This window comes from Petromyzon marinus, unplaced genomic scaffold (assembly GCF_048934315.1).
Source record: "Petromyzon marinus isolate PM22_M1 ecotype Great Lakes invasive population unplaced genomic scaffold, UKy_Petmar_22M1.pri1.0 PM_G_Scaffold_24, whole genome shotgun sequence".
NCBI lineage: Eukaryota > Metazoa > Chordata > Hyperoartia > Petromyzontiformes > Petromyzontidae > Petromyzon > Petromyzon marinus.
The window spans coordinates 2,251,895-2,369,890 of NW_027422806.1; the positions used below are offsets into that span (position 1 = coordinate 2,251,895).

General features: G+C 48.1%; 3 protein-coding genes across 3 annotated transcripts; 1 reads left to right on the forward strand and 2 right to left on the reverse strand.

Annotated features, from left to right (window-relative positions):
• The first annotated feature begins 4,743 nt into the window (after positions 1 to 4,743).
• Positions 4,744 to 73,991, forward strand: LOC142913317 (synaptonemal complex protein 1-like). The gene is made up of 6 exons (XM_076060850.1): positions 4,744 to 4,851; positions 6,745 to 6,818; positions 16,322 to 16,486; positions 18,918 to 18,985; positions 20,272 to 20,376; positions 73,988 to 73,991. The coding sequence occupies exons 1-6, from the start codon at positions 4,791 to 4,793 to the stop codon at positions 73,989 to 73,991; spliced, it is 477 nt and encodes a 158-aa protein (XP_075916965.1). The 5' UTR covers positions 4,744 to 4,790.
• Positions 73,992 to 81,890: 7,899 nt separating this feature from the next.
• Positions 81,891 to 96,880, reverse strand: LOC142913318 (heterogeneous nuclear ribonucleoprotein L-like). The gene is made up of 11 exons (XM_076060851.1): positions 96,633 to 96,880; positions 92,201 to 92,438; positions 91,734 to 91,819; positions 91,425 to 91,602; positions 90,018 to 90,087; positions 86,737 to 86,823; positions 85,993 to 86,249; positions 85,516 to 85,637; positions 84,013 to 84,844; positions 83,092 to 83,187; positions 81,891 to 82,636 (listed from the first exon to the last, which is right to left on the reverse strand). The coding sequence occupies exons 1-9, from the start codon at positions 96,668 to 96,670 to the stop codon at positions 84,445 to 84,447; spliced, it is 1,476 nt and encodes a 491-aa protein (XP_075916966.1). The 5' UTR covers positions 96,671 to 96,880; the 3' UTR covers positions 81,891 to 82,636; positions 83,092 to 83,187; positions 84,013 to 84,444.
• Positions 96,881 to 104,933: 8,053 nt separating this feature from the next.
• Positions 104,934 to 108,186, reverse strand: LOC116937631 (potassium voltage-gated channel subfamily A member 3-like). Its single transcript, XM_076060829.1, has 2 exons — positions 107,984 to 108,186; positions 104,934 to 107,322 (listed from the first exon to the last, which is right to left on the reverse strand). Exon 2 carries the CDS (start codon positions 107,315 to 107,317, stop codon positions 105,860 to 105,862), a length of 1,458 nt encoding a protein of 485 aa, XP_075916944.1. The 5' UTR covers positions 107,318 to 107,322; positions 107,984 to 108,186; the 3' UTR covers positions 104,934 to 105,859.
• Between the last annotated feature and the right edge of the window lie 9,810 nt (positions 108,187 to 117,996).

The window sequence follows — 117,996 nt, forward strand, 5'->3', positions numbered from 1 at the left end:
TGGAATGGGGTCCTGGGTGTACACCCACCACCGGAGTGGAAGAATTGCAGGCGCATCTTACAGATGACTAGTCGATGGTCAGAGGGCAGATCAGCTCCACGGTAGGTCCTGGTGTCAAGGACATGGGCTCGCATTCGCTGGTCCGTCACTATGTAGTCCAGCAGATGTTCTTGCTTGGACCCGGCATGCATCCATGATGTTGTGTGGATGCGCCGATGCCGGAACAGCGTGTTGGTAATTACAAGCCCATGGGCTGCACAAAAATCTAGCAGCCTCCTACCGTTGTTATTGAGCTGATCTGGCCCATGCCCTCCAATCACTCCAGACCAGGTGCCAGTATCATGACCAACTCGGGCATTGAAGTCACCCAACATGATGACTCTATCCCGAGGGGCCACTTTAGCCAGCACCTGTGACAGGAGGTCATAGAAGGCATCTGACTCATCGGCTTTGCCTGCATCCCTCCACGGATGTTCATCTTCGGTGGGGGCATAAGTAACCACGACCACCATTCCTCGCCTCCGGTTGATGGGAAGGCGAGCCCAAAGTAGCCTGGGGCTTACAGCTTCCCACACCTCACCGCCACGCTCCCACGCCCCCTTCATTCTTTTGTTCAAAAGAAGACCCACACCCTGTTGTTTGGCAGTCTGCTGCCCCGAGTAGAGGACTGTCCACCCCTCATGGTGGCAGGAGCCAGAGCCGGTCCACCGGACCTCCTGAATGCCGCATAGATCCAGGCGGTACCGGTCCAGCTCCCGACAGAGGAGTGGCAGCCTCTCCTCTGCAGTGAGCGTTCGAACATTCCACGTGGCCACCCGTAGTGGCTTTTCGTTGTTTCTGGAGTAGCCCCGAGGGTAGGTATTCAATCTCCTGGCTCCGCCAATTGGGGTTTGGCCAGGAGACGTCATAGACGCCTGGCCCCCCGGGGCCTCCGGCACAAGCTTAGTTGTTACATATTTCAGTTTAATTCGTGGTTTTGTGGTAATTAATTGAAGGTGGAGGGGTTACCAGCCCCTCGCACCCATCCAGAGCCCCCGTTTAGCCCCTGTGGTGGACACATATGCCATGAGGGGAGGAGCCAATCAAAATTGGAACTCCCCCCACAGCACTGTCCACGACAGAGTTGCCCGTCCGGCACCGCGAGGAGGTAGGGGGTTGTTTTGCCGGACAGACACACACATACATACACACAGACACACACACACCGAACGTGAACGCCACCGGTGACGTTCGCCTCAGTCGATGGCCCCCAAGCCGCTGCTGGAAAATCGTCGTTTCGATTTGCGATTATCGATTTGAAATCGATTACTTAACCACGTGATTTGGTGGCGCTGCGTTTGGCAGTGGGGCAACGGGCACACAACACAATTAGCCAAACCCGAACTCAACGGCGTCAGTCGTCGTTAACATAATATTTAACAGGCGACGTTTCGGGTAACGGACCTTTATCGCACGGTGCACGACCGGCGAGAATCGATATCCGGTGAGCGTCTGTGGCATCGATTAAACGGGAATAGGCCGATTCTAAAGGAATCTACAACCTTCGATTCCTTTGCTCTCGATCTAAAGAGTCGATTCCTGGCGCGCGAGCGTCACTATTCTACTCACGCAGCGCGGCTTGGTTTTATTTTTAAAAGTTTTAACTTTCACGTCTCGTTAAGTTGCTTTAGGAGTCTGTAGTTGTACGAAGTATACCGCAAGGCGTACAGGCCGCAACAATCGAGGCGACTCCTGCGCCTACAATCGCCGGCAGATCAAAGCATCGCCGAAGGTTGATTTGGGCCTAACTCTATCATCATCTGTGCCAGACGTCACGATCATCATCATCATTACAGAGAGAGATTGTTCACGATCATCATCATTACAGAGAGACATTGTTCACGATCATCATCATTACAGAGAGAGAGATTGTTCACGATCATCATCATCATTACAGAGAGAGATTGTTCACGATCATCATCATTACAGAGAGAGATTGTTCACGATCATCATCATTACAGAGAGAGATTGTTCACGATCATCATTACAGAGAGAGATTGTTCACGATCATCATCATTACAGAGAGAGATTGTTCACGATCATCATCATTACAGAGAGAGAGATTGTTCACGATCATCATTATTACAGAGAGAGATTGTTCACGATCATCATTATTACAGAGAGAGATTGTTCACGATCATCATTACAGAGAGAGATTGTTCACGATCATCATCATTACAGAGAGAGATTGTTCACGATCATCATTACAGAGAGAGATTGTTCACGATCATCATCATTACAGAGAGAGATTGTTCACGATCATCATCATTACAGAGAGAGAGATTGTTCACGATCATCATTATTACAGAGAGAGATTGTTCACGATCATCATTATTACAGAGAGAGATTGTTCACGATCATCATTACAGAGAGACATTGTTCACGATCATCATCATCATCATTACAGAGAGAGATTGTTCACGATCATCATCATCATTACAGAGAGATTGTTGAGTGATTCACTTGGGGCCTTGACAATGTGTCTAGCTTAGGGGTCTAATCACCACACAGTGTTGTTGTTGTTGAGTGATTCACTTGGGGCCTTGACAATGTGTCTAGCTTAGTGGTCTAATCACCACACCGTGGTGTTGTTGTTGTTGAGTGATTCACTTGGGGCCTTGACAATGCGTCTAGCTTAGTGGTCTAATCACCACACCGTGTTGTTGTTGAGTGATTCACTTGGGGCCTTGACAATGTGTCTAGCTTAGTGGTCTAATCACCACACAGTGTTGTTGTTGTTAAGTGATTCACTTGGGGCCTTGACAATGCGTCTAGCTTAGTGGTCTAATCACCACACCGTGTTGTTGAGTGATTCACTTGGGGCCTTGACAATGTGTCTAGCTTAGTGGTCTAATCACCACACCGTGTTGTTGTTGAGTGATTCACTTGGGGCCTTGACAATGTGTCTAGCTTAGTGGTCTAATCACCACACCGTGGTGTTGTTGTTGTTGAGTGATTCACTTGGGGCCTTGACAATGTGTCTAGCTTAGTGGTCTAATCACAACACCGTGTTGTTGTTGTTGAGTGATTCACTTGGGGCCTTGACAATGTGTCTAGCTTAGTGGTCTAATCACCACACCGTGTTGTTGTTGAGTGATTCACTTGGGGCCTTGACAATGTGTCTAGCTTAGTGGTCTAATCACCACACCATGTTGTTGTTGAGTGATTCACTTGGGGCCTTGACAATGTGTCTAGCTTAGTGGTCTAATCACCACACCGTGTTGTTGTTGAGTGATTCACTTGGGGCCTTGACAATGTGTCTAGCTTAGTGGTCTAATCACCACACCGTGTTGTTGTTGTTGTTGAGTGATTCACTTCGGGCCTTCCAACACCGCCGGCGACGATTATCTAAACCGGTTCTGGGACTCCCCTAGGTCGACTCAGCCTCAAATGAGTAGCTGGTGTAGCGGTGTGTAGTAGTAAAACATCGCTAGCACTGGGGAGACAAAGGCGGCCGGGCGTGGTGCTGGCCACCCACCCCCCTCGTGTGCCACAGTGCCGGTAGCCTTCATAGCTGCTGCTCGCTAACAGCACTTGCCCCTACAGCCTGTTACAGGTTACACGGTGTGGGATCTTTGTGTTATTGTTTGGTGTAAACATGTCAACATGTTGTGAAATTCTATTCCCGTGGGCGTCGAGGGGATGGCCATACCCTGGGCACGCCAGGTGAAGGCAGTGGCAGCAAGTATTCAAATCGCCATCACTTTCCATCTCTTTGGGGGGGGATTGAGTGTTTCCCCCTCGCACGCCACGTGGAGTTTTCTCCCGGTGCTGCGATTTCCTCCCACACGTGTATAATAACAATAATAAGCGCAACTGTTATTACATCTTAAAATGAAATAAAAACTAAATGCAGGACACTTAAGAAAAAAATAAATTTCACTCGATGTGGCTCTTGGATCAATAGGCACGTGTCAGCTAATTATAGCATTGTGTGGTCACAATGATCAGGAGCACGGGGTAGGCCTTACGTTGAGGGAACTCCAGTTGAAGAACTTTGATGTTAAGCTAGATTCATCTTCTTTGGTTCTTTCGGTAAAGTCACCACCACGTAGAATGAGAATAAAATAATAAAATAAAATTACACGATAAAATTCTCACGACGTTTCGGCCACAACACAAGTGGCCTTCATCAGGTGAAGGGACAGCGCTCGCTCCAGCGCTGTCCTCCAGACAGTCTCGTCCCTTCACCTGATGAAGGCCACTTGTGTTGTGGCCGAAACGTCGTGAGAATTTTATTGTGTTATTTTATCAATTTATTATTTTATTCTCATTCTACGTGATGGTGACTTTACCGAAAGAACCAAAGAAGATGAATCCTTGCAGTCACGAAAGCTTTAAATCGACAAATGAATCTAGATTCTCATTGTCAGTGCAGCAAAGCACAAAATCAATACAGTAACACCATGGAAATACAATTACCGATTGACGTATTGGGAAACTTGTTGCATTCGTATTTTTGAAAAATGTAAAAATTGCAGCAATAACGCTGTTTGCCCCCACCTCCATTAACGCTACAGCGTAAACAGACGGTGGCAATTAAAAAAAAATGATTCCCATTTAAACTTGTAAGTTGCTTTGCCGAGAGATCTCGCTGGTGCCATCTGGATTGCTCTGCAGCAGTGGCGCTGTCTTAATAAATTCCACATTTGTTTTTTTTTCTTGCGTGCACATACACGGTGTCTGTGCGTCATGCAGGAAGATGGCTATCTGAGGAGTGTGCAAAGAATACAACATGGAGGGGAACGACAATGAAACCTTCGGCCGAAATTTGGGCAGCAGTTTTTCCACGCTCCCCGACTTCAAAATACGGTGCATCTTGGGCAGTGTTTCAGAGAATGAACGAGGTCACCGTCAATCTAGGCAGGTCCGGGAGCCATCGAGCCGTGGCCAGAGTCAGCCAGGGCAAGGTCGCGGTCAAACGGGGCCATTCCAGGTGATGTTGGGTCACGGGTGGTGTCAGATGGGACAAGGTGAAGGTCAATCTGGGGGGCAAATCCAGGGGCCATCGGTTCAAGGTTGGGGTAATAAAGGGCAGGGTCAGCCGGGGGAAGGCGACGGAGTGGCAATTCAAGGCCACAATCAGCCAGGGCAGGGGCCATCGACTCAAGGTTGGGGTAATAAAGGGCAGGGTCAGCCGGGGGAAGGCGACGGAGTGGCAATTCAAGGCCACAATCAGCCAGGGCAGAGCCAATATCACGACGGGAAAAAAAAACCCCAATTGGGCCGAGGTCAGACTCAGCCAAAACAGGGTCAGCGTCAACCCGAGCAGGGCCAGGGACTGTCAGGGCACGCCCATGGTCTGCTGGGGCAAGGCCGAGGTCAACCTAATCAGGGCCTGAGTCAGCCAAGGCAATCTCACTGTCCACTGGGCCAAGTCCAGGAGCCATTGGGTCACGCTTGGGGTCAACTTGGACAAGGTCAAGTGGGTCGTGGTGAAACTGGACAGGTTCAACAAGGTCAAGCACAGAGGACGCTATTGCAAGGTCAGTCAACTTGGTCATGGTCAAGTGACACCGCCAAGGTCAAGGTATTCGTTTCAGCTGTAGATCATGGCCCCGTGTATCGCCTGGCTCCGATCTGTAAACCAATCGCGCCGCTTATTTTACTTAAAACGATCTCAATCCTCCGATGTCCACATTGATCGCCGAGCACGAATTCCGCTTGCGCTTTTCAACCGGCGTTTGACGTCAGAACTACGGTGCGGCGCTCTGCTTAGTCATTGACGATAACGATGGTTAGGCAGCGCTTGCCCCAGGAACGCAAGAGGCGGTACGTCCGTCACGTCGCGATGAAAAGCGGCTCGGCCTAGGTGTGCGTGCCTAGGGCAGGTGGACCGCGTTGGCTAGGAGACGTTAACTACCTCGCCCGGTACGCAGGAGGTCGTGGGTTCGATCCCGACCCTGACGCCTGTTGCTGTGTATTTGGAGTTTGCGTGTCTCTCTCTTATCATCATCACGGTGGCTAGGAGATGTTAACTACCTCGCCTGGTACGCAGGAGGGTCGTGGGTTCGATCCCGACCCCTGACGCCCGTGCGTTTGAAAGTTTGCGCGTTCTCCCCACGGCGGTGTTGATGTTGCTCCATGGCCTGCGTTGTTTCCCCGCGCATTTAGAAAAACGTGACGTTTAAGAGTAATGCGGCTGATATACATTGACACGTGGTGATGAACCACTTTGTTGAGCTTATCAACTGTGGCCAGGTCGCTTCTGAACAAGAGCTACGTATCCGAGCGGGCTCTTACGTGGTAAAATAACAAGTTTAGTTTCGTTTAGTTGATGGGTTCCTTTAACGCTGGCTTTTGTCTCCAAAGTTTTTTTGGAAAAAAGCTTTTGGTCAGTTCGCCGATTTTTCTACAGGGCAAGCACTTTATATCAGAACGCAGTTTTACTGAAGATTTATTCATATTTATGATGCTCATCATAACCTCTCATTGCCGACAGACACCCCGACTGAGCTGAGCACTAAACCTCAGTTGGAAAGTTCTAAAAAGCGATACGTGTGTCAACGTGTACCAATGTACATCTCGTGCGGTGCTATTATGAACGATGTACTTTAATACTCTTTGGTTCTATTGGGTAAAGTCACGTAGGTGAAAATAAACCCAATAGAACCAATAGAACCAAAGAGTATGGATCCTAGCAGTCACGAAAGCTTTAAATCTATGATGTACTTTAACTTAATTGTGCGCAATTTTTGTTCGCAGCTCAAGCAAACATCACTGAGCAGCATCAACCTCGGCAGAGCACGCCGCCGCCGCTGCCGCTTGATTGGCAAGAGGCAAGATGACTCGCTGATCACACAGATGTGCATCGTTATTTCACATTAATAATACGGTCATTCTAAGAAAATACCGATTCATCTAGTTTCATATTCTCGGTTCTTTCGGTAAAGTCACCACGTAGAAGGGAAACAATACAATAATCAAAATATAAAACAATAAAATTCTCGCGACGTTTCAAACATCTGAACAAGCTTCCAAATCGATCTCCGTGGTACTGACGTTTAAAAAAAACTTTTTTCAAATTTTCTTGCTGTGGTTTTCACACCTGATGATGATCGCTGCTTGTGTTGCAGTCGAAATGTCGTGATAATTCAATTGTTTTATATTTTTATTATTTTATTGTTTCCCTTTCTACTTGGCGGTGACTTTACCGAAAGAATCGAGAATGTGAATCACTGCAGTCGCGAAAGCTTCAAGTGAAAATTTATTTAGTTTCACGAAGCTTGGGGCTGCTGCCACGGTGCGCAATGGTTCAGCACGCTGGACTTGCGGTCCACAAGGTCGTGATGTCCAGGCGTGCCAGGTTTAATAGGCACGTGTTTACAATGTCCCACCTCTGTCCACTCTGCAGTATATATTGGTACACCGCAGTTGAATGGCAGGCAGCATGTGGTGGGGTAAAGTGTGGGTACTACCATCACTTCCAAGACGTCTCCCCAGCGTGGAGGAGTTCAGCCCCTAGTGAGGGTTTCTCTACCAAGACGTCTTGAACAGCGTGGAAGAGTTCAGCCCCTAGTGAGGGCTTCTCTACCAAGACATCTTGAACAGCGTGGAAGAGTTCAGTCTCTAGTGAGGGTTTCTCTACCAAGACATCTTGAACAGCGTGGAAGAGTTCAGTCTCTAGTGAGGGTTTCTCTACCAAGATGTCTTGAACAGCGTGGAAGAGTTCAGCCCCTAGTGAGGGTTCCTCTACCAAGATGTCTTGAACAGCGTGGAAGAGTTCAGCCCCTAGTGAGGGTTTCTTTTCCAAGATGTCTTGAACAGCGTGGAAGAGTTCAGCCCCGAGTGAGGGTTTCTCTACCAAGACGTCTTGAACAGCGTGGAAGAGTTCAGCCCCTAGTGAGGGTTCCTCTACCAAGACGTCTTGAATGGCGTGGAAGAGTTCAGCCCCTAGTGAGGGTTTCAATTCCAAGACGTCTTGAACAGCGTGGAAGAGTTCAGCCCCTTGTGAGGGTTTCTCTTCCAAGACGTCTTGAACAGCGTGGAAGAGTTCAGCCCCTAGTGAGGGTTTCTCTACCAAGACGTCTTGAACAGCGTGGAAGAGTTCAGCCCCTAGTGAGGGTTTCTCTTCCAAGACGTCTTGAACAGCGTGGAAGAGTTCAGCCCCTAGTGAGGGTTTCTCTACCAAGACGTCTTGAACAGCGTGGAAGAGTTCAGCCCCTAGTGAGGGTTTCTCTTCCAAGACGTCTTGAACAGCGTGGAAGAGTTCAGCCCCTAGTGAGGGTTTCTCTACCAAGACGTCTTGAACAGCGTGGAAGAGTTCAGCCCCTAGTGAGGGTTTCTCTACCAAGACGTCTTGAACAGCGTGGAAGAGTTCAGCCCCTAGTGAGGGTTTCTCTTCCAAGACGTCTTGAACAGCGTGGAAGAGTTCAGCCCCTAGTGAGGGTTTCTCTTCCAAGACGTCTTGAACAGCGTGGAAGAGTTCAGCCCCTAGTGAGGGTTTCTCTACCAAGACGTCTTGAACAGCGTGGAAGAGTTCAGCCCCTAGTGAGGGTTTCTCTACCAAGACGTCTTGAACAGCGTGGAAGAGTTCAGCCCCTAGTGAGGGTTCCTCTTCCAAGACGTCTTGAACAGCGTGGAAGAGTTCAGCCCCTAGTGAGGGTTCCTCTTCCAAGACGTCTTGAACAGCGTGGAAGAGTTCAGCCCCTAGTGAGGGTTCCTCTACCAAGACGTCTTGAACAGCGTGGAAGAGTTCAGCCCCTAGTGAGGGTTTCTCTACCAAGACGTCTCCCCAGCGTGGAAGAGTTCAGCCCCTAGTGAGGGTTTCTCTACCAAAACGTCTTGAACAGCGTGAAAGAGTTCAGCCCCTAGTGAGGGTTTCACTTCCAAGACGTCTTGAACAGTGTGGAAGAGTTCAGCCCCTAGTGAGGGCTTCTCTACCAAGACATCTTGAACAGCGTGGAAGAGTTCAGTCTCTAGTGAGGGTTTCTCTACCAAGACGTCTTGAACAGCGTGGAAGAGTTCAGCCCCTAGTGAGGGTTCCTCTACCAAGACGTCTTGAACAGCGTGGAAGAGTACAGCCCCTAGTGAGGGTTCCTCTACCAAAACGTCTTGAACAGCGTGGAAGAGTTCAGCCCCTAGTGAGGGTTTCTCTACCAAGACGTCTTGAACAGCGTGGAAGAGTTCAGCCCCTAGTGAGGGTTTCTCTTCCAAGACGTCTTGAACAGCGTGGAAGAGTTCAGCCCCTAGTGAGGGTTTCTCTTCCAAGATGTCTTGAACAGCGTGGAAGAGTTCAGCCCCTAGTGAGGGTTTCTCTACCAAGATGTCTTGAACAGCGTGGAAGAGTTCAGCCCCTAGTGAGGGTTCCTCTACCAAGACGTCTTGAATGGCGTGGAAGAGTTCAGCCCCTAGTGAGGGTTTCCCTTCCAAGAAGTCTTGAACAGCGTGGAAGAGTTCAGCCCCTAGTGAGGGTTTCTCATCCAAGACGTCTTGAACAGCGTGGAAGAGTTCAGGCCCTAGTGAAGGTTTCTCTACCAAGACGTCTTGAACAGCGTGGAAGAGTTCAGCCCCTAGTGACGGTTTCTCTTCCTTTAAGACGTCTTGAACAGCGTGGATGAGTTCAGCCCCTAGTGAGGGTTTCTCTTCCAAGACGTCTTGAACAGCGTGGAAGAGTTCAGCCCCTAGTGAGGGTTTCTCTACCAAGACGTCTTGAACAGCGTGGAAGAGTTCAGCCCCTAGTGAGGGTTTCTCTTCCAAGATGTCTTGAACAGCGTGGAAGAGTACAGCCCCTAGTGAGGGTTCCTCTACCAAGACGTCTTGAACAGCGTGGAAGAGTACAGCCCCTAGTGAGGGTTCCTCTACCAAAACGTCTTGAACAGCGTGGAAGAGTTCAGCCCCTAGTGAGGGTTTCTCTACCAAGACGTCTTGAACAGCGTGGAAGAGTTCAGCCCCTAGTGAGGGTTTCTCTTCCAAGACGTCTTGAACAGCGTGGAAGAGTTCAGCCCCTAGTGAGGGTTTCTCTTCCAAGATGTCTTGAACAGCGTGGAAGAGTTCAGCCCCTAGTGAGGGTTTCTCATCCAAGACGTCTTGAACAGCGTGGAAGAGTTCAGGCCCTAGTGAAGGTTTCTCTACCAAGACGTCTTGAACAGCGTGGAAGAGTTCAGCCCCTAGTGACGGTTTCTCTTCCTTTAAGACGTCTTGAACAGCGTGGATGAGTTCAGCCCCTAGTGAGGGTTTCTCTTCCAAGACGTCTTGAACAGCGTGGAAGAGTTCAGCCCCTAGTGAGGGTTTCTCTACCAAGACGTCTTGAACAGCGTGGAAGAGTTCAGCCCCTAGTGAGGGTTTCTCTTCCAAGACGTCTTGAACAGCGTGGAAGAGTTCAGCCCCTAGTGAGGGTTTCTCTACCAAGACGTCTTGAACAGCGTGGAAGAGTTCAGCCCCTAGTGAGGGTTCCTCTACCAAGACGTCTTGAACAGCGTGGAAGAGTTCAGCCCCTAGTGAGGGTTTCTCTACCAAGACGTCTTGAACAGCATGGAAGAGTTCAGCCCCTAGTGATGGTTTCTCTTCCAAGACGTCTTGAACAGCGTGGAAGAGTTCAGCCCCTAGTAAGGGTTTCTCTACCAAGACGTCTTGAACAGCGTGGAAGAGTTCAGCCACTAGTGAGCGTTTCTCTACCAAGACGTCTTGAACAGCGTGGAAGAGTTCAGCCCCTAGTGAAGGTTTCTCTTCCTTTAAGACGTCTTGAACAGCGTGGAAGAGTTCAGCTCCTAGTGAGGGTTTCTCTACCAAGACGTCTTGAACAGCGTGGAAGAGTTCAGCCCCTAGTGAGGGTTTCTCTTCCAAGACGTCTTGAACAGCGTGGAAGAGTTCAGCCCTAGTGAGGGTTTCTCTACAAAGACGTCTTGAACAGCGTGGAAGAGTTCATCCCCTAGTGAGGGTTTCTCTTCCTTTAAGACGTCTTGAACAGCGTGGAAGCGTTCAGCCCCTAGTGAGGGTTTCTCTACCAAGACGTCTTGAACAGCGTGGAAGAGTTCAGCCCCTAGTGCGGGTTTCACTTCCAAGACGTCTTGAACAGCGTGGAAGAGTTCAGCCCCTAGTGAGGGTTTCACTTCCAAGACGTCTTGAACAGCGTGGAAGAGTTCAGCCCCTAGTGAGGGTTCCTCTACCAAGACGTCTTGAACAGCGTGGAAGAGTTCAGCCCCTAGTGAGGGTTCCTCTACGAAGACGTCTTGAACAGCGTGGAAGAGTTCAGCCCCTAGTGAGGGTTTCTCTTCCAAGACGTCTTGAACAGCGTGGAAGAGTTCAGCCCCTAGTGAGGGTTTCTCTACCAAGACGTCTTGAACAGCGTGGAAGAGTTCAGCCCCTAGTGAGGGTTCCTCTACCAAGACGTCTTGAACAGCGTGGAAGAGTTCAGCCCCTAGTGAGGGTTTCTCTACCAAGACGTCTCCCCAGCGTGGAAGAGTTCAGCCCCTAGTGAGGGTTTCTCTACCAAAATGTCTTGAACAGCGTGGAAGAGTTCAGCCCCTAGTGAGGGTTTCACTTCCAAGACGTCTTGAACAGCGTGGAAGAGTTCAGCCCCTAGTGAGGGCTTCTCTACCAAAACGTCTTGAACAGCGTGGAAGAGTTCAGTCTCTAGTGAGAGTTTCTCTACCAAGACGTCTTGAACAGCGTGGAAGAGTTCAGCCCCTAGTAAGGGTTTCTCTACCAAGACGTCTTGAACAGCGTGGAAGAGTTCAGCCCCTAGTGAGCGTTTCTCTACCAAGACGTCTTGAACAGCGTGGAAGAGTTCAGCCCCTAGTGAAGGTTTCTCTTCCTTTAAGACGTCTTGAACAGCGTGGAAGAGTTCAGCCCCTAGTGAGGGTTTCTCTACCAAGACGTCTTGAACAGCGTGGAAGAGTTCAGCCCCTAGTGAGGGTTTCTCTTCCAAGACGTCTTGAACAGCGTGGAAGAGTTCAGCCCCTAGTGAGGGTTTCTCTACCAAGACGTCTTGAACAGCGTGGAAGAGTTCAGCCCCTAGTGAGGGTTTCTCTTTCTTTAAGACGTCTTGAACAGCGTGGAAGCGTTCAGCCCCTAGTGAGGGTTTCTCTACCAAGACGTCTTGAACAGCGTGGAAGAGTTCAGCCCCTAGTGCGGGTTTCACTTCCAAGACGTCTTGAACAGCGTGGAAGAGTTCAGCCCCTAGTGAGGGTTTCACTTCCAAGACGTCTTGAACAGCGTGGAAGAGTTCAGCCCCTAGTGAGGGTTCCTCTACCAAGACGTCTTGACCAGCGTGGAAGAGTTCAGCCCCTAGTGAGGGTTCCTCTACCAAGACGTCTTGAACAGCGTGGAAGAGTTCAGCCCCTAGTGAGGGTTTCTCTACCAAGACGTCTCCCCAGCGTGGAAGAGTTCAGCCCCTAGTGAGGGTTTCTCTACCAAAACTTCTTGAACAGCGTGGAAGAGTTCAGCCCCTAGTGAGGGTTTCACTTCCAAGACGTCTTGAACAGCGTGGAAGAGTTCAGCCCCTAGTGAGGGTTTCTCTACCAAAACGTTTTGAACTGCGTGGAAGAGTTCAGCCCCTAGTGAGGGTTTCTCTTCCAAGACGTCTTGAACAGCGTGGAAGAGTTCAGCCCCTAGTGAGGGTTTCTCTTCCAAGACGTCTCTTCAGCGTGGAAGAGTTCAGCCCCTAGTGAGGGTTTCTCTTCCAAGACGTCTTGAACAGCGTGGAAGAGTTCAGCCCCTAGTGAGGGTTTCTCTACCAAGACGTCTTGAACAGCGTGGAAGGGTTCAGCCCCTAGTGAGGGTTTCTCTTCCAAGACGTCTTGAACAGCGTGGAAGAGTTCAGCCCCTAGTGAGGGTTTCTCTACCAAGACGTCTTGAACAGCGTGGAAGAGTTCAGCCCCTAGTGAGGGTTTCTCTACCAAGACGTCTTGAACAGCGTGGAAGAGTTCAGCCCCTAGTGAGGGTTTCTCTTCCAAGACGTCTTGAACAGCGTGGAAGAGTGCAGCCCTTAGTGAGGGTTTCACTTCCAAGACGTCTTGAACAGCGTGGAAGAGTTCAGCCCCTAATGAGGGTTCCTCTACCAAGACGTCTTGAACAGCGTGGAAGAGTTCAGCCCCTAGTGAGGGTTTCTCTTCCAAGACGTCTTGAACAGCGTGGAAGAGTTCAGCCCCTAGTGAGGGTTTCTCTACCAAGACGTCTCCCCAGCGTGGAAGAGTTCAGCCCCTAGTGAGGGTTTCACTTCCAAGACGTCTTGAACAGCGTGGAAGAGTTCAGCCCCTAGTGAGGGTTTCTCTACCAAAACTTCTTGAACAGCGTGGAAGAGTTCAGCCCCTAGTGAGGGTTTCACTTCCAAGACGTCTTGAACAGCGTGGAAGAGTTCAGCCCCTAGTGAGGGTTTCTCTACCAAAACGTTTTGAACTGCGTGGAAGAGATCAGCCCCTAGTGAGGGTTTCTCTTCCAAGACGTCTTGAACAGCGTGGAAGAGTTCAGCCCCTAGTGAGGGTTTCTCTTCCAAGACGTCTCCCCAGCGTGGAAGAGTTCAGCCCCTAGTGAGGGTTTCTCTTCCAAGACGTCTTGAACAGCGTGGAAGAGTTCAGCCCCTAGTGAGGGTTTCTCTACCAAGACGTCTTGAACAGCGTGGAAGAGTTCAGCCCCTAGTGAGGGTTTCTCTTCCAAGACGTCTTGAACAGCGTGGAAGAGTTCAGCCCCTAGTGAGGGTTTCTCTACCAAGACGTCTCCCCAGCGTGGAAGAGTTCAGCCCCTAGTGAGGGTTTCACTTCCAAGACGTCTTGAACAGCGTGGAAGAGTTCAGCCCCTAGTGAGGGTTTCTCTACCAAAACTTCTTGAACAGCGTGGAAGAGTTCAGCCCCTAGTGAGGGTTTCACTTCCAAGACGTCTTGAACAGCGTGGAAGAGTTCAGCCCCTAGTGAGGGTTTCTCTACCAAAACGTTTTGAACTGCGTGGAAGAGATCAGCCCCTAGTGAGGGTTTCTCTTCCAAGACGTCTTGAACAGCGTGGAAGAGTTCAGCCCCTAGTGAGGGTTTCTCTTCCAAGACGTCTCCCCAGCGTGGAAGAGTTCAGCCCCTAGTGAGGGTTTCTCTTCCAAGACGTCTTGAACAGCGTGGAAGAGTTCAGCCCCTAGTGAGGGTTTCTCTACCAAGACGTCTTGAACAGCGTGGAAGAGTTTAGCCCCTAGTGAGGGTTTCTCTTCCAAGACGTCTTGAACAGCGTGGAAGAGTTCAGCCCCTAGTGAGGGTTTCTCTACCAAGACGTCTTGAACAGCGTGGAAGAGTTCAGCCCCTAGTGAGGGTTTCTCTACCAAGACGTCTTGAACAGCGTGGAAGAGTTCAGCCCCTAGTGAGGGTTTCTCTTCCAAGACGTCTTGAACAGCGTGGAAGAGTGCAGCCCCTAGTGAGGGTTTCTCTACCAAGACGTCTTGAACAGCGTGGAAGAGTTCAGCCCCTAGTGAGGGTTTCTCTTCCAAGACGTCTTGAACAGCGTGGAAGAGTTCAGCCCCTAGTGAGGGTTTCTCTACCAAGACGTCTCCCCAGCGTGGAAGAGTTCAGCCCCTAGTGAGGGTTTCACTTCTAAGACGTCTTGAACTGCGTGGAAGAGTTCAGCCCCTAGTGAGGGTTTCTCTACCAAGACGTCTCCCCAGCGTGGAAGAGTTCAGCCCCTAGGGAGGGTTTCTCTTCCAAGACGTCTTGAACAGCGTGGAAGAGTTCAGCCTCTAGTGAGGGTTTCTCTACCAAGACGTCTTCCCAGCGTGGAAGAGTTCAGCCCCTAGTGAGGGTTTCACTTCCAAGACGTCTTGAACAGCGTGGAAGAGTTCAGCCCCTAGTGAGGGTTTCTCTACCAAGACGTCTTGAACAGCGTGGAAGAGTTCAGCCCCTAGTGAGGGTTTCTCTACCAAGACGTCTCCCCAGCGTGGAAGAGTTCAGCCCCTAGTGAGGGTTTCACTTCCAAGACGTCTTGAACAGCGTGGAAGAGTTCAGCCCCTAGTGAGGGTTTCTCTACCAAGACGTCTTGAACAGCGTGGAAGAGTTCAGCCCCTAGGGAGGGTTTCTCTTCCTAGACGTCTTGAACAGCGTGGAAGAGTTCAGCCTCTAGTGAGGGTTTCTCTACCAAGACGTCTCCCCAGCGTGGAAGAGTTCAGCCCCTAGGGAGGGTTTCTCTTCCAAGACGTCTTGAACAGCGTGGAAGAGTTCAGCCTCTAGTGAGGGTTTCTCTACCAAGACGTCTTCCCAGCATGGAAGAGTTCAGCCCCTAGTGAGGGTTTCACTTCCAAGACGTCTTGAACAGCGTGGAAGAGTTCAGCCCCTAGTGAGGGTTTCTCTACCAAGACGTCTTGAACAGCGTGGAAGAGTTCAGCCCCTAGTGAGGGTTTCTCTACCAAGACGTCTCCCCAGCGTGGAAGAGTTCAGCCCCTAGTGAGGGTTTCACTTCCAAGACGTCTTGAACAGCGTGGAAGAGTTCAGCCCCTAGTGAGGGTTTCTCTACCAAGACGTCTTGAACAGCGTGGAAGAGTTCAGCCCCTAGGGAGGGTTTCTCTTCCTAGACGTCTTGAACAGCGTGGAAGAGTTCAGCCTCTAGTGAGGGTTTCTCTACCAAGACGTCTCCCCAGCGTGGAAGAGTTCAGCCCCTAGTGAGGGTTTCACTTCCAAGACGTCTTGAACAGCGTGGAAGAGTTCAGCCCCTAGTGAGGGTTTCTCTACCAAGACGTCTCCCCAGCGTGGAAGAGTTCAGCCCCTAGTGAGGGTTTCTCTTCCAAGACGTCTTGAACAGCGTGGAAGAGTTCAGCCTCTACTGAGCGCCCTCTAGTGGAGGCCCTTTTGCCAGCAGTGATTACGATCAAACAATTTCAGATCTGCGCCTTAAACCTTTTTACATTCACAGCACTTGGCAAAGACGTTTTAAGGGAAAGTTAATTAAAAAAAATAAAAAACGTGTATTTGTTCTTGTACATGACTTGATCGAGTTTTCGGTTGAAATGGAGTAATAATAATCAGTTCAACACGTAGGCTTTCGCGACCAATTATATTCGTATAATAAATGTTTTTTGGGTTATATCGCGTAAAGTATGAATGTGTAAATGTTGTGGATTTACTCTCCGACACACCGGTGGGCCGAAGTAGTAATTCACTGGCGCGTTTTGTTTACGTGACAAACCTCACTGGCTGGGTCGGGTGGTGGAGGGTAACGACACACACTTACGCGAGCCAACCCAAGAACGTTTATCGCGAATAATCGGTCATCGGGCAGCGGAAAATCTTGATGTGTTCACGACACTACGGCTTGGGAAGCTGCTGACACACGCTCCTCATGCCGTGTGTTGTGTTTGGTTGTTTTTTTTTCTTCGCAGAATAAAGATCACGTGTCAAGGACGTACAATTCTTTGCGCTGTGAAATGAACAAGTTGAACATGTGGAAGGTCAGAGTTCACTCTGAGCTCAGCAAAAAGGAGGAAGCTGTCAGAATGGCCCAGGAGACGGCCGACGCTCTGCAGAAATCAACTCGACAAACACAGGTGGGTAGCAGCAGCAGTAAGTGGTCTCATTTCTCTAAAGCAGTGCTTCTCAGTGTGGTCACTCACCCCCGGTATCACCGGTGGTCCACCACGCTCCTCCGGGTGGTCCTCAGGGCTGTGAGTAACACAGGTGGGCAACAGCAGCAGCAGTAAGTGGTCTTATTTCTCTAAAGCAGTGCTTCTCACAGTGTGGTCACCCTCCTTCCCTCCCCCGTACCACCGGTGGTCCTCCATGCTCCTCCGGGTGGTTCGCGGGGTTGTGATGCAGGCTGATCCGGAGAGTAATTACAATGTACGTCATTATTATTATTAAATTAAACTCGTGATATTTAAAAATTAGGTGAGGAAAAACGACCTTAACCCTCGGGTCTAAATGCGCCCCCCCTAAAAAAAACCTCGTAGCTGCGTTTAAAAAAATAAAGCGTTTGTATTCCCGTAATATGAGTGATTTAGTGTTACTGCTATTTAGAGATAAGCGAATGCATTTTGTCGCTAGGGGTGGCTGAGTTGGTTTGCGGGCCGACGACTTGTCGAGTTTCCGCGGAGTATTTGTGCATTGCGCGCGGTCATTCTCTTGGCCTTTAATCTTTGGTTACTTCGGTAAAGTCACGTGGTAGGTATAAAGATGATAAAATGTCCACGACGTTTCACCTCAAGCGCTTTGTCCTAGGGCGGTAAAAAAAGTAATCCCTGCAGTGGAACTGCTGAACCAGCGAGAGAGTCCTGTCACAACAACAACAACAGCAGCAGCAAGAGGTTTAATTTTTATTTTCGCCTGAGGACGACCGCTGCCTGTGGTGTCGCGATGGAAACGTCGTGATTTGATTTATTATTTTGTGTTGTTTTTTTATACGCGCTACGCGACTTTACTTGAATGAAAGCAAAGACTGTGGATTCCTGCGGTGACGAAAAACTTCAAATCTCTTAGTCTTATTAAATTTTTATTTAAATATTTCGTGACTGCAGGGATTCATATTCTTGGTTCTTTCGGTAAAGTTACCGCCACGTAGAAGGGAAACAATAAAATAATAAAAATGTAAAACGATCAAATTATCACGACGTTTCGACTGCAACGCAAGCGATCATCGTCAGGTGTGAAAACCACAGCAAGAAAACAATTTTCACCGCCGCTCTTTAAAAAAAAATTCTTGCTGTGGTTTTCACACCTGATGATGATTGCTTGTGTTGCAGTCGAAACGTCGTGAGACTTTTATTGTTTTATATTTTTTATTATTTTATTGTTTCCCTTCTACGTGGTGGTGACTTTACCGAATGAACCAAAGATTATGGATTCCTGCAGTGACGTAAACTTCAAATCTCTTCTTCGTCTTCTTCTTGATTCTTTCGGTAAAGTCGCCACGTAGAAGGGAAAAAATAAAATAATAAAAATTTAAAACAATAAAATTCTCACGACGTTTCGACTGCAACGCAAGCGATCATCATCAGGTGTGAAAACCACTGCAAGAAAAAAATGTCACCGCCACTTTTTTAAAATTTTCTTGCTGTGGTTTTCACACCTGACGATGATTGCTTGTGTTGCCGTCGAAACGTCGTGAGAATTTTATTGTTTTATTTTTTTATTACTTTATTGTTTCCCTTCTACGTGGTGACTTTACCGAAAGAACCAAAAATAAATATCTTAGTCCTGTCGACTAAAGCAGTGAAACGCTTTCATTCAATGTTGGTGTGAGTGGCTCCTCATTTCTCCAAACCCAAACATTTATTGTCAGCTAATCGGTAAACTTCATCAATCTTTTGACGTAGACACGTAGCCAATGATCAGGTTTGGTTTTCCTCAGTGCACTGTGTGTATGTTGAACTTCTTTCACACCGTACGCAGCCAACCGTGCTACGTGTGTGTGTATGTTGAACATCTTTCACACCGTACGTAGCCAACCGTGCTATGTGTGTGTTTGTTGAACTTCTTTCACACCGTACGTAGCCAACCGTGCTACGTGTGTGTATGTTGAACTTCTTTCACACCGTACGTAGCCAACCGTGCTCAATGGGAGATGCAGTGGCATCTCAAATAACGTTGCTACATTATCTTAGTCTGCATATTGTTTCAGACTCATTAATTTCGTCTGGTTATAATCACGATTAGGTTGTTTTTGTGGATTCCCCATAGTCATCATTATGATTGGTAATTGTGTCCACTCATCATTCGTCATTGTTAACTAAAATAGAGAAACACTTGGTTTGCCAAGACAATGATTTAAAGGTGCTTCTGATCTGTTTGTAGCTTCAACTGGACAGCAATAAGATTCGTGTCTGTGGTTCCTCGGCGATCGCTTTGTCTGCATGATTGACGATGCTTTATGAAACCCGAACGTCATTATCAGTGCTGTGTGTCAGATAACAATTATCAGACAACTGTGTTGAAGCGGTATGCGTCACCTCAGCGAAGTGTGTGTGTCGTGTTTCCTTTCAGCTTGAAAATGTACACCTCAGCACGCAACTTCAAGACGTGATTGACATCAAAGGAGATTTAATGGAGAAGTAAGAAGTTATTCATTTCCCTCGAATGTCATCTCTGTCCTCTGTTTAGGTTCCTCAACTTACTGGAGAAACCCTAAGAGCAATGAAGCTCTTTTTTTTTGTAACAAATGTCCGGTAGATTTCAGAGATGTCCGGTGGACTCAGGGGCGAGGAGCCAGGATTTGACTTTGGGGGGGTTGCTGACTTCAACATTCTGAGATATCTCAGTGTGTTTGTGTTTTCCAATGGGCACCACAAATGTATAAAACTAATTATTGGATTTGAGCTGCGGAGTTTATTAATAGGTCGGAGCCGCCGACGTGGCCAGTAAGTTCGATAAGTTCGCAAGGCTGCCGCTCAAGCAGCCTGCAGGGCAGCACACAAGGTGGCAGCCTGCAGGGCAGCAGCACAAGGTGGCAGCCTGCAGGGCAGCACAAGGTGGCAGCCTGCAGGGCAGCACGAGGTGACATCACAAGGTGACATCACAAGGTGGCAGCACAAGGTGGTAGCCTGCAGGGCAGCACAAGGTGACAGCCTGCAGGGCAGCACACAAGGTGGCAGCCTGCAGGGCAGCACAAGGTGGCAGCCTGTAGGGCAGCACGAGGTGGCAGCACACAAGGTGACATCACAAGGTGGCAGCCTGCAGGGCAGCAGCACAAGGTGGCAGTCTGCAGGGCAGCACAAGGTGACATCATAAGGTGGTAGCCTGGAGGGCAGCACACGAGGTGGTAGCCTGCAGGGCAGCACACAAGGTGGTAGCCTGCAGGGCAGCACACGAGGTGGCAGCCTACAGGGCAGCACAAGGTGACAGCCTGCAGGGCAGCACAAGGTGACAGCCTGCAGGGCAGCACACAAGGTGGCATCACAAGGTGGCAGCCTGCGGCATTTTGCAGCAGCCGGATATCCGGTTATCCCGATTTACCGACTTCCCCAAATTTTCAGGGGGGGGGCTGACCCCCCCCCATTCCCCCCTGTTGCTCCGCCCCTGAGTGGACTACTGGGTGGAGGTCAGAGGTCACGCCGGCAGAACAAACGAGCGACTTGTTGATGACACCAACATCCTCTCTGCATTTTCATTTTAAAAACTTTCGCGACTGCAGGAATTCACGTTCTTTGGTTCTTTCGGTAAAGTCACAGAAAACAACAAAATCACGGTGAGTTTTTATTTTGTTGTTTCCCTTCTACGTGACTTCACCGAAAGAACCAAGAATATCTTCATCTGCAATGCGCTTTGCCTTAAAATGGCGGATACGTTCCTACGAAGGTTTTCTGACCCGCCGTCCTTGCAATGTGCCCGTGTCCGTAAGGATCCGTGCCACCAGGCAGATGTGTGACGATCTGAAGGGCCAGTCCTCTTCAGTGCAACAAACATTAACCAGAGGTACATTCTCAACATTTGCCGACCATTGGACGTTGCCGGTGTTACACGTATGGTCATTACACATTGACCAGGGTGGTGAAGTATGGTCAGTACACATTGACCAGGGTGGTGAAGTATGGTCAGGTCACATTGACCAGAGTGGTGAAGTATGGTCAGTACACATTGACCAGCGTGGTGAAGTATGGTCAGTACACATTGACCAGGGTGGTGAAGTATGGTCAGTACACATTGACGAGAGTGGTGAAGTATGGTCAGTACACATTGACCAGCGTGGTGAAGTATGGTCAGGTCGCATTGACCAGCGTGGTGAAATATGGTCAGTACACATTGACCAGAGTGGTGAAGTATGGTCAGTACACATTGACCAGCGTGGTGAAGTATGGTCAGGTCACATTGACCAGCGTGGTGAAGTATGGTCAGTACACATTGACCAGAGTGGTGAAGTATGATCAGGTCACTTTGACCAGGGTGGTGATGTATGGTCAGTACACATTGACCAGGGTGGTGAAGTATGGTCAGTACACATTGACCAGCGTGGTGAAGTATGGTCAGGTCACATTGACCAGAGTGGTGAAGTATGGTCAGTACACATTGACCAGCGTGGTGAAGTATGGTCATTACACATTGACCAGGGTGGTGAAGTATGGTCAGTACACATTGACCAGGGTGGTGAAGTATGGTCAGTACACATTGACCAGGGTGGTGAAGTATGGTCAGGTCACATTGACCAGCGTGGTGAAGTATGGTCAGTACACATTGACCAGCGTGGTGAAGTATGGTCAGTACACATTGACCAGAGTGGTGAAGTATGGTCAGGTCACATTGACCAGCGTGGTGAAGTATGGTCAGTCCACATTGACCAGAGTGGTGAAGTATGGTCAGTACACATTGACCAGATTGGTGAAGTATGGTCAGTCCACATTGACCAGGGTGGTGAAGTATGGTCAGTACACATTGACCAGGGTGGTGAAGTATGGTCAGGTCACATTGACCAGCGTGGTGAAGAATGGTCAGTACACATTGACCAGGGTGGTGAAGTATGGTCAGTACACATTGACCAGAGTGGTGAAGTATGGTCAGTTCACATTGACCAGCGTGGTGAAGTATGGTCAGTACACATTGACCAGAGTGGTGAAGTATGGTCAGGTCACATTGACCAGCGTGGTGAAGTATGGTCAGGTCACATTGACCAGGGTGGTGAAGTATGGTCAGTACACATTGACCAGCGTGGTGAAGTATGGTCAGTTCACATTGACCAGCGTGGTGAAGTATGGTCAGTACACATTGACCAGGGTGGTGAAGTATGGTCAGTACACATTGACCAGCATGGTGAAGTATGGTCAGTCCGCATTGACCAGAGTGGTGAAGTATGGTCAGTACACATTGACCAGGGTGGTGAAGTATGGTCAGTACACATTGACCAGAGTGGTGAAGTATGGTCAGGTCACATTGACCAGGGTGGTGAAGTATGGTCAGGTCACATTGACCAGCGTGGTGAAGTATGGTCAGGTCACATTGACCAGCGTGAAGTATGGTCAGGTCACATTGACCAGGGTGGTGAAGTATGGTCAGTCCACATTGACCAGGGTGGTGAAGTATGGTCAGTACACATTGACCAGCGTGGTGAAGTATGGTCAGGTCACATTGACCAGGGTGGTGAAGTATGGTCAGTACACATTGACCAGGGTGGTGAAGTATGGTCAGGTCACATTGACCAGCGTGGTGAAGTATGGTCAGTCCACATTGACCAGAGTGGTGAAGTATGGTCAGTACACATTGACCAGATTGGTGAAGTATGGTCAGTCCACATTGACCAGGGTGGTGAAGTATGGTCAGTACACATTGACCAGGGTGGTGAAGTATGGTCAGGTCACATTGACCAGCGTGGTGAAGAATGGTCAGTACACATTGACCAGGGTGGTGAAGTATGGTCAGTACACATTGACCAGAGTGGTGAAGTATGGTCAGTTCACATTGACCAGCGTGGTGAAGTATGGTCAGTACACATTGACCAGAGTGGTGAAGTATGGTCAGGTCACATTGACCAGCGTGGTGAAGTATGGTCAGGTCACATTGACCAGGGTGGTGAAGTATGGTCAGTACACATTGACCAGCGTGGTGAAGTATGGTCAGTTCACATTGACCAGCGTGGTGAAGTATGGTCAGTACACATTGACCAGGGTGGTGAAGTATGGTCAGTACACATTGACCAGCATGGTGAAGTATGGTCAGTCCGCATTGACCAGAGTGGTGAAGTATGGTCAGTACACATTGACCAGGGTGGTGAAGTATGGTCAGTACACATTGACCAGAGTGGTGAAGTATGGTCAGGTCACATTGACCAGGGTGGTGAAGTATGGTCAGGTCACATTGACCAGCGTGGTGAAGTATGGTCAGGTCACATTGACCAGCGTGAAGTATGGTCAGGTCACATTGACCAGGGTGGTGAAGTATGGTCAGTCCACATTGACCAGGGTGGTGAAGTATGGTCAGTACACATTGACCAGCGTGGTGAAGTATGGTCAGGTCACATTGACCAGGGTGGTGAAGTATGGTCAGTACACATTGACCAGGGTGGTGAAGTATGGTCAGTTCACATTGACCAGGGTGGTGAAGTATGGTCAGTACACATTGACCAGCGTGGTGAAGTATGGTCAGAACACATTGACCAGCGTGGTGAAGTATGGTCGGTACACATTGACCAGGGTGGTGAAGTATGGTCAGTACACATTGACCAGGGTGGTGAAGTATGGTCAGTACACATTGACCAGCGTGGTGAAGTATGGTCAGGTCACATTGACCAGCGTGGTGAAGTATGGTCAGGTCACATTGACCAGAGTGGTGAAGTATGGTCAGTCCGCATTGACCAGAGTGGTGAAGTATGGTCAGTACACATTGACCAGAGTGGTGAAGTATGGTCAGGTCACATTGACCAGCGTGAAGTATGGTCAGGTCACATTGACCAGGGTGGTGAAGTATGGTCAGTCCACATTGACCAGGGTGGTGAAGTATGGTCAGTACACATTGACCAGCGTGGTGAAGTATGGTCAGGTCACATTGACCAGGGTGGTGAAGTATGGTCAGTGCACATTGACCAGGGTGGTGAAGTATGGTCAGTTCACATTGACCAGGGTGGTGAAGTATGGTCAGTACACATTGACCAGCGTGGTGAAGTATGGTCAGTACACATTGACCAGGGTGGTGAAGTATGGTCAGTACACATTGACCAGGGTGGTGAAGTATGGTCAGTACACATTGACCAGCGTGGTGAAGTATGGTCGGTGCACATTGACCAGGGTGGTGAAGTATGGTCAGTACACATTGACCAGGGTGGTGAAGTATGGTCAGTACACATTGACCAGCGTGGTGAAGTATGGTCGGTGCACATTGACCAGGGTGGTGAAGTATGGTCAGTACACATTGACCAGGGTGGTGAAGTATGGTCAGTACACATTGACCAGCGTGGTGAAGTATGGTCAGGTCACATTGACCAGCGTGGTGAAGTATGGTCAGGTCACATTGACCAGAGTGGTGAAGTATGGTCAGTCTGCATTGACCAGAGTGGTGAAGTATGGTCAGTACACATTGACCAGAGTGGTGAAGTATGGTCAGGTCACATTGACCAGGGTGGTGAAGTATGGTCAGGTCACATTGACCAGCGTGGTGAAGTATGGTCAGTACACATTGACCAGCGTGGTGAAGTATGGTCAGTACACATTGACCAGGGTGGTGAAGTATGGTCAGTCCACATCGACCAGCGTGGTGAAGTATGGTCAGTACACATTGACCAGGGTGGTGAAGTATGGTCAGTACACATTGACCAGCGTGGTGAAGTATGGTCAGTACACATTGACCAGCGTGGTGAAGTATGGTCAGTACACATTGACCAGGGTGGTGAAGTATGGTCAGTACACATTGACCAGAGTGGTGAAGTATGGTCAGTACACATTGACCAGGGTGGTGAAGTATGGTCAGTACACATTGACCAGCGTGGTGAAGTATGGTAAGGTCACATTGACCAGCGTGGTGAAGTATGGTCAGTACACATTGACCAGCGTGGTGAAGTATGGTCAGGTCACATTGACCAGCGTGGTGAAGTATGGTCAGTACACATTGACCAGCGTGGTGAAGTATGGTCAGGTCACATTGACCAGCGTGGTGAAGTATGGTCAGTACACATTGACCAGCGTGGTGAAGTATGGTCAGGTCACATTGACCAGAGTGGTGAAGTATGGTCAGGTCACATTGACCAGGGTGGTGAAGTATGGTCAGTACACATTGACCAGAGTGGTGAAGTATGGTCAGTACACATTGACCAGGGTTGTGAAGTGTGGTCAGGTCACATTGACCAGAGTGGTGAAGTATGGTCAGTACACATTGACCAGCGTGGTGAAGTATGGTCAGTACACATTGACCAGGGTGGTGAAGTATGGTCAGTACACATTGACGAGAGTGGTGAAGTATGGTCAGTACACATTGACCAGCGTGGTGAAGTATGGTCAGGTCGCATTGACCAGCGTGGTGAAGTATGGTCAGTACACATTGACCAGAGTGGTGAAGTATGGTCAGTACACATTGACCAGCGTGGTGAAGTATGGTCAGGTCACATTGACCAGCGTGGTGAAGTATGGTCAGTACACATTGACCAGAGTGGTGAAGTATGATCAGGTCACTTTGACCAGGGTGGTGATGTATGGTCAGTACACATTGACCAGGGTGGTGAAGTATGGTCAGTACACATTGACCAGCGTGGTGAAGTATGGTCAGGTCACATTGACCAGAGTGGTGAAGTATGGTCAGTACACATTGACCAGCGTGGTGAAGTATGGTCATTACACATTGACCAGGGTGGTGAAGTATGGTCAGTACACATTGACCAGGGTGGTGAAGTATGGTCAGTACACATTGACCAGGGTGGTGAAGTATGGTCAGGTCACATTGACCAGCGTGGTGAAGTATGGTCAGTACACATTGACCAGCGTGGTGAAGTATGGTCAGTACACATTGACCAGAGTGGTGAAGTATGGTCAGGTCACATTGACCAGCGTGGTGAAGTATGGTCAGTCCACATTGACCAGAGTGGTGAAGTATGGTCAGTACACATTGACCAGATTGGTGAAGTATGGTCAGTCCACATTGACCAGGGTGGTGAAGTATGGTCAGTACACATTGACCAGGGTGGTGAAGTATGGTCAGGTCACATTGACCAGCGTGGTGAAGAATGGTCAGTACACATTGACCAGGGTGGTGAAGTATGGTCAGTACACATTGACCAGAGTGGTGAAGTATGGTCAGTTCACATTGACCAGCGTGGTGAAGTATGGTCAGTACACATTGACCAGAGTGGTGAAGTATGGTCAGGTCACATTGACCAGCGTGGTGAAGTATGGTCAGGTCACATTGACCAGGGTGGTGAAGTATGGTCAGTACACATTGACCAGCGTGGTGAAGTATGGTCAGTTCACATTGACCAGCGTGGTGAAGTATGGTCAGTACACATTGACCAGGGTGGTGAAGTATGGTCAGTACACATTGACCAGCATGGTGAAGTATGGTCAGTCCGCATTGACCAGAGTGGTGAAGTATGGTCAGTACACATTGACCAGGGTGGTGAAGTATGGTCAGTACACATTGACCAGAGTGGTGAAGTATGGTCAGGTCACATTGACCAGGGTGGTGAAGTATGGTCAGGTCACATTGACCAGCGTGGTGAAGTATGGTCAGGTCACATTGACCAGCGTGAAGTATGGTCAGGTCACATTGACCAGGGTGGTGAAGTATGGTCAGTCCACATTGACCAGGGTGGTGAAGTATGGTCAGTACACATTGACCAGCGTGGTGAAGTATGGTCAGGTCACATTGACCAGGGTGGTGAAGTATGGTCAGTACACATTGACCAGGGTGGTGAAGTATGGTCAGGTCACATTGACCAGCGTGGTGAAGTATGGTCAGTCCACATTGACCAGAGTGGTGAAGTATGGTCAGTACACATTGACCAGATTGGTGAAGTATGGTCAGTCCACATTGACCAGGGTGGTGAAGTATGGTCAGTACACATTGACCAGGGTGGTGAAGTATGGTCAGGTCACATTGACCAGCGTGGTGAAGAATGGTCAGTACACATTGACCAGGGTGGTGAAGTATGGTCAGTACACATTGACCAGAGTGGTGAAGTATGGTCAGTTCACATTGACCAGCGTGGTGAAGTATGGTCAGTACACATTGACCAGAGTGGTGAAGTATGGTCAGGTCACATTGACCAGCGTGGTGAAGTATGGTCAGGTCACATTGACCAGGGTGGTGAAGTATGGTCAGTACACATTGACCAGCGTGGTGAAGTATGGTCAGTTCACATTGACCAGCGTGGTGAAGTATGGTCAGTACACATTGACCAGGGTGGTGAAGTATGGTCAGTACACATTGACCAGCATGGTGAAGTATGGTCAGTCCGCATTGACCAGAGTGGTGAAGTATGGTCAGTACACATTGACCAGGGTGGTGAAGTATGGTCAGTACACATTGACCAGAGTGGTGAAGTATGGTCAGGTCACATTGACCAGGGTGGTGAAGTATGGTCAGGTCACATTGACCAGCGTGGTGAAGTATGGTCAGGTCACATTGACCAGCGTGAAGTATGGTCAGGTCACATTGACCAGGGTGGTGAAGTATGGTCAGTCCACATTGACCAGGGTGGTGAAGTATGGTCAGTACACATTGACCAGCGTGGTGAAGTATGGTCAGGTCACATTGACCAGGGTGGTGAAGTATGGTCAGTACACATTGACCAGGGTGGTGAAGTATGGTCAGTTCACATTGACCAGGGTGGTGAAGTATGGTCAGTACACATTGACCAGCGTGGTGAAGTATGGTCAGAACACATTGACCAGCGTGGTGAAGTATGGTCGGTACACATTGACCAGGGTGGTGAAGTATGGTCAGTACACATTGACCAGGGTGGTGAAGTATGGTCAGTACACATTGACCAGCGTGGTGAAGTATGGTCAGGTCACATTGACCAGCGTGGTGAAGTATGGTCAGGTCACATTGACCAGAGTGGTGAAGTATGGTCAGTCCGCATTGACCAGAGTGGTGAAGTATGGTCAGTACACATTGACCAGAGTGGTGAAGTATGGTCAGGTCACATTGACCAGCGTGAAGTATGGTCAGGTCACATTGACCAGGGTGGTGAAGTATGGTCAGTCCACATTGACCAGGGTGGTGAAGTATGGTCAGTACACATTGACCAGCGTGGTGAAGTATGGTCAGGTCACATTGACCAGGGTGGTGAAGTATGGTCAGTACACATTGACCAGGGTGGTGAAGCATGGTCAGTTCACATTGACCAGGGTGGTGAAGTATGGTCAGTACACATTGACCAGCGTGGTGAAGTATGGTCAGTACACATTGACCAGGGTGGTGAAGTATGGTCAGTACACATTGACCAGGGTGGTGAAGTATGGTCAGTACACATTGACCAGCGTGGTGAAGTATGGTCGGTGCACATTGACCAGGGTGGTGAAGTATGGTCAGTACACATTGACCAGGGTGGTGAAGTATGGTCAGTACACATTGACCAGCGTGGTGAAGTATGGTCGGTGCACATTGACCAGGGTGGTGAAGTATGGTCAGTACACATTGACCAGGGTGGTGAAGTATGGTCAGTACACATTGACCAGCGTGGTGAAGTATGGTCAGGTCACATTGACCAGCGTGGTGAAGTATGGTCAGGTCACATTGACCAGAGTGGTGAAGTATGGTCAGTCTGCATTGACCAGAGTGGTGAAGTATGGTCAGTATACATTGACCAGAGTGGTGAAGTATGGTCAGGTCACATTGACCAGGGTGGTGAAGTATGGTCAGGTCACATTGACCAGCGTGGTGAAGTATGGTCAGTACACATTGACCAGCGTGGTGAAGTATGGTCAGTACACATTGACCAGGGTGGTGAAGTATGGTCAGTCCACATCGACCAGCGTGGTGAAGTATGGTCAGTACACATTGACCAGGGTGGTGAAGTATGGTCAGTACACATTGACCAGCGTGGTGAAGTATGGTCAGTACACATTGACCAGCGTGGTGAAGTATGGTCAGTACACATTGACCAGGGTGGTGAAGTATGGTCAGTACACATTGACCAGAGTGGTGAAGTATGGTCAGTACACATTGACCAGGGTGGTGAAGTATGGTCAGTACACATTGACCAGCGTGGTGAAGTATGGTAAGGTCACATTGACCAGCGTGGTGAAGTATGGTCAGTACACATTGACCAGCGTGGTGAAGTATGGTCAGGTCACATTGACCAGCGTGGTGAAGTATGGTCAGTACACATTGACCAGCGTGGTGAAGTATGGTCAGGTCACATTGACCAGCGTGGTGAAGTATGGTCAGTACACATTGACCAGCGTGGTGAAGTATGGTCAGGTCACATTGACCAGAGTGGTGAAGTATGGTCAGGTCACATTGACCAGGGTGGTGAAGTATGGTCAGTACACATTGACCAGAGTGGTGAAGTATGGTCAGTACACATTGACCAGGGTTGTGAAGTATGGTCAGGTCACATTGACCAGAGTGGTGAAGTATGGTCAGTACACATTGACCAGCGTGGTGAAGTATGGTCAGTACACATTGACCAGGGTGGTGAAGTATGGTCAGTACACATTGACGAGAGTGGTGAAGTATGGTCAGTACACATTGACCAGCGTGGTGAAGTATGGTCAGGTCGCATTGACCAGCGTGGTGAAGTATGGTCAGTACACATTGACCAGAGTGGTGAAGTATGGTCAGTACACATTGACCAGCGTGGTGAAGTATGGTCAGGTCACATTGACCAGCGTGGTGAAGTATGGTCAGTACACATTGACCAGAGTGGTGAAGTATGATCAGGTCACTTTGACCAGGGTGGTGATGTATGGTCAGTACACATTGACCAGGGTGGTGAAGTATGGTCAGTACACATTGACCAGCGTGGTGAAGTATGGTCAGGTCACATTGACCAGAGTGGTGAAGTATGGTCAGTACACATTGACCAGCGTGGTGAAGTATGGTCATTACACATTGACCAGGGTGGTGAAGTATGGTCAGTACACATTGACCAGGGTGGTGAAGTATGGTCAGTACACATTGACCAGGGTGGTGAAGTATGGTCAGGTCACATTGACCAGCGTGGTGAAGTATGGTCAGTACACATTGACCAGCGTGGTGAAGTATGGTCAGTACACATTGACCAGAGTGGTGAAGTATGGTCAGGTCACATTGACCAGCGTGGTGAAGTATGGTCAGTCCACATTGACCAGAGTGGTGAAGTATGGTCAGTACATATTGACCAGATTGGTGAAGTATGGTCAGTCCACATTGACCAGGGTGGTGAAGTATGGTCAGTACACATTGACCAGGGTGGTGAAGTATGGTCAGGTCACATTGACCAGCGTGGTGAAGAATGGTCAGTACACATAGACCAGGGTGGTGAAGTATGGTCAGTACACATTGACCAGAGTGGTGAAGTATGGTCAGTTCACATTGACCAGCGTGGTGAAGTATGGTCAGTACACATTGACCAGAGTGGTGAAGTATGGCAGGTCACATTGACCAGCGTGGTGAAGTATGGTCAGGTCACATTGACCAGGGTGGTGAAGTATGGTCAGTACACATTGACCAGCGTGGTGAAGTATGGTCAGTTCACATTGACCAGCGTGGTGAAGTATGGTCAGTACACATTGACCAGGGTGGTGAAGTATGGTCAGTACACATTGACCAGCATGGTGAAGTATGGTCAGTCCGCATTGACCAGAGTGGTGAAGTATGGTCAGTACACATTGACCAGGGTGGTGAAGTATGGTCAGTACACATTGACCTGAGTGGTGAAGTATGGTCAGGTCACATTGACCAGGGTGGTGAAGTATGGTCAGGTCACATTGACCAGCGTGGTGAAGTATGGTCAGGTCACATTGACCAGCGTGAAGTATGGTCAGGTCACATTGACCAGGGTGGTGAAGTATGGTCAGTCCACATTGACCAGGGTGGTGAAGTATGGTCAGTACACATTGACCAGCGTGGTGAAGTATGGTCAGGTCACATTGACCAGGGTGGTGAAGTATGGTCAGTACACATTGACCAGGGTGGTGAAGTATGGTCAGTTCACATTGACCAGGGTGGTGAAGTATGGTCAGTACACATTGACCAGCGTGGTGAAGTATGGTCAGTACACATTGACCAGGGTGGTGAAGTATGGTCAGTACACATTGACCAGGGTGGTGAAGTATGGTCAGTACACATTGACCAGCGTGGTGAAGTATGGTCAGTACACATTGACCAGGGTGGTGAAGTATGGTCAGGTCACATTGACCAGCGTGGTGAAGTATGGTCAGTACACATTGACCAGCGTGGTGAAGTATGGTCAGTACACATTGACCAGCGTGGTGAAGTATGGTCAGGTCACATTGACCAGCGTGGTGAAGTATGGTCAGTACACATTGACCAGCGTGGTGAAGTATGGTCAGGTCACATTGACCAGCGTGGTGATGTATGGTCAGTACACATTGACCAGCGTGGTGAAGTATGGTCAGTACACATTGACCAGAGTGGTGAAGTATGGTCAGTACACATTGACCAGGGTGGTGAAGTATGGTCAGTACACATTGACCAGAGTGGTGAAGTATGGTCAGTACACATTGACCAGGGTGGTGAAGTATGGTCAGGTCACATTGACCAGGGTGGTGAAGTATGGTCAGTACACATTGACCAGCGTGGTGAAGTATGGTCAGTACACATTGACCAGCGTGGTGAAGTATGGTCAGGTCGCATTGACCAGCGTGGTGAAGTATGGTCAGTACACATTGACCAGAGTGGTGAAGTATGGTCAGTACACATTGACCAGCGTGGTGAAGTATGGTCAGGTCACATTGACCAGCGTGGTGAAGTATGGTCAGTACACATTGACCAGAGTGGTGAAGTATGGTCAGGTCACTTTGACCAGGGTGGTGATGTATGGTCAGTACACATTGACCAGGGTGGTGAAGTATGGTCAGTACACATTGACCAGCGTGGTGAAGTATGGTAAGGTCACATTGACCAGAGTGGTGAAGTATGGTCAGTTCACATTGACCAGGGTGGTGAAGTATGGTCAGTACACATTGACCAGCGTGGTGAAGTATGGTCAGTACACATTGACCAGGGTGGTGAAGTATCGTCAGTACACATTGACCAGGGTGGTGAAGTATGGTCAGTACACATTGACCAGCGTGGTGAAGTATGGTCAGTACACATTGACCAGGGTGGTGAAGTATGGTCAGGTCACATTGACCAGCGTGGTGAAGTATGGTCAGTACACATTGACCAGCGTGGAGAAGTATGGTCAGTACACATTGACCAGCGTGGTGAAGTATGGTCAGGTCACATTGACCAGCGTGGTGAAGTATGGTCAGTACACATTGACCAGCGTGGTGAAGTATGGTCAGGTCACATTGACCAGCGTGGTGAAGTATGGTCAGTACACATTGACCAGCGTGGTGAAGTATGGTCAGTACACATTGACCAGAGTGGTGAAGTATGGTCAGTACACATTGACCAGGGTGGTGAAGTATGGTCAGTACACATTGACCAGAGTGGTGAAGTATGGTCAGTACACATTGACCAGGGTGGTGAAGTATGGTCAGGTCACATTGACCAGGGTGGTGAAGTATGGTCAGGTCACATTGACCAGCGTGGTGAAGTATGGTCAGGTCACATTGACCAGGGTGGTGAAGTATGGTCAGTACACATTGACCAGCGTGGTGAAGTATGGTCAGTTCACATTGACCAGCGTGGTGAAGTATGGTCAGTACACATTGACCAGGGTGGTGAAGTATGGTCAGTACACATTGACCAGCATGGTGAAGTATGGTCAGTCCGCATTGACCAGAGTGGTGAAGTATGGTCAGTACACATTGACCAGGGTGGTGAAGTATGGTCAGTACACATTGACCAGAGTGGTGAAGTATGGTCAGTACACATTGACCAGGGTGGTGAAGTATGGTCAGTACACATTGACCAGAGTGGTGAAGTATGGTCAGGTCACATTGACCAGCGTGGTGAAGTATGGTCAGTACACATTGACCAGCGTGGTGAAGTATGGTCAGTACACATTGACCAGGGTGGTGAAGTATGGTCAGTCCACATCGACCAGCGTGGTGAAGTATGGTCAGTACACATTGACCAGGGTGGTGAAGTATGGTCAGTACACATTGACCAGCGTGGTGAAGTATGGTCAGTACACATTGACCAGCGTGGTGAAGTATGGTCAGTACACATTGACCAGGGTGGTGAAGTATGGTCAGTACACATTGACCAGAGTGGTGAAGTATGGTCAGTACACATTGACCAGGGTGGTGAAGTATGGTCAGTACACATTGACCAGCGTGGTGAAGTATGGTAAGGTCACATTGACCAGCGTGGTGAAGTATGGTCAGTACACATTGACCAGCGTGGTGAAGTATGGTCAGGTCACATTGACCAGCGTGGTGAAGTATGGTCAGTACACATTGACCAGCGTGGTGAAGTATGGTCAGGTCACATTGACCAGGGTGGTGAAGTATGGTCAGGTCACATTGACCAGCGTGGTGAAGTATGGTCAGTACACATTGACCAGCGTGGTGAAGTATGGTCAGTACACATTGACCAGGGTGGTGAAGTATGGTCAGTCCACATCGACCAGCGTGGTGAAGTATGGTCAGTACACATTGACCAGGGTGGTGAAGTATGGTCAGTACACATTGACCAGCGTGGTGAAGTATGGTCAGTACACATTGACCAGCGTGGTGAAGTATGGTCAGTACACATTGACCAGGGTGGTGAAGTATGGTCAGTACACATTGACCAGAGTGGTGAAGTATGGTCAGTACACATTGACCAGGGTGGTGAAGTATGGTCAGTACACATTGACCAGCGTGGTGAAGTATGGTAAGGTCACATTGACCAGCGTGGTGAAGTATGGTCAGTACACATTGACCAGCGTGGTGAAGTATGGTCAGGTCACATTGACCAGCGTGGTGAAGTATGGTCAGTACACATTGACCAGCGTGGTGAAGTATGGTCAGGTCACATTGACCAGCGTGGTGAAGTATGGTCAGTACACATTGACCAGCGTGGTGAAGTATGGTCAGGTCACATTGACCAGAGTGGTGAAGTATGGTCAGGTCACATTGACCAGGGTGGTGAAGTATGGTCAGTACACATTGACCAGAGTGGTGAAGTATGGTCAGTACACATTGACCAGGGTGGTGAAGTATGGTCAGGTCACATTGACCAGAGTGGTGAAGTATGGTCAGTACACATTGACCAGCGTGGTGAAGTATGGTCAGTACACATTGACCAGGGTGGTGAAGTATGGTCAGTACACATTGACGAGAGTGGTGAAGTATGGTCAGTACACATTGACCAGCGTGATGAAGTATGGTCAGGTCGCATTGACCAGCGTGGTGAAGTATGGTCAGTACACATTGACCAGAGTGGTGAAGTATGGTCAGTACACATTGACCAGCGTGGTGAAGTATGGTCAGGTCACATTGACCAGCGTGGTGAAGTATGGTCAGTACACATTGACCAGAGTGGTGAAGTATGATCAGGTCACTTTGACCAGGGTGGTGATGTATGGTCAGTACACATTGACCAGGGTGGTGAAGTATGGTCAGTACACATTGACCAGCGTGGTGAAGTATGGTCAGGTCACATTGACCAGAGTGGTGAAGTATGGTCAGTACACATTGACCAGCGTGGTGAAGTATGGTCATTACACATTGACCAGGGTGGTGAAGTATGGTCAGTACACATTGACCAGGGTGGTGAAGTATGGTCAGTACACATTGACCAGGGTGGTGAAGTATGGTCAGGTCACATTGACCAGCGTGGTGAAGTATGGTCAGTACACATTGACCAGCGTGGTGAAGTATGGTCAGTACACATTGACCAGAGTGGTGAAGTATGGTCAGGTCACATTGACCAGCGTGGTGAAGTATGGTCAGTCCACATTGACCAGAGTGGTGAAGTATGGTCAGTACATATTGACCAGATTGGTGAAGTATGGTCAGTCCACATTGACCAGGGTGGTGAAGTTTGGTCAGTACACATTGACCAGGGTGGTGAAGTATGGTCAGGTCACATTGACCAGCGTGGTGAAGAATGGTCAGTACACATAGACCAGGGTGGTGAAGTATGGTCAGTACACATTGACCAGAGTGGTGAAGTATGGTCAGTTCACATTGACCAGCGTGGTGAAGTATGGTCAGTACACATTGACCAGAGTGGTGAAGTATGGTCAGGTCACATTGACCAGCGTGGTGAAGTATGGTCAGGTCACATTGACCAGGGTGGTGAAGTATGGTCAGTACACATTGACCAGCGTGGTGAAGTATGGTCAGTTCACATTGACCAGCGTGGTGAAGTATGGTCAGTACACATTGACCAGGGTGGTGAAGTATGGTCAGTACACATTGACCAGCATGGTGAAGTATGGTCAGTCCGCATTGACCAGAGTGGTGAAGTATGGTCAGTACACATTGACCAGGGTGGTGAAGTATGGTCAGTACACATTGACCTGAGTGGTGAAGTATGGTCAGGTCACATTGACCAGGGTGGTGAAGTATGGTCAGGTCACATTGACCAGCGTGGTGAAGTATGGTCAGGTCACATTGACCAGCGTGAAGTATGGTCAGGTCACATTGACCAGGGTGGTGAAGTATGGTCAGTCCACATTGACCAGGGTGGTGAAGTATGGTCAGTACACATTGACCAGCGTGGTGAAGTATGGTCAGGTCACATTGACCAGGGTGGTGAAGTATGGTCAGTACACATTGACCAGGGTGGTGAAGTATGGTCAGTTCACATTGACCAGGGTGGTGAAGTATGGTCAGTACACATTGACCAGCGTGGTGAAGTATGGTCAGTACACATTGACCAGGGTGGTGAAGTATGGTCAGTACACATTGACCAGGGTGGTGAAGTATGGTCAGTACACATTGACCAGCGTGGTGAAGTATGGTCAGTACACATTGACCAGGGTGGTGAAGTATGGTCAGGTCACATTGACCAGCGTGGTGAAGTATGGTCAGTACACATTGACCAGCGTGGTGAAGTATGGTCAGTACACATTGACCAGCGTGGTGAAGTATGGTCAGGTCACATTGACCAGCGTGGTGAAGTATGGTCAGTACACATTGACCAGCGTGGTGAAGTATGGTCAGGTCACATTGACCAGCGTGGTGAAGTATGGTCAGTACACATTGACCAGCGTGGTGAAGTATGGTCAGTACACATTGACCAGAGTGGTGAAGTATGGTCAGTACACATTGACCAGGGTGGTGAAGTATGGTCAGTACACATTGACCAGAGTGGTGAAGTATGGTCAGTACACATTGACCAGGGTGGTGAAGTATGGTCAGGTCACATTGACCAGGGTGGTGAAGTATGGTCAGTACACATTGACCAGCGTGGTGAAGTATGGTCAGTACACATTGACCAGCGTGGTGAAGTATGGTCAGGTCGCATTGACCAGCGTGGTGAAGTATGGTCAGTACACATTGACCAGAGTGGTGAAGTATGGTCAGTACACATTGACCAGCGTGGTGAAGTATGGTCAGGTCACATTGACCAGCGTGGTGAAGTATGGTCAGTACACATTGACCAGAGTGGTGAAGTATGGTCAGGTCACTTTGACCAGGGTGGTGATGTATGGTCAGTACACATTGACCAGGGTGGTGAAGTATGGTCAGTACACATTGACCAGCGTGGTGAAGTATGGTAAGGTCACATTGACCAGAGTGGTGAAGTATGGTCAGTTCACATTGACCAGGGTGGTGAAGTATGGTCAGTACACATTGACCAGCGTGGTGAAGTATGGTCAGTACACATTGACCAGGGTGGTGAAGTATCGTCAGTACACATTGACCAGGGTGGTGAAGTATGGTCAGTACACATTGACCAGCGTGGTGAAGTATGGTCAGTACACATTGACCAGGGTGGTGAAGTATGGTCAGGTCACATTGACCAGCGTGGTGAAGTATGGTCAGTACACATTGACCAGCGTGGAGAAGTATGGTCAGTACACATTGACCAGCGTGGTGAAGTATGGTCAGGTCACATTGACCAGCGTGGTGAAGTATGGTCAGTACACATTGACCAGCGTGGTGAAGTATGGTCAGGTCACATTGACCAGCGTGGTGAAGTATGGTCAGTACACATTGACCAGCGTGGTGAAGTATGGTCAGTACACATTGACCAGAGTGGTGAAGTATGGTCAGTACACATTGACCAGGGTGGTGAAGTATGGTCAGTACACATTGACCAGAGTGGTGAAGTATGGTCAGTACACATTGACCAGGGTGGTGAAGTATGGTCAGGTCACATTGACCAGGGTGGTGAAGTATGGTCAGTACACATTGACCAGCGTGGTGAAGTATGGTCAGTACACATTGACCAGCGTGGTGAAGTATGGTCAGGTCGCATTGACCAGCGTGGTGAAGTATGGTCAGTACACATTGACCAGAGTGGTGAAGTATGGTCAGTACACATTGACCAGCGTGGTGAAGTATGGTCAGGTCACATTGACCAGCGTGGTGAAGTATGGTCAGTACACATTGACCAGGGTGGTGAAGTATGGTCAGGTCACATTGACCAGCGTGGTGAAGAATGGTCAGTACACATTGACCAGGGTGGTGAAGTATGGTCAGTACACATTGACCAGAGTGGTGAAGTATGGTCAGTTCACATTGACCAGCGTGGTGAAGTATGGTCAGTACACATTGACCAGAGTGGTGAAGTATGGTCAGGTCACATTGACCAGCGTGGTGAAGTATGGTCAGGTCACATTGACCAGGGTGGTGAAGTATGGTCAGTACACATTGACCAGCGTGGTGAAGTATGGTCAGTTCACATTGACCAGCGTGGTGAAGTATGGTCAGTACACATTGACCAGGGTGGTGAAGTATGGTCAGTACACATTGACCAGCATGGTGAAGTATGGTCAGTCCGCATTGACCAGAGTGGTGAAGTATGGTCAGTACACATTGACCAGGGTGGTGAAGTATGGTCAGTACACATTGACCAGAGTGGTGAAGTATGGTCAGGTCACATTGACCAGGGTGGTGAAGTATGGTCAGGTCACATTGACCAGCGTGGTGAAGTATGGTCAGGTCACATTGACCAGCGTGAAGTATGGTCAGGTCACATTGACCAGGGTGGTGAAGTATGGTCAGTCCACATTGACCAGGGTGGTGAAGTATGGTCAGTACACATTGACCAGCGTGGTGAAGTATGGTCAGGTCACATTGACCAGGGTGGTGAAGTATGGTCAGTGCACATTGACCAGCGTGGTGAAGTATGGTCAGGTCACATTGACCAGAGTGGTGAAGTATGGTCAGTACACATTGACCAGCGTGGTGAAGTATGGTCAGTACACATTGACCAGGGTGGTGAAGTATGGTCAGTTCACATTGACCAGGGTGGTGAAGTATGGTCAGTACACATTGACCAGCGTGGTGAAGTATGGTCAGTACACATTGACCAGGGTGGTGAAGTATCGTCAGTACACATTGAACAGGGTGGTGAAGTATGGTCAGTACACATTGACCAGCGTGGTGAAGTATTGTCAGTACACATTGACCAGGGTGGTGAAGTATGGTCAGTACACATTGACCAGCGTGGTGAAGTATGGTCAGTACACATTGACCAGAGTGGTGAAGTATGGTCAGTACACATTGACCAGGGTGGTGAAGTATGGTCAGTACACATTGACCAGAGTGGTGAAGTATGGTCAGTACACATTGACCAGGGTGGTGAAGTATGGTCAGGTCACATTGACCAGGGTGGTGAAGTATGGTCAGTACACATTGACCAGCGTGGTGAAGTATGGTCACTACACATTGACCAGCGTGGTGAAGTATGGTCAGGTCGCATTGACCAGCGTGGTGAAGTATGGTCAGTACACATTGACCAGAGTGGTGAAGCATGGTCAGTACACATTGACCAGCGTGGTGAAGTATGGTCAGGTCACATTGACCAGCGTGGTGAAGTATGGTCAGTACACATTGACCAGGGTGGTGAAGTATGGTCAGGTCACATTGACCAGCGTGGTGAAGAATGGTCAGTACACATTGACCAGGGTGGTGAAGTATGGTCAGTACACATTGACCAGAGTGGTGAAGTATGGTCAGTTCACATTGACCAGCGTGGTGAAGTATGGTCAGTACACATTGACCAGAGTGGTGAAGTATGGTCAGGTCACATTGACCAGCGTGGTGAAGTATGGTCAGGTCACATTGACCAGGGTGGTGAAGTATGGTCAGTACACATTGACCAGCGTGGTGAAGTATGGTCAGTTCACATTGACCAGCGTGGTGAAGTATGGTCAGTACACATTGACCAGGGTGGTGAAGTATGGTCAGTACACATTGACCAGCATGGTGAAGTATGGTCAGTCCGCATTGACCAGAGTGGTGAAGTATGGTCAGTACACATTGACCAGGGTGGTGAAGTATGGTCAGTACACATTGACCAGAGTGGTGAAGTATGGTCAGGTCACATTGACCAGGGTGGTGAAGTATGGTCAGTCCACATTGACCAGGGTGGTGAAGTATGGTCAGTACACATTGACCAGCGTGGTGAAGTATGGTCAGGTCACATTGACCAGCGTGAAGTATGGTCAGGTCACATTGACCAGGGTGGTGAAGTATGGTCAGTCCACATTGACCAGGGTGGTGAAGTATGGTCAGTACACATTGACCAGCGTGGTGAAGTATGGTCAGGTCACATTGACCAGGGTGGTGAAGTATGGTCAGTACACATTGACCAGCGTGGTGAAGTATGGTCAGGTCACGTTGACCAGAGTGGTGAAGTATGGTCAGTACACATTGACCAGCGTGGTGAAGTATGGTCAGTACACATTGACCAGGGTGGTGAAGTATGGTCAGTACACATTGACCAGCGTGGTGAAGTATGGTCAGTACACATTGACCAGGGTGGTGAAGTATCGTCAGTACACATTGACCAGGGTGGTGAAGTATGGTCAGTACACTTTGACCAGCGTGGTGAAGTATTGTCAGTACACATTGACCAGGGTGGTGAAGTATGGTCAGGTCACATTGACCAGCGTGGTGAAGTATGGTCAGTACACATTGACCAGCGTGGTGAAGTATGGTCAGTACACATTGACCAGCGTGGTGAAGTATGGTCAGGTCACATTGACCAGCGTGGTGAAGTATGGTCAGTACACATTGACCAGCGTGGTGAAGTATGGTCAGGTCACATTGACCAGCGTGGTGAAGTATGGTCAGTACACATTGACCAGCGTGGTGAAGTATGGTCAGTACACATTGACCAGAGTGGTGAAGTATGGTCAGTACACATTGACCAGGGTGGTGAAGTATGGTCAGTACACATTGACCAGAGTGGTGAAGTATGGTCAGTACACATTGACCAGGGTGGTGAAGTATGGTCAGGTCACATTGACCAGGGTGGTGAAGTATGGTCAGTACACATTGACCAGCGTGGTGAAGTATGGTCAGTACACATTGACCAGCGTGGTGAAGTATGGTCAGGTCGCATTGACCAGCGTGGTGAAGTATGGTCAGTACACATTGACCAGAGTGGTGAAGTATGGTCAGTACACATTGACCAGCGTGGTGAAGTATGGTCAGGTCACATTGACCAGCGTGGTGAAGTATGGTCAGTACACATTGACCAGAGTGGTGAAGTATGGTCAGGTCACTTTGACCAGGGTGGTGATGTATGGTCAGTACACATTGACCAGGGTGGTGAAGTATGGTCAGTACACATTGACCAGCGTGGTGAAGTATGGTCAGTACACATTGACCAGCGTGGTGAAGTATGGTCAGTACACATTGACCAGAGTGGTGAAGTATGGTCAGGTCACATTGACCAGCGTGGTGAAGTATGGTCAGTCCACATTGACCAGCGTGGTGAAGTATGGTCAGTACACATTGACCAGATTGGTGAAGTATGGTCAGTCCACATTGACCAGGGTGGTGAAGTATGGTCAGTACACATTGACCAGGGTGGTGAAGTATGGTCAGGTCACATTGACCAGCGTGGTGAAGAATGGTCAGTACACATTGACCAGGGTGGTGAAGTATGGTCAGTACACATTGACCAGAGTGGTGAAGTATGGTCAGTTCACATTGACCAGCGTGGTGAAGTATGGTCAGTACACATTGACCAGAGTGGTGAAGTATGGTCAGGTCACATTGACCAGCGTGGTGAAGTATGGTCAGGTCACATTGACCAGGGTGGTGAAGTATGGTCAGTACACATTGACCAGCGTGGTGAAGTATGGTCAGTTCACATTGACCAGCGTGGTGAAGTATGGTCAGTACACATTGACCAGGGTGGTGAAGTATGGTCAGTACACATTGACGAGCATGGTGAAGTATGGTCAGTCCGCATTGACCAGAGTGGTGAAGTATGGTCAGTACACATTGACCAGGGTGGTGAAGTATGGTCAGTACACATTGACCAGAGTGGTGAAGTATGGTCAGGTCACATTGACCAGGGTGGTGAAGTATGGTCAGGTCACATTGACCAGCGTGGTGAAGTATGGTCAGGTCACATTGACCAGCGTGAAGTATGGTCAGGTCACATTGACCAGTGTGGTGAAGTATGGTCAGTCCACATTGACCAGGGTGGTGAAGTATGGTCAGTACACATTGACCAGCGTGGTGAAGTATGGTCAGGTCACATTGACCAGGGTGGTGAAGTATGGTCAGTACACATTGACCAGGGTGGTGAAGTATGGTCAGTTCACATTGACCAGGGTGGTGAAGTATGGTCAGTACACATTGACCAGCGTGGTGAAGTATGGTCAGTACACATTGACCAGGGTGGTGAAGTATGGTCAGTACACATTGACCAGGGTGGTGAAGTATGGTCAGTACACATTGACCAGCGTGGTGAAGTATGGTCAGTACACATTGACCAGGGTGGTGAAGTATGGTCAGGTCACATTGACCAGCGTGGTGAAGTATGGTCAGTACACATTGACCAGCGTGGTGAAGTATGGTCAGTACACATTGACCAGCGTGGTGAAGTATGGTCAGGTCACATTGACCAGCGTGGTGAAGTATGGTCAGTACACATTGACCAGCGTGGTGAAGTATGGTCAGGTCACATTGACCAGCGTGGTGAAGTATGGTCAGTACACATTGACCAGAGTGGTGAAGTATGGTCAGGTCACTTTGACCAGGGTGGTGATGTATGGTCAGTACACATTGACCAGGGTGGTGAAGTATGGTCAGTACACATTGACCAGCGTGGTGAAGTATGGTCAGGTCACATTGACCAGAGTGGTGAAGTATGGTCAGTACACATTGACCAGCGTGGTGAAGTATGGTCAGTACACATTGACCAGGGTGGTGAAGTATGGTCAGTTCACATTGACCAGGGTGGTGAAGTATGGTCAGTACACATTGACCAGCGTGGTGAAGTATGGTCAGTACACATTGACCAGGGTGGTGAAGTATGGTCAGTACACATTGACCAGGGTGGTGAAGTATGGTCAGTACACATTGACCAGCGTGGTGAAGTATGGTCAGTACACATTGACCAGGGTGGTGAAGTATGGTCAGGTCACATTGACCAGCGTGGTGGAGTATGGTCAGTACACATTGACCAGCGTGGTGAAGTATGGTCAGTACACATTGACCAGCGTGGTGAAGTATGGTCAGGTCACATTGACCAGCGTGGTGAAGTATGGTCAGTACACATTGACCAGCGTGGTGAAGTATGGTCAGGTCACATTGACCAGCGTGGTGAAGTATGGTCAGTACACATTGACCAGCGTGGTGAAGTATGGTCAGTACACATTGACCAGAGTGGTGAAGTATGGTCAGTACACATTGACCAGGGTGGTGAAGTATGGTCAGTACACATTGACCAGAGTGGTGAAGTATGGTCAGTACACATTGACCAGGGTGGTGAAGTATGGTCAGGTCACATTGACCAGGGTGGTGAAGTATGGTCAGTACACATTGACCAGCGTGGTGAAGTATGGTCAGGTCACATTGACCAGCGTGGTGAAGTATGGTCAGTACACATTGACCAGAGTGGTGAAGTATGGTCAGGTCACTTTGACCAGGGTGGTGATGTATGGTCAGTACACATTGACCAGGGTGGTGAAGTATGGTCAGTACACATTGACCAGCGTGGTGAAGTATGGTCAGGTCACATTGACCAGAGTGGTGAAGTATGGTCAGTACACATTGACCAACGTGGTGAAGTATGGTCAGTACACATTGACCAGGGTGGTGAAGTATGGTCAGTTCACATTGACCAGGGTGGTGAAGTATGGTCAGTACACATTGACCAGCGTGGTGAAGTATGGTCAGTACACATTGACCAGGGTGGTGAAGTATCGTCAGTACACATTGACCAGGGTGGTGAAGTATGGTCAGTACACATTGACCAGCGTGGTGAAGTATTGTCAGTACACATTGACCAGGGTGGTGAAGTATGGTCAGGTCACATTGACCAGCGTGGTGAAGTATGGTCAGTACACATTGACCAGCGTGGTGAAGTATGGTCAGTACACATTGACCAGCGTGGTGAAGTATGGTCAGGTCACATTGACCAGCGTGGTGAAGTATGGTCAGTACACATTGACCAGCGTGGTGAAGTATGGTCAGGTCACATTGACCAGCGTGGTGAAGTATGGTCAGTACACATTGACTAGCGTGGTGAAGTATGGTCAGTACACATTGACCAGAGTGGTGAAGTATGGTCAGTACACATTGACCAGGGTGGTGAAGTATGGTCAGTACACATTCACCAGAGTGGTGAAGTATGGTCAGTACACATTGACCAGGGTGGTGAAGTATGGTCAGGTCACATTGACCAGGGTGGTGAAGTATGGTCAGTACACATTGACCAGCGTGGTGAAGTATGGTCAGTACACATTGACCAGCGTGGTGAAGTATGGTCAGGTCGCATTGACCAGCGTGGTGAAGTATGGTCAGTACACATTGACCAGAGTGGTGAAGTATGGTCAGTACACATTGACCAGCGTGGTGAAGTATGGTCAGGTCACATTGACCAGCGTGGTGAAGTATGGTCAGTACACATTGACCAGAGTGGTGAAGTATGGTCAGGTCACTTTGACCAGGGTGGTGATGTATGGTCAGTACACATTGACCAGGGTGGTGAAGTATGGTCAGTACACATTGACCAGCGTGGTGAAGTATGGTCAGGTCACATTGACCAGAGTGGTGAAGTATGGTCAGTACACATTGACCAGCGTGGTGAAGTATGGTCATTACACATTGACCAGGGTGGTGAAGTATGGTCAGTACACATTGACCAGGGTGGTGAAGTATGGTCAGTACACATTGACCAGGGTGGTGAAGTATGGTCAGGTCACATTGACCAGCGTGGTGAAGTATGGTCAGTACACATTGACCAGCGTGGTGAAGTATGGTCAGTACACATTGACCAGAGTGGTGAAGTATGGTCAGGTCACATTGACCAGCGTGGTGAAGTATGGTCAGTCCACATTGACCAGCGTGGTGAAGTATGGTCAGTACACATTGACCAGATTGGTGAAGTATGGTCAGTCCACATTGACCAGGGTGGTGAAGTATGGTCAGTACACATTGACCAGGGTGGTGAAGTATGGTCAGGTCACATTGACCAGCGTGGTGAAGAATGGTCAGTACACATTGACCAGGGTGGTGAAGTATGGTCAGTACACATTGACCAGAGTGGTGAAGTATGGTCAGTTCACATTGACCAGCGTGGTGAAGTATGGTCAGTACACATTGACCAGAGTGGTGAAGTATGGTCAGGTCACATTGACCAGCGTGGTGAAGTATGGTCAGGTCACATTGACCAGGGTGGTGAAGTATGGTCAGTACACATTGACCAGCGTGGTGAAGTATGGTCAGTTCACATTGACCAGCGTGGTGAAGTATGGTCAGTACACATTGACCAGGGTGGTGAAGTATGGTCAATACACATTGACCAGCATGGTGAAGTATGGTCAGTCCGCATTGACCAGAGTGGTGAAGTATGGTCAGTACACATTGACCAGGGTGGTGAAGTATGGTCAGTACACATTGACCAGAGTGGTGAAGTATGGTCAGGTCACATTGACCAGGGTGGTGAAGTATGGTCAGGTCACATTGACCAGCGTGGTGAAGTATGGTCAGGTCACATTGACCAGCGTGAAGTATGGTCAGGTCACATTGACCAGGGTGGTGAAGTATGGTCAGTCCACATTGACCAGGGTGGTGAAGTATGGTCAGTACACATTGACCAGCGTGGTGAAGTATGGTCAGGTCACATTGACCAGGGTGGTGAAGTATGGTCAGTACACATTGACCAGGGTGGTGAAGTATGGTCAGTTCACATTGACCAGGGTGGTGAAGTATGGTCAGTACACATTGACCAGCGTGGTGAAGTATGGTCAGTACACATTGACCAGGGTGGTGAAGTATGGTCAGTACACATTGACCAGGGTGGTGAAGTATGGTCAGTACACATTGACCAGCGTGGTGAAGTATGGTCAGTACACATTGACCAGGGTGGTGAAGTATGGTCAGGTCACATTTACCAGCGTGGTGAAGTATGGTCAGTACACATTGACCAGCGTGGTGAAGTATGGTCAGTACACATTGACCAGCGTGGTGAAGTATGGTCAGGTCACATTGACCAGCGTGGTGAAGTATGGTCAGTACACATTGACCAGCGTGGTGAAGTATGGTCAGGTCACATTGACCAGCGTGGTGAAGTATGGTCAGTACACATTGACCAGAGTGGTGAAGTATGGTCAGGTCACTTTGACCAGGGTGGTGATGTATGGTCAGTACACATTGACCAGGGTGGTGAAGTATGGTCAGTACACATTGACCAGCGTGGTGAAGTATGGTCAGGTCACATTGACCAGAGTGGTGAAGTATGGTCAGTACACATTGACCAGCGTGGTGAAGTATGATCAGTACACATTGACCAGGGTGGTGAAGTATGGTCAGTTCACATTGACCAGGGTGGTGAAGTATGGTCAGTACACATTGACCAGCGTGGTGAAGTATGGTCAGTACACATTGACCAGGGTGGTGAAGTATGGTCAGTACACATTGACCAGGGTGGTGAAGTATGGTCAGTACACATTGACCAGCGTGGTGAAGTATGGTCAGTACACATTGACCAGGGTGGTGAAGTATGGTCAGGTCACATTGACCAGCGTGGTGAAGTATGGTCAGTACACATTGACCAGCGTGGTGAAGTATGGTCAGTACACATTGACCAGCGTGGTGAAGTATGGTCAGGTCACATTGACCAGCGTGGTGAAGTATGGTCAGTACACATTGACCAGCGTGGTGAAGTATGGTCAGGTCACATTGACCAGCGTGGTGAAGTATGGTCAGTACACATTGACCAGCGTGGTGAAGTATGGTCAGTTCACATTGACCAGGGTGGTGAAGTATGGTCAGTACACATTGACCAGGGTGGTGAAGTATGGTCAGTACACATTGACCAGAGTGGTGAAGTATGGTCAGTACACATTGACCAGGGTGGTGAAGTATGGTCAGGTCACATTGACCAGGGTGGTGAAGTATGGTCAGTACACATTGACCAGCGTGGTGAAGTATGGTCAGTACACATTGACCAGCGTGGTGAAGTATGGTCAGGTCGCATTGACCAGCGTGGTGAAGTATGGTCAGTACACATTGACCAGAGTGGTGAAGTATGGTCAGTACACATTGACCAGCGTGGTGAAGTATGGTCAGGTCACATTGACCAGCGTGGTGAAGTATGGTCAGTACACATTGACCAGAGTGGTGAAGTATGGTCAGGTCACTTTTACCAGGGTGGTGATGTATGGTCAGTACACATTGACCAGGGTGGTGAAGTATGGTCAGGTCACATTGACCAGAGTGGTGAAGTATGGTCAGTACACATTGACCAGCGTGGTGAAGTATGGTCATTACACATTGACCAGGGTGGTGAAGTATGGTCAGTACACATTGACCAAGGTGGTGAAGTATGGTCAGTACACATTGACCAGGGTGGTGAAGTATGGTCAGGTCACATTGACCAGCGTGGTGAAGTATGGTCAGTACACATTGACCAGCGTGGTGAAGTATGGTCAGTACACATTGACCAGAGTGGTGAAGTATGGTCAGGTCACATTGACCAGCGTGGTGAAGTATGGTCAGTCCACATTGACCAGAGTGGTGAAGTATGGTCAGTACACATTGACCAGATTGGTGAAGTATGGTCAGTCCACATTGACCAGGGTGGTGAAGTATGGTCAGTACACATTGACCAGGGTGGTGAAGTATGGTCAGGTCACATTGACCAGCGTGGTGAAGAATGGTCAGTACACATTGACCAGGGTGGTGAAGTATGGTCAGTACACATTGACCAGAGTGGTGAAGTATGGTCAGTTCACATTGACCAGCGTGGTGAAGTATGGTCAGTACACATTGACCAGAGTGGTGAAGTATGGTCAGGTCACATTGACCAGCGTGGTGAAGTATGGTCAGGTCACATTGACCAGGGTGGTGAAGTATGGTCAGTACACATTGACCAGCGTGGTGAAGTATGGTCAGTTCACATTGACCAGCGTGGTGAAGTATGGTCAGTACACATTGACCAGGGTGGTGAAGTATGGTCAGTACACATTGACCAGCATGGTGAAGTATGGTCAGTCCGCATTGACCAGAGTGGTGAAGTATGGTCAGTACACATTGACCAGGGTGGTGAAGTATGGTCAGTACACATTGACCAGAGTGGTGAAGTATGGTCAGGTCACATTGACCAGGGTGGTGAAGTATGGTCAGGTCACATTGACCAGCGTGGTGAAGTATGGTCAGGTCACATTGACCAGCGTGAAGTATGGTCAGGTCACATTGACCAGGGTGGTGAAGTATGGTCAGTCCACATTGACCAGGGTGGTGAAGTATGGTCAGTACACATTGACCAGCGTGGTGAAGTATGGTCAGGTCACATTGACCAGGGTGGTGAAGTATGGTCAGTACACATTGACCAGGGTGGTGAAGTATGGTCAGTTCACATTGACCAGGGTGGTGAAGTATGGTCAGTACACATTGACCAGCGTGGTGAAGTATGGTCAGTACACATTGACCAGGGTGGTGAAGTATGGTCAGTACACATTGACCAGGGTGGTGAAGTATGGTCAGTACACATTGACCAGCGTGGTGAAGTATGGTCAGTACACATTGACCAGGGTGGTGAAGTATGGTCAGGTCACATTGACCAGCGTGGTGAAGTATGGTCAGTACACATTGACCAGCGTGGTGAAGTATGGTCAGGTCACATTGACCAGCGTGGTGAAGTATGGTCAGTATACATTGACCAGCGTGGTGAAGTATGGTCAGGTCACATTGACCAGCGTGGTGAAGTATGGTCAGTACACATTGACCAGCGTGGTGAAGTATGGTCAGGTCACATTGACCAGAGTGGTGAAGTATGGTCAGGTCACATTGACCAGGGTGGTGAAGTATGGTCAGTACACATTGACCAGGGTGGTGAAGTATGGTCAGTACACATTGACCAGCGTGGTGAAGTATGGTCAGGTCACATTGACCAGAGTGGTGAAGTATGGTCAGTACACATTGACCAGCGTGGTGAAGTATGGTCAGTACACATTGACCAGGGTGGTGAAGTATGGTCAGTTCACATTGACCAGGGTGGTGAAGTATGGTCAGTACACATTGACCAGCGTGGTGAAGTATGGTCAGTACACATTGACCAGGGTGGTGAAGTATGGTCAGTAAACATTGACCAGGGTGGTGAAGTATGGTCAGTACACATTGACCAGCGTGGTGAAGTATGGTCAGTACACATTGACCAGGGTGGTGAAGTATGGTCAGGTCACATTGACCAGCGTGGTGAAGTATGGTCAGTACACATTGACCAGCGTGGTGAAGTATGGTCAGTACACATTGACCAGCGTGGTGAAGTATGGTCAGGTCACATTGACCAGCGTGGTGAAGTATGGTCAGTACACATTGACCAGCGTGGTGAAGTATGGTCAGGTCACATTGACCAGCGTGGTGAAGTATGGTCAGTACACATTGACCAGCGTGGTGAAGTATGGTCAGTACACATTGACCAGAGTGGTGAAGTATGGTCAGTACTCATTGACCAGGGTGGTGAAGTATGGTCAGTACACATTGACCAGAGTGGTGAAGTATGGTCAGTACACATTGACCAGGGTGGTGAAGTATGGTCAGGTCACATTGACCAGGGTGGTGAAGTATGGTCAGTACACATTGACCAGCGTGGTGAAGTATAGTCAGGTCACATTGACCAGCGTGGTGAAGTATGGTCAGTACACATTGACCAGAGTGGTGAAGTATGGTCAGTACACATTGACCAGCGTGGTGAAGTATGGTCAGGTCACATTGACCAGAGTGGTGAAGTATGGTCAGTACACATTGACCAGCGTGGTGAAGTATGGTCAGTACACATTGACCAGGGTGGTGAAGTATGGTCAGTTCACATTGACCAGGGTGGTGAAGTATGGTCAGTACACATTGACCAGCGTGGTGAAGTATGGTCAGTACACATTGACCAGGGTGGTGAAGTATCGTCAGTACACATTGACCAGGGTGGTGAAGTATGGTCAGTACACATTGACCAGCGTGGTGAAGTATTGTCAGTACACATTGACCAGGGTGGTGAAGTATGGTCAGGTCACATTGACCAGCGTGGTGAAGTATGGTCAGTACACATTGACCAGCGTGGTGAAGTATGGTCAGTACACATTGACCAGCGTGGTGAAGTATGGTCAGGTCACATTGACCAGCGTGGTGAAGTATGGTCAGTACACATTGACCAGCGTGGTGAAGTATGGTCAGGTCACATTGACCAGCGTGGTGAAGTATGGTCAGTACACATTGACCAGCGTGGTGAAGTATGGTCAGTACACATTGACCAGGGTGGTGAAGTATGGTCAGTACACATTGACCAGAGTGGTGAAGTATGGTCAGTACACATTGACCAGGGTGGTGAAGTATGGTCAGGTCACATTGACCAGGGTGGTGAAGTATGGTCAGTACACATTGACCAGCGTGGTGAAGTATGGTCAGTACACATTGACCAGCGTGGTGAAGTATGGTCAGGTCGCATTGACCAGCGTGGTGAAGTATGGTCAGTACACATTGACCAGAGTGGTGAAGTATGGTCAGTACACATTGACCAGCGTGGTGAAGTATGGTCAGGTCACATTGACCAGCGTGGTGAAGTATGGTCAGTACACATTGACCAGAGTGGTGAAGTATGGTCAGGTCACTTTGACCAGGGTGGTGATGTATGGTCAGTACACATTGACCAGGGTGGTGAAGTATGGTCAGTACACATTGACCAGCGTGGTGAAGTATGGTCAGGTCACATTGACCAGAGTGGTGAAGTATGGTCAGTACACATTGACCAGCGTGGTGAAGTATGGTCATTACACATTGACCAGGGTGGTGAAGTATGGTCAGTACACATTGACCAGGGTGGTGAAGTATGGTCAGGTCACATTGACCAGCGTGGTGAAGTATGGTCAGTACACATTGACCAGCGTGGTGAAGTATGGTCAGTACACATTGACCAGAGTGGTGAAGTATGGTCAGGTCACATTGACCAGCGTGGTGAAGTATGGTCAGTCCACATTGACCAGCGTGGTGAAGTATGGTCAGTACACATTGACCAGATTGGTGAAGTATGGTCAGTCCACATTGACGAGGGTGGTGAAGTATGGTCAGTACACATTGACCAGGGTGGTGAAGTATGGTCAGGTCACATTGACCAGCGTGGTGAAGAATGGTCAGTACACATTGACCAGGGTGGTGAAGTATGGTCAGTACACATTGACCAGAGTGGTGAAGTATGGTCAGTTCACATTGACCAGCGTGGTGAAGTATGGTCAGTACACATTGACCAGAGTGGTGAAGTATGGTCAGGTCACATTGACCAGCGTGGTGAAGTATGGTCAGGTCACATTGACCAGGGTGGTGAAGTATGGTCAGTACACATTGACCAGCGTGGTGAAGTATGGTCAGTTCACATTGACCAGCGTGGTGAAGTATGGTCAGTACACATTGACCAGGGTGGTGAAGTATGGTCAGTACACATTGACCAGCATGGTGAAGTATGGTCAGTCCGCATTGACCAGAGTGGTGAAGTATGGTCAGTACACATTGACCAGGGTGGTGAAGTATGGTCAGTACACATTGACCAGAGTGGTGAAGTATGGTCAGGTCACATTGACCAGGGTGGTGAAGTATGGTCAGGTCACATTGACCAGCGTTGTGAAGTATGGTCAGGTCACATTGACCAGCGTGAAGTATGGTCAGGTCACATTGACCAGGGTGGTGAAGTATGGTCAGTCCACATTGACCAGGGTGGTGAAGTATGGTCAGTACACATTGACCAGCGTGGTGAAGTATGGTCAGGTCACATTGACCAGGGTGGTGAAGTATGGTCAGTACACATTGACCAGGGTGGTGAAGTATGGTCAGTTCACATTGACCAGGGTGGTGAAGTATGGTCAGTTCACATTGACCAGCGTGGTGAAGTATGGTCAGTACACATTGACCAGGGTGGTGAAGTATGGTCAGTACACATTGACCAGGGTGGTGAAGTATGGTCAGTACACATTGACCAGGGTGGTGAAGTATGGTCAGTACACATTGACCAGCGTGGTGAAGTATGGTCAGTACACATTGACCAGGGTGGTGAAGTATGGTCAGGTCACATTTACCAGCGTGGTGAAGTATGGTCAGTACACATTGACCAGCGTGGTGAAGTATGGTCAGTACACATTGACCAGCGTGGTGAAGTATGGTCAGGTCACATTGACCAGCGTGGTGAAGTATGGTCAGTACACATTGACCAGCGTGGTGAAGTATGGTCAGGTCACATTGACCAGCGTGGTGAAGTATGGTCAGTACACATTGACCAGAGTGGTGAAGTATGGTCAGGTCACTTTGACCAGGGTGGTGATGTATGGTCAGTACACATTGACCAGGGTGGTGAAGTATGGTCAGTACACATTGACCAGCGTGGTGAAGTATGGTCAGGTCACATTGACCAGAGTGGTGAAGTATGGTCAGTACACATTGACCAGCGTGGTGAAGTATGGTCAGTACACATTGACCAGGGTGGTGAAGTATGGTCAGTTCACATTGACCAGGGTGGTGAAGTATGGTCAGTACACATTGACCAGCGTGGTGAAGTATGGTCAGTACACATTGACCAGGGTGGTGAAGTATGGTCAGTACACATTGACCAGCGTGGTGAAGTATGGTCAGTACACATTGACCAGGGTGGTGAAGTATGGTCAGGTCACATTGACCAGCGTGGTGAAGTATGGTCAGTACACATTGACCAGCGTGGTGAAGTATGGTCAGTACACATTGACCAGCGTGGTGAAGTATGGTCAGGTCACATTGACCAGCGTGGTGAAGTATGGTCAGTACACATTGACCAGCGTGGTGAAGTATGGTCAGGTCACATTGACCAGCGTGGTGAAGTATGGTCAGTACACATTGACCAGAGTGGTGAAGTATGGTCAGTACACATTGACCAGGGTGGTGAAGTATGGTCAGTACACATTGACCAGAGTGGTGAAGTATGGTCAGTACACATTGACCAGGGTGGTGAAGTATGGTCAGGTCACATTGACCAGGGTGGTGAAGTATGGTCAGTACACATTGACCAGCGTGGTGAAGTATGGTCAGTACACATTGACCAGCGTGGTGAAGTATGGTCAGGTCGCATTGACCAGCGTGGTGAAGTATGGTCAGTACACATTGACCAGAGTGGTGAAGTATGGTCAGTACACATTGACCAGCGTGGTGAAGTATGGTCAGGTCACATTGACCAGCGTGGTGAAGTATGGTCAGTACACATTGACCAGAGTGGTGAAGTATGGTCAGGTCACTTTTACCAGGGTGGTGATGTATGGTCAGTACACATTGACCAGGGTGGTGAAGTATGGTCAGGTCACATTGACCAGAGTGGTGAAGTATGGTCAGTACACATTGACCAGCGTGGTGAAGTATGGTCATTACACATTGACCAGGGTGGTGAAGTATGGTCAGTACACATTGACCAAGGTGGTGAAGTATGGTCAGTACACATTGACCAGGGTGGTGAAGTATGGTCAGGTCACATTGACCAGCGTGGTGAAGTATGGTCAGTACACATTGACCAGCGTGGTGAAGTATGGTCAGTACACATTGACCAGAGTGGTGAAGTATGGTCAGGTCACATTGACCAGCGTGGTGAAGTATGGTCAGTCCACATTGACCAGAGTGGTGAAGTATGGTCAGTACATATTGACCAGATTGGTGAAGTATGGTCAGTCCACATTGACCAGGGTGGTGAAGTATGGTCAGTACACATTGACCAGGGTGGTGAAGTATGGTCAGGTCACATTGACCAGCGTGGTGAAGAATGGTCAGTACACATAGACCAGGGTGGTGAAGTATGGTCAGTACACATTGACCAGAGTGGTGAAGTATGGTCAGTTCACATTGACCAGCGTGGTGAAGTATGGTCAGTACACATTGACCAGAGTGGTGAAGTATGGTCAGGTCACATTGACCAGCGTGGTGAAGTATGGTCAGGTCACATTGACCAGGGTGGTGAAGTATGGTCAGTACACATTGACCAGCGTGGTGAAGTATGGTCAGTTCACATTGACCAGCGTGGTGAAGTATGGTCAGTACACATTGACCAGGGTGGTGAAGTATGGTCAGTACACATTGACCAGCATGGTGAAGTATGGTCAGTCCGCATTGACCAGAGTGGTGAAGTATGGTCAGTACACATTGACCAGGGTGGTGAAGTATGGTCAGTACACATTGACCTGAGTGGTGAAGTATGGTCAGGTCACATTGACCAGGGTGGTGAAGTATGGTCAGGTCACATTGACCAGCGTGGTGAAGTATGGTCAGGTCACATTGACCAGCGTGAAGTATGGTCAGGTCACATTGACCAGGGTGGTGAAGTATGGTCAGTCCACATTGACCAGGGTGGTGAAGTATGGTCAGTACACATTGACCAGCGTGGTGAAGTATGGTCAGGTCACATTGACCAGGGTGGTGAAGTATGGTCAGTACACATTGACCAGGGTGGTGAAGTATGGTCAGTTCACATTGACCAGGGTGGTGAAGTATGGTCAGTACACATTGACCAGCGTGGTGAAGTATGGTCAGTACACATTGACCAGGGTGGTGAAGTATGGTCAGTACACATTGACCAGGGTGGTGAAGTATGGTCAGTACACATTGACCAGCGTGGTGAAGTATGGTCAGTACACATTGACCAGGGTGGTGAAGTATGGTCAGGTCACATTGACCAGCGTGGTGAAGTATGGTCAGTACACATTGACCAGCGTGGTGAAGTATGGTCAGTACACATTGACCAGCGTGGTGAAGTATGGTCAGGTCACATTGACCAGCGTGGTGAAGTATGGTCAGTACACATTGACCAGCGTGGTGAAGTATGGTCAGGTCACATTGACCAGCGTGGTGAAGTATGGTCAGTACACATTGACCAGCGTGGTGAAGTATGGTCAGTACACATTGACCAGAGTGGTGAAGTATGGTCAGTACACATTGACCAGGGTGGTGAAGTATGGTCAGTACACATTGACCAGAGTGGTGAAGTATGGTCAGTACACATTGACCAGGGTGGTGAAGTATGGTCAGGTCACATTGACCAGGGTGGTGAAGTATGGTCAGTACACATTGACCAGCGTGGTGAAGTATGGTCAGTACACATTGACCAGCGTGGTGAAGTATGGTCAGGTCGCATTGACCAGCGTGGTGAAGTATGGTCAGTACACATTGACCAGAGTGGTGAAGTATGGTCAGTACACATTGACCAGCGTGGTGAAGTATGGTCAGGTCACATTGACCAGCGTGGTGAAGTATGGTCAGTACACATTGACCAGAGTGGTGAAGTATGGTCAGGTCACTTTGACCAGGGTGGTGATGTATGGTCAGTACACATTGACCAGGGTGGTGAAGTATGGTCAGTACACATTGACCAGCGTGGTGAAGTATGGTAAGGTCACATTGACCAGAGTGGTGAAGTATGGTCAGTTCACATTGACCAGGGTGGTGAAGTATGGTCAGTACACATTGACCAGCGTGGTGAAGTATGGTCAGTACACATTGACCAGGGTGGTGAAGTATCGTCAGTACACATTGACCAGGGTGGTGAAGTATGGTCAGTACACATTGACCAGCGTGGTGAAGTATGGTCAGTACACATTGACCAGGGTGGTGAAGTATGGTCAGGTCACATTGACCAGCGTGGTGAAGTATGGTCAGTACACATTGACCAGCGTGGAGAAGTATGGTCAGTACACATTGACCAGCGTGGTGAAGTATGGTCAGGTCACATTGACCAGCGTGGTGAAGTATGGTCAGTACACATTGACCAGCGTGGTGAAGTATGGTCAGGTCACATTGACCAGCGTGGTGAAGTATGGTCAGTACACATTGACCAGCGTGGTGAAGTATGGTCAGTACACATTGACCAGGGTGGTGAAGTATGGTCAGTACACATTGACCAGGGTGGTGAAGTATGGTCAGTACACATTGACCAGAGTGGTGAAGTATGGTCAGTACACATTGACCAGGGTGGTGAAGTATGGTCAGGTCACATTGACCAGGGTGGTGAAGTATGGTCAGTACACATTGACCAGCGTGGTGAAGTATGGTCAGTACACATTGACCAGCGTGGTGAAGTATGGTCAGGTCGCATTGACCAGCGTGGTGAAGTATGGTCAGTACACATTGACCAGAGTGGTGAAGTATGGTCAGTACACATTGACCAGCGTGGTGAAGTATGGTCAGGTCACATTGACCAGCGTGGTGAAGTATGGTCAGTACACATTGACCAGGGTGGTGAAGTATGGTCAGGTCACATTGACCAGCGTGGTGAAGAATGGTCAGTACACATTGACCAGGGTGGTGAAGTATGGTCAGTACACATTGACCAGAGTGGTGAAGTATGGTCAGTTCACATTGACCAGCGTGGTGAAGTATGGTCAGTACACATTGACCAGAGTGGTGAAGTATGGTCAGGTCACATTGACCAGCGTGGTGAAGTATGGTCAGGTCACATTGACCAGGGTGGTGAAGTATGGTCAGTACACATTGACCAGCGTGGTGAAGTATGGTCAGTTCACATTGACCAGCGTGGTGAAGTATGGTCAGTACACATTGACCAGGGTGGTGAAGTATGGTCAGTACACATTGACCAGCATGGTGAAGTATGGTCAGTCCGCATTGACCAGAGTGGTGAAGTATGGTCAGTACACATTGACCAGGGTGGTGAAGTATGGTCAGTACACATTGACCAGAGTGGTGAAGTATGGTCAGGTCACATTGACCAGGGTGGTGAAGTATGGTCAGGTCACATTGACCAGCGTGGTGAAGTATGGTCAGGTCACATTGACCAGCGTGAAGTATGGTCAGGTCACATTGACCAGGGTGGTGAAGTATGGTCAGTCCACATTGACCAGGGTGGTGAAGTATGGTCAGTACACATTGACCAGCGTGGTGAAGTATGGTCAGGTCACATTGACCAGGGTGGTGAAGTATGGTCAGTGCACATTGACCAGCGTGGTGAAGTATGGTCAGGTCACATTGACCAGAGTGGTGAAGTATGGTCAGTACACATTGACCAGCGTGGTGAAGTATGGTCAGTACACATTGACCAGGGTGGTGAAGTATGGTCAGTTCACATTGACCAGGGTGGTGAAGTATGGTCAGTACACATTGACCAGCGTGGTGAAGTATGGTCAGTACACATTGACCAGGGTGGTGAAGTATCGTCAGTACACATTGAACAGGGTGGTGAAGTATGGTCAGTACACATTGACCAGCGTGGTGAAGTATTGTCAGTACACATTGACCAGGGTGGTGAAGTATGGTCAGTACACATTGACCAGCGTGGTGAAGTATGGTCAGTACACATTGACCAGAGTGGTGAAGTATGGTCAGTACACATTGACCAGGGTGGTGAAGTATGGTCAGTACACATTGACCAGAGTGGTGAAGTATGGTCAGTACACATTGACCAGGGTGGTGAAGTATGGTCAGGTCACATTGACCAGGGTGGTGAAGTATGGTCAGTACACATTGACCAGCGTGGTGAAGTATGGTCACTACACATTGACCAGCGTGGTGAAGTATGGTCAGGTCGCATTGACCAGCGTGGTGAAGTATGGTCAGTACACATTGACCAGAGTGGTGAAGCATGGTCAGTACACATTGACCAGCGTGGTGAAGTATGGTCAGGTCACATTGACCAGCGTGGTGAAGTATGGTCAGTACACATTGACCAGGGTGGTGAAGTATGGTCAGGTCACATTGACCAGCGTGGTGAAGAATGGTCAGTACACATTGACCAGGGTGGTGAAGTATGGTCAGTACACATTGACCAGAGTGGTGAAGTATGGTCAGTTCACATTGACCAGCGTGGTGAAGTATGGTCAGTACACATTGACCAGAGTGGTGAAGTATGGTCAGGTCACATTGACCAGCGTGGTGAAGTATGGTCAGGTCACATTGACCAGGGTGGTGAAGTATGGTCAGTACACATTGACCAGCGTGGTGAAGTATGGTCAGTTCACATTGACCAGCGTGGTGAAGTATGGTCAGTACACATTGACCAGGGTGGTGAAGTATGGTCAGTACACATTGACCAGCATGGTGAAGTATGGTCAGTCCGCATTGACCAGAGTGGTGAAGTATGGTCAGTACACATTGACCAGGGTGGTGAAGTATGGTCAGTACACATTGACCAGAGTGGTGAAGTATGGTCAGGTCACATTGACCAGGGTGGTGAAGTATGGTCAGTCCACATTGACCAGGGTGGTGAAGTATGGTCAGTACACATTGACCAGCGTGGTGAAGTATGGTCAGGTCACATTGACCAGCGTGAAGTATGGTCAGGTCACATTGACCAGGGTGGTGAAGTATGGTCAGTCCACATTGACCAGGGTGGTGAAGTATGGTCAGTACACATTGACCAGCGTGGTGAAGTATGGTCAGGTCACATTGACCAGGGTGGTGAAGTATGGTCAGTACACATTGACCAGCGTGGTGAAGTATGGTCAGGTCACGTTGACCAGAGTGGTGAAGTATGGTCAGTACACATTGACCAGCGTGGTGAAGTATGGTCAGTACACATTGACCAGGGTGGTGAAGTATGGTCAGTACACATTGACCAGCGTGGTGAAGTATGGTCAGTACACATTGACCAGGGTGGTGAAGTATCGTCAGTACACATTGACCAGGGTGGTGAAGTATGGTCAGTACACTTTGACCAGCGTGGTGAAGTATTGTCAGTACACATTGACCAGGGTGGTGAAGTATGGTCAGGTCACATTGACCAGCGTGGTGAAGTATGGTCAGTACACATTGACCAGCGTGGTGAAGTATGGTCAGTACACATTGACCAGCGTGGTGAAGTATGGTCAGGTCACATTGACCAGCGTGGTGAAGTATGGTCAGTACACATTGACCAGCGTGGTGAAGTATGGTCAGGTCACATTGACCAGCGTGGTGAAGTATGGTCAGTACACATTGACCAGCGTGGTGAAGTATGGTCAGTACACATTGACCAGAGTGGTGAAGTATGGTCAGTACACATTGACCAGGGTGGTGAAGTATGGTCAGTACACATTGACCAGAGTGGTGAAGTATGGTCAGTACACATTGACCAGGGTGGTGAAGTATGGTCAGGTCACATTGACCAGGGTGGTGAAGTATGGTCAGTACACATTGACCAGCGTGGTGAAGTATGGTCAGTACACATTGACCAGCGTGGTGAAGTATGGTCAGGTCGCATTGACCAGCGTGGTGAAGTATGGTCAGTACACATTGACCAGAGTGGTGAAGTATGGTCAGTACACATTGACCAGCGTGGTGAAGTATGGTCAGGTCACATTGACCAGCGTGGTGAAGTATGGTCAGTACACATTGACCAGAGTGGTGAAGTATGGTCAGGTCACTTTGACCAGGGTGGTGATGTATGGTCAGTACACATTGACCAGGGTGGTGAAGTATGGTCAGTACACATTGACCAGCGTGGTGAAGTATGGTCAGTACACATTGACCAGCGTGGTGAAGTATGGTCAGTACACATTGACCAGAGTGGTGAAGTATGGTCAGGTCACATTGACCAGCGTGGTGAAGTATGGTCAGTCCACATTGACCAGCGTGGTGAAGTATGGTCAGTACACATTGACCAGATTGGTGAAGTATGGTCAGTCCACATTGACCAGGGTGGTGAAGTATGGTCAGTACACATTGACCAGGGTGGTGAAGTATGGTCAGGTCACATTGACCAGCGTGGTGAAGAATGGTCAGTACACATTGACCAGGGTGGTGAAGTATGGTCAGTACACATTGACCAGAGTGGTGAAGTATGGTCAGTTCACATTGACCAGCGTGGTGAAGTATGGTCAGTACACATTGACCAGAGTGGTGAAGTATGGTCAGGTCACATTGACCAGCGTGGTGAAGTATGGTCAGGTCACATTGACCAGGGTGGTGAAGTATGGTCAGTACACATTGACCAGCGTGGTGAAGTATGGTCAGTTCACATTGACCAGCGTGGTGAAGTATGGTCAGTACACATTGACCAGGGTGGTGAAGTATGGTCAGTACACATTGACGAGCATGGTGAAGTATGGTCAGTCCGCATTGACCAGAGTGGTGAAGTATGGTCAGTACACATTGACCAGGGTGGTGAAGTATGGTCAGTACACATTGACCAGAGTGGTGAAGTATGGTCAGGTCACATTGACCAGGGTGGTGAAGTATGGTCAGGTCACATTGACCAGCGTGGTGAAGTATGGTCAGGTCACATTGACCAGCGTGAAGTATGGTCAGGTCACATTGACCAGTGTGGTGAAGTATGGTCAGTCCACATTGACCAGGGTGGTGAAGTATGGTCAGTACACATTGACCAGCGTGGTGAAGTATGGTCAGGTCACATTGACCAGGGTGGTGAAGTATGGTCAGTACACATTGACCAGGGTGGTGAAGTATGGTCAGTTCACATTGACCAGGGTGGTGAAGTATGGTCAGTACACATTGACCAGCGTGGTGAAGTATGGTCAGTACACATTGACCAGGGTGGTGAAGTATGGTCAGTACACATTGACCAGGGTGGTGAAGTATGGTCAGTACACATTGACCAGCGTGGTGAAGTATGGTCAGTACACATTGACCAGGGTGGTGAAGTATGGTCAGGTCACATTGACCAGCGTGGTGAAGTATGGTCAGTACACATTGACCAGCGTGGTGAAGTATGGTCAGTACACATTGACCAGCGTGGTGAAGTATGGTCAGGTCACATTGACCAGCGTGGTGAAGTATGGTCAGTACACATTGACCAGCGTGGTGAAGTATGGTCAGGTCACATTGACCAGCGTGGTGAAGTATGGTCAGTACACATTGACCAGAGTGGTGAAGTATGGTCAGGTCACTTTGACCAGGGTGGTGATGTATGGTCAGTACACATTGACCAGGGTGGTGAAGTATGGTCAGTACACATTGACCAGCGTGGTGAAGTATGGTCAGGTCACATTGACCAGAGTGGTGAAGTATGGTCAGTACACATTGACCAGCGTGGTGAAGTATGGTCAGTACACATTGACCAGGGTGGTGAAGTATGGTCAGTTCACATTGACCAGGGTGGTGAAGTATGGTCAGTACACATTGACCAGCGTGGTGAAGTATGGTCAGTACACATTGACCAGGGTGGTGAAGTATGGTCAGTACACATTGACCAGGGTGGTGAAGTATGGTCAGTACACATTGACCAGCGTGGTGAAGTATGGTCAGTACACATTGACCAGGGTGGTGAAGTATGGTCAGGTCACATTGACCAGCGTGGTGGAGTATGGTCAGTACACATTGACCAGCGTGGTGAAGTATGGTCAGTACACATTGACCAGCGTGGTGAAGTATGGTCAGGTCACATTGACCAGCGTGGTGAAGTATGGTCAGTACACATTGACCAGCGTGGTGAAGTATGGTCAGGTCACATTGACCAGCGTGGTGAAGTATGGTCAGTACACATTGACCAGCGTGGTGAAGTATGGTCAGTACACATTGACCAGAGTGGTGAAGTATGGTCAGTACACATTGACCAGGGTGGTGAAGTATGGTCAGTACACATTGACCAGAGTGGTGAAGTATGGTCAGTACACATTGACCAGGGTGGTGAAGTATGGTCAGGTCACATTGACCAGGGTGGTGAAGTATGGTCAGTACACATTGACCAGCGTGGTGAAGTATGGTCAGGTCACATTGACCAGCGTGGTGAAGTATGGTCAGTACACATTGACCAGAGTGGTGAAGTATGGTCAGGTCACTTTGACCAGGGTGGTGATGTATGGTCAGTACACATTGACCAGGGTGGTGAAGTATGGTCAGTACACATTGACCAGCGTGGTGAAGTATGGTCAGGTCACATTGACCAGAGTGGTGAAGTATGGTCAGTACACATTGACCAGCGTGGTGAAGTATGGTCAGTACACATTGACCAGGGTGGTGAAGTATGGTCAGTTCACATTGACCAGGGTGGTGAAGTATGGTCAGTACACATTGACCAGCGTGGTGAAGTATGGTCAGTACACATTGACCAGGGTGGTGAAGTATCGTCAGTACACATTGACCAGGGTGGTGAAGTATGGTCAGTACACATTGACCAGCGTGGTGAAGTATTGTCAGTACACATTGACCAGGGTGGTGAAGTATGGTCAGGTCACATTGACCAGCGTGGTGAAGTATGGTCAGTACACATTGACCAGCGTGGTGAAGTATGGTCAGTACACATTGACCAGCGTGGTGAAGTATGGTCAGGTCACATTGACCAGCGTGGTGAAGTATGGTCAGTACACATTGACCAGCGTGGTGAAGTATGGTCAGGTCACATTGACCAGCGTGGTGAAGTATGGTCAGTACACATTGACTAGCGTGGTGAAGTATGGTCAGTACACATTGACCAGAGTGGTGAAGTATGGTCAGTACACATTGACCAGGGTGGTGAAGTATGGTCAGTACACATTCACCAGAGTGGTGAAGTATGGTCAGTACACATTGACCAGGGTGGTGAAGTATGGTCAGGTCACATTGACCAGGGTGGTGAAGTATGGTCAGTACACATTGACCAGCGTGGTGAAGTATGGTCAGTACACATTGACCAGCGTGGTGAAGTATGGTCAGGTCGCATTGACCAGCGTGGTGAAGTATGGTCAGTACACATTGACCAGAGTGGTGAAGTATGGTCAGTACACATTGACCAGCGTGGTGAAGTATGGTCAGGTCACATTGACCAGCGTGGTGAAGTATGGTCAGTACACATTGACCAGAGTGGTGAAGTATGGTCAGGTCACTTTGACCAGGGTGGTGATGTATGGTCAGTACACATTGACCAGGGTGGTGAAGTATGGTCAGTACACATTGACCAGCGTGGTGAAGTATGGTCAGGTCACATTGACCAGAGTGGTGAAGTATGGTCAGTACACATTGACCAGCGTGGTGAAGTATGGTCATTACACATTGACCAGGGTGGTGAAGTATGGTCAGTACACATTGACCAGGGTGGTGAAGTATGGTCAGTACACATTGACCAGGGTGGTGAAGTATGGTCAGGTCACATTGACCAGCGTGGTGAAGTATGGTCAGTACACATTGACCAGCGTGGTGAAGTATGGTCAGTACACATTGACCAGAGTGGTGAAGTATGGTCAGGTCACATTGACCAGCGTGGTGAAGTATGGTCAGTCCACATTGACCAGCGTGGTGAAGTATGGTCAGTACACATTGACCAGATTGGTGAAGTATGGTCAGTCCACATTGACCAGGGTGGTGAAGTATGGTCAGTACACATTGACCAGGGTGGTGAAGTATGGTCAGGTCACATTGACCAGCGTGGTGAAGAATGGTCAGTACACATTGACCAGGGTGGTGAAGTATGGTCAGTACACATTGACCAGAGTGGTGAAGTATGGTCAGTTCACATTGACCAGCGTGGTGAAGTATGGTCAGTACACATTGACCAGAGTGGTGAAGTATGGTCAGGTCACATTGACCAGCGTGGTGAAGTATGGTCAGGTCACATTGACCAGGGTGGTGAAGTATGGTCAGTACACATTGACCAGCGTGGTGAAGTATGGTCAGTTCACATTGACCAGCGTGGTGAAGTATGGTCAGTACACATTGACCAGGGTGGTGAAGTATGGTCAATACACATTGACCAGCATGGTGAAGTATGGTCAGTCCGCATTGACCAGAGTGGTGAAGTATGGTCAGTACACATTGACCAGGGTGGTGAAGTATGGTCAGTACACATTGACCAGAGTGGTGAAGTATGGTCAGGTCACATTGACCAGGGTGGTGAAGTATGGTCAGGTCACATTGACCAGCGTGGTGAAGTATGGTCAGGTCACATTGACCAGCGTGAAGTATGGTCAGGTCACATTGACCAGGGTGGTGAAGTATGGTCAGTCCACATTGACCAGGGTGGTGAAGTATGGTCAGTACACATTGACCAGCGTGGTGAAGTATGGTCAGGTCACATTGACCAGGGTGGTGAAGTATGGTCAGTACACATTGACCAGGGTGGTGAAGTATGGTCAGTTCACATTGACCAGGGTGGTGAAGTATGGTCAGTACACATTGACCAGCGTGGTGAAGTATGGTCAGTACACATTGACCAGGGTGGTGAAGTATGGTCAGTACACATTGACCAGGGTGGTGAAGTATGGTCAGTACACATTGACCAGCGTGGTGAAGTATGGTCAGTACACATTGACCAGGGTGGTGAAGTATGGTCAGGTCACATTTACCAGCGTGGTGAAGTATGGTCAGTACACATTGACCAGCGTGGTGAAGTATGGTCAGTACACATTGACCAGCGTGGTGAAGTATGGTCAGGTCACATTGACCAGCGTGGTGAAGTATGGTCAGTACACATTGACCAGCGTGGTGAAGTATGGTCAGGTCACATTGACCAGCGTGGTGAAGTATGGTCAGTACACATTGACCAGAGTGGTGAAGTATGGTCAGGTCACTTTGACCAGGGTGGTGATGTATGGTCAGTACACATTGACCAGGGTGGTGAAGTATGGTCAGTACACATTGACCAGCGTGGTGAAGTATGGTCAGGTCACATTGACCAGAGTGGTGAAGTATGGTCAGTACACATTGACCAGCGTGGTGAAGTATGATCAGTACACATTGACCAGGGTGGTGAAGTATGGTCAGTTCACATTGACCAGGGTGGTGAAGTATGGTCAGTACACATTGACCAGCGTGGTGAAGTATGGTCAGTACACATTGACCAGGGTGGTGAAGTATGGTCAGTACACATTGACCAGGGTGGTGAAGTATGGTCAGTACACATTGACCAGCGTGGTGAAGTATGGTCAGTACACATTGACCAGGGTGGTGAAGTATGGTCAGGTCACATTGACCAGCGTGGTGAAGTATGGTCAGTACACATTGACCAGCGTGGTGAAGTATGGTCAGTACACATTGACCAGCGTGGTGAAGTATGGTCAGGTCACATTGACCAGCGTGGTGAAGTATGGTCAGTACACATTGACCAGCGTGGTGAAGTATGGTCAGGTCACATTGACCAGCGTGGTGAAGTATGGTCAGTACACATTGACCAGCGTGGTGAAGTATGGTCAGTTCACATTGACCAGGGTGGTGAAGTATGGTCAGTACACATTGACCAGGGTGGTGAAGTATGGTCAGTACACATTGACCAGAGTGGTGAAGTATGGTCAGTACACATTGACCAGGGTGGTGAAGTATGGTCAGGTCACATTGACCAGGGTGGTGAAGTATGGTCAGTACACATTGACCAGCGTGGTGAAGTATGGTCAGTACACATTGACCAGCGTGGTGAAGTATGGTCAGGTCGCATTGACCAGCGTGGTGAAGTATGGTCAGTACACATTGACCAGAGTGGTGAAGTATGGTCAGTACACATTGACCAGCGTGGTGAAGTATGGTCAGGTCACATTGACCAGCGTGGTGAAGTATGGTCAGTACACATTGACCAGAGTGGTGAAGTATGGTCAGGTCACTTTTACCAGGGTGGTGATGTATGGTCAGTACACATTGACCAGGGTGGTGAAGTATGGTCAGGTCACATTGACCAGAGTGGTGAAGTATGGTCAGTACACATTGACCAGCGTGGTGAAGTATGGTCATTACACATTGACCAGGGTGGTGAAGTATGGTCAGTACACATTGACCAAGGTGGTGAAGTATGGTCAGTACACATTGACCAGGGTGGTGAAGTATGGTCAGGTCACATTGACCAGCGTGGTGAAGTATGGTCAGTACACATTGACCAGCGTGGTGAAGTATGGTCAGTACACATTGACCAGAGTGGTGAAGTATGGTCAGGTCACATTGACCAGCGTGGTGAAGTATGGTCAGTCCACATTGACCAGAGTGGTGAAGTATGGTCAGTACACATTGACCAGATTGGTGAAGTATGGTCAGTCCACATTGACCAGGGTGGTGAAGTATGGTCAGTACACATTGACCAGGGTGGTGAAGTATGGTCAGGTCACATTGACCAGCGTGGTGAAGAATGGTCAGTACACATTGACCAGGGTGGTGAAGTATGGTCAGTACACATTGACCAGAGTGGTGAAGTATGGTCAGTTCACATTGACCAGCGTGGTGAAGTATGGTCAGTACACATTGACCAGAGTGGTGAAGTATGGTCAGGTCACATTGACCAGCGTGGTGAAGTATGGTCAGGTCACATTGACCAGGGTGGTGAAGTATGGTCAGTACACATTGACCAGCGTGGTGAAGTATGGTCAGTTCACATTGACCAGCGTGGTGAAGTATGGTCAGTACACATTGACCAGGGTGGTGAAGTATGGTCAGTACACATTGACCAGCATGGTGAAGTATGGTCAGTCCGCATTGACCAGAGTGGTGAAGTATGGTCAGTACACATTGACCAGGGTGGTGAAGTATGGTCAGTACACATTGACCAGAGTGGTGAAGTATGGTCAGGTCACATTGACCAGGGTGGTGAAGTATGGTCAGGTCACATTGACCAGCGTGGTGAAGTATGGTCAGGTCACATTGACCAGCGTGAAGTATGGTCAGGTCACATTGACCAGGGTGGTGAAGTATGGTCAGTCCACATTGACCAGGGTGGTGAAGTATGGTCAGTACACATTGACCAGCGTGGTGAAGTATGGTCAGGTCACATTGACCAGGGTGGTGAAGTATGGTCAGTACACATTGACCAGGGTGGTGAAGTATGGTCAGTTCACATTGACCAGGGTGGTGAAGTATGGTCAGTACACATTGACCAGCGTGGTGAAGTATGGTCAGTACACATTGACCAGGGTGGTGAAGTATGGTCAGTACACATTGACCAGGGTGGTGAAGTATGGTCAGTACACATTGACCAGCGTGGTGAAGTATGGTCAGTACACATTGACCAGGGTGGTGAAGTATGGTCAGGTCACATTGACCAGCGTGGTGAAGTATGGTCAGTACACATTGACCAGCGTGGTGAAGTATGGTCAGGTCACATTGACCAGCGTGGTGAAGTATGGTCAGTATACATTGACCAGCGTGGTGAAGTATGGTCAGGTCACATTGACCAGCGTGGTGAAGTATGGTCAGTACACATTGACCAGCGTGGTGAAGTATGGTCAGGTCACATTGACCAGAGTGGTGAAGTATGGTCAGGTCACATTGACCAGGGTGGTGAAGTATGGTCAGTACACATTGACCAGGGTGGTGAAGTATGGTCAGTACACATTGACCAGCGTGGTGAAGTATGGTCAGGTCACATTGACCAGAGTGGTGAAGTATGGTCAGTACACATTGACCAGCGTGGTGAAGTATGGTCAGTACACATTGACCAGGGTGGTGAAGTATGGTCAGTTCACATTGACCAGGGTGGTGAAGTATGGTCAGTACACATTGACCAGCGTGGTGAAGTATGGTCAGTACACATTGACCAGGGTGGTGAAGTATGGTCAGTAAACATTGACCAGGGTGGTGAAGTATGGTCAGTACACATTGACCAGCGTGGTGAAGTATGGTCAGTACACATTGACCAGGGTGGTGAAGTATGGTCAGGTCACATTGACCAGCGTGGTGAAGTATGGTCAGTACACATTGACCAGCGTGGTGAAGTATGGTCAGTACACATTGACCAGCGTGGTGAAGTATGGTCAGGTCACATTGACCAGCGTGGTGAAGTATGGTCAGTACACATTGACCAGCGTGGTGAAGTATGGTCAGGTCACATTGACCAGCGTGGTGAAGTATGGTCAGTACACATTGACCAGCGTGGTGAAGTATGGTCAGTACACATTGACCAGAGTGGTGAAGTATGGTCAGTACTCATTGACCAGGGTGGTGAAGTATGGTCAGTACACATTGACCAGAGTGGTGAAGTATGGTCAGTACACATTGACCAGGGTGGTGAAGTATGGTCAGGTCACATTGACCAGGGTGGTGAAGTATGGTCAGTACACATTGACCAGCGTGGTGAAGTATAGTCAGGTCACATTGACCAGCGTGGTGAAGTATGGTCAGTACACATTGACCAGAGTGGTGAAGTATGGTCAGTACACATTGACCAGCGTGGTGAAGTATGGTCAGGTCACATTGACCAGAGTGGTGAAGTATGGTCAGTACACATTGACCAGCGTGGTGAAGTATGGTCAGTACACATTGACCAGGGTGGTGAAGTATGGTCAGTTCACATTGACCAGGGTGGTGAAGTATGGTCAGTACACATTGACCAGCGTGGTGAAGTATGGTCAGTACACATTGACCAGGGTGGTGAAGTATCGTCAGTACACATTGACCAGGGTGGTGAAGTATGGTCAGTACACATTGACCAGCGTGGTGAAGTATTGTCAGTACACATTGACCAGGGTGGTGAAGTATGGTCAGGTCACATTGACCAGCGTGGTGAAGTATGGTCAGTACACATTGACCAGCGTGGTGAAGTATGGTCAGTACACATTGACCAGCGTGGTGAAGTATGGTCAGGTCACATTGACCAGCGTGGTGAAGTATGGTCAGTACACATTGACCAGCGTGGTGAAGTATGGTCAGGTCACATTGACCAGCGTGGTGAAGTATGGTCAGTACACATTGACCAGCGTGGTGAAGTATGGTCAGTACACATTGACCAGGGTGGTGAAGTATGGTCAGTACACATTGACCAGAGTGGTGAAGTATGGTCAGTACACATTGACCAGGGTGGTGAAGTATGGTCAGGTCACATTGACCAGGGTGGTGAAGTATGGTCAGTACACATTGACCAGCGTGGTGAAGTATGGTCAGTACACATTGACCAGCGTGGTGAAGTATGGTCAGGTCGCATTGACCAGCGTGGTGAAGTATGGTCAGTACACATTGACCAGAGTGGTGAAGTATGGTCAGTACACATTGACCAGCGTGGTGAAGTATGGTCAGGTCACATTGACCAGCGTGGTGAAGTATGGTCAGTACACATTGACCAGAGTGGTGAAGTATGGTCAGGTCACTTTGACCAGGGTGGTGATGTATGGTCAGTACACATTGACCAGGGTGGTGAAGTATGGTCAGTACACATTGACCAGCGTGGTGAAGTATGGTCAGGTCACATTGACCAGAGTGGTGAAGTATGGTCAGTACACATTGACCAGCGTGGTGAAGTATGGTCATTACACATTGACCAGGGTGGTGAAGTATGGTCAGTACACATTGACCAGGGTGGTGAAGTATGGTCAGGTCACATTGACCAGCGTGGTGAAGTATGGTCAGTACACATTGACCAGCGTGGTGAAGTATGGTCAGTACACATTGACCAGAGTGGTGAAGTATGGTCAGGTCACATTGACCAGCGTGGTGAAGTATGGTCAGTCCACATTGACCAGCGTGGTGAAGTATGGTCAGTACACATTGACCAGATTGGTGAAGTATGGTCAGTCCACATTGACGAGGGTGGTGAAGTATGGTCAGTACACATTGACCAGGGTGGTGAAGTATGGTCAGGTCACATTGACCAGCGTGGTGAAGAATGGTCAGTACACATTGACCAGGGTGGTGAAGTATGGTCAGTACACATTGACCAGAGTGGTGAAGTATGGTCAGTTCACATTGACCAGCGTGGTGAAGTATGGTCAGTACACATTGACCAGAGTGGTGAAGTATGGTCAGGTCACATTGACCAGCGTGGTGAAGTATGGTCAGGTCACATTGACCAGGGTGGTGAAGTATGGTCAGTACACATTGACCAGCGTGGTGAAGTATGGTCAGTTCACATTGACCAGCGTGGTGAAGTATGGTCAGTACACATTGACCAGGGTGGTGAAGTATGGTCAGTACACATTGACCAGCATGGTGAAGTATGGTCAGTCCGCATTGACCAGAGTGGTGAAGTATGGTCAGTACACATTGACCAGGGTGGTGAAGTATGGTCAGTACACATTGACCAGAGTGGTGAAGTATGGTCAGGTCACATTGACCAGGGTGGTGAAGTATGGTCAGGTCACATTGACCAGCGTTGTGAAGTATGGTCAGGTCACATTGACCAGCGTGAAGTATGGTCAGGTCACATTGACCAGGGTGGTGAAGTATGGTCAGTCCACATTGACCAGGGTGGTGAAGTATGGTCAGTACACATTGACCAGCGTGGTGAAGTATGGTCAGGTCACATTGACCAGGGTGGTGAAGTATGGTCAGTACACATTGACCAGGGTGGTGAAGTATGGTCAGTTCACATTGACCAGGGTGGTGAAGTATGGTCAGTTCACATTGACCAGCGTGGTGAAGTATGGTCAGTACACATTGACCAGGGTGGTGAAGTATGGTCAGTACACATTGACCAGGGTGGTGAAGTATGGTCAGTACACATTGACCAGGGTGGTGAAGTATGGTCAGTACACATTGACCAGCGTGGTGAAGTATGGTCAGTACACATTGACCAGGGTGGTGAAGTATGGTCAGGTCACATTTACCAGCGTGGTGAAGTATGGTCAGTACACATTGACCAGCGTGGTGAAGTATGGTCAGTACACATTGACCAGCGTGGTGAAGTATGGTCAGGTCACATTGACCAGCGTGGTGAAGTATGGTCAGTACACATTGACCAGCGTGGTGAAGTATGGTCAGGTCACATTGACCAGCGTGGTGAAGTATGGTCAGTACACATTGACCAGAGTGGTGAAGTATGGTCAGGTCACTTTGACCAGGGTGGTGATGTATGGTCAGTACACATTGACCAGGGTGGTGAAGTATGGTCAGTACACATTGACCAGCGTGGTGAAGTATGGTCAGGTCACATTGACCAGAGTGGTGAAGTATGGTCAGTACACATTGACCAGCGTGGTGAAGTATGGTCAGTACACATTGACCAGGGTGGTGAAGTATGGTCAGTTCACATTGACCAGGGTGGTGAAGTATGGTCAGTACACATTGACCAGCGTGGTGAAGTATGGTCAGTACACATTGACCAGGGTGGTGAAGTATGGTCAGTACACATTGACCAGCGTGGTGAAGTATGGTCAGTACACATTGACCAGGGTGGTGAAGTATGGTCAGGTCACATTGACCAGCGTGGTGAAGTATGGTCAGTACACATTGACCAGCGTGGTGAAGTATGGTCAGTACACATTGACCAGCGTGGTGAAGTATGGTCAGGTCACATTGACCAGCGTGGTGAAGTATGGTCAGTACACATTGACCAGCGTGGTGAAGTATGGTCAGGTCACATTGACCAGCGTGGTGAAGTATGGTCAGTACACATTGACCAGAGTGGTGAAGTATGGTCAGTACACATTGACCAGGGTGGTGAAGTATGGTCAGTACACATTGACCAGAGTGGTGAAGTATGGTCAGTACACATTGACCAGGGTGGTGAAGTATGGTCAGGTCACATTGACCAGGGTGGTGAAGTATGGTCAGTACACATTGACCAGCGTGGTGAAGTATGGTCAGTACACATTGACCAGCGTGGTGAAGTATGGTCAGGTCGCATTGACCAGCGTGGTGAAGTATGGTCAGTACACATTGACCAGAGTGGTGAAGTATGGTCAGTACACATTGACCAGCGTGGTGAAGTATGGTCAGGTCACATTGACCAGCGTGGTGAAGTATGGTCAGTACACATTGACCAGAGTGGTGAAGTATGGTCAGGTCACTTTTACCAGGGTGGTGATGTATGGTCAGTACACATTGACCAGGGTGGTGAAGTATGGTCAGGTCACATTGACCAGAGTGGTGAAGTATGGTCAGTACACATTGACCAGCGTGGTGAAGTATGGTCATTACACATTGACCAGGGTGGTGAAGTATGGTCAGTACACATTGACCAAGGTGGTGAAGTATGGTCAGTACACATTGACCAGGGTGGTGAAGTATGGTCAGGTCACATTGACCAGCGTGGTGAAGTATGGTCAGTACACATTGACCAGCGTGGTGAAGTATGGTCAGTACACATTGACCAGAGTGGTGAAGTATGGTCAGGTCACATTGACCAGCGTGGTGAAGTATGGTCAGTCCACATTGACCAGAGTGGTGAAGTATGGTCAGTACACATTGACCAGATTGGTGAAGTATGGTCAGTCCACATTGACCAGGGTGGTGAAGTATGGTCAGTACACATTGACCAGGGTGGTGAAGTATGGTCAGGTCACATTGACCAGCGTGGTGAAGAATGGTCAGTACACATTGACCAGGGTGGTGAAGTATGGTCAGTACACATTGACCAGAGTGGTGAAGTATGGTCAGTTCACATTGACCAGCGTGGTGAAGTATGGTCAGTACACATTGACCAGAGTGGTGAAGTATGGTCAGGTCACATTGACCAGCGTGGTGAAGTATGGTCAGGTCACATTGACCAGGGTGGTGAAGTATGGTCAGTACACATTGACCAGCGTGGTGAAGTATGGTCAGTTCACATTGACCAGCGTGGTGAAGTATGGTCAGTACACATTGACCAGGGTGGTGAAGTATGGTCAGTACACATTGACCAGCATGGTGAAGTATGGTCAGTCCGCATTGACCAGAGTGGTGAAGTATGGTCAGTACACATTGACCAGGGTGGTGAAGTATGGTCAGTACACATTGACCAGAGTGGTGAAGTATGGTCAGGTCACATTGACCAGGGTGGTGAAGTATGGTCAGGTCACATTGACCAGCGTGGTGAAGTATGGTCAGGTCACATTGACCAGCGTGAAGTATGGTCAGGTCACATTGACCAGGGTGGTGAAGTATGGTCAGTCCACATTGACCAGGGTGGTGAAGTATGGTCAGTACACATTGACCAGCGTGGTGAAGTATGGTCAGGTCACATTGACCAGGGTGGTGAAGTATGGTCAGTACACATTGACCAGGGTGGTGAAGTATGGTCAGTTCACATTGACCAGGGTGGTGAAGTATGGTCAGTACACATTGACCAGCGTGGTGAAGTATGGTCAGTACACATTGACCAGGGTGGTGAAGTATGGTCAGTACACATTGACCAGGGTGGTGAAGTATGGTCAGTACACATTGACCAGCGTGGTGAAGTATGGTCAGTACACATTGACCAGGGTGGTGAAGTATGGTCAGGTCACATTGACCAGCGTGGTGAAGTATGGTCAGTACACATTGACCAGCGTGGTGAAGTATGGTCAGGTCACATTGACCAGCGTGGTGAAGTATGGTCAGTACACATTGACCAGCGTGGTGAAGTATGGTCAGGTCACATTGACCAGCGTGGTGAAGTATGGTCAGTACACATTCACCAGCGTGGTGAAGTATGGTCAGGTCACATTGACCAGAGTGGTGAAGTATGGTCAGGTCACATTGACCAGGGTGGTGAAGTATGGTCAGTACACATTGACCAGAGTGGTGAAGTATGGTCAGTACACATTGACCAGGGTGGTGAAGTATGGTCAGGTCACATTGACCAGAGTGGTGAAGTATGGTCAGTACACATTGACCAGCGTGGTGAAGTATGGTCAGTACACATTGACCAGGGTGGTGAAGTATGGTCAGTACACATTGACCAGAGTGGTGAAGTATGGTCAGTACACATTGACCAGCGTGGTGAAGTATGGTCAGGTCGCATTGACCAGCGTGGTGAAGTATGGTCAATACACATTGACCAGAGTGGTGAAGTATGGTCAGTACACATTGACCAGCGTGGTGAAGTATGGTCAGGTCACATTGACCAGCGTGGTGAAGTATGGTCAGTACACATTGACCAGAGTGGTGAAGTATGGTCAGGTCACTTTGACCAGGGTGGTGATGTATGGTCAGTACACATTGACCAGGGTGGTGAAGTATGGTCAGTACACATTGACCAGCGTGGTGAAGTATGGTCAGGTCACATTGACCAGAGTGGTGAAGTATGGTCAGTACACATTGACCAGCGTGGTGAAGTATGGTCATTACACATTGACCAGGGTGGTGAAGTATGGTCAGTACACATTGACCAGGGTGGTGAAGTATGGTCAGTACACATTGACCAGGGTGGTGAAGTATGGTCAGGTCACATTGACCAGCGTGGTGAAGTATGGTCAGTACACATTGACCAGCGTGGTGAAGTATGGTCAGTTCACATTGACCAGCGTGGTGAAGTATGGTCAGTACACATTGACCAGGGTGGTGAAGTATGGTCAGTACACATTGACCAGCATGGTGAAGTATGGTCAGTCCGCATTGACCAGAGTGGTGAAGTATGGTCAGTACACATTGACCAGGGTGGTGAAGTATGGTCAGTACACATTGACCAGAGTGGTGAAGTATGGTCAGGTCACATTGACCAGGGTGGTGAAGTATGGTCAGGTCACATTGACCAGCATGGTGAAGTATGGTCAGTACACATTGACCAGCGTGGTGAAGTATGGTCAGTACACATTGACCAGGGTGGTGAAGTATGGTCAGTCCACATCGACCAGCGTGGTGGAGTATGGTCAGTACACATTGACCAGGGTGGTGAAGTATGGTCAGTACACATTGACCAGCATGGTGAAGTATGGTCAGGTCACATTGACCAGGGTGGTGAAGTATGGTCAGTACACATTGACCAGAGTGGTGAAGTATGGTCAGTACACATTGACCAGCGTGGTGAAGTATGGTCAGTACACATTGACCAGCGTGGTGAAGTATGGTCAGTACACATTGACCAGGGTGGTGAAGTATGGTCAGTACACATTGACCAGCGTGGTGAAGTATGGTCAGTACACATTGACCAGGGTGGTGAAGTATGGTCAGTACACATTGACCAGGGTGGTGAAGTATGGTCAGTACACATTGACCAGCGTGGTGAAGTATGGTCAGGTCGCATTGACCAGCGTGAAGTATGGTCAGTACACATTGACCAGAGTGGTGAAGTATGGTCAGTACACATTGACCAGCGTGGTGAAGTATGGTCAGGTCACATTGACCAGGGTGGTGAAGTATGGTCAGTACACATTGACCAGCGTGGTGAAGTATGGTCAGTCCACATTGACCAGCGTGGTGAAGTATGGTCAGTACACATTGACCAGGGTGGTGAAGTATGGTCAGTACACATTGACCAGAGTGGTGAAGTATGGTCAAGCAAATCCCTCCTCAACTTCTCACCGGGAGATGAGCATGATGTTTTGTGTTTCTCATTCGTGATGGGACTTTGTAGTATGAACGTTGAGATGTATAAGGGGCACCGAGGGGTGATCAATAAGTTCTGAATCAATCATTGGTTTTGTCGGTAAAGTCACGTGTGTAGAAATACAATAAAATTATATTAAAACAAAAAAACACAATCACGACGTTTCGATCACAACGCAAGCGATCTTCATCAGGTGTCAAGAACAATTCACGGAGTTAAATACAGCAAAAAGATGAGAGACGAGAATTCAATAAACCTGAAACAACATTATGTGAAGCACATCCAGTCAGGCCAACGACACAGCTAGACACTTCCTGGCGGACCACGAATTTCAGAAGAGTGTTACATTTCGTGTTCAACCTTTGGATTGCACGTACCACCTGATGAAGATCGCTTGCGTTGTGATCGAAACGTCGTGATTGTTTTGAGTTAAAGCTTTCGTGACTGCAGTAATTCATATTCTTACCTCATTTGGTAAAGTCACATTGAAGGGAAACAATATTGTTTATATATTTTATATATATTTATTGTTTCCCTTCAACGTGACTTTACCAAAAGAGCTAAGAATGTCGTGATTGTTTTTTTTGTTTTTATATAATTTTATTGTATTTCTACATACGTGACTTTACCGAAAAAACCAATGAGTAATTTTATGCAGTCACGAAAGCTTTAATGCTTTATTAAGTTCTGAATTGTCTCGTAGTAAGGTAGGGGCAACTGATGAGGGGTTGACAGCTGCGCCATCGAGAGGGAATCTTGATGGTGACGGTGTTTGTCTTTGTGGGTGAAGGACGCCAGTGGGAGAGCCTCGCCATGGACACGTCAGGTGACGAACTTGGTCGTGGTGCCAGCAGCAGCAGCAAGGCCGCTTCTGACAGCCGGTGATGGCTCTGTGGTGATCGTGATGGGGTTGGTGGTGGCGATTGTGAGGGTGGTAGTGATGGATGGTGATCGTGATGGGTGGTGATCGTAATGATTGTGGTAATGGTGGTGATGGTTGGGGATCGTTATGGTGATTGTGAGGGTGGTAGTGATGGTGGTGATCGTGAGGGTGGTAGTGAGGGTGGTTATCGTGATGGGTGGTGATCGTAATGATTGTGGTAATGGTGGTGATCGTGAGGGTGGTAGTGAGGGTGGTTATCGTGATGGGGTTGGTGGTGATCATGATGATGGTAGTGATGGTTGGAGATCGTTATGGTGATTGTGAGGGTGGTAGTGATGGTGGTGATCGTGAAGGTGGTTATTGTGAGGGTGGTGGTGATGGTGGTTATCGTGATGGGGTTGGTGGTGATCATGATGATGGTAGTGATGGTTGGAGATCGTTATGGTGATTGTGAGGGTGGTAGTGATGGTGGTGATCGTGAGGGTAGTTATTGTGAGGGTGGTGGTGATGGTGGTTATCGTGATGGGGTTGGTGGTAATCATGATGATGGCAGTGATGGTTGGGGATCGTTATGGTGATTGTGAGGGTGGTGATCGTGAGGGTGGTGACCGTGAGGGTCGTGGTGATGGTGGTGATTGTGAGGCTGGTGGTGGTGATTGTGAGTGTGGTGGTGATCGTGATGATGGTGATCATGATGGTGATGATGTTCATGACGATGGTGCACGTGATGGGGATGGTTATGATGGTGATCGTGGTCATCAGGGCCATAGAAAGTAATAGACGACGGTTAGGCAATACGTAAAAAGATGTATTCTTGACCAGGGAGTATACATTTTGTGAAGTATAATTACCTTCTCAGGGAGTATAATCTCCAAAAGTTTTGCACTATTGGACATTGTGCTCCCTAGTTGGATCGTATTCTCCCCGTACAGAAATTCACGATCACATTGTGTCTCGTACATTTTCTCTCCCACCTGTCACAATCCCAACACCAGGTACGATTCCAACACCAATTATGGCCCTTCCACCCAATTATCTCCAGCCGCCGAGGAGGCCTTGACCCTGCTCTCAAGCCCCTCAGGCAGGCCCACCTCTGACGATCTGACAAACGAGCTGGAAGCACTGGTGCAGGAGATTAACGATAAACGTGCCAGGGACTTGGAGATGTTGAACGAGTTCCAGAATTCACTATTATTCGAGGTGAGAGGATGTTACTACGACCCAGGGTCGCCTTAATCTGGCTCTCTTGAGCCTCTAGGGCTTAACGCCTGGGTCCTTAGGCGCCCTCATTCTGGCTTTGAAACTGCGAAGGATTTATGAAACAAGCCTCAGAGTTGTAACACTGAACCTGACGGGGAGCCTTCAGACCAAATTGAACGAGGGCCATTTTCAGAAAACGGTTGGCAAAAATCATCAATGATGATTGCATGTGAAAGAAATGCTGTATCTTAAAAAAAAAACTGACTCAAATCTGATGACTTGATCTCCCTTTTGTACATTTGGGTAAGCAACTTCCGTTGAGATCTTAGAAGTCACCTTTCTTGAGGTGCGCTCTTCAGTGGTCGTTCATGTAACCCACGTAGCAACAAACTCGTTTTTTTTTACCAGCTCGACCAGGGGGTGGGCAATTTTTTTGACTCGCGGTGCCACAGTGGGTTCTAAAATTTGACAGAGGGGCCGGGCCAGGAACAGATGGATGGAGTGTTTGTGTGAACTAAATATAAATGACGTGTTAAAAATCATTACGTGAAAGGATCTGGCCTTTAACAGGTAGCAAAGCATTAATTTGCAAGGCACTTTAACAAGTTGCACGAACATAAACGGTACAAAAACATAAATTTTGATTTAAAGCTTTCGTGACTGCAGTGATTCATATTCTTAGCTCTTTCGGTAAAGTCACGTTGAAGGGAAACAATAAAATAATAAAATATATATAAAACAATAAAAATTCTCACGACGTTTCGACCATAACACAAACGGTCGTGATCAGGTGCGTCGGTTTGCATTAATTAATTTATTTTTAAATATATTTTATTGTTTCCCTTCAACGTGACTTTACCGAAAGAGCTTAGAATATGAAATACAAAACGTGTCGTAACTCGCGGTCAAAGTGCGCCATCTAATGGGGAAATGGGGGCATTACAGGATAAAGGTAAAATTTAATTTAACAATAATAATATTTGGACAAGTTCGGCGGGCCGGATTATAAAGCCCAACGGGCTGTAGAAGGCCCGGGGGCCGTACTTTGCCCACGTCTGAGCTAGACACAACTCTTTCACCATACGGCAGGATTCCTCACGTTGGCTATTAGGCCACGTGACATCACGCACGTTATCTCTGTCTTGGGGGAGCTTGGCTGCAATCTCGCTTTATCTCTTATCTCCAGCTATTTAACAACAAAAAAACACTCAGTGGGACACTCCAAGAGCATTTGACTTACAGCCCACCGGTTGCGCATTTACTTACCGTGACAATGTGTGTTTCCCTCAAGTTTAGTTCAAATAAATGTTTAACGAGGTGAGAACTCAAGGGGCCAGGATAGTCTCATTATTCAAAATCGATCCCCCGAGTCCAAGGTTGACAAAAGAGTAAGCAACAAAGAAAGTACAGAAATTATCAAATAAAAAATCGGAAGAAAAAACAACAACAGCTGCCATTCACCGCTCCGCCACTAACTGGTGGTAATGTCACCAAATAGCTTGCGCCTTTGAATCCATGGTGCCCGTTTCGAAGGCAAGAGGTCATTGGACAGGCCCAGATCATTGTGGGTTAACTGACAGAGGTAAATGGCAGATGCACGGCCTGTGAGCCACACTGTGCCAACTTGTGTGTTTTAGCCGCCCACTGCTCCACTCTTGAGCGTCGCTCCTCCACCCTACGTTGATGCTTGCAGAGCGACTGCCTCCAACTGCCCAGTAGCATCCTTCATGGGCCTCCTCCACAGAGGCCGATCTTGACAACGCTGGTACCAATCCTTGGCAAGTCCAATCAGCTTTATATTCTCCTGTACCACAGCAGCCCCTGTGTTCTGTAGCTTGTACCATGACCATGCAGTCCCTTCTATCTGGCTAGACAGAAACTGATTGGGCATGCGGTGGCTGGGCATGTGGGCTATGTGACCCAGCTAACACACAGTCTAGCCTCATTGAGGAAGTCACTGGTGTGACTTTGTCCAGATCTTTCAAGAACATGTGAGTTCCTCACAACACAGCAGGGTGGATTGGAGGCAGGCCAGCCTGAATGTTTCAAACCGATGCAAAATGTTCCTTTAAATGTGTTCAGTTCCATGAAAACAAAACACGATCATATGAGGAATTGAAAACATTTCCCTCCATTATTGCTTGTAAAATTGCCCTTTCGCCCCCCCCTCCCCCCACTGTAGGTGTCTCAGGTGTGCGATGCTATCTGCTCCTCCATCATGTCACGTCACGAAGGCTACAATATCCGCTTGACCATGCAGTTTGGGGAAATGGCGACGGTGCTGCAACAAGCTCGACAACAAGAGGTAGCTCTCGCCACCTCGTGGCAAGCCCTGGACTCAATCATGCAGTTACAACAGAGGCCCTAGAGGGCGTCAGTAATGGTCGTGTCAGACATGAGCCCTGGGGTGTTTATTTACAGAGAGAAAAAGCAACGTTGGAAGTTCACAACGCCCATGGCGGATTAACAACGGATTTCTTGGTTAAGTCACGTAAAATAGAAATAATAATAAAAGGAAATGAATAAAAATAAAACCTACGATGTTTCAATCGCAGCACAAGCGGCGATCGTCATCAGGGTTCATATTGGCCATGCCATGTTCTGACTGAGTTCGTACCGGATTGAGGCTTCACTTGAGCCTAACGAGGTGCAGAGTAATGGGAGAAAACTGGCAGAGGAAAAAAAAAACCCTACAGAGGAATCGAGCCGGAGGACTCCACCATTTGTGAGGTGCAGATGTGCGTGTTTGGCAGGGGTTTTACACGAGACCAGCATTTGAAACATTCATATGCCAGGTTCCTAAACTTAAATATAAATTGTTGGCTAATCCTTCACTCACAACGCTCCTCCACACGTGGAATTATATCACATTTGTATAACATCTAAACATGATCCTGGCCCACTCAGTTTTTATAATTGTCAAGTCAAAGTTGATTTCCTGCTCAAATGTGCAATGGTGTTGTGTTTTTACGGCCCTTAACCAGTATTAGAAATGTCACATTTCAATGATGGGTGTGAGTCGACCCATAGGACAACCACTGTTTACTTCCCTACTTAGTGGTACTAATTGTATTGTCCCTGGTGGGCTCATAGGCTGAGTCAACCCCCAACCTTAGGATTTTATTGGTTTTTAATAAGCTATTAATTCCATAATTGGATGTTATAAATTTGAGCGCTTTTCAGTTTTGTTGCATAGATAGTGTGAGTTTTCAGATTTTAGTTAGACCTTTTCGGCAATGTTAATTGTAAAATGTTGTGAAATGTATTCTAATATATTCTTAGCTGTTACTGCAACTGCTTTTAAAATTGCTTTGTACTTGCTGTGCTTTCGTGATGTTTCATGAGTGCTGACCCAGGGCTCACTGAAATAAAATACATCGAGACTCTGGGCTTACACTTGGTTATAAAGTTAATACTGGTAGGAACCTCCTGGTTATTACACCACCAGCCCACAGGGGATTATTGTTAGGTCCGTCCGTCGTGCATCCACCAATGGGAGAGGTGGGGCTGGGTGGAGAGGGGAGGGTGGGGAGGGGCTGGGTGGGGAGGGGAGGGTGGGGAGGGGAGGGTGGGGCTGGGTGGGGTGGGTGGTGGAGGGGCTGAGTGGGGTGGGTGTGGCGGGGTGGGGAGGGGAGGGTGGGGCTGAGTGGGGATGGGTGGGGCTGGGTGGGGAGGGGCTGGTCACCCCGTGGTGCCCTTATAAAACTCAACGTGTAACCTACTCACGCCGGCTCATGCCCGCCCTCACAGTCGAGCATATTTACGGAATACACCACGTGGTGGTGCCGCCGTTGACCCTGGCCATTGACCGAGCAGCCCAACGTTCCTACTACCAACTCCCTCCGCAGGAGAATCTGTTGTTATCTTATGGTTGTGCCTCTACGTGCCTTTGGCCTTGCTTTACATACCCTTTAACTCTCTAAACATTGGGCCTCGCTCTTTGGCTCTTTAGGTAAAGTCACGTAGTAGGTATAAAATAAATAAAATCCGCGACGTTTCGGGCGCAACACAAGCGTCCGCCGTGAGGTGGGACAATCACAGCAAGAAAACAATTGCTGAAGTGGGCAAAAGGGCTGCTGTGACAAGAGGCTATGTAGGTAAGAGAGGGGTTCAGGAGCCAGGGAGGAGAGAGTAGAGGGGGTGTGGAGTAGGGGCAGTGGAGTGCTGCAAGTGAGTCACATCTAGATTGGGTCTTGCGTTTCATTATCAAGTTACATTTTCCGAAAGCGCACCAACCTGCTCTCATCCGCTTATTTTGTAAGTTTGATCCCAGGCGGCCTTCAGTTTTATGCGTGCCTCTTATGGCAGCCAGGATGCGTTCTTGATAAACGGAACACTTCGTGAAACAGCGCTGTAGGAGGTCATCATAACATGCTTCCAATGGAGATGCATTACCGAATGAGCATTGGTTTTCCTCTGACCAAATATGAGCACTTTATTGGGGTATCAGTACCCGCCTTAATTACGATACTGTGCACATGATAAATGTTTAGAGTTTTTATATGTATTTAAAACAAGTTCAATGGTTAAAGACGTAAGAGTTATTCCTGTACATGTGTAGTGGGTTCTTTAAGACAGCGTAGAGACGAATCGGTAGAGGCAATGCTTATTTATTACAAAGGTGCTTAACACAATACAATACAGCCTTCTACTTGAAGGGGTAACGGCCCCTTCACCCGCTGCTAGCTGAGGAGGTACGGCTTCGGTCTAACTCGCCCTATTCCTGGGCTAGGGTCTCGGGGTCCTCCGGCTAAGGGGGTCCTAGGGGAGGCTAGTCTGACCTGACCCAGCCAAGGTACAGGTCTCGACCACTGGCCACACGGGACCCGTCCCTGATAAGCCACCCACACAGACACACAGTCACTCACCTAGCCACCCACACACTCAGTCACTCACTCACCTAGCCACCCACACAGTCACTCACCTAGCCACCCACACACTCAGTCATTCACTCACCTAGCCACCCACACACTCAGTCATTCACTCACCTAGCCGCACACACACAGTCACTCATTCACGCACTCACCTAGCCACCCACACACTCACTTACCTAGCCACCCACAGACACACAGTCACTCACCTACCCACCCACACAGACACAGTCACTCACTCACCTAGCCACCCACACAGTCACTCATTCACTCACCTAGCCACCCACACACAGTCACTCACTCACCTAGCCACCCACACACTCAGTCACTCACTCACCTAGCCACCCACACACTCAGTCACTCATTCACTCACTCACCTAGCCACCCACACACACTCATTAACACACTCACCTAGCCACCCACACACTCAGTCACTCATTCACTCAGTCACTCACTTAGCCACCCACACACTCATTCACTCAGTCACTCACCTAGCCACCCACAGACACTAATTCACTCAGTGACTCATCTAGCCACCCACACAGTCACTCACCTAGCCACCAACACTCAGTCACTCATCTAGCCACCCACACACTCACTCATTCACTCAGTCACTCACTTAACCACCCACACAGACACTTAGTCACTCATTCAGTCACTCACCTAGCCACCCACAGTCACTCACCTAGCCACCCACACAGTCACTCATTCACGCAGTCACTCACCTAGCCACCCACACATTCACTCACTCATTCACTCAGTCACTCACCTAGCCACCCACACACTCATTCACTCACCTAGCCACCCACACACTCAGTCACTCAGTCACTCACCTAGCCACCCACACACTCAGTCACTCACCTACCCTATGCCCAACTTCCTTCATGTCTCCACGCTCATGTTCAATCGATTCCAGTTCGATGTCAAACATGCATCTCTCCATACTTTTATTTTCAAACACTGTTCTATTTTCTCTTGGGGTTTATATTTGCAAGCGTATTAACCTGCTAAATACACGCACTGTACAGAATGGCAACCCATGTTTTTCAATGGGATTGTCAATGAGTCGGGGTATATTTTTACCAGCCCCCCCCCAAAATGGTCTCTTTGGCATTTATTTCAGAGCTCTCCGTTATGAAATTAAATGGGCAATATTAGTGCCATGGGCTACAGCAAGAAAGGAGCATCACTCGTGGTGGGAGCAAAAACTTTGGCTATGAGCAAGTTGAGAACCCCCCCAAATTGTAAATTAATTGGAGCCGCTAAAGTCACGGCACCCGAGGACTGCCAAGTGAAATCTGGTTTGGGGCTCATGGACAAAATGGCAATGCACACGGCAGACAAACTCGGCAGGTTAAGGAGACTAACCATAATTATTTTAATTTCAACATTCTTCATTTCCACTGCGACCTTTAAAATCTTTCGGTGCAGTCAATATAGAAATCTAAATTAATCCTCCAAAAAATGACAACTAAAATGTAAACGCGTCAAATTGCACTTTCGACCTATACCCACGGTTAACTTTCAACAAGAGTGATGGGACATTCACAAATAATACACAAAGTGACAATGATGTTGACACCGACGTTCAATACGGCATGAAACATGTTGAGTTGTCTTCTATGAAGGCTGGGCAGTGGAGAAGCACAGTTTGAGGGTGTAGAAGTATGGAACATCTGAGAAAATAAAAACAGGGGAGCCACATGACGTCTTCACTGGAGCACACAAAAACTTAAAACAATGAAGCGATTCTTAGGAGGGTCTTTGTCGATGTCGACAAACTCGTTCAGGGAGCTAAGATAACGTTGAGTTGTGATAAGTGAAAGTGCTTGGCTATGTCAACTTTCAATTCCATTCTGTATATGCAAACAACAACGAAATCCAAATCGCCCATAAATAACAACCTGTTAATATATAATACAACAATATACAACTGCTTTCGCTTCCTGCAATTTCACCCAAGGCTGCTAGGCAGCCAGTGTACACAGATGGTGCTATGGTAATAACAAGCGCCCCCCCCAAATCTGAACATTAGGTGCTCAACAGAGCGTACGACCAAAGATTTGCCGATAATGCAGCACCGCTTCAATGTCATCGCACCAACACAAATGGCCAACACCCCACAACTTACTTGCGTTCTTCAGGGGGTGATGGTTAATGCACGCCAGAGCCTCCATGGCATCGTTCTTGGTCTCCCACTCCATCAGGCCGGACACGCTCCTATCGGCTGGACACGTGGACGGACCGTCGCTCATAGAGTAATTTGGGTCGTGTAAAACGCAACACCCTTCGCCATTTTGATTTAAAGCTTTCGTGACTGCAGGGATTCATATTCTTGGTTCTTTCGGTAAAGTCACCACCACGTAGAAGGGAAACAATAAAATAATAAAAATATAAAACAATAAAATTCTCACGACGTTTCGACTGCAACACAAGCAATCATCATCAGGTGTGAAAACCACAGCAAGAAAATTTTTAAAAAGTGGCGGTTATTTTTAACGTTAGCACCACGGAGAGCGATTTGGCAGTTGTTCAGATGGACGAGTCCATCTATGTTCTGAAAAGAGGGGGGAGACGAAAATAATGGATGCGGTCTGAAAGCCACCGTAAGCGTGAACAATCAATTAAGACCCGAAATGGTTTATCAAATCCTTCCAATGATTGCTAAGCCAGAATCCATCTTCTCGGTTGAAATTGTCTGTTTGTATATATTTATTATTTTGTTGTTTCCCTTCTACGTGACTTTACCTAAAGAAGCCGTGTTTAAAGGGTGGTGTCAGTCGTCGGTGAATTTCTGCAGCAGGAAGGCTTCAGTCCGATGCCTTGGCTACGCTAACACGCTTCAGTCAGCTTGGGCGCGAGTGAATAGCAAGGACTGCTCTCGGGAGAGAATTTCTCACAGGGTTTCTTGAGCATGGCCTCATAGCACACGTTGCAGATCATCTGGTGTCGTGCTGTAAATCAAGCGACGATTGCATGGAGAATACAGTACACGATTTATTCTGTGCCATGACACGTAAGATAAATAATAAACATACTTTGCGGGACTTACTTTTTCCAGAAAACACTTTGAAAGAGCGGGGCCTCGCAATCGACATTTCGTCGCACAGTTGGTAACAGTTAACGTGCACCGGTAAAGCATTCGGGAGATGTCATTTTAATTGCAGGCACAAATCCCGTTGTCCATTTTTTTATTTACATTCGCCAGCTTTGGAGCAGTCTTTCAAAGTGCTCAGATTATTGTGAACACCAAGCATAGACTCAGGGGGAATGCAACCATTTGCAGAAACAATGTCCAAAGACTGAAATGTAAACCTTTCGAATACGAATATGAATCGTAATGTATTAAACAGGACAAATTAACGTGAGGTGTTGTCTAGTCTGTAACAAAAAAGTCCCTTTGGAACATCGACTGCATTATTTATACATCTTATGTTTTAACCGTTGAAAGGAAACTACATTACACCATTTTACATTTGTCCCGTCACAGGAAACGTGTCATTGGCCACCACAAACTCCACAACATCAATAGGCTCATCTTAAAAACCCACGATTGTTTCATGTGCAAAATTTGGACTTGAATATTTATAAAAGCTTCACCTGGGAAAACTTTTAAAGAAACCAAACGCGCTCCCCTTCTGCGCTGCTGGCAGCAGGCTGAAGGGGCGGCGGGGGCACGGACCTGCCCGAACATCTCGGCCGTGATGTCCGTGGGCGCGTTGAAGAAGTGCAGCACCGCGGTGGGACGCTGGTTGCGGTTCTTCGCTGCCTTCTCGCTGTCGGCGTAGCGGTGGTTTTGAGAACCTGCGTAGTCCCTGTAGCTGTCGGTGCCGTCCGGCAGCTCGAACGCCTGGCCCGGCACAATCGACCGCTGCCTCGACACGCTGCCGAGACGAGGGCGGAAGGGAGGGAATAGCGCGAAGAAACTGTTTTTATTTTATCACGTTCCAAATTGCACGTGCTCTTTGGTTCGATTCGGTAAAGTCACGTGGGTAAAAAATAAAATAACAAAAAATCACAACGTTTCGGCCACAACACAAGTGGCCTTCATCAGGTGAAGGGACCGGACTGTCCAGAGGACAGCGTTGGAGTGAAGACAGCAAGCCCAGGTCGCGTCCTTTAAGCTTGTGATCGCGGCATCTTTTGAGGAAGGTCAGCGTCTCGATGAGCTTTGACTTCTTGTCCCGTTGTCTGTTGAAAGCTCTAACAGATAGGTGAAAGCCCTCCCCGTAGAGCTTCAAATCTAGAATCCAAATTTCACGTTCGCTATTTCAATAAAGGCCCTCCCCGTAAAGCTTCAAATCTAGAATCTAAATTTCATGTTCGCCACTTCAATAAAGGCTCTGGACAGCAAGTCACTGGGGTCCTCGTGAGCTGTGACGAGTGTTTCGTTCACGGTATTCATCAGCTCTCTTTTTCACCGTCCTAAAATTTAGTCACTTGCACTAAATATTTACTAAAGTTGTCTTCTCTAAATGGAAAGCAGTATCCAATTACATTAACAGGATATGACGAGTTACATTTACCAATTTAACACGGGAACAAAAAGGCTCACCAGAGGTTGATTTTATTTCCAAAGATCTGAGACATATTGAGGTGAAAAACCGCCCTGTGCATGGCGTACTGATCTCCCATCTCGACCATGGCGGCTTCCGGCTTGCTCTTCAGGAGCTTAACCTACAAAAATAACAACCCGTAAGACGGTTCAGCATCGCGCAATCTTGCACGAAAATATCTACAAGTTTCGTTGTAACGCATTGTTGAAATGTGAAGTGTTGGCCGAGGGGCCATTAGAAAACATGCACAAAGAACACTTCGCATTGGGTACATTTTTGTAAAGAAAATGACCAAATGTGTATGTTGTCAATCGGTGAACAAATTTGGTCGTGTGAATCTCCCACTTTATATAACACGATCAGCGCACGACGTGCACCACACGCGTGCGTACGCATTGCACCGCGGTTGAACCTTTGGAAGAAAAAAAACAGGGACTCATTTCAAAGCAGGTGCGCGCAACACCCAGCGAAGGCACCTTCTCCACGTCGCCGAAGAGGCAGAGGATGTTAAACACGCGGTCGCAGTTGAAGCGTTCGGCGTCCAAGTCGTACACAATGAGGACCTTGTTGTCGGCCTGCTGGTTCATCATGGCCTGCACGTGCTGGCCCTGGGTACCACCCTGGGGCCCAACCTGGTTGCCCATGCCTACTCCCATGCCCATTCCTCCCCCACCGCCCATGCCGTCGCGGCCAGATCCGTAGTCGACGCCCGGTGGTGGTGGCTGCTGGTGGCCTGTGACGCAAACACACAAGAGGGGGAAACGCATAGTGAACTAGCTGAAACTCTCTAAACTTCTCTGAAAAACAGATTTATGACAACCATCATCTTACACACGTGTGCCCTTTCCTATAAGGTCAGGTAACCCAGGAATCACCACTCTACTCCTTGGAGACACTGGAAAACATTGGTCCAGAAGACTCAGTTGCCTAGGGAATAGACTAAACTAGTTTTTATTTTAGGTTGAGGGCCACCAAGCTAGAGCTCTTATTCAGCATAGCTTGTTTTAAATACCCAATACATCTGATAGCTATTGGAAATATCGTCTCTTAAAACACAAAGCAACTCATACGTTGCAATTGTTAATCGCAAAAAAAGGTTTTTAGGATGCACCTTAACACTAATTCCAAATAAGAAATGTTCTCAACAGGCAGCAGGTTCTTTCAATCTGACAGCAAGCTGAAGGAAACCGAAATTATAGCATTCGCAACAAGGGGATTACCTCCACAGTCGCCACCACCGCAAGCGTGTGCTTTGGGATGGTCGCCAAGGAGAGACGTTTGCTTCGCTGGCATCATTGCATTGTCCTCTGAAAACAACAAAAAAACGATCACCAAATTCACCCACGGGAAACATAAGCGCTCATTGCTGCACAAAATAAGGACAATCCAAAAAATGCATTCTGCACCCAGAACATTCACATGACCAACACATTAAGAAATTCCGGGCACACTCCACACGGGGGTGCGCTGCGTCTGTCGATAAAAACAATTGGCGGTATTTTTAAAATGCAGATTTCACATGGCGCAACATAAATAACGAGCACCATACAAAATACAGCGCGTAAAGAAACGCTCATCGCAAGAAGAAGAAAAAACAAAATTTATTGGAGGTGTACAGATGCACGCGACAAATTGTTCCGAGGTGCGGCGTCAGCGAGTGTCCGTGGTTGCCGCCTGCGATGCCCGCTCATTTCTTACCCAGTCTACGCTTCGACGGGAACACAAAGTTGCCCAGAGTCGGGCGGCGGCTGACGACCCATCGCGAGGAGGATGCAACAGAAAGGCCGGCGCCTTCTTTCCTGCGCCAACAGCAGTCACGCTCGGCACAAATGGACCCCCCCGCGTTGTCCATGCCACCGCACCTCTCGCTCTCCGGCGACCCTTTTTGGTTTGGGGCTTAAAATTGGGACGCTTGAAGTGGGCGACGGGGCCTTACGAACCTTTAAAATGAAAAAGATCGCCGCTTATAAACCGATGCGAAATGCGTTGTGTCTGGCATCTGCAATGTCAAAAGCCTCGTTTGCAAACAAAACTTTAGCAAGGCAGTCTAAACGTACGAGCGTGGAGGTAAATTCTCACCAACGGAGCGATTTTAAGCCCCAAACGCATCGGCACGCGTTCCGTTTGGCTTATTTCCAAGTCCCGTTCGCGGTGAATGCGGGCTTTCGTCGCTCCCGGCTTCTTCGCGGCGGTTCTGGTGCTTTGCCGGTCTGTCAGCGCCGTGTCCCCCGGTGCCTGCGGCTGGACGTGGGTTATCCGATGGCCTCTGCCAAGCGGCATGTGGCGGTTGCGGTGCAGCGGACGCGGCGTGCTGCGCTGCAGGCGTGGGGGGCGCGGGTCGGCCGTGCGTGTCACAGCGGCGGCGGCGTGTTGGTTGCTTGATCCCCGGTGCCTCCCAAGTGCCGACGAGGATGTCGCCAATGTCGCCGTTCGTGTCGTCGCCGTTCACGTCGGTGGCTGTTGGCTGCCGGGCGCTTTATTGCTCGTGTGTTGCTTGCAAATTGCCTCCGTGTGCTTCTGTGTGCGGCAATGCTCGCAGATGCTCCTTGTAGCGTTGATGTTGGGAGTGAGGAAAATACTCTTCGAAGCGTTTACGGAAATTTGGCGATAAAATCAAACCGCACCGTGTCCCTGAAGCTCCCTTGATAAAGTGGCGAGACTTACCTCTTCGGAAACTAATATCTGTGCGTACACACAATGTACTCGGGACAAAGATACCATTTTCCTGTTCAGGCTCAATCGTACCAAATTAAAAGGGTTACTTTATAATAAGTGATATTTTCAATCGTAAATATCGGCTTTTCTGACATCCTCTAAGCTTCTCCGCTTAGTATCCAGACACCACATAATGCAGTCAAGGTTTCTCAACCCTACAAAATATAAAAACGCAACGTGCAATGTCCACCTCAAATATGCCAGTGAAAGTTGGCACCTACTTCTGATCCAACAGACACACACCCTGGTAAATCTAAATATAAAAGTAAAACCTTGGATTGCAAGTAACTTGGTCTGCAAGTGTTTTGCAAGACGAGCTAAAATTGTAAATAAATATTAACTTGATAAACGAGCGAGGTCTTGCAATACGAGCAGTGTACGTGTAGACACACTTTGTACTGCCGTGAGTCACGTGATCACACAACTGATAGACGAGTGCTTTGATGTACGAGCGCTTTGGATTACAAACACGTTCCCGGAACGAATTATGCTCGCAATGCAAGGTTTTACACTGTAGTGTAAAAATGCCCAGCCTTGATACACCCCGAACAACCGAGTACCCGCCTATGGGCCACATGCACTTGACGTTGGGAAAATCTTCAAAGCTGATCAAAATCTAAAACGCCACCAACTTAATGGCAATGTCTATCGCATGTCCAGTACCAGGGCAACAGCTTTAATGGTAACAAAAAAATTAATCCAATGGATTATTGAACACTCCAGCAGCCACATGCCTCCTTGTGAATCCTGTTCTTCACAACATTCACTTATACTGCCACATTGTTGTGAAGGGTAAACTAGAAAAACAAAGTACACGGGCAGGAGTTTAAAACCAATCTGCCCAGAGTAAACTACGCAAGCTTAGCATGGGCTAAAAAAACACAAAGATTATTTAGTTATATGTTGCGCTAGCTGTTACTATCCGGCCGCCTTTGTCTCCCCAGTGGCGATGTTCACACACCACAGCAGTTACTCGTTTGAGGCTGAGTCGACCTAGGGGAGGCCCAGGACCGGTTAAAATAATCGTCACCGGTGGTGGCGGTGAGCGGGAATCGAACTTGGGTCGCCGGGTTCGTAGCGCAGCGTAGCGCTAACCGCTACACTACGGGTCACGTGACAGATTTGACGTCACAGCTCACTTGCCGTGCAAAAAATAAATGCATTATCGAGCTCCCCCCCCCCCCCCAAAAAAACAAAAGTGTATTTGTGTAATGTTTGCACGGTGTACAGTCTGGAAAGTACCCACATGGCAAATTTCCAGTTTGTTGCATGTCGGGAAGTACGCTAAACATTTTTAACAGACACACATATTCACAACTTTGCCTTTTATATATATGGAGAAGATAGGTATAAACGAAAATAACCTTGACCAGCTCTACACAATTGCAGTGATTGTATGATTGATACAAAAGAGGGGAATGGCGTTTAAAATAACTTCCTGTGACAACGACCAAGTTCTGTAGATTGTAAACAGTACACCAATGTGCTTCAAGACAACCAAGTGTGTCTGCAGGTGTGACATTTTTCTGCAACCAAAATCTCAAGTGCAGAAGCTGCATTATCCTCTTGAGAACGCTCCAAACTTCCCCTTCTACTTGGCCACGGATCTTCAAGTATAACACGGCAAAGCCGGCGGCGTACAGAAATAGTCAATGCTTGTTTCATCACGCCGTGCACACCCCCCACCCCTTGCGTTAAAAACGTCACCCCCCCCCCACACACCGAGGGCTCACCACCACCAGCTGTCGAGAGAGCGCGGCTCTGATATGCTCGATATTGATCTTACCTTGCTTGAGGCCAGGGTTGGTGAAGTCCCAGGTCTCAGAGTCATTTTTAAACACATCCAAACGCGTCGCCTGTAAAGAGGACACAGCAGGGAGAAAAGATACACATTATTCGTGGCCAGCATATAGGGCATAGATGCTCGGAAAAAAATTATATAACTTTAGAACCTTCTTTGGTTCTTTCGGTAAAGTCACCACGTAGAATGAGAATAAAATAAAACAATAAAATTCTCACGACGTTTCGGCCACAACACAAGTGGCCTTCTTCAGGTGAAAGGAACAGACCTGTCGTCCCGACCTTGTGTTGTGGCCGAAACGTCGTGAGAATTTTATTGTTTTATTTTATTCTCATTCTACGTGGTGACTTTACCTGAAAGAACCAAAGATTAATCCTTGCAGTCACGAAAGCTTTAAATCGAAACTTTAGAACCATTTAAAATTTACAAGCATAATTATTAAGCGGTCATTACCCCCGAGACAATTACGGCATGCAACTTGCGGTGAAGCCAAGGTACTTAACGCAACCCTTAACCTCCTGGGAGATGAATGAATAAGAGCTGCCACACGTAGGAAGTCAACGGGAAGCTAAACTTTTGCGCCGTACGTAGCAAAAGTGTGCTTATCGGAGTTGTGGGAAAACAGTGGCCTTCTGCCACCGGTTTTTTGTTTAAGATCAAGTGTTGATTATCCCTCTTCGTTAGAACAAGCTCCCTTCGTGTTTGCAGATAAAATCGCTATCCCTCGGTGACCTATTTAAATTCCAAACTTGTTTAATCGCACATAAGTTTGGCATGCTCTGCCTAACTCGGTATTATTTATTCGCGGTGTTCCTCGTGTACTGTAAAGCGTTAGCCTTGATCGTATACCTCAAAAATGTTGAAGTGCCATAACCCCGTTATGAAAATGATGCATTCGTTATTACTGTTCTGTAATTTTATTTCCTGCTAACAATGTAACATCTCCACTCAGGTACTCTGCAGGTCTCGCAAAGCAGCCTATGGCTGAATGTTAATCACTCGTCACCAAATAAAATTGAATTAAAAACCAACTCTACCCTTCCCACTGGATGCGAATTTTCCACTAACTGGCTCAGGGCACTGGCTCAGATGAGAACCACGCTCACACGGTAATATCAATTGGGAAAAGTTTGACTTTAGACAACGGCAAGGATGCCCGTCATGCACAATGGGTTGTTGTAGGTTGTGGGGCTGTGTGGTGGGCAGCTGTAAAATCCATTGGGTGCATTGTATTTCTATGCTGCCACAATATATGCTACACTCCTTTACCCCGCACACAAGTCAAATAACCCCCACAACAGGCATCGAGTGCGGAAGCCCTCATCTAGCAATGAATTGCCGTGTGTATTCAGCATTATTTGCTCACCAAAGTGGTCAATTCAGAATATTAAATGAAATCTTTGGTCTGCGGGTGAAAAAACCCAGGTTGTGGTGCACACACTTGTGAATGTACAAAGTATCGGTTGTACTTGCCCTCGCATACTCCACTATAAGAGTACAGCAGCCCGAATAGATGTCCGCTCCATTCAGAGATGAGTTCGCTCTCTCGGCGCTCTCAACCGAAACAAACGTGGCCAAAAATTAAGGAAAACACGACCATTTCATTTTAAAAACAATACATTTAGCATCTCCAAAATAACACGTAAAATTACGTGAATGGCGGACATATCGTTACGGTTATGCATCTCGTTGAAAGGATATTCCACAAAGGCCTGCAGGCCATTCTTCCTGAAGATCACAATGCGTTGCAGAGGCCCAAATGGTTTGCAAATGTTGTAAAGCACATCCTGCAGGACCACATGGAGCACACAAACGCAGCAAGGTGATTTTGCACGCATTACCAAGTAAATTTGAAAAGCTTTTTTTCCAGTGAATTTTTAAGATCGAGCCATACAGGACATCAACGCTTTCCAAAATCAACATTAGGTCTATATATTGTTTTTTATTCAATGCCATTGGTAGACTTCAAAGCACAAACAAAAAACACGACTTCAATTGCCTCAAATGAACCAAAGGATCAATGTAATTTCCTTAGCAAAGCCATTCACTGTAATCCAAAACGGACATAATTTCACTCGTATAAATGAAACACGCGCGTGTGTGCATGGCACACCCGACAAACTATTCACACATTAATGTCCAGCTGCTGTAAGTGTAACAATGCCCACCGTGGTGATGGGGTAGATGGGGTTGAGAATGGTGAAGAGCAGGATGTGGTTGCTGTTGCCGTTGTCCCCCGGGACGCCAGGGCGCCAAAGCTTCTGGCTGGTAGAGAAGTTAAAGTAGGCCGGCTGCCCGCACACGTAGACGGAGCCCTTGGACGAGTAGTCGACGCAGCTGCGAGAGCTCTCCGGGTCTTCAAACTCCACCAGCGCCTGCCGCATCTTGGGTATCATCACCACGTAGCTGCACGGAGGGAGCGATTCAAACGAGTGCCGTTATTCAAAGATGTGGCCGACTTTAAAACGCGTGCCTGTTGTTGTTAATTTTAATCACGAGGTTGGTCTGCTCCAAGTCACCTCATTTGATCTCAAGAAATGTTTCAATGCATCCAACGGAGTGGAGACTGGTTGGATGCAGGTTAAATGCCACGTCCCATTTCAGTTTGGCAGTGTAGTACGTTGGAATTGAATGTACTGTAAGAATATAATTATATTTAAAATACATCTTGAGGGTAATGTAGTCTTCTTCTGTCGATGTATCACCTGACAAACGAAGCCTCTTCAAACGTACATAAACAAGGTACGTGTGTGCACCATTTCAATACGAGATATTAATTTTTAACACGGTTACTAATCACAGTTGAACGTGTGCCGCTTTTGTCAGATGGCACAACAAAAGCAGCAGCGGCCCTTTAATTCGGAGGGAATTCGTGACTTGGGGAAATTGAAGAACAAACGGTTTTTGTTTCCATTTAAAGCTTTCGTGACTGCAAGGATTCATCTTCTTTGGTTCTTTCGGTATAGTCGCGTAGAATGAGAATAAAATAATAAATTAATAAAAAACACACAATAAAATTCTCACGACGTTTCGGCCACAACACAAGTCGCCTTCATCAGGTGAAGGGACGAGACTGTCCCATTTCAGTTTGGCAGTCTCGTCCCTTCACCTGATGAAGGCCACTTGTGTTGTGGCCCGAAACGTCGTGATAATTTTATCGTGTTATTTTAATTTTTATTAATTTATTATTTTATTCTCATTCTACGCGGTGGTGACTTTACCGAAAGAACCCCAAAGAAGATGAAGTGGTTTTTGGTTGGTCACTTCAGGCTGGCAAGGCCCCGAGTAAGCCACGCACGGCGTCGCCGATCACGCCGTGACGTGGGCAACGCCGCGCCCTCTCGTCCGCCGCATAACGCGGCCACGACTTTTTATTTACGGAAGTGGTTCTTGAGCTTTAACCTGCAGCCTTGCCACCCCCCCTTTGGTTATCAATATTTTTTTTGAAACGTACAATGTTTATTAATTTAGAGGTTTGATGGAACAAAGTAGCGGTGCGTACGTGCCCGTGCTCAATGTGTTTCGATGGATTTACCTTGTTAAAAAATAATCTGGCACGTCTTGCACCCCCAGAAAGGGCATCTCCCACCCCGTGCTTAAGAACCATCGAGTATTTTCGTGTTATGCAATTTCTTGAGTTATTGAACCGAAAACCGGTAATACTCGAATTTCCAAGGTCTACGTTCACTCCACGTCCGCAAACACCACCACCACAACAATAATAACAATAATAATAACACCAATAATAATAACTATAACAACAATAATCTTTGTTTTTTTTCAGTAAAGTCACGTATAAATAAGAAATAATAAAATTACATAATAGCGTACGACGTTTCGGTTGCAACACAAGCAGCCATCATCAGGTACAGAAGAGCTAAATTTAAGAGAGAGGGGAAACACATAACCCCAGATGTATATACAGACACCCAAGTAGGGGGGAACTAACACCGACACAATAGGGGACACAGAGAGAGAAGCATACCAAACAGACAAGAGTTTAGCAGAATTTGGAAACCAAATAAAGCAACAAAGACGGTCGGTCAAAACACAATTAACACAAAGCCTGGTTGATTACGTTATTTCAAAGATTGCTAAATTGCAAGTTAAGTATGAAATTTAAGATACAGACGGCACACACACATATAGACATTCAAGTAGAGCGGACCAGCACAGGTACAAGCACACAGTGAAGTCGCCTTAAATAGGCAGAGAAGGCAAGGCTGAGAGGCAATGGGACATATTAGCATGAGAAGGCAAGGCTGAGAGACAATGGGACATTTTAGCATGAGGTATGCATAGAGCAAAGTGGAGCACGGCAGCAAACATTCGGAAGCACCAAGACCGACACACAGGCAGAGACAGCACAGAGAAACAAATCCAAGCACAGACACAAAGGCAGATACACAAGCAGAGACAACACACAGACAACACAAGACAACACAAAGACAGACACAAAGATACAGACCTTATACCTCCCCGTAGAGGCGGTTTAAACTTGGTTCAAAGCTTTCGTGACTGCAGGAATTAATCTTTGGTGTTTTCGGTAAACAACAATAATAATAATAATACAGCTTCCTTCCCCATGCGGGCAACGGTCACCACCGACTGGTCACCTGACTAGGCCAAAGTACCGCACGGCCTCCACGAGGTCCGACTCGAGGGCTGTGTCTGAGAGTCCCCGCACGTGAACCACAGCCGACGGTGGGGGCTTGTGTGGGTCCTCAAATGTGTCCTGTGCACGTCGGCAAGGAAGCAAACTCAACACGACTATTGTGCAAAGCTGTTGTTTCCTCCTATACCGAGAAGACAGTTTTCAGTTTCATTTATTTGGTATAGCCCTGTGAGCCATTTGGCTCTTGAATCGGGTGCAACCGCAACAAACAAAAACATGAACAGGAAAAACATCTTAAAGTGACTTTGTGTGACTGTGCAAACAAAAAATCCAGGAAAAAACAGCAAAATAATCCTTGAAATAGCACCATACACCAACGCTGTGTGCAAAAATCCCAGTGGGATGCAAGTCAAACAACAACAACAAGCACAAGACAACTAAGATTAAAGCCATCAGTCTAACTCCGTACTACAACAAAACAATCATGGCCAAACCATAAAACTTTTTCAAAATCACCAAAATAAAGCCACGGCTAACATCGCCGGCAAGTGATATCGGAGCAGATGCAGACACTTGCATTAAAGGGCTTTTTAAATCTGCATCCGTTTGGCAAAAAATGGCCATAGCTCAGTGCCATCATTTCAGTAATCGCTAAGAACGTTCGCGAGTTTAACTTTAAATCTAAACGGCCCTCGAGTTACAAACTCTGGAACTCGCATCCCCCACCGCCAGGTGCGCTTTTGTAGACGCTGTAAAGTTTTATTCCGCAAAGTTTTTAATCACATTGGGGAGGGTCGAAGAGCTACCCCACGACGCTATCGCGTGGGACATTTAACATATCGGTATTTTAACTTAATTAGTATTTTAACTTTTGATTTAAAGCTTTCGTGACTGCAGGGATTAATATTCTTGGTTCTTCCGGTAAAGTCACCACGTAGAAGGGAAACAATAAAATAATAAAAATATAAAACAATACAATTCTCACGACGTTTTGACTGCAACACAAGAAGCAATCATCATCAGGTGTGAAAACCACAGCAAGAAAATTTGAAAAGTGGCATTTTTTTTACGTCAGCACCACGGAGAGCGATTTGAGAGTTTGTTCAGATGGACGAGTCCATCTATGTTCTGAAAAGAGGAGGGGGGAGACGAAAATAATGGATGCGGTCTGAAAGCCACCGTAAGCGTGAACAATTAAGACCCGAAATGGTTTATCAAATCCTTCCAATGATTGTTAAGCCAGAATCCATCTTCTCGGTTGAAATTGTCTCTGTGCTTGTATATGTGGATAGCCTCATGAACAAATCTCTCATGGTAGGTAATGTTTTTATTCGTGGTCCGCCAGGAAGTGTCTGTGTTGTTGGCCTGACTGGATGTGCTTCACATAATGTTGTTTCAGGTTTGTTGAATTCTCGTCTCTCATCTTTTGCTGTATTTACCTCCGTGATTTGTTCTTGACACCTGATGAAGATCGCTTGCGTTGTGATCGAAACGTCGTGATTGTTTTTTTGTTTTAATATAATTTTATTATATTTCTACATACGTGACTTTACCGAAAAAAACAATAGTAATGTTTTTATTGTTTCATATTTTTTATTATTTTAGTTCAGTGCAAAGAGAATACACACCCTTAGAAGAGAAAACGCCGTCTAAAAAAATTACACTGGAAATAGCCCAAAGTGTTAACGAACACGAAATCCACGTTTACCAAAACGCGTTTTACTGAACGTAAGCAGAGCCTAGCGATGCTGTGGTCCGCGTGGTCCATCCCCAACACCAACAACGAGAAGCTCTTCGCAACGGCACTGGAATCTGCGAGTTACAAAGCTAAACAATCACGTTAAATAATATAAACACGGCTGGTGGTGGCACGTCGCCTGAGTGAAGCCTCTGGCCCAGGCCTCACAACGAGGCTCTGGGCGAGGAGTAAAAGAAACATCTTCTCGTTATAAAAACACCTCAAGTCGCTCGTCACTGACGCTCACCATCGCGCCCGCCTGGACGCGGTCGTTGCCTTCGCCATTGACTCCCAGGCGCTTCGCCGCGTGCCAGGGGGAGGAGGCGGCGGCAGTGGTCGACATCGTCGTGGTGGCGTGGAGCGCCGGAGGGAATCGATTCGCGATCCTGTCGCTCAAAAATCGACGCCTGCGCGGATCGCCGAGCGTCAGCGGCAGCAGCGGGCGGCGGCGGCGGGGCGATTCCAACGCGTGACATCGATTCTCGGATCGATGTGTCCTCTGGCGATGTTCGCGCGGCTTGATGTGACCCCACAGCCACTCGTCACGTGACGCCTCTCTCGGCCGACTGGGGCCGGCGACGGAGATCTGAAGCAGTCGTGGGCCTCCCCCTAGGTCGGACTCAGACTACAATTAAATTTGATTATATTTTTATAATATTAAATAAATAAATAAAAATGATAAATAAAAATACTCACATTTGATTATTGTAAAATCATATTAAATAAATAAATTTCCAAATTACTCGGATTTGATTACTTTTAAATAAGAATAAATAAATAAAAGCAAATTTGATTATTTTTAAAATAAGATTAAATAAATAAAAATGTATAAATTAAAATAATAAAATTTGATTATTTCAAAATCATCAATAAATATACATTATAAGTTAAAATAATCAAATTGGATTATTTTTAAATAATAATGAATAAATAATAAAATAATTGGCCAATTTCAATTACTTTTTCATAATAAATGAAGGCAGAAATATTTAATTAATAATTTAGCCCTTCTTTATAACCAAATTTTAACATTTTAAAATAATAAATAAAACTTGCAAATAATCACATTGAGTATTTTAAATGATAAATAAATAAACTTCCCTTTAAAATTTTACTAATCAAATTTGATTATTTTTAAATAAAAATAAATAAATAAAAACAACCAAATCTGATTATTATAGAAATTAAAAAAGATGGATGGCATTGTCATCCTCTCAGCCGACAAAGTCAATGCCACTGTCATCATGGATAAAATACAATATAACAAAATTCAAGAATTACTCAACGATGGTAGCTATACAAAAATAAAAAGAGATCCCACCAACAGCCTCGTCATACAAACCAACAAAATCATTTCTGATTCAACCGCATTAATTGATCAAACCAAACAGTTTTCGTTGAAACCTTCTACTGCCAGGCCACCAAGATTATACGGCTTACCAAAAATACATAAAGTAGATACACCCCTTCGTCCCATCGTCTCTACTACAGTGAGGGAAAAAATATTTGATCCCCTGCTGATTTTGTACGTTTGCCCACTGACAAAGAAATGATAAGTATATTATTTTAATGGTAGGTTTATTTGAACAGTGAGAGACAGAATAACAAAAAAATCCAGAAAAACGCATGTCAAAAATGTTATAAATTTATTTGCATTTTAACGAGGGAAATAAATATTTGACTCCTCTGCAAAACATGACTTAGTACTTGGTGGAAAACCCCTTGTTGGCAATCACAGGTCAGACGTTTCTTGTAGTTGGCCACCAGGTTTGCACACATCTCAGGAGGGATTTTGTCCCACTCCTCTTTGCAGATCTTCTCCAAGTCATTAAGGTTTCGAGGCTGACGTTCGCATCGTGTAGGTCCTCTTGAGAAAGAATGTATTCGGCGATCTGTTGACGAAATGCTAGAGCAGGATATTATTGCCCCATCGTCCAGCCCGTGGGGAGCCCCTATTGTCCTCGTTCAAAAAACGTGATGGAACCATGCGATTTTGTGTTGACTATCGGAAACTGAATAAAGTTTCGGTGGCGGAAGCGTACCCGCTTCCGCGAATTGATGATTCACTGGACGCCCTGTCCGGCGCCAGAATCTTTTCGACCCTCGATCTGTTGTCGGGCTTTTGGCAATTGCCCCTGGATGAGGAGTCAAGACCTAAAACGGTATTTCGGATACCACAAGGATTGTATCAATTTAACGTGCTCCCGATGGGACTCCACTCCGCGCCGGCTACCTTCCAGTGATTAATAGAACTCGTGTTGTCGGGCCTGCAGTGGGAGTCATGCTTCATATATCTAGATGATGTGATTGTTTTCAGTAGGAATTTCGATGAACATTTGCAACGACTGCGCGCCGTTTTTGGCAGAGTGCGGCGCGCCGGATTGAAATTTAACCACAGAAGTGCCAATTGTTGAGAACATCGGTGAAGTATTTGGGGCACGTTGTTAGCGCGTCAGGGAGTGGCCACTGATCCGGAAAAGATGAGTTGTGTGCGAACATGGACAGTGCCGAGAACAGCAGTGGAAGTGCGTAGCTTTGTGGGCATTGCGTCGTATTATTGGCGGTTCGTTAAGGATTTTGCCACGATTGCTTGACCATTGCATACGCTGACCGAGAAAGGTGTGAAGTTTCAATGGGGGATTGCAGAACAAAAATCGTTCGAAGCGTTGCGGGCCGCACTGGCGGACGCACCGCCATTGGGATACCCGGATTTTACGAAGCGATTTATACTTGACATGGATGCCAGTGATATGGGCATAGGCGCGGTTTTGTCACAAATGGTTGATGGCGTCGAGAGAGTGGTGGCATATGGCAGCCGGGTGTTATCGCCGGCGGAGCAAAAATACTGTGTGACGCGTAGAGAATAAAATTTTGATTTAAAGCTTTCGTGACTGCAGTAATTCATATTCTTAGTTTTTTCGGTAAAGTCACGTTGAAGAGAAACAACAAAATAATAAAATATATATAAAACAATAAAAAAGTCTCACGACGTTTCGACCATAACTCAAACGGTCATCTTCAGGTGTGTTGGTTTGCATAAATTTATTTTTAAACGGCGCATTTATTTAATTATAAAAAAACGTAGGCGTCACGCGCAGCGATTTGGCAGTTTGCCCAGGACTAGTCCATCTATTTTTTTTTTAAAAGAGGAGGGGGGAGACGAAATTTTTTATAATGTATGCTGTCTGAAAGCCACTGTAAGCGTGAACAATCAATTAAGAACTGAAATGGTTTATCAAATCTTTCCAATGATTGCTAAGATAGAATCCATCTTCTCGGTTGAAATTGTCTCTGTGCTTGTATATGTGGATAGCCTCATGAACGAATCTCTCATGGAAGCCAGATGGCTTACAAAGAACCTCCGTCTTGGAAAAGTCAATGGCATGTGAGCCTACTGAATTAGAACAATGATCTGCTACGGCCGAGGTGTTGGTCCTACCGTGTTTAAGGTCTGCTTTATGTTCACGAATGCGGTCCGAGACATGGCGTTTGGTTTCTCCAATGTAACTACTACCACAGAGGCAACTTAGTTTGTAGACACCAGGGTATTGTATGTCCGGAATCACATCTTTTACAGATGGAACCAGATCACGGATTTTATGTAATGTGTTGAAACGGACCTGGATCTTGTGTTTATTCAAGATTTTGGATATCCTTTTTGTGATCCCAGCAATGTAGGGTAAAGTGATGGTTTTGAAAGGCTCCTCAAGAGGGTTCTTCTTCATGGTTTGAGTGATAGCTTTGCGGATTGTATAGTCGGAGTAACCATTAGCCCTAAGAGCTTGGTGTACGTGCTTGAGTTCACTGCTTATGTGTTCCTGGTCGGATATGCATTGGGCTCTATGATACAGAGTCTTGATGAGAGAATTCTTCTGTGATGGATGGTGGTGGGAATCCGGTTTCAGATAAGCATCCGTATGGGTAGCTTTCCTGTAGACAGAGTGGCTCATTGATGGCAAGATACCTTTTTTGGATGTCCTAATTAAAAAGAGACCTGATGGTTCAATGAGCCACTCTGTCTACAGGAAAGCTACCCATACGGATGCTTATCTGAAACCGGATTCCCACCACCATCCATCACAGAAGAATTCTCTCATCAAGACTCTGTATCATAGAGCCCAATGCATATCCGACCAGGAACACATAAGCAGTGAACTCAAGCACGTACACCAAGCTCTTAGGGCTAATGGTTACTCCGACTATACAATCCGCAAAGCTATCACTCAAACCATGAAGAAGAACCCTCTTGAGGAGCCTTTCAAAACCATCACTTTACCCTACATTGCTGGGATCACAAAAAAGATCTCCAAAATCTTGAATAAACACAAGATCCAGGTCCGTTTCAACACATTACATAAAATCCGTGATCTGGTTCCGTCTGTAAAAGATGTGATTCCGGACATACAATACCCTGGTGTCTACAAACTAAGTTGCCTCTGTGGTAGTAGTTACATTGGAGAAACCAAACGCCATGTCTCGGACCGCATTCATGAACATAAAGCAGACCTTAAACACGGTAGGACCAACACCTCGGCCGTAGCAGATCATTGTTCTAATTCAGTAGGCTCACATGCCATTGACTTTTCCAAGACGGAGGTTCTTTGTAAGCCATCTGGCTTCCATGAGAGATTCGTTCATGAGGCTATCCACATATACAAGCACAGAGACAATTTCAACCGAGAAGATGGATTCTATCTTAGCAATCATTGGAAAGATTTGATAAACCATTTCAGTTCTTAATTGATTGTTCACGCTTACAGTGGCTTTCAGACAGCATACATTATAAAAAATTTCGTCTCCCCCCTCCTCTTTAAAAAAAAAATAGATGGACTAGTCCTGGGCAAACTGCCAAATCACTGCGCGTGACGCCAACGTTTTTTATAATTAAATAAATGCGCCGTTTAAAAATACATTTATGCAAACCAACACACCTGAAGATGACCGTTTGAGTTATGGTCGAAACGTCGTGAGAATTTGTTATTGTTTTATATATATTTTATTATTTTGTTGTTTCTCTTCAACGTGACTTTACCGAAAAAACTAAGAATATGCGTAGAGAATTGTTAGCGATTGTCCATTTTGTTCGGCAGTACCGACCGTATCTGTACGGCAGGGAATTTTTGATCCGCACTGATCACGCGGCACTACAGTACTCGCTGCGCGTGGATCAGCCGTCGGGGCAGATGGCTCGCTGGCTTGAGACCCTCCAGGAGTACTCTTTCACGATCCAACATAGGAAAGGAACGCGCCATGTAAACGCGGGTGCTTTGTCGAGGTTGCCGCGACCGGCTGAGACGTGTCGGTGCGCAGAGGGCTCGCTGCGTTGCGGTCCACCGCTGCAGGAGGTTCCGCAAATGGTCGCTGCAGCGGGTTCGGGAGTGCCAGGGATAATCCCTGGAGCAGAAATTGGATTGTTGGGGTTGTCATTGAAACAGTGGAAGCAACTGCAGGTAGAGGATTCCTCGCTGACCAGGATGAGGCTGCGTGCCTCTCGTTCAAGGGGATCGGAGGATCGCCCATTTTTGATGTTGACGGAGGGGTTGCTTGTTCGCTGGAATGTGGAAGCGCAAAAATTTTGTATTGTTGTCCCGAGGATGTTGCGGGGGAAACTCATTAACGAGATACATGAGAAATTGATGCATTTGGGGGAGAAGACCGCGTTGACAGTGGGGAATGAATTTTACTGGCCGGGAATGTTTAATGATGTGAAACAGCATGTAAAAGCGTGCCAGGAATGTGCGCGGAGGAAAGCGCCGGCACGGCCATATCGTGTCCCATTGCAATCGATTCAAGTTTCGAGAGTGAACGAAATTGTGGCACTAGATATTTTGGGTCCGTTCCCCGTCACCCCCCGAGGGCACAAATATTTGCTTGTCGGGTTGGAATACTTAACTCGTTGGCCGATGGCCTGGCTGCTAGTAGACCAGTCAGCGACGTTGATCGCTGAGGCTTTCTTGAAAGGGTACGTCTTATATAAGGGGGCCCCGGAACAATTGCTTACTGACCAAGGCAGAAAATTTCATCGAAATTGATTAAAGACGTGTGTGACTCGCTGGGGACCAAAAAGATCCGGACGTTCCCGTACGACCCGCAGACTGACGGGATGGTCGAGCGGCTGCATAGGACGCTGACGTCCATGCTTTGTCACCAAGTAAACACCGCTCAAGATGATTGGGACCTGCATGTTGCAGCGACGCTGGCCGAGTATAGATTGTCCCCGCATGCCTCAACGGGGTACTCGCCATTTTTTCTAATGTATGGACGGGAACCAGAAGCGCCGGCTATTGTTAAATTGGGAATTCGTAAGCGAGAGAAATCTACGACGGTGCCTGCTCCAATGCAGGTGGCTTTAGACCGTCTGAGGGAAGCCCGGGAGGCTGCATTGAAAAATACGGCACGACGACAAGCCGCTAATGAAAGATTGTACGGCAGGCAGCAGCCACGAGAGCCGTGGAGTGTTGGAGATAAAGCCTGGTTGCACTGCCCCATGGTGCCGGTGGGAACGTCCCCGAAGTTTCACCACCCCTGGCAGGGGCCCGTTGATATTGTGGAGGTTTTACGGGATCAGAGTGTGCGAATAAAATTCGATCGTCGGACATGGTTTGTTCACCCGTCGCGCTTGAAGAAATTTGTGTTACCATATGATGCGTCATCCCCCATCCGAGTGCGGCCTGTATTGGATGTGTCCGACGAACCTGTGGGGAGGTCACAAGTGCGCGTGTCCCAGAGATCTGCCCCCCGTGTGCCTGCAGGATCGCCCTTTTTGGGCAGGGTTACCGACCGGACGCCGATTGAACGGCCGCAAATCCGGACCAATGGCCATCCCGACCGTGAAGGACGGACAGCCCCGGCAGCGGAGTGTCGCTGGGACAGGGATGGGTGCAGGGTGGAGCCCAGAAGCGCCCCTCGTTGGCGAGACGAGCGAGGCCCTCCCTTACCGCAGGGTGTCCCGTGCAGGGGAGATGGGCCGGCAGCGGAAACCCGTTTCAGGAGGAATACAATACGTTGACTTTGGGGGTTTGGGAATTCTGTATAAAGGTGTTGTGTGCGTGTCGTTGTGTGGTTGTACAAAATGGTTATGTGTTGCAAATGCGTTATGTATATATGTTGTCATCGTTCCGTCCGCTTCACTCCACTACTCCAATTCGAGTATATCGTAGCCGGGAACGGCTAGGTTCTTTCATCACGGGGGGGGGGGGGGGGGGGGGGGGTGATGTAGTGGGGTAAACGATACGCATAATTAAATTGGCCACATACAGTACATACAGACATACAAGCAGAGTGGGTCACATAAGGTCGAGCAGGTGGTCGAGTCACGGGTGGCGTAAACAAAGCGAAGTAATTAAAGGAGTCATGGCACGAGGGCTGTGATTGGTCAAGAGGCTGTTAGCGTTAAGTGACGGCGTCGCGAAGTCTGGCCGTTGGACAGGTGGGAGCTGGTGGGAAAATGCCAGCGAGCCACGTGGCAATTAATTAAGGCTAATTGAAAAGGGGATAAAACGCTAGGTGATTTGAACGGGGAGTTGAGTTGTTGTTGGGCAGTTGTTGGCGAGAGGTGGAGAGATACGAAGAGGAGAGCTGGCAAATGTTAGGGAAGAATAGATTGAGAGCCGAACCCAAAGGACAGTAAATAGCGACAGGGAGAGTTAGCGTTAGCGGAGAGGTAGTTACGGCGGAGATAGGTACAGGGAGAGTTACAGATAGAGTCACTGTGTGTGCAGAGATAGATAGAGTCACTGTGTGTGAATAGACAGGCAAGTCACTGTGTGTGCAGAGATAGATAGAGTCACTGTGTGTGCGGAGATAGATAGAGTCACTGTGTGTGAATAGATAGATAGAGTCACTGTGTGTGAATAGACAGGCAAGTCACTGTGTGTGCGGAGATAGATAGAGTCACTGTAGAGGAAGTCACTGCGTGTGAAGAGATAGCGGAGACACTGTGTGTGAGGAGATAGAGAGAGAACCACTGTGTGTGGGAGGAGTATGAGCAGACGGTGCTGAGGTGAATCAGAGTGTCCGAGTTGGCGGAGCCCGAAGAGGAGAATTACTGTGTGTGCGGAACGATGGAATAAAAGTGACAGTGGAAGAAAGGCGGTTGTCGTCCGAGTGAATTCACGGCACTACATTTGTATTCATTTTTTAAATTATTTTTCAATCTACGTGACTTTACTGAAAGAACCCAAGACTATAGATGTTGAAACTGTTCTCAAAGATGAGGGTGGGTGGGGGACTTCTATCCTATGACTAGAGAGACGATGTTCGTACCATTCTCAAATATGGGGGGAGCTGTCGCCTTGGTGCGAACGTGGCAGGCCATGAGGCTTGTTTTATACAAACTTCACCACGCTGCCCAGCGCAGATTGCTGACCCGTTCAGGTATCACTCGCCACAAACACGTGAACTGTGCATCGGACTCGAGCTCAGGTTGGCCGGGTTTCCCCGAGCGAGTGCAACGCCTCATCGCGTCTGCCTTCACAGCGCAGGCAACACGATGAACCAAAGTGCCACGTCGTTACGAGTTGGAAATGAATTCCCTAGCGGATAAACGTGGGGTAACATTAACCTTCATTTGACATTGCTCTACACAAGCCATTGCAGTTTGTGATAAAGCCGACATTGAACTCATCCCAGATCTGCATTAAGACTGACCACCCCTCTGTAAGCCGTGAACCCGGCTGCGTTGTGGCCACAGAGGGGAAGGAATGTTCGCGTTGGCAGCCTTTGCATGGTGCGCTTGCAAAATGCGGGCGGGTGGGTGGCTTGGTTTTCACTGCGAATGTCCTTCCAAAATAACGCCACACTGACAACCATGTACACGGAAACACTTGCATTTCGCGGATATGAAGTTGATTTAAAAAAAAACATTCATTTTACGTCACTCAAATTTCCCACTCGACCGTTAAAGCGCAGCGACAGGGGGCGGTGGCATGACAGGTAAGCGATGTTGGCACACGTTCACCACAAAGCAACGCGGCACGACAGGAAGCCACTGCAGTTTCACTCGCCGCGGACGTTAGCAGGAGTTGCGTTACGTCGCTTGTTTGAAACATTCACTCAAGGCATTTCTTTTTGATGTGAAGCTTTCGTGACTGCAGAGATTCATATTCTTGGTTCTTTCGGTAAAGTCGCCACCACGTAGAAGAAAAACAATAAAATAATAATGAAAATATATAAAACAATAAAATTCTCATGACGTTTCGACCGCGACACGAGCAATTGTCGTCAGGTGTGAAAACCGCAGCAAGAAAATTTGAAACGTCGTGAGAATTTTACTTTATTATGTTTTATCTTTATTATTTTATTTCCATTCTACGTGGTGACTTTACCGAAAGAACCAAGAAGATTGAACATAATTTTTGATTTAAAGCTTTCGTGACTGCAGGGATTCATATTCTTGGTTCTTTCGGTAAAGTCGCCACCACGTAGAAGATAAACAATAAAATAATAATGAAAATATATAAAACAATAAAATTCTCACGACGTTTCGACCGCGACACGAGCAATCGTCGTCAGGTTATGAAAACCGCAGCAAGAAAATTTTAATTTTTTTATTGTTTCGGCCTCGACGCCTCTTGTCGACGCAGTTGCGGTCGAGCGGCTTGCAGGAGCATCTTCACCTCGAAGGCAGCGTCGTTGCTCACACCATGGTGCATCTCCGTGTATTTGGACCTGCCCGTGGACGGCTTCCGCCGGGCGGTCCGCGAGGCGCTTGTCGCCGTGCGCCTCGCAGCGGTAAAAGTAGTTGAAGTTTGAGACGATGACGGGCACGGGGAGGGCGATGGTGAGCACGCCAGCAATGGCGCACAGCGAGCCCACGATCTTGCCCACCGCGGTCACGGGACACATGTCGCCGTAGCCCACCGTCGTCATCGTTACGACGGCCCACCAGAAGGCGTCGGGGATGCTGCGGAACTCCGAGTTTTGTTGGTCGGCCTCGGCGTAGTAGACGGCGCTGGAGAAGAGGACGACGCCGACGAGGAGGAAAAACACGAGCAGGCCCAGCTCTCTCGTGCTCGCCTTCAAAGTCCGGCCCAGAATCTTCAAGCCCCTGGAGTGCCTGGACATCTTGAATATACGGAACACTCGCACCAGCCGGATCACCTTCAAAATCTCCAGCGACGTGGCCTGCTGGCCACGGCCCCGGCGCTTGGCCATCTCTGTGCCGAGGGTAACGAAGAAGGGCAGAATGGCCACGATGTCGATGATGTTCATGACGCTTTTGAAAAATCCTGGTTTGTTGGGACACGTCAAAAATCTCACCAGCAGCTCAAAGGAAAACCAAATGATGCAAATGGTTTCCACAATAAAAAATGGATCTGTGAAAGGGCTGCGATCCGTACTTTCGACCCGCGTGTCGTTGACGTCCTTTGCCGGGAGAAAATTCCGTCTATTCTCGTCCCTGAATTCAGGCAGAGTCTCGAGGCAGAATACGACGATGGAGATGAGAATGACCAGTACGGAAACGATGCCAATTCCCCTGGCCGGGACGGAGCTCTCGGAGTACTCGAACAGCAGCCACACCCGCCGCTGGAACTCGTTCGATGGCAGCGGCTCCTCCTCCTGGATTAAGCCCTCGTCCTCCCGGAACTTGACCACGGCCTCGCTGCTGAGCTCGTAGAACTCGATCTCCTCGCCGAACACGTCGACTGAGACGTTGGCCGGTCGCCTGAGCCGCCCGCCGGACTGGTAGTAGCAGAGGATGGCGTCGAAGCTCGGCCGGTTCCTGTCAAAGAAGTACTCGTCGCGCAGGGGGTCGTATAAGCGCGACCTCTTGCCGGGGTCGCCCAGGAGGGTGTCCGGGAACCGCTCGAGCGTCTCGAGCCGCGTCTCGAAGCGCAGCCCCGACACGTTGACGACGATCCTCCCGCGGTCCTCGCGCGTCAGCGGCGCTGCCGTCCCGGCGCCGGCCTCGAGCGGCGCCGCCTCGTCCATGGCGTCTGGGGGCGGGGGGGGGGGGGTCAGGCTGGCAGGCGGCGGATTTCGACAGCGAGAAATGTCAGTGGGTACAAAGCCACGTGGGGTAAAAAAATATACGCGGGAAATCAGCGGCGGCAGCACAGGAATGAAATTGTATGTTTCGTATAAGTAAGAGTGGCTGTAAATACTCTTTGGTTCCATTCGGTAAAGTCACGTAGGTAAGAATAAAATAACAAAATGCAAACAAAAAAGACAACTCTGATAATAATATTGGCACTGTCCTTGAATTTTGACGTCTTCTGGTCCACACCCGAGACGGCTTTTCTTAGAACCTAGTCTCCACTGGTGTTGGACCAGAAGACGCCAAAATTCAAGGACAGTGGATATTATTATCAGAGTTGTATTTTTTGTTTGCATTTTGACTGCTTGTGTTGTGGTTATTGCAAACATGATGCTTTGAATAAAGGTGTCAGTTTTTGTGCCAGTTAAAAGGGTAAAACCTATTCCTATATGTTTTATATATTGTATTATTTTATTGTTTCCCTTCAACGTGACTTTACCAAAAGAGCTAAGAATATGAATCACTGCAGTCACGAAAGCTTTAAATCAAAATTTAACGTTTAAACTATTTCGTGGAAGTAAGTTGTTTTTGCTGTTGTCAGTAGGCGCATCTCTACACACTTGCAATGTCCTGCAACAGGCGGTGGCCTTGGGCTGCGGTCGTCTTTGCAACAGAGCTGCACTAAGCTCAGTGGGCCTCCTCAGCAGCTGCTGAGACTCAAGTCTGTAACGTGGATGAAGCAGCGGTGCAGTGGTTAGAACACTGAGCCATGACCCCATCCACCTGAGTTCAACTCCCGGCAATGGATAACATCAGTGGCCAATTATATAGGAACCTTGCCCTGTTCTGTCCCACCCGACATCCCCACCACCACCACCAACATCAACATCACGACCACCACCAACCAACATCATCACCACCACCAACATCACCACCACCAACATTCCCACCACCACCACCAACATCATCAATCATCACCACCACCGCCATCATCACCACCAACATCACCACCAACATCACCATCACCACCAACAACATCACCACTACCAACATCACCACCACCAACATCCCCACCACTGCCAACATCACCACCACCAACATCACCACCACCAACATCACCACCACCAACATCACCATCACCACCACTACCACCAACATCACCACCACCAACATCACCACCACCAACATCACCATCACCACCACCAACATCACCACCACCAACATCACCACCACCAACATCATCACCACCAACATCAACACCACCACCACCAACATCACCACCACTAACATCACCACCACCACCATCATTATCACCACCACCAACATCACCACCACCACCAACATCACCACCATCACCACCACCACCAACATCACCACCACCAACATCACCACCATCACTACCATCAACATCACCACCACCAACATCACCACCACCACCACCATCACCACCACCACCAACATCACCATGACCACCACCACCAACATCACCACCACCAACATCACCATCAGCACCAACATCACCACCACCAACATCACCACCACCAACATCACTATCACCAACATCACCACCACCACCAACATCACCAGCACCACCAACATCACCATCACCACCACCACCAACATCACCACCAACATCACCATCACCACCAACATCACCACCAACATCACCACCAACATCACCACCACCAACATCACCACCACCAACATCACAACCACCACCATCACCACCACCAACATCACCACCACCACCAACCTCATCACCACCACCAACATCACCACCAACATCACCACCACCAACATCACCACCAACATCACCACCACCAACATCCCCACCACCACCAACATCACCACCACCAACATCACCACCACCAACATCACGACTACCACCAACATCACCACCACTAACATCCCCACCACCACCAACATCACCACCACCACCAACATCACCACCACCAACATCACCACCACCAACATCACCACCACCAACACCACCAACATCACCACCAACATCACCACCACCAACATCACCACCACCACCACCAACATCACCACCACCACCAACACCATCACAAACATCACCATCACCACCACCAACATCACCACCACCATCACCACCACCATGAACATCACCATCACCACCATCACCACCACCACCATCACCACCAACATCACCAACACCACCATCACCAACATCACCACCACCAACATCCCCACCATGGCCAACATCACCACCACCAACATCACCACCACCAACATCACCACCAACATCACCATCACCACCACCAACATCACCACCACCAACATCACCACCAACATCATCACCACCAACATCACCACCACCACCACCAACATCACCACCACCATCACCACCAATAACATCACCACCACCATCATTATCACCACGACCAACATCACCACCACCACCAACATCACCACCATCACCACCACCACCAACATCACCACCACCAACATCACCACCATCACCATCACCACCATCAACATCACCACCACCAACATCACCACCACCAACATCACTATCACCAACATCACCACCACCACCAACATCACCAGCACCACCAACATCACCATCACCACCACCAACATCACCACCAACATCACCATCACCACCAACATCACCACCAACATCACCACCACCAACATCACCACCAACATCACCACCACCAACATCACCACCACCAACATCACAACCACCACCATCACCACCACCAACATCACCACCACCACCAACCTCATCACCACCACCAACATCACCACCACCACCAACATCACCACCACCAACATCACCACCACCAACATCACGACTACCACCAACATCCCCACCACCACCAACATCACCACCACCAACATCACGACCACCACCAACATCACCACCACTAACATCCCCACCACCACCAACATCACCACCACCACCAACATCACCACCACCAACATCACCACCACCACCACCAACACCACCAACATCACCACCAACATCACCACCACCAACATCACCACCACCACCACCAACATCACCACCACCACCAACACCACCACCACCAACATCACCACCACCAACATCACCAACATCACCACCACCAACACCATCACCACCATCACCACCACCACCAACATCAACATCACCACCACCATCACCACCACCAACATCACCATCACCACCACAAACATCACCATCACCACCACCAACATCACCACCACCATCACCACCACCATGAACATCACCATCACCACCATCACCACCACCACCATCACCACCAACATCACCAACACCACCATCACCAACATCACCACCACCAACATCACCACCAACATCACCACCACCACCAACATCACCACCAACATCACCACCACCACCAACATCACCACCACCACCACCATCACCACCACCAACATCACCACCACCACCATCACCACCAACATCACCATGACCACCACCACCACCAACATCACCACCACCAACATCACCATCAGCACCAACATCACCACCACCAACATCACCACCACCAACATCAACACCAACATCACCACCACCAACATCCCCACCACCACCAACATCACCACCACCACTAACATCACCACCAACATCACCACCACCACCAACATCACCACCACTAACATCCCCACCACCACCAACATCACCACCACCACCAACATCACCACCACCAACATCACCACCACCACCACCAACATCACCACCAACACCACCACCACCAACATCACCACCACCACCACCAACATCACCACCACCACCAACATCACCACCACCACCAAAATCACCACCACCACCATCACCACCACCAACATCACCACCACCACCAACATCACCACCACCAACAACATCACCACCACCACCAACATTACCACCACCAACATCACCACCACCACCATCACCACCACCAACATCACCACCATCACCATCACCACCACCAACATCACCACCACCAACATCACCACCACCAACATCATCACCACCAACATCACCACCACCACCAACATCACCACCACCATCACCACCTCTAACATCACCACCACCAACATTATCACCACCACCAACATCACCACCACCACCACCAACATAACCACCATCACCACCACCACCACCAACATCACCACCACCAACATCACCACCACCAACATCACCATGACCACCACCACCAACATCACCACCAACATCACCATCAGCACCAACATCACCACCAACAACATCACCACCACCACCAACATCACCACTACCAACATCACCACCACCAACATCACCACCACCACCATCACCAGCACCACCAACATCACCATCAGCACCACCAACATCACTAAATTCAGCTGACATAGCAAAGGGTGTTGAAAACAATACTATTTGTGTTATGCAGAAATGCATTAATTAACGTTCAATCGCAACTTAGAGGTGTGAATCCAGGCTCAGATGTCCTTGAATGCTGGGATGAACAGATCCGACTTCAGCTGAATGTGTGTGCTGTTAACTTCCTGACTCCATTCTTATAAAGAGTTCCATAGGAAAACAAAAATAAACTATTGTTTTGATATAACCTCCGTGTTCAACAGAGTTAATAGACTTTACTGCAAACACAAACTTGACACTGTCACACACTGCCATGGGTAAACAGGTGGTGGTGTGACCAGAACCATGCCTGGCCACCTTCATCTGCTCAGCATTAATTCTTCCTCACGCCACCAAGTAATGAATCGAGGATCAATCAACATAGCCGAGGCTACCCGTGTCTCTGTCTCTCTCTCCCCGTGGTGAAGGTGTTCCCCTCCACACATTCAGAGTCAACAGCGGCACGCGCTTACCGACTTTGACCGATAGATACATTGCCACACGTATTGTTGGTTCTTTCAGTAAAGTCACGTAGATAGAAAATAAAAATAACAGATTAAATTCAATAAGATAAAGACCACTTGTGTTGCGATCGAAACGTCGTGGGTGTTTTGCTTCATTTTTTTTATTTTTCATTAAATGTATTATCTTTTATTTTATTTTCTTTTCTATCTACGTGACTTTACCGAAAGAACCAAGAATATTAATTCCTGCAGTCACTAAAGTTTTAAGTCAAAACATTCACACACGTTGACAAAGCCTCACCTTGTGTTGTTGTGGGCAGGTCGCTTCTGATAACAAGAGCGGTATAGCAGCTCAAGCGGGCTTGGCCTGGTAACAAAAGAACGAAAATAAAAACTGCGTGAATATTTACAATAAAACAAAGTTACAAAGTGGCGAGCCGGGTGAAGACAAATTAAACTTAAGCGAGATAATTAAAGTGAACGCAATCAGGCGAGGGCAGGAGGCAAGGCCCCGCGTGGCTAGGCCCCGCGTTGTAAAGTTCCAACCTGGACATCGATTCCCATGCTCGCTGCTACTCAACTGACATCCCTACGAGAGAGAGAGGCTCTACCTTGGTAAACAACAACAACCACCACCACCACAACCACCACAACAACCACTACCACCATGATAATTTCTCACCTCGGATTTCAGTGCAAGCGCGGATCGGCAGCCTCCTGTTACCTCGCGACGTTACGCGGGTAAGCAGATAACATGACGTCACTTTCGGGGTAAGAGACACGCCCCTCCCACAACGAGCGGCTCTGTAACTGAATAAATTATGATAATGAGGCCGGCCCATATGTCGAGGGATGGGGGCGTGGGCGCTGAACCCGTCGCAATAAACTCGCGACGGCTTTAACGGATACATTATGTTAATGAGCCACCAGTCACTGGGCGTAGCTTTGCCCAAATAAGGATTGCCACTGGAACGATATCGGCAGTGACCCCAGCGGAGGAGACGTCACGCTCAAGAGAGCGGAGGATGGGGGAGGGGTGAATACCTTGGTGACATGACGTCACTACCGAGGTATACCTCACCCTGGCGTTTCACGCCGATGAGGTAATGCCGAGTGGTGACGTCACAGAGTGGGAGTTTAAGTTGATTTAGATTCATTTTCCATTGCTCCCTCCTTTGGGTGTGTGAGCTCAGCAACAACGTGGACATTATTGTGTATACACTGTGTGTGTGTGTACACTGTGTGTGTATGTACACTATGTGTATACACTGTGTGTCACTGTGTGTGTACACTGTGTGTGTGTACACTATGTGTGTACACTGTGTGTGTACACTGTGTGTGTGTCACTGTGTGTGTGTGTACACTGTGTATACACGGTGTGTGTGTCACTGTGTGTGTGTACACTGTGTATACACTGTGTGTGTACACACACACACAGTGTATACAGTGTGTGTGTGTACACTGTGTACACTGTGTGTGTACACTGTGTGTGTACAGTCTGTGTACACTGTGTGTGTACATTGTGTGTACACTGTGTATAAACTGTGTCTGTGTACACTGTGTGTGTACACTGTGTATACACACACTGTGTATATACACTGTGTGTGTACACTGTGTATACACACTGTGTGTACACTGTGTATACACACACTGTGTGTACACTGTGTGTATACACTGTGTATGTGTACACTGTGTGTATATACACAGTGTGTATACACTGTGTGTGTGTGTACACTGTGTGTAATACACTGTGTGTGTACACTGTCTGTGTACACTGTGTGTGTACATTGTGTGTACACTGTGTGTGTACACTGTGTGTACACTGTGTATACACTGTGTGTGTGTACACTGTGTGTACACTGTGTGTGTACACTGTGTGTGTACATTGTGTGTACACTGTGTGTGTACACTGTGTGTCCGCATTGAACCGAACCCCCGGCAAGGCCATCTACTTAATGACGAGAGAAAATTCACACGAAATGTCCTTTTCAATGAAGTCTTCCAGATGTAAATTGATACAAGCTTTTAATGAAGAAATTAAATCATCTAATTCAAAACACAACACAATTCAAAGATGTTTCATTTTAAAACTTCAAAACGGAGCATGGGGTACTTGCGTGAATGCGTCCTTCGTGTGCCGTAAATGTTGTGACTTTCCTGGCCTGAAGGCCGTCAATGTGTTGGACCATTATTGGTGCACAGCGTCTCAACAACAGCAGTGGGGTTTGCTTCAACCGATAGGTAACGAACATCCAGACGTGAATCAGCAAGGAGCATTTCTAGTCCTAGTTAGACAAAATCTACGTCAACACGTAAGACAAAACTACAATTCGTGTTGTAGAGAATGTACCTCCTCCTATACGTGTAACTTTCAAGTGGTATGCCTTGTAACTGATGAATGATCCGAGCGTGCTCCCTATTTCAAAGACGATGAGTTGCTCCAGAGGCAGACGCTTCGTGAAACACAAGAGTTCTCTGTACAGGTTACTTCCAAAACACACACCCACTTTGTCCTAACATCACTTATTCAATGTGTGAATCTCAGACAAAATATTACATGTACGCGCACAATTAGACGAGTATTCATTCTAAATCATTGACGGGCATATTAGCAACATTGAATTACTGCAGCAAAATTGACTGCATCACGTTACATCGTATTAACAAGAAGTTATTTTACAAATACGCACCGTCTGCTTAACAGTGTATGTACAACATACTATTGTTGTGTCATTCAAAACGAGTAGGCCGTTGCATGCTGGCGTCTGGGTCAAAATGTATCAAACTCTAAACATTACGCTACAAATAATAGATCACGGAGTTTCGATGGCAACACAAGCAATCGTCATCAGGTGGGACAAGCACAGCAGCAATAAGAAGAAACTGCTGGAGTAGGCGCCTACCACTTCAGCGTCTTCTTCTTGCTGTGGTTGTCCCACTTGATGACGATTGCTTGTCTTGTGATCTAAACGCCGTGATCTGTTATGTTTCTACCCACGTGGTGACTTTACCGAAAGAACTCAAGAGTGTGGATTCCTGCAGTCACGAAAGCTTCGAATCAAGATTACCTACAAACTACACAACTGAGATGACGCATCAATCATCGCCCCCTACTGACAGGCTCTTGGTCACATGGAGGCTGGTGCAGGGCCACCCACCACCTTGTGTCACACAGGGGTAGCTGCTACTTGGGGATGCTCTTCGAGCGTTTCAGACGAGGTACTACACAAAACTCCGAGTTGCTGAGGCGGTTAAGCAAGCACCACGCAAAAACAATTATGATAACATCATGAATGTTTGGGAGCTTTATGGCTCTCGCTCCTAGTGAGAGATTAACCCAACCCACAGGCCCACAAAGACTGGCCGCTCTTACTCTGCAGGTTGAACCTAGGAATTGAGTGTTCAACTTCACATTCTTGTCATTAAAGGCCTGTGACAAAGGTGCATCTATTGGAGCGACATCGTCTCTGGCTTACACATCTACCGGGTCTCCACTTGACTTTGGATTGTCTCGGAGGAAGTCCACCCACACCTCCACTTCCACAAACTGCTGGGAGTTGCCTCGCTCTGCCTCACAGTCAGAATTCTCCTCCTGCTTCACGTTGCCTCCATCGATGTGAAGGTCGGATTTTGAAGTTGAATTTTCATCTTCACATTTAACCTGCACTTCTTTGCTCTTCACCATCACTTCTTCCCTCTTCACCATCACCTCTTCGCTCATCACTTCTTCCCTCTTCACCATCACCTCTTCACATTTCACCTCGATACCTTTAAGTGTCAAAGCTGGGATTTTCCTCCGGTTCTTGTTTCATGAGGGATGGGCTCATTGCAGCACTTTGACTTTCACAAGCTGACTTCAGACTAAACTCCTTGTGGATCTTCTGATGCTTGTGCGTTCTCTGGTGTACTTGAAGATTTGATGAATCTGCAAACGCCTTCCAGCAGAGTGCACCTGAAGGGTTTCTCTCCTGTGTGTGTTCTCTGGTGTTTTTGAAGAACAGATGACTGTGAAAATGCCTTTCCACACACACTGCACTTGAAGGGTTTCTCTCCCGTGTGTGTTCTCTGGTGTCTTTGACGATTTGATGAATCTGCAAACGCCATCCCGCACAGAGTGCACCTGAAGGGTTTCTCTCCCGTGTGTGTTCTCTCGTGTCTTTGAAGATGTGACACATGTACAAACGCCATCCTGCACAGAATGCACCTGAAGGGTTTCTCTCCTGTGTGTGTTCTCTGGTGTTCTCTAAGATATGATGACTGTGCAAACGCCATCCCGCACACACTGCACCTGAAGGGTTTCTCTCCTGTGTGTGTTCTCTGGTGTTTTTGAAGAACAGATGACTGTGAAAATGCCTTTCCACACACACTGCACTTGAAGGGTTTCTCTCCCGTGTGTGTTCTCTGGTGTCTTTGACGATTTGATGAATCTGCAAACGCCATCCCGCACAGAGTGCACCTGAAGGGTTTCTCTCCCGTGTGTGTTCTCTCGTGTCTTTGAAGATGTGACACATGTACAAATGCCATCCTGCACAGAATGCACCTGAAGGGTTTCTCTCCTGTGTGTGTTCTCTGGTGTTCTCTAAGATGTGGTGACTGTGCAAACGCCATCCCACACACAGTGCACTTGAAGGGTTTATCTCCTGTGTGTGTTCTCTGGTGTTTTTTAAGACCAGATGACTGTGAAAATGCCTTCCCACACACACTGCACTTGAAGGGTTTCTCTCCTGTGTGTGTTCTCTGGTGGGTCTGAACAACTAATGAACGTGCAAACGCCTTCCCGCACAAGGTGCACCTGAAGGGTTTCACTCCTGTGTGTGTTCTCTGGTGTCTTTGCAGATTTGATGACTGTGCAAATGCCTTCCCACACACACTGCACTTGAAGGGTTTCTCTCCCGTGTGTGTTCTCTGGTGTATTTGCAGATTTGATGACTGTGAAAATGGCTTCCCACACACAGTGCACTTGAAGGGTTTCTCTCCTGTGTGAGTTCTCTGGTGCCGTGTCAAATTTCCAGTCCGATCCGTGCTGTATGCATGCTGGTCGCATTGTTGACCGAGCTGCGCTGACTGCATTTGCTCCATCAGACCAATTCTGCGGAGGAAGCGTGAGAGGAAGCGTCAGCTGCAGACAGAAAAAAATAATATCCACACCATCTACACGTCAGTATCGAGGCACAGAGGAATGCATATATAGTCACATGTGACTTACACGTCTATATTCATATATTCATGATGTAGTAAAAACGTTTCCCAAATTCATCACATGGGCTGGTATGGCACACAATGAGAGGGCAAATGGTCATAAACATGCCTGGAAGCCCTCGTATCTTCAAAATGAATGTTCACCCAAAACTCCGAGTACACAATTTCGGCTGTCTGGCTACAAAAGGAATATTTATGAGAGCTAAATTCAGCTGACATAGCAAAGGGTGTTGAAAACAATACTATTTGTGTTATGCAGAAATTCATAAATTAATGTTCAATCGCAACTTAGAGGTGTGAATCCAGGCTCAGATGTCCTTGAATGCTGGGATGAACAGTTCCGATTTCAGCTGCATATGTGTGCTGTGTTCACCTCCTGTTTCCATTCTTATAAAGAGTTCCAGAGGAAAACAAAAATAAACTATTGTTACGGTATAACCTCCGTGTTATCAACAGAGTTAATAGACGTTACTGCAAACACAAACTGTACAATGTCACTGGGTAAACAGGCGGTGGCGTGTCTAGAATCACGCCTGGCCACCTTCATCTGCTTGGCATGAATGCTTTCTCACTCCACCAAGTAATTAATTGAGGATCAACGAACATATCCGAGGCT

Bases quoted from the DNA above. Each gene is read 5' to 3' on its own strand.
- LOC142913317 (XM_076060850.1), top strand. From the start codon at position 4,791: ATGAAACCTTCGGCCGAAATTTGGGCAGCAGTTTTTCCACGCTCCCCG. The intron at 4,852-6,744 runs GTGCATCTTGGG...TTTTGTTCGCAG, and splicing joins CTCCCCGACTTCAAAATACG to CTCAAGCAAACATCACTGAG. The intron at 18,986-20,271 runs GTAAGAAGTTAT...CGTGTCCGTAAG, and splicing joins AAAGGAGATTTAATGGAGAA to GATCCGTGCCACCAGGCAGA.
- LOC142913318 (XM_076060851.1), bottom strand. From the start codon at position 96,670: ATGGCGAAGGCAACGACCGCGTCCAGGCGGGCGCGATG. The intron at 86,824-90,017 runs GTAAGATCAATA...TGTTGTTTTCAG, and splicing joins CAACCCTGGCCTCAAGCAAG to AGGACAATGCAATGATGCCA. The intron at 85,638-85,992 runs GTGCCTTCGCTG...TTATTTTTGTAG, and splicing joins TCTTCGGCGACGTGGAGAAG to GTTAAGCTCCTGAAGAGCAA.
- LOC116937631 (XM_076060829.1), bottom strand. From the start codon at position 107,317: ATGGACGAGGCGGCGCCGCTCGAGGCCGGCGCCGGGACGGCAGCGCCG.